We start from the raw sequence: 142,110 nt of genomic DNA, 5'->3' as shown, positions 1-142,110 counted from the left end.
GTTTCTTTTATTTGCTTTTCACCGCCTAATGTTGTTGTAACGGTAGAAGAAGAGGAGTCAGTGAACCTAGTAAACAAGTTCTGCTCCTGTTCTAGACAAAACACGTGCTTTATGCTCGACGTTTACTTGTACTTGGTACACTCACCAGTTCGTATTCTCTAGAAGGCAAACATCTTCAGCCTGGAGAGTATCGGCGATTCGACGACCCCGGTGCCTGAATCTTCAGCAATGCGATCGGGCGTGTCGTATACTACACATCCTAATTTCTGCGAGCGTTCCAGATTTTCTCTTTTCAAACCGCATAGCTTTTTTTTGTGCCCGGAATGGCTCTGTACTATCGGACCGATGGCATGCACTCGTACACTGGCTTGAAATCGCAACGCTATCATCATTTCCTCCATCACGTCGATCTACTGACTCTTTGTCCTCAACTTTCACAGCGCACAAACTAACCAACGGTGCAGTTATAAAAAGCTAGTGGAACTGAAACTTCTTTTTCTACAATCGCTTGTGGAGAAGACAAAAAAAGAAAAGGCTTGGGCACGGTCGCGGGGAGCACAAGGAGAGACACTCACGTGACTTTCGGCGAACACAATTTAGTGACGTAGGTCGATGCCTCCCTTCCGACCGCCCCGACACCTTGCGGTACGCTATTACGTCACAGGGCACTGGCAGGCACTTTGAAGTTTTTTGGTGTGTCAGAGGCCCTTTAAGTTTTCCTGTATGTTGCGACCCATGTAGTCTAAAGACCGATGTCTTAAACACGCATCGACATATCAAGGGACTTTCTCTATGTTTGCAGTACATTGTAAACAAACACTTCGTGCCACCAGCGTTCCGCTTAGTAAAATCAATGCTTTTGTAAAGCATTTAGCTTTCTTTTTTTTTTTTTTTTTTGCAATTGTCTATACGTTTAATAATGTCAGCTTTACGCTGCTTATACCGGCAACGGAATGTAGCTGTCAAATGTCAATTTTTATGTTTAGGAATTAGAGGAATGGAATGGACCGATTCCGCCATTCCAAGAGTGGGAATGGGCCCAGTGTTCCTATTCCTAGGAGTTGAAAGGAATTGAATTATCGAAAACTCTAATTCCCCGGAATGGAACTAGAATGGAATGGGGGTGCCCATTCCGCAACACTGCTCAGTACTGTACGTCACATAGGCAGCGCGGTGTAGAGCAACGCCGCTCCATCCACGGAGCCCCGATTACAATTTAGGCCTAGCGACGAGTACGGAAGACCGCACGCACGGCGACAGCCGCCGAGTATGCCACCGAACGAGTTCACTCGTTTTCCAATCGCTAGCTTTCGGGTATAGAAGCGACGAGTACGGCATAGCGCACACACAGCGGCGGCCGCTGGCGCTGAGTACGGCACCGTTTAGCTTTTGAGTATACGCAATAACTCTGCTGGATAACGATACCATGTATACAGAATTAAAACAAAATCACCTTACCTCCTATCTTTAGACGCCTAGCGCAACAGAGGTAGGTGCCGCTCGGCCTGCGTACTCGTTGAACGAGAACGATCCTGTCGTCACGTTCACATTGCGGCTGATTTCCAGTGTTGCCGGGGCCTCGAGCGGCTAGTCTCGGTTTTGTTGGCCGCGCCCCAAACAAATCTTTGAGGCGTCGATATCTCTAAAGTTACGCACAATAACGAGAAAAAAAGATTACACCTTGCGATTCAGGGACGCTGACTGCACTAAAAACCGTCATAATCCTAAAATCGAAAGTATGGACCGGAGCTGCCCCTTTAATGAAACTTTTCTTTTCTCGAATTTCGCTTTTATTTAAAAGTTATAGGCAAATTAAAATTGCAAAAGCGAGCAAGAAAGAACCCCCTTCATGACGTCCTTGGTCGCTTGAGTGGCCGTGAACTAGAGGATGGGTAGTAAGCAGTCCAGTGTAGCGGAAAGGGGCACCCCCCTTCCATTCCAATTCCATTCCGGGGAATCAGAGCTTTCGATAATTCAATTCCTTTCAACTCCTAGGAATGGGTGCACTGGGCCTATTCCCACTCCTGGAATGGCTGAATCGTTCCATTTCATTCCTCTAATTCCTAAACATAAAAAAGGCACTTGACAGCTACATTGTGTTGCAGGGTTCGGCAGAAATACTCAAAAGTGTATTTAGAAATACAAATACTGGGGCAGATGAAAATAGTCGCTAAAATACTGATGCTCAAATATATCTGTAAAAATGCATCGCGATACGTATCGGAAATACATTTTAAAAAGAGGCAAAATGTCTTGGGAAATACAAATACAGGAATACATTTTAGGGAGGGTAGAAATGCAAGTACTGATAATGCAATACATTTTTCAAATTTCTTTGAGACGCCAACTGAGATGAGGCTTTAAATATGAAGGGAAAGTTTTTTTTATCCCAAAATTACTATCCCGCAGGCTTGGCACTTCACCTTGAAGGTTGTGGTTCCGGACAGATAGGAGTCTTCAGTGGCTTCAAAAACACGTTCCATCAAGGACTGACCGCGGTCCTTTCCCTGGCATCCTGTCTGTCTGACGAGTGATGCAAAAAGACTTCGACCTCTAATACATCCCTTCATAACATCACCACTCCAGTGTCAACACTGATCACATGACGTCACGGTGGAATGAACTGTAATATATACCTGAAGGTGTTGCCTTGAACATGAAACTTTCCCCGCGCTGCTGTATGAAAGGACAATACGTACTTTCGTTGTAGGTGACATTGTTAAAGATCATGCAGGCAGTTGCATTTAGAAATTTCGAGAATAGTGGACCACCTGAAGCATCCTGGAGCATATGTTACGGTTGAAAAATCGATACGCCGTACTCTTCGTGCCCGCTGGCTTGGCGAACCCCAAGAGATGTGGAAACCACAAAATAGGTAGACGCTGAAATATGATTGCGGGGCCCCTTTAAAGGGATACTACAACGAAATTTTGGCGCTTCTCTTTTTTTTATCTATATGTGTTCAAAGGAGCAGTGTCACATCGGACACGCCAATATCTTGTTAAAAAAGACACGAAAAGAAATTTTAAAACAAATTATACGATTAGCAAGGAGCAGCTGGTGGATGTCGCTAACGCCTCGTTTGTAATGCCCGTCTAGGAACCTTGATAGGTAGTGACGGTAACTGTCTCGCCTCCGGCCACCACGAGAAAAGGGGGAAAGTAGGAACTCCCCTCTCCCCGAGAATTTCTTTTGTGTGTCCCAAAAGTCGCGATTGTCCCTCTAGAGCATTATAGAACATTAACCCGCCATTTAAAATGCATACAAAAGCAGCCGCTTCGGTGACTGGAATAACTAGGCCATCTTCTCGACGTCAGCCTCGCCGCAACTTTGCACGTCACGTGCAAAGCTGCGGCGTGCATGTCACGTGCTCTCGGCTGGCTACTCTCCGAGCGCTTGCCAGAGTGGGCCGTTTATAACGAAAAATAGAGCCACTAGGCTCAAATACAAACGTGCGATGGTCATTTAAGGATATTGTGGATCATATTCAACCTATATTTGAACACGACGGGTATATTTTATATTTCGTTGAAGTATCCCTTTAAAGAAGAGGCTCCTGACCTCCCTCCCGCGCGAACTCGACCCCATCCCGTTCGGCAGCTACTCCGGTAAGAAAATGGTCCTGCGCAGGATCAGGACCGGCAGTGCCGTGACCCGCCATCACCGACGCAAGTGGGAACTGAGTGCTGACAAGATCGGCAGAAACAGACCGCCAGTGTCGGCAGTCAGTCCGCCAGCCTTCCCGCCACAGCCGCAGCAGATGCAATGAGATCTGTCACTACACTGCAAAAAAAACCTTGAGTGCAAACCTGCAGCACCTCGTGTGGGAGTGCGGTCACTATACCGACGAAAAAAAGAGGGCGCTTAGCCTTCTGCCACCCTCATTGAGGCCATCCAGTCTGGAAGGCTGGGCCCGGCCTGAGGGAGACTCGGTCAGAATCGCCAAGATCCTGGACCATACATGGGTAAATTACTTTCAAAATGTAATTTAATTACAATTACAACTACTTAGCTCCCAAAGTAGTTTAACTACAATTACAATTACTACTACGCGAAAGTAGTTCATCGCAATTACAAATTACTTTTTAAAAGTAATGCAATTACTTTGCAATTACTTATTTCTGAGAGTTACCCACCTTGGGCCATATAACTGTAAACGAGTTATATGGCCGCTGTATAAATGTCACGCATTGTACTTTCCTTTCATGAAATTTGTTAAATGGATTATAGAACTTAATAGTTTGGAGTAATGAACTCTTGCGTTCATAGATTCTCAAAAAATAAAAAATTTCGACAAAATTCACAGGTGCGAGGTGAATCTCCTTAGAGCTTATGCAAATGGTATCCAAGTCAAACCAACGAAAAATAAACTTAAAAATAATACAAGGAAACAAATATGCGACAGTACTGGTATCATGAAACTCAGGTAAAAATGGCTAATAAGATAAACTTGTAAACGACGTCAAACATTTAAAGAATCGGACAACTTACGAAAACATTTCAGCCACGATTACTTGCTGCCTCTCCCTGTCTGTGGACTTGTAACATGCCGGATGTGGGTAACCGTAGCACGCGAACTGTGGCCGCTTCCACAAAACTAGTGTCACAATAGCAGCAACACTATTGCCAGGGATTCTGGGTTAATTCAGTGCACGTTAACACCCAAAAAGCTCCTGAGATAGATAATAAATTTAGGATCGTCATGTAGCTAATCATTAGGATAGTAATGATTGTATCGATGTTATGCGTCTCATAAAGAAGACCGATTTGAATTTAGCATGGCAAGAACAACCTCGAAAAATTCATGATACACTGCAAACGACTTTATTTTCGCGAATTTCACGAATCGCCTACAATTCGCGAAAAAAAATGTAAACACATTGGAATCTATATTGCGACCACACCGCGCCGCGAAAATAAGAATCCGCGAATTATTCCAAAACTGCGGCCTCTTGGAAGCCTCGATTTCATGATTTACTTAAGTGTGTTTCAGCTGAAAGATATAGACGAGCTATTAGTATTATGTTTTCTATATAACTGTAAGTATTATTCAAAGTGCTAAAAAAGTTGCCTACCTCCAAATGTTTCCGCAAATTGGAGGTCGCCTTCCGGTTTATTGAATTTGTTTTCAGAAACGGTGCGGAGAGTTTGCTCCTCACGATTATAGTTTTTTGCATTGCTGCTAATCTGTTTAAAGAATTTTTCGTAACAAGGCCCCGGCAGCCTTTCCTTTTCCATTGTAGATAAGACTGTTGCAGCTTCTCAATACAAAAAGCAGCACTGCGCGCTTCGGGACGGTTCCACAGGCCAGGACGAGAGGACAACGCGCGGAGGGTCACGATAGAGGTGTAAAAACACAGTGCAAGCCAAGCCCTCTATAAAAAAAAAAGAAGCCTTCAACAAACAACAAATGCAAAAACAAGCTCCTTACAGTCTAAAGCCGCGGTTTGTAAGTTTTGGAATCTCGTCCAATCAGGCTGACAAACGGTTGAAAGGGTTAGGTAGAGCAAACACTAAATAATTAAGATTTATACAAAAAGGTAGAAGAAGATTGGGAGAAGGAAGAGCAGTGTAGCAACAACAGTTGGAAGTAAGGCAGGGTGAGTCGTGTTAATGAGACCTGCTGCTTCTTTCCTTCTTCGCCTCGATGTTAGAGTAGCACGACTTACTTTTAGTGGTACCAACATACGAGATAGAGGAGAAGGACGTGAAAAACTCATAAAGAAAAGAGAATAATTTCATGAACCAAAAAGTTCCAAACTTGACTGAAATATGTAAGCAAATATGCTAGCGGCGAAGACGCGTAAGGAGAACCTCGAACCTCCCTGCCTCGACTGGATGATGTGATCGGAGCCAACCAGCTCGACTTCGACCCCCGAGGCCCCCGTGTGGGAATGAGAAATAAGAAAGACCCCTAGAAGCAGGAGCAACAGGAAGCGAACAAGGCGAAGAGTCAGATTCAACTACGACTGGAACGAAAACGGCCGCGAATGTAGACCTCATTTATCAAATTATTTCTCAAATTCTTCATTAAATCGTTTTACAGTCTACAAAATCCTTCATTCCGTTCTATCCCAGCCTCTCTTTTCCATCCCTCTTTTCCAGTTTTTTTCAGCAGGTTGGGAGACACTCTCTCCCCTGTCGCTTTGGCTGTACTGTCGTCTCCGTGGCCAGGGGGGAAAAGCGCCGCCGCCACAAAATCTTGCAAAAGTAATTGTAATTGTGCCTGAAATTTAGCAATTACTGACGCTAGAAAGTAATTAAATTACAATTACAATTCCTTTTAGCCATAAGTAATTATTACAATTACAAATTACCAGGAAAAGTAATTAAATTACAGTAATTTAATTACTGTAATTGAATTACTACACAAGTATGTCCTGGACTCGCTGCTTTTGACTCGACGTTCTGAGCCCGGCCGTTCCTGACTGCTTCAAAACCCGTTCCCTCCTCGAACCACGCCTAAGGTGACCGTTCGAATGTATCTTGCAATAAACGTTTACTCCTTACCTACCTACTGGCTTAACAGATTCGTTATCTCGGTGGGTCGGCGGCAGCCCTCTCCCTCGGCGCAGCACGAAAGCGCGACAGCGTGTGTAACTGAGCGTGATGCGCTGACGTTTTCTGGGACGCGGACTGTCTACACTGCTAGGGGAGGATTTGGTAACGGGGGCGCCCTGTCCAGAGTGGCCAAGCATTGGGAAGCATAGGAGGCAAATAAAAAGGCGCATTTGGCCGAAAGTGGGCTGGACGTGTTCCAGGGCGCCTTCACAGATTCGAATGTGGCCAACCAGAGGCCGGAGATATTACCCTGGGTGTGGTCGCGAGAAACGAAATTAATAAGTGCGTCAGAGTAACTCTCGGTGACTGAAAATATGGTGCACGTGATGTTTTAATAACGGTCATTCAAAATCATGGTAGAAGAGCGCGACTAGCGGAACGATCGTCATAATCCGTACGCCATGCACCGAGGGCCGGGAACCTGCCGTCCGAGCGGTCGCCCTCTGTCCGAGCAAAACAGAGTTCGAACGGCACATTCGTTTCTTGCATCTTTTTGCATGGTCATAATTGAAACATCACGTGCATCATATTTTCAACCATGAAGAACATTTAACGCTTACGCTCTTATTAAAACCGTTTCGCGCTACAACCGCTAGAGGTTCTTTTCGGCTTCTGGTTGGCCAAGAGAGCATGTCAAGCCCTCTTTTTGCATCTGGTGCACGCCCTGGCTCTACCCGCGCCTTCCATTGACCAAACACTTTCTATCACGGCTCTGGCGCTGCCTTATGCAAATGAATGGAGTAAAATGTACTATCATGTGCTTCGCCTCACCGTATACGATGGACTAAAGGCAAAAGCTACGGTCTGCCAAAGCCAATCACGAGCGACTTAACAATAGACCTTTTCCGAGAAGCGTTCTGCGCACGCGCGAGCGCCCGATGCCAAGCGGCGGAAGTCGGAACGAAAAATCGAGGAAACTCGGAATGAGCCTGTGGGTAAGCGAGTAGAACAGGTAATTGCAGCATATATATAATTGGGTTACACAAAAAAAGAAAGTGGACGGAAGGAAAAACACAGCGATTGGGTGGACGCCACGGATGCCGCTCTTTAAGCTCGCGTTGGGCACGCGACGCAGCTTGGAGAGCGAAGAAACTAGTAGCGTAGCTTCCGGTATCGATTGGTAGCGCAGGTAGGTCACTTCCTCGATTTTTAGTTCGTGCAGCCATCGCCTGGTGCCGTCGTTATGTGGAAAAGGTCCATTGTGTGTTATATCCCTTCGATGCACGTGTCGATGGTCGCGTCTCGGATCACTGAAGGGGGTGTGCGGACAGTGGTTCGAATCGAATAGCACTGAGTGACTCGACAATTTTACATTGCAAAAAAAGCCTCGACATACAGGCTGTTTGCAGTGTCGACACTATACACGAACTCATGTCTGTTACGTCACGCCGCGGTGGTGGCGTGTCGGACGCACTTCCGGTCCGGGGCTGTGGGCGGAAGTGCCCATGTGAGATGTGTATTCCTGCGTTGTTTTGAAAGGAACCAGACAAAAATCTGCCTTCTTGCCAAAATGCTGCGACTGGGGCTGTACCAAAAGTGCCGAGAAAGATTTGAAGGTCAGTTTTCATGCGCTCGGTTCGTCCGAGAACGTGGATATGTGCCGTGAAAAGGGAAAACCAGACCAGTCGGACCACGATTGCTTGGGCGGGAGGCATTTTGGATTAAATTCACGAATACTTCTGGACATCAAACTTATTTGTTTTGTTCCAAAAGGAACGCCAGAAAACCGTCAAGTTGCACGGACCACCTGCGGACTACGTTCAGTGCGTCTTCAAGTTCAAACGGCCGCTTGATCGTTCCAACTGTCGTCTGCTCTTTCAAACGTTTCTGCTTGTTGTCTGCTCTTTTAGAGGACATCGGCCCGTAGACCAAACGTGAGCCCGGTACTTGCTATAAGAAGTAAGTGCAGGCCTCCAAAGACTTAAGTTTGAAGGTTGGTAAGCAGGCTGGGACGTAATCAGTAGATACAAGGAGATGTTGATCATTGTTACCAGCGGTCATCACCGACTTGTTATGCCTGATTCACTTGGTTAGATTCTGCTTGCGATTTTCAGTATCGACGTCGACATCTCAGCTACGGTTCACGCTTTTGCAGTCCCAGCGACGTCGCTACTCAAAATTGCGAGCGAAATCTCATCATGTGAATCAGGCTTTAGCGTACATTCTGCGGCGTCCACGCGGAATGAATCGCCGCATGTCAGATGATTCACGCGAAGTTTTGCGGTGTAACGAGCCTCGGTAATTTCGCTGACACCGCTCAAGTAGTCAGACATCGTTAAAAGGACGTAGAATCAACAATTCCAACGCCAAAAAGAGCGCGGGGACTCACACCGACGCCGACAATATCGCATTTCAATGGTTTGTTTATGGGCGACGGCGAGCTTCTTGCCCACACCCCCATCGCGCATGCGCGGCGCCGGCGGCGTCCGCTAGGGGCGCTCCGGGCGCTCGGTTTGTTTGTAAACTTGAGTTGGTGTATAGAAATGACGCACCGCTTTTGGATTCGGAGCATGATTCGTCCACACCTAATCAATGTTTAGCATCTTCTAGTTTAGCGTGGAACGTGATTGGACCCGGCGGCCTTTGCTTTGGCCTTTTAGGTTATCGAAGGATGAGACAAAGTATATAGTATAGGGTATATGACCCCGGAGCCATCACTGCCTCGATGGGAATCATTTGTGTTTTATCTCTGCTAGTCTCCGTTCTCAGAGGCAGACTTGTTCTTCTCGAGGCGACTAATCCTCTGGGTCCGTCTTACCCGCACCTTCCCTGCTGCTCAGCGCCCCCTTTTGGGGCGGTTTGCTACGTGATGCAGCAATTCCTCCCGGCGGGTATGAGGGATTTGAAAGTCACGTGACCAAATCCGTAATATATATATATATATATATATATATATATATATATATATATATATATCGGTGGACATTTAGGCTCTTCTCATGAGTTGTGAATGCGAAAACACAAACGTCGTTCTTCCGCTCTCTTAGTTCGTCTGCGCCGCACTGGCGTGGACGGTACGTTTCGCTAATGCTGAGGTTGCGGCCGACGGCCCAGCGCGCTCTCGTGAAGTGTCTGCGCCGCGCTGAGTTCGGCCGTGCAGCCGCTCCGGAGTCTGCCCGTGCGGGCTCTGCAGCTAGCTCGGCGGTCAGCCGTTTCCTCTTACCGGCGGCCGGACCGCTGCACCGCCATGGAGAAGGCTTCTCTGGTGGCGTTCCTTGGAACTACGCCGCGCGAGAGCCAATGAGAGCCTCGTTCCTTGATGGCGCGCGCCGGCCAGTGGGAGCCTATCCATCAGATCGCTGCAATAGACGACAGGCTGCGCTCCATTGGGGCAGCGTAGTTTAGGTGCCGTTGGGCGCGACTACAAAAGTTGATAACGCCGGTTCGCCCTATGGGACAGTTAATGCTTTCGAATTAAAAAGAAACACACAAAAAAACCAGAAAGAACTTTACATGCCGCCCCTAAAGAGCACATGAGTGCGATTAATTTCGGCTACATTTAAAACCTGATCACACGATTTCTGCGCGCAAAATTTGACTCGAATAACCGATTCGAGGACGAACTTACGGCAACCATTTGCCTGAAACGCTACTCGGCATCAACTATATCGTGTTACGTTCTCAAGGTATAGTATAGCTTCCACAGCGCTCTAACACTGCCAAAGCTACTTGCGCGAGTGCGTCGCTTTGTTTGGCGTCTCTTTCGTACCACAGTGCGTGCGGATGAGATGCAAAAAAATGAAGTATCACGCTGTCGCAGCAGTGCTACCGTATCGGTGCTGAGCTGCAACACTCTGGAACCTACGCTAGTCTTGACAACTAACAAAATATTTGACAAAGATATATATATATATATAAAATGTTAAACTCGTCACTCAGGTCGATTTTTGGTCAAATTTGACAGGTCATTACTTTGTCTGAACTTAAGGTACATTTTATTTTTTGGGCTCTATAGAAAGCCCTAAGCATGCCTAGTATAGATATAGTAATATCATTCTGATCTGCTGAGTAGCCGCTCCGCTACCTTCAAGTAAACGTTGTGAAAAATAACAAATGTTCACACATTTCACGCGATTGCGGCTCAAATAGAGGACATACAACCAAAATATTACATTTACAGATTGTGTTTTCTTGTAGTCGACTAAAATGCCTAAAATAATTTAAAAAATAGAATTTACAAAAATGGGCTTTTTGAGAAAATCGATTTCAAACTTTCAACATTTGTTATTTCTTACAACGTTTACGTGAAGGTACTGTAGCGGCTAGTCGACAGATCATAATGATATTATTATATCTATTATGGGCTTGCTTAGGGCTTTCTGTAGAGCCAAAGAAAGAAAATTTATCTTAAGTACAGACAAAGTAATGACCTGTCGAATTTGACCAAAAAGCGACCGGAGTGACGAGTTCGACGTGTGTTTTAAAAAAACAATCAAATTCCTAAAAATATTTGAATACATCAAGGTATCTTTATAATACCTATTAAATGAGGGGGGAAAGTTAAAAGGGTGTAGAGAAAACAATAGCGTCAGCAGAGGGTGTCAAACACGCGACCTGCGACGGCATTCAAAAACACTAGTTTCTGCCACTGCGGCTTCTACGGCTCGTACCTCGAGAACAAAAAGTCGAAAGAACATGCGGTTTGCGCCCTCCTTCATTTGAAAAATGCCCCTAAAACATATATTCTGTTCGTGGAAATTAAAAATTAGACCCTTTTAGCCTGCTTGATTTGAGATGAAATCACTATATTGCCGCGCGCAAGGCTGAGAAAGCAACGCTCGGTCGCGGTCCTCCAGAAAGCTCCCGTTTATTCATGTACCATTTATCCTGCTTTTGTTTTCTAGAAAGTGCGTGTTCATTCTCGCCCCGATCACGCGACGCTCGAACCGTTTTCGCCGAATCTTCGAGATAGCGACGCACTCTAGATAAGAGGCCGCCCGCGACCTTGTCGAGTCAGTCTCGCCTCAGCGTTTGATCGTGCTGCTTCGCCGCCTTCGACGCCCGCGACGCTCTGTTGTTATCCTTCTTTTGTACCCTTTTATTTTTGGCACAAGTTCGCCACATTAAACGTTTATTTCTTTCTGTTTATTTCCTGTTTTTTTGTTTGGTCACCACCCGTGACAATATATATATATATATATATATATATATATATATATATATATATATATATATATATATATATATAAAACTGAGAAGAAAAAAACCCTTAGTGAAAACAGCAACAGCGGACGATTTAATCTTCGACGTGTCGGCCGGAGTCCGGCCTTCGTCAGGAAGAACTTTTACAGATGAACGCGGGTGGTATTTATACAATGCTACGGTCGAGTCCAAATTTCGGCGGGTTGACGGTTGGAGCTTTCGTGAGAGAGAAGCGTAGGCCAGTTCGTATCCGGGTGAAGAAGCTTGATGGTCGGGGCCAAGTTTCAAGGATGGCGGGATGACGGTAGTAGCTTCTTGAGTGGGGCGCAGGGTAACTTTCTGTCCGGGCGGGCAGGGGTGACCTGGGTGATAGCGTACAAATATATGTATATATTGCCGCGCGCAGGGTCACGGACTTGTAGAGGATTATTGTTTATTCTTGCTGCGGACGTACCTTCTATCGTTCATCCCCGATTTTGTTGTTCTAGAAAGTGCGTGTTCATTCTCGCCCCGAGCGCGCTACGCTCGAACCTTCTCCGCCGAATCTTCGAGATAGTGACTCACCTTAGATAAGAGGCCGCACGCGACCTTGTTGAGTCAGCTTTCGCCCCAGCGTTTGACTGTGCTGCAACGCCGACTTCGACGCCCGCGACGCTCTGTTATTATCTTTGTACTCTTTTATTTTTGGCACAAGTTCGCCACATTAAACGTTTATTTCTTTCTGTTTATTTTCTGTTTTTTGGTCACTACCCGTGACAATTTGGTGGAGGTGCTGGGTACCGCATGCCCCTGCCGCGTACCCCTCCGAGGGCGCGCAGTGCAAGTCCGACACCTAGCCCACGAATAACCGACAAAAGCACTTCCGAGATCCGGTTCAGTCATCGCACCCAAGGTCTACACCCGGAATTCGGACCTCTACCGCCCAAGACTAAGCAGCCAACGAGGCCAACGATGGACAGCCAGTCGTCCCAGAACCCGTCCACCGCCAGCGTCGTATACCTGCCCATCGCACCCAAAACTCCGACGCCTTTCCACGGAGACGCCCACGAGGACATCGAAGACTGGCTGCAACATTATGAACGTGTGGCCCGACATAACGGGTGGTCAGCTGACCACTGCTTGCAGAACCTTTACTTCTCGCTGGAAGGTACTGCAAGGTACTGGCTGGAGAAACACGAGGCTTCTTTAACTTCGTGGGAGGTGTGCAAGCAAGAGCTAGTGAAGACGTTTACCAGCCAACACAGACGCGAGAGGGCCGAAGACACCCTTCGAACAAGGACCCAAGGTCCGAATAAAGCATCACCAGTTTCGTCGAGGATGTTCTTCGCCTGAGCGCCCGCGCCGATCCTCAGGCTACAGAGGAGAAGAAGCTGCGACACCTGATGAGGGGTGTGAAAAGCGAGATATTCGGAGGTCTCATTCGCAATCCTCCGTCAACTGTCGACGGGTTCGTCACGGAGGCGACGAATATGGAGCGTGCCCTACTAGCACGCGCCAGACACTACGAGCGACACCCTGGCGTGACTACTCTGGCGACATCCGGATACGACCTTGGTACCGACCTCCCAGGCATCCGTGACATCATCCGTGAAGTCGTCCGGGAAGAAATCCGCAAGATGCTCCCCGCTACGGATCGCCCGTCCTCCCTGTCGCTCGCCGAGGTCGTCCGAGAGGAAGTCCACCGAGCCTTCCAACCTGAGGTTCCGATAAAAACGACGACGCCAGAGGAGCCAACTTTGAGCTACGCCGCCATGGCCCGACGACCGCCGCAAGCTAACCGCCAGACCACGGCGCCACCCCGACGAGACCCTCCGATGCCGCAGTATCCTCGACGCCAGGAAGGACAAGTCCAGGACGTTCGCCCGGAGCAACCCTCGTCGAGGAAGACCGACGTGTGGCGAACGGCCGACCGACGCCCGCTCTGATACCACTGCGGGGAAGCTGACCATGTGTACCGCCGATGCCCATACCGACGACTCGGGCTGCGCGGATTCCACCCAAACGACCCGCGCCCCCGGTATGGTGAACGCCCTCGGGAGATCGACGAGTACCTGCGACGACCCCAGTCCCCCGAGCCTGCGTCCCGCCGAGAGTTCCGGTCGCCATCGCCACGACGTCCAGCTTCGCCGATGCACCGACTCCGACGTGAAAGCCTATCGCCCCTCGCTCCTCGTCGGGGAAACTAGGCGCGGCAACCCCTGGAGGTGGAGTTGCCGAAGACGACCGACGTAAAGAGCCTCCAATAACGACGGAGCGCTCCCACTCTCCCGACGCCACGCATCACAACGACGCTCCTGCATCGGTGTCCAACCACCTGAACGTTATGATCGACGGCCTCGACGCATCGGCACTCGTGGACACCGGAGCAGACTACTCAGTCTTGAGTGGGAGGCTCTCCCGCCGCCTTCGAAAAGTCATGACGCCGTGGGATGGACCACAAATAAGAACCGCCGGAGGACACCTCATTACACCAGTCGGGAGATGCACTGCTCGCCTCGAGATCCATGGTGAGACGTGCCCCGTCAAGTTCGTCGTTCTTCAAGACTGTTCGAGGGACGTTATCCTCGGAATGGACTTTCTCTGCGAGTATGGCGCCGTCATCGACCTCGGGGCAAACCAGTTGACGCTGCGACAGCCTGTTCTGCCGCCGGTGGAGGCCAACACGACGTCATCCGCGATCTGAGTTATAGCCGACCATGTGAATCTGCCGCCGCGGTCGAGTGTTTTCGTCACCGTCATAACCGACGCAGCCATGCACGGTGAAGCTCTTCTGGAAGGCAGCGTCCAACTGCTCCTTGAAAAAGGAATTGGCGTCGCACGAGGCGTAACGTATCTTCAAGAAGGACGAACAACTGTTCTCGTGACAAACTTTCGAGAGGAACCGCAGCACCTAACGAAGGGTACCACCATGGGCTACGTCGAGGAGCTTCAGGCGCCAGCCGTGGTCACCGCAGTATCCGAGGAAACCTCGTCGCCACAGCAGAAGAGCAGGACGCCGCCGCCGCTCGACATCGACCCCGAGCTCCCAGCTTCGAAGCGCCGGCAACTGGTTGATCTCCTCGCTGAATACAGTGACTGTTTTTCCACGACATCGAAAGTTCGCCAAACACCAATGGCGAAACATCGCATTATTACCGACGACGACGCACTCCCTGTCCACCAGTCACCGTATCGAGTCTCCTTAAAGGAAAGGAAAGTGATTCAAGATCAAGTTCAGGAGATGCTCGACGACGACATCATTCAACCCTCAAGAAGTCCATGGGCGTCCCCAGTCGTGCTTGTAAAGAAGAAGGACGGAACCCTGCGATTCTGCGTGGACTATCGTCGACTGAACGCTGTGACGAAGAAGGACGTTTATCCGCTCCCCCGCATCGACGATACGTTAGACCGACTGCGCCACTCCCGATATTTTTCGTCGATGGACCTGAAGAGTGGTTACTGGCAGATTGAAGTTGACGAACGTGACCGGGAGAAAACTGCCTTCGTCACTCTTGACGGACTGTACGAATTCAAAGTGGCTGTTGGTGGTCCCTTCCAGTCTTCAAGAAGAAATTTTTCAAGCCTGCCACGATGACCCGACGGCGGGACACCTTGGTTACAGCAGGACTCTTGTTAGAATACGCGAAAAGTACTACTGGCCCAAGCTTGCGAAGGCAGTGCACCACTACACCCGATCTTGCCACGAGTGTCAACGACGGAAGAAGCCACCGACGAGACCGGCAGGACTTCTTCAGCCTATTGCGCCGCCATCTGCCCCATTCCAGCAAATCGGTATGGATTTACTCGGACCTTTCCCACCGTCGACGCAAGGAAACCGCTGGATCATCGTCGCAACCGATTATCTCACGCGGTACGCCGAGACAAAAGCCCTTCCATCAGGAACGGCTGTTGAAGTCGCGAAGTTTTTCATCGAGTCCATCGTCCTCCGGCACGGCGCTCCCGAAGTCCTGATCTCAGACCGTGGATCATCATTCATGGCCCAGCTGACGCAAGAAGTCCTTCGTCTCATCCACACTAACCATCGCCGCACCACGGCGTACCACCCGCAGACCAACGGGCTAACGGAGAGACTCAACAAGACCATCGCCGACATGATCTCCATGTACGTCGACGTGGAGCACAAGACATGGGACGAGGTATTGCCGTACGTGACATTTGCCTACAACATGGCCGTGCAAGAGACCACCGGAGTGACACCGTTTCAACTGGTTCATGGTCGCAAAGTAACGACGATGCTGGACGTGATGTTACCCCACGAACCGGCTGTCGACGGAAGCGACGACGCCCAGGTGGTTTCTCAACGGGCAGAAGAAGTCCGTCAGCTCGCCAGACTTCGTATTCAAGCCCAACAACGTGTCGACACTGGCCGCTACAACCTTCGCCGTCGGGACGTCCACTTCCAGCCCGGAGACAGGGTATGGGTGTGGACACCAATACGGCGCCGCGGTCTCAGCGAGAAGCTTCTCAAGCGCTACTTTGGACTCTACAAGGTTCTTCGCCGTCTCGGGGACTTAAATTACGAGGTGCTCCCCGACGGAACTCGACCATCAAGACGACGTCAACCGCGACCCGAAGTAGTCCACGTCGTGCGCCTCAAGCCATATTACGACCGATAGAACTTCGGACTCTCGTAAAACTGTGAACTGTGGCTCGCGATTCTACTGTCCTTTTGTTGTGGATTTTGTGTTTTCGGTTTGTGCTGCATCGGGACGATACTCTTTCAAAGGGGGGGATAATGCCGCGCGCAGGGTCACGGACTTGTAGAAGATTCTTGTTTATTCTTGCTGCGGACGTACCTTCTATCGTTCATCCCCGATTTTGTTGTTCTAGAAAGTGCGTGTTCATTCTCGCCCCGAGCGCGCTACGCTCGAACCTTCTCCGCCGAATCTTCGAGATAGTGACTCACCTTAGATAAGAGGCCGCCCGCGACCTTGTCGAGTCAGTTTTCGCCCCAGCGTTTGACTGTGCTGCTACGCCGACTTCGACGCCCGCGACGCTCTGTTATTATCTTTGTACTCTTTTATTTTTGGCACAAGTTCGCCACAATAAACGTTTATTTTTCTGTTTATTTCCTGTTTTTTTGGTCACTACCCGTGACAATATATATATATATATATATATATATATATATATATAGGTAAAGTAAGGTAAATATAAAAACAATGAACCGGGAAAAGTTAATAAGTTCTCCATTCTCCATTCTGATGAAGAGCGGTCCCCGCTCGAAACGTCGTAATAAACTTCGAATTAGTAACTCCGACAGTACGCATCTTTCACTTATATATATATATATATACATACATATATATATATATATATATATATATATATATATATATATATATATATATATATATATATATATATATATATATCGGTCATTTGACTAGAAAATCCTTCTCGCGGGGATTTTAACCGCCGGGAGTGTACCATCTGGTACAGTTCCTACTATTCCTGCATCTCCCCTTCCCACCTTCCTATTACGCTCTTTTATCACCGCTATCCTAGCTTCCCCAACTCGCTTCTCTTGCTCCAATATACACCAACCCACTGTTTACATTCGAGCAGGCATTTGGCCACACCGGGCACGCGGACTGCGCTTGCGCAGAAATCCGACTCCCGTGAGGTGCTAAGCTTCTGCGCATGCGCAGTGCTGACATCAGCGCCGCTGCAGTACGCGAGAGAGTTGAGCTTGCCCACCACGCTCTCCACTTTGAGCTTCCGCTCCATTGTCAATGCCCCGCAGTTTCACTCTGCCTCCCTCCTTTCTCCATTCTTCAATCTGTCATTTGACCAAACTTGTACGCAACTTAAATACTCTACTCAAGTTACTGTATCTTAAATACTTTTGTGAGTAACTTGGTATCTTGCAAATACTTTCGAACGTCAGAATTTCGCACTCTAACTTAAATACTTTTTTCAAGTAACTTGTACTCATTTTAAAGTTACTTTTAAGTTACTTTCTATTTTTTTATTTTCTTTGAGGCGGGAAGCTTGGAAAATATTGAGCTCCAGATATTTTGGCTAGGCGCCCTGCCATTGCAGATACGTTTCGTGCCAGATAATACAGCGCACTTCCGTGCGTCTGCTGAGAGAGGTGACACGGAGTGGGTCTGGACATTTCGTCGAACGCCGTTTCATCGAACGCCGTTTCATCGAAGCCGTTTCATCGAACACCGCTTCATCAAACGGCGTTTCATCGAACGTCGTTTCATCGAAGCCGTTTCATCGAACGCCTTTTCATCGAACGCTGTTACAGCCTGCAATATTTTTGCAATTTATTTTGATTTTTATACACGACGTCATCTGATTCTCCCTTTTTTAAATCACAGTATGCAGTGACGAGATAAGTTCCATTGTGAACATGTCCTGCTTCGAGAAGAAAGCCTCCATGAAACAATGACCCCTCTTCATGTCACATGAAACAATTAAAAATAAGACAAAAAAAAAAAAAAAGCACGATGTGCTTTCTGGGAAGCGGGTAGTGTTTTATTGTTTGACAGCGTGTACCTGTAACCTTGGGTTATGTGAGGATCCGAAAGGGTGACAAAGCACACCCAGGGCTTTACTATTGTCTGGTGCGGGTTGGCCTTCCCAAGAAAGCGTCCTGAAGATGATTCATAGGTAAAAGGGTCGGTAATAAAGTTGACAGTGAAGGGGAGGTGGTTCCAGTCCAGGAGTAGCCCGAAACCATGTTGGCTGACACTTTGTGCAGCTTTTGACTCTGTAAAGTTTGAAAACTAAAAAAAAAAAAAACAAAAAAAAAAAAGCAGAAACGTTTAATTTGAGCATAAAGCTGATAATCAGAGTATCATTATATTTTATTTCGTGTGCTCTCCTGGCAGAGTATCATTTTATTGGGTGTGGGAAAAAATGTCCCCGGAATAAATGTCCCCGGAAAAAATGTCCCCGGAAAAAAAGGCCCCGGAAAAAAAGGCCCCGGAAACCTCCTTGAAAAAGGAATTGGCGTCGCACGAGGCGTAACGTATCTTCAAGAAGGACGAACAACTGTTCTCGTGACAAACTTTCGAGAGGAACCGCAGCACCTAACGAAGGGTACCACCATGGGCTACGTCGAGGAGCTTCAGGCGCCAGCCGGAAGCTCCTCGAAGCTCCTTTTCCTACTTTCCGTCTGGGGCCCCAGGCCCCAGATGGAAAGTAGGAAAAAATGTCCCCAAAGGATTTTCTATCTCTGGGTTTCCCTGATCCTCATGTGCTTCGGGCGGTCCGGTCATATGTCCTGGGAAAAAAGGCACCGTGTGGCAGGTAGGGGAAAACGGCTCCGAAAGAGGATTAGTGAGAACGAAATTTTACCGTTTGCATTATATCCCCAAATAAGCACCTTCAATACCTATAATAACTTTGATGACAATTAACCTCTCGTTTCTATAAAAAAAAATGACCGCATCTCCACGTGGTGAATGATGTTGATTGGGGCAAAGATCTGGTGGTGCTGATGATACTGATTTTATTGTTCATAGGTAGTGCTGATGGTGCTAGTAATGTTTCTTTTCTATCGTGGAGTGCTGCGCTGGCTGGAGGGTGGCTTCTTTCCGGTGGCTTCAGGGATGCTCAGGACTCGGTGGTAGAGTAAATAAATATATTTACAGATTATGCACAACTTTTTACAAGACAAAACAGAAAAACGTCGCGCTGCTGATGCCGCTCGCGGCAACCCAACGCCAACAATAGCGCCTCGGCGCCAAGTCCCTTGCCGCGCACGGCAAGGTCTCTGTCTCGCGAGACAGAGTACGCGGAGCCCTCGGGACCGCGGGAGAATAACGTCTTGCTCCGCGCACGGGCTCGTTCAGACTCAACTTTTCCAAAAAGGCGCACCGACATTCCGAAGGGAGGCCGGACCTCCCTCTCTTCCCCGAAGTCGCCGACATGGCCCCGACAAGGTCGCCTCCCCAATTACCTCGGCGGCAAGGGCGACCACCCGCGAACAGAGGTTTGTTTACTTCCCACGCGGGGAAATCTGCTTCCACTTTCGGGAGCTGACCTCCGCTTGCCGCCAAAGGGAAAGACAAGACACCGGGCGCCTCCGAAGGACGCTTCGGGTGACCGCGCCGCCAATTCCCCGAGCTCTTTCGGCTAAGCCCCTTCGGCCATCCCTACACGTCCCCCCGAAAACTGCGCTAGGACTTCTGGACTAGCCAGCAGTTACAAAAACAGGATGGCCGAAAACCCAACAAGAACACAAAAACAACCCGCTTAAACTGAAGCGAAAAATAAAAACAACAAAACACATGGCTGGAAATAACGAAGCCAGGCACCTCTAGCACCAATTGCTATATAAAACTGAGAGAAAAAAAAAAGACAACACTTCTTAGTACACTCCGTTTCTCAGCAGGCCTCTCGAGGACCTGGACCGCTCGCAACAACGACACCGTTGGTGCCGCAAGAGCTTCCGCAAACAAAAGACCAAAACATCAATAAATCACGGCGAACCAACAGTCAAGGGTAAACTGAAAACGCCTGGTGAACACTGAACAACGCTGAAACGTTCGATTACACAAAATAAAACACAGCCACGCTCCTCTACTACGACCTGCTAAATGAAAATTAAAAACAGGAACAACACTTCTTTCTGCTCGTGGAGACAGAAACCTTGATCACCCACTTAACTATAGACTCTGCGGACCTGTCTTGGTCGCACCAACGACATCAAAAGCGCCGCAAGAGTTGCCGTAAACAAAAACACAACAAAACTCAAAAAGTGGGTCAAGCGCTACTCAACAAGTTAGAGTTCAATGGCACCTCACAAGTGCCGCGGCAGTGATCGCTTCCCCACATGCACGCCCGCTGACACCACGTGCATGAGTGCGACAAAGCGCTCCCTTGCCACCCTACAATCAACCCTTACTCGGGCACCCGTGTCGAGTGTCGCGAGAACAGTGTAGCTCGCCAGAGCTTCATTAGGCCCACGAAGGCGTGCTCGGCTCGGCCTCTCCACGGAAGCGCTTTCGGCAATCGCTTCGCAGACACCAGAGAAAGGATCAACTTTGCGCCCATGGCGCGCCATCGCCGTCCCCCTTCCAAGATTGTTGCCCCACGGCGATTCGTGCTCCTGCACCTGTACCTCCTCGCGCCGCCCGCTTGGTGGCACCCGCTGTGTCACACCCTCAACACAAGGCCCGTCGTGGTGACCCCGAAGTCCAATCTGAACAGCGGCAGTGGCCCCCCTCGCGACATCGGCATCCACCAGCCTCCCCAGTGCCGGGACCGACCCTTGGCTCTCCGGGAGCTCCTCCCTTCCAGCTGCCCGGACGTAGGAAGACCCTGGTTGGCAAGTGGCCCGATGGCCCTCAGACCCCCCGGCAGTCTCCAGTCCCAATACGGCACGATCGGCCTCGAACCCTACGACAGTGTCCGGTTCCTGGAGAGCGCGATCGGCGTCGGACCCCACGGCAGTCTGCGGTCCCAGTACGGCACGATCGGCCTCGAACCCTATGACCGTGTCTGGTTCCTGGAGAGCGCGATCGGCGTCGGGCCCCCCGGCAGTCTCCAGTCCTAGCACGGGACGGTCGGCCTCGGACCCCACGGCAGTCAGCGGTCCCGGTACGGCTCGATCGGCCTCAAACCCTACTTCTTGGAGATCGCGATCGGCGTTGAACCCCACCGCAGTGTCCGGTTCCTGAACGACACGATCGGCCCCGGACCCCACGACCGTCTTTGGCTCCCTGACAGCGCTACCGGCTTCGGACCCCCCTGCAGTGTCCTGTTCCTGGACAGTGCGGTCGGCCCCAGACCCCACCGCAGTCTCCGGTTCCTGGACAGCGCGATAAGCCTCGGAACCCCCGTCAGGGTTCGGTTCCTGGACAGCGCGGTCAGCCTCGGACCCTCCGGCAGTGTCCTGTTCCTCGACACCGCGGTCGGCCTCAGACCCCACCGCAGTCTCCGGTCCCTGTACGGTTCGATTGGCCTCGGAGCCTACCGCAGTCTCCGGCTCCTGGACAGCGCGATCACCCTCGGACTCCATGGCAGTCTCCGGCTTTTGTGCGGCACAATCGGCCTCGGACCCCATGGCAGCCTCCGGGTCGCCCAGTGCGTCCGGTTCCGTTTCGCTCACGCGGTGAGCCTCGGGCTCCGCGCCCGCCGCTGCATTAATCAGCGACCCTTCTCGGCGCTCCTCCAGGAGCCGAGCTCTTGCTCTCCGCTCCTCCGCCCGGAGCTCTGCGAGTTGTATCTGCAGGTCTAGCTCCTTCGTTCTTTTCCTCACGAGGGCTATCTGAACACTCAGCGGAACCGCTTCCCCATCCGACCATTCGTCGTCTCCGTCACTGAGGCTCTCCCCAATGGGCCAGTTATACCTCGCCATGCAGCTAAGTGCGCGGGTGTCAGCCGGCGACGGAAGGGAAAACGACCACTTACCTGGCGGTGCTGTGGAGCCCACGGAGGTCATTGACGCCGCCGAACTCGCGAGTCCCCGCGGCGTCGATCGCCACAAGCAGAGTCCGTTCTGTGAGACCCGGCTGTCACCGCTGCAGGCGTCGGGTGTCGCCAAACCCGCAGGTCACTGGCGTCGATTGCAGCCGGCGACGTTCGCTTGCCTGAATCTGTTGTCGCCGTCGAAGGCCCCAGGCCCACGGCAGTTGTCGATGACGCCGAACCCGCAGGTCACCGGCGCCGATCGCCCCACGCGACGTCCGCTTCTCGGCTTTCGTCGCTGTCGGCCACAGGCGTACTCGTAGCCGTGCCTCGCTGTGCCAGGCTGCTGGTCGTCTCGACTGGTCCTGGGCTCCTGCCGATGGACACCGCCACACTCCGCGCCAGCACTGGCCTCGTCGTCTTCCTGGCACACGTTGTTGTCGAAGTGGCCGACGACGTCCACGATCCTGTCAACTGCGCCAGTAATGTTTCTTTTCTATCGTGGAATGCTGCGCTGGCTGGAGGGTGGCTCGTTCCCGGTGGCTTCAGGGATGCTCAGGACTCGGTGGTAGAGTAAATAAATATATATTTACAGATTATGCACAACTTTTTACAAGACAAAACAGAAAAACGTCGCGCTGCTGATGCCGCTCGCGGCAACCCAACGCCAACAATAGCGCCTCGGCGCCAAGTCCCTTGCCGCGCACGGCAAGGTCTCTGTCTCGCGAGACAGAGTACGCGGAGCCCTCGGGACCGCGGGAGAATAACGTCTTGCTCCGCGCACGGGCTCGTTCAGACTCAACTTTTCCAAAAAGGCGCACCGACATTCCGAAGGGAGGCCGGACCTCCCTCTCTCCCCCGAAGTCGCCGACATGGCCCCGACAAGGTCGCCTCCCCAATTACCTCGGCGGCAAGGGCGACCACCCGCGAACAGAGGTTTGTTTACTTCCCACGCGGGGAAATCTGCTTCCACTTTCGGGAGCTGACCTCCGCTTGCCGCCAAAGGGAAAGACAAGACACCGGGCGCCTCCGAAGGACGCTTCGGGTGACCGCGCCGCCAATTCCCCGAGCTCTTTCGGCTAAGCCCCTTCGGCCATCCCTACAGTGCTGATTTTTTTTATTGCTCATAGGTAGTGCTGAGTTCCGGGTTGCGTTTCGACTTCATTATTACTGCTTTATGGTCGGTGAAATGCAGAGCCAGTGGTTCTTCTAGCGGATCAGCTTGGATCCGCTGGGTGCCGTGGGAACGCATCTCCACGTCCATGTCAGAAAGAGCATGTGTGGTATGGAACGTGGTTATATACGCATTTGAGCATTTGACCGCAGCGCCCTCCGCCCTCTCGTCTATAAACGTTGAGCCAATGCATACAAAGTCTAACGCGATTATATACGCATTTGATCGCAGCGCCCTCTGCTGGATAGACGTTGAGCGGCTACATGCAACGTTTCATCCATGACATCCCCAGCTCTTGAGTTACTACCACATCTCAGGGCCCCTACTCGTCCCGCAGTTAAGGCGATGGACTAGAAATCCATTGGGGTCTCTCCGCAGAGGTTTGAATCCTGTCGAGTGCGCAAATATTTTTTCTTTTTTTTAAGAAGACAGATGGGATGACAATCGATATGAGCACGGACGCCGGACGGACAAGGCTAGACCCTAAGGAGCTTCGCCCCTAAAAAAAACAAAAAAACTAGCGATCGCTTGTTCGTGTTAAGTGTCGCGCTTTTTACCTATTTGGAAATGATACACAAGTACCTCTCAAATTTCCCCAGACACAATAATTTGGTTTTAGCAAGAAGTGTTATGAATGTTTTATTCACAATGAAAAACAAACACAAACAGTTGAGATGCAATGTTGCAAAATCAGGAATGAAATGACAAACTCTTGATTCATACACAAAAGTCAAAAACGAATTGTACTTGTGTGTTCAGTCAGAATTGAGCAAAGAAGGAAATATCGCCATTTCGCCACCCTTTTGTCGGAAAAGCACACACAGGCGTGTACTTTCCTACTAGATTCGTTCTAAGCAGGAGCGAACACACCGTGCATTATACGTCCTTCCTCCAAATGCAGCCGACGTTATGACCCAACGGGAGCAGCCAAGCGGAGCCAAAAGCGCAGGTGACTGAGCATAATTGGTCAGCGATGGTAAAACACACACAGAAACATGACGAACACCAATATTGCTGTAATTAGTGCAATTAGTGCAGGCGAGCTGTGCAGAATAAGCGTTAATAATCCCATGAGAAGGGAAACAAGGGGGATTTGTGTTTGTCCTTACCAATATTTGTGGGCCTTTTACGCTGTCTGATTTGTTCCATCAGCTACCCGAGACTGCGGTGAAGACAGAAAAATGACGGGAAGAAGTATCACAAGAACCACACACGAGAGCAACGGCAGCAGTGTGGAACGAAAGGCTTAACATGCCGACCCATCTCGATCGTGTGCGCTCCCCGCGACGATGACTGTTTGTTTTTGGTTCCCTTCCCTTTTGAAATGTATCAGCGTTCCTTTTCAGAGAGTCAGAAGATCACACACAATGTAAATTTTTAGAGTAGAAAATGTCGCACCGGAGCCGGTTCATTCGAAAAGTGTGGGGAGCTGTAAGACTGCACGTAGTTCCTCGATTACGGCGATAATCATAAATATAAATTTGGTACTTTTAAACTTGGTAATCTGTTGTATATTGCGTTTATATTATATATATAATAAATGTTACAAGACTGCGCTTTTAAAACGTATATTAATGTCGGATAAATACGCACGAACACCACCGCGCCGCTAGACGAGAAACATCTTTTTCACGTCCATACCAGATATTTTCTCACGTAATTGTGCCATGGCCTTCCTTCTACGACATTGTGACGTAACCACTCGGAGCACTGCGGCCTTCTTTCCAGGAGTTGACGCCCCCCCCCCCCCCCCCCCCCATCCTCCTCTCCTGCTCCCCTCCGATTTACCGGAAAACTTAGCTGAAAATTGTCCCGCTAAATATATCGAAACAAATCCCCCGCTAAATTTAGCGGGGAAATGTTTCCACTAAATTTAGTGGGAATTTTTCCGCTAAATTTAGCGGGAAATATTTTTTGCTAAACTTAGCACGAAACTTTCCAGCTAAATTTAGCGGAACAAATTTCCCGCTAAATTTAGCGGTGAAATTTGTTTGCTAAATTTAACAGGGAAATTTTTCCGATAAATTGAGCGGGAAAAATTTTCCGCTAAACTTAGTGGGAAAATATTGCCGTTAAATTTAGCGGGGAATTTTTCCCACTAAATTTAGGAAGGAACTTTTTCCGCTAAATTTAGCAGGGCTTTTTCCGCTAAATTTAGTGGGAGATTTTCCCGCCAGGGAAATTTTTTCGCTAAATTTAGCGGGGAACTTTTTCCGCGAAACTTATCGGGAAATTTTTCAGCTAACCTTAGCGGTAGTGTGGAAAGTTTTACGCTAAACTAAGCTGAGAAAATTTTCGCTAAATTCAGCGGGAATATTTTCCCCTAAATTTACGTGGAACCTTTGCGCTAAATTTAGCAGGGAAATCTTTCTGCCAAAATTAGCGGGGAGTTTTTCCGCTAAATTTTTCGGCGAAATTTTTCTGCTAAAATTAGCGGGTAATTTTGTCTGCTAAATTTTGTGAGGAACTTTTTTTGCTAAATTTAGCGAGTAAAGCGAGCGGTAAAGTAAGTGGAAAAAATGTTCCGCTAAACTTACCGGGGAAGTGTTTTCGCTTAATTTAGCGGAGAAATGTTTCTGCTAAATCTAGCGGGGAAATTTTCCGCTAAATTAAGTAGGAGATTTTGCCGCTAAATTTAGCGGGGAAATTTTGTCTGCTACATTTAGCGGGTACTATGCCCCGCTAAATTTAGCGGGAATGTTTTTCCGTTAAATATTGAATGGGTTAATTTATTCGCTAAATTTAGCGGGTAAAGTTATCCCTGAACTTTAGCCAAGAAATTTTTCCACTAAATTTAGCGGAAAAATTTGTCCACGAGCTTTAGCCAGGAAATTTTTCCGCTAAATTTCCACTAAACAATGATCAGTTTTTAGCTAAATTTCGCGAGAAAATTTTTAGCTACATTTAGAGCGAAATTTTTCGCTAGATTTGGTGGGCAATTTTTTTACTGAATTTAGAGGGGAAATATTTCCCCTATTTAGCGGAAAATTTCTCCGTTAACTTGAGCGGGTAAATTTATCCACTAAATATAGCGGGTTAGTTTATTCGATAATATTAGCGGGGAAATTTTTCCGCGTAATTCAGGGAGAATTTTTTCGCTAAATGTAGCAGGGAAAGTTTTCTGCTAAATTTACCGAGGACTTTTCCGCTAAACTTAGTAGTGAATTTGGCGGAAAAAATTTTCCGCTAAAGTCAGCGGGGAAATTATTCCGCTAAATTTAGCGGGGAATCTTTGTGCTAAACTTAGCGGGAAAATTTTTCCGCAAAATTTAGTGAGAAGTTTGTTCCGCTATATTTAGCAGAAACCTTTTTCTGCTAAATTTAGCGGGGAACTGCTCCTTTTGCACCCCCCTGCCGACGCTGCCAACGGCGTCGTCGAACGAGTCAACAAAACGCTGAAACAGATTATGCGAATCACCACCCCATCTGGAGAAGAGTGGGCTGATGTTCAATTTTACAGCGGAGCAGTTAAAAGTAGGGGTGTCGCGAACCGGCCGCGCTTTGAGTTCGACCAGGTTCGACTTTTTCGACCTTTTAGTGGAAAGTTCGACGAACCTTGTATTGAAGTTCGACTCGTGTGCGCATGCGCGACAGGCTGGCCAGTTGGCTTCGGTTTGGATGATAATGGCTAAGAGATGAATTAAGTGCAGCGCTGATTGGCTATTTCAGTTAATACAGTACTAAAATGAAGTTATTAACTTCTTCATTGATTAGACTTAGTTTCTTTTAATTGCAGCTGTTCACAGTATAAAATAACCCTTTGCATAAAAAAAAAATGTTTTCCAAACCTAGACATACTTGTATCAAGGTCTGGCCACACTGTCCACAAAGTCGAACCGGTCGAATCTGGTGAAAAGGTCGAAGGTTCGTCGAACCGGTTCGACCCAGTCGAACCCCGAAAGTTCGACCAAAAAATCTGGTTCGACAAAAGTTCGCGACACCCCTATAAGTTATAGTTAAAAGCTATGTTCCCAAGGATCGTGTCTGGTACCAAAGAAATGTCGCTACAAGCCTACATGAACCTCTGGACAGCTACCGCCATCTAAAAGTGACGGCGGCAACCAGGCAACCAGTCTAGTTGCGCTAGTTGCCGCCGTCGCTCAGAGATGGCGACGGAGGTTAGAAGTACTCAGAGCCGTTTATACTGAGGAAGTACTAGGAGGGGGCACGTTGCAATATTGGTGAAGCCTAGTCATAAAAAGTTTAAACGATTTTGTGCCCAGCGTGACCGCAGATCTGTCTGGCGATTGGTGCGCGTGACAAGTCACGTGTGAGATGGATGGTTGATTGTAGAAGGACTCCTTTCAGGCTTGCGCGCGCTCCGTCCGGTAGGTTTTATCAGATCGAAGGCTAGACTGTGGTGTATCCTAGTACCCCATAGCAAGACGAAGGCTAGCTACGGTCACGTGATCTGTCTGTCTATGCTGGAAAAAGCGATGAAGAAACTTCATCGTGACGTCGCCGGTGGGAGGAGCCTAATCTCAATCGGCGGCGAACTCAACTGGCAGGGAACTTCATCGCGGCGCGTTGATGACGTCGACGGAGAGTGGCGATTGAGTTGAAACTTCATCGGGATTTGTCCCCAAAATATGTCCCTAGAGGGAAATGCGCAACGCCGCATCGAAGGGTCTTGTAAAGGCAACATTTTTAACTCCTGAAAATGTATAATGCGGTAAAATCTAAATATAATTACCGGTGTCAAGTCTAGGTTGCATGAATCATGTCTTTTTACGTAAGTGAAACAATTTAGATGATCGCAATGCGTGAGCTGCATCGCGATCGTGATGAATCGTCATGGCCGACGGTAGATATCGCACGTAAAGTGCTCGTGTGTCTGTACGAAGATTTGCCTCACTTTTGGAATTTTTGCTGTCAAGTCGGGCTTTTTCACGTCGCGATTACCACTCGGCAGTCTGGTGGGGGACGTGAACCAAGTGTCCTCGCTGAACTCGAGGCGTAGGACAGAATCTTGGCCCATATGAGAAAGGTTCCTCGCTAAGACACGGAAGAAGGCGCATGGTTTCGAGGGCGGACGCGCTTCGTCCGTCGCCACACGGCATCTCGGCTGCAGTGTCGGTAAGTAAGTGCATGGCATCTCAATGGGCGGTTTTAGCGTACCGTTGCCGTGCGCAGCGAAATTGCTACTGGGAGCTCGCGCTGTAACTTAGAAGCATGCTTTTCAGCGCCGTACTGTGGCCACCGCTGAACACGGTAACGGTCTCCTAAAACTTGCTACTTGTAGTAAACAGACACTGTGTTGTTTTTGGTCTTATTGATTTTGCACGAGTGTGCTGCCTCGTGATGTTTCTTTGAAAGCTCGGATCGTAGCGCTCAAGCTGACGAGTTAATTTCTCTAGAGCTGTGCATGAGGCACTCCGATACCTGAATTCTAAAGTGTAGGCAATGGGCATTACATCAACGCGGAACCAGAAAGGCTGCAAATGTATTGTGCGTTAACTTGTGTTTGATTGGATGATGCAGGACTCATCTGCTGTGGCTAAAGGTGCTAGTGAGGACCCAGCACAGATGGCAGCTCCACCACCACCAAATGGTACGTATAAAAAACAGTCTGGATTCATCTCCATAATACGTGGTTTGCGCCTGTGTCAGGACATATATTATGCATGAGTGCCGTCGGTAGCCTCATGCTGGTGGCCATTGATGTTGTGGGGTTGCAGCTTTGCTACACTGTGATCATGGTGAACTGCGCTGGCTCCAGTGGCCCAGAGTGACAGCTTTTGTACCTATCTCAGCAATTGCACAAAAATGTGAACATGACCTGCACTGTGCATAACTATGTAGAAGATGCTGTCATTAACCTATTGTGCCTGGTCGGTAGCTCCCAAGGTGACTGTAGGTCCAACCGTGTTGATGTTTCTAGCAAGGTGACACCTCAGCAAGACCATGGTGCAGAGACAATCCACACATGGTTACTTGAGTTTTGTGTCGGACAAGACACAGATCCAATTAATGAGACTGTGTCAGTAAAAAGACGGTGCCTCCGGTCCTGTTTCCCAACAGCAACCTGCTTCCACCGAACATTCCCGGCAGCACCACATCTACCCACTGCCCTGAAATTGATAAGGGAATGACACTAAGGCAAAACTGGCTCACCAATTTCAAAACCGGTGTCTGCTATTTATATAAAAGGTCCACTTTTAAAAATATTTGCTGCAAAGGGCTGTGGAAGCAGGACGCACCTGGCTGGGCATTGCCTGTCGAACTCGGCAAAATCATCGGCGTGCAGTTTTGTATACTTCTCTTCATTTTTCGCACTCAGGTATTCACATCCTCCACCTTTGGCTAGATATCACAATCTGTCGCAGTTGAGAGTAAGTAGCAGATGGTTCTCGCCACCACACAGAGCAATATTTTCTGCGTACTGAACTGGACAAACTTTGTCATCATCACTTGACGGTTTAAACTTCTGCCTAGGCTTAGCCCAAGTGCCTGCACTAGCACATATTTCCCCGCACGTCTCTGAGCAAGCGCGCCCGTGGCCGAATGGCCACGGGCGCGCTTCCTTAAGGTTTAAAATCAAGTCAAGGTCTAAAATTGGCTGGCAAGCATTGTTTGGAGAACCGTCGAAAGAAAACCTGTGTCATATGGCACTAATGAATTATTCCAGGCCAAGTTTCTTCGTCCTTGCTTTATTGAGTTACACCCAGAGCAGCTTGCGCTCACAGTCTTTGTTGTTTGCTCAATGCAATGCGGAAGAGCTGGACTTCCACAGCACCAAAAACATTGACGGGAACAACAGTTAGCTTGTCATTGGGAATCAGTTATGACAGACAGTTATAGCATAAAGGAAAGTGAATGCAGGACTCTTCTGTTTTCGCTCCTTTTCATTTTCGGACCTTGTGTTGTGTTTTGAAGTGAGTGATTTCCAACTTTTCACTTTCCATTTTTCATGTGATGGACAGAGCAGGCCTGTCTGCTGCAAAGTGATTGGATCATGCTAGGTGCACATTGCTCAAGGCTGCTTGCTTCATAGGTTGCGTGTTGTACTGGAAGACCCACAGCATGAGCTTGCTGGTCCGAGCAGTTCCTTGGTTAGGAAGGTGCCCCCATAAACAAAATGTCTTTCAGGAGTCTTGCATTCTTGATATTTCGAGCACTACATAAGAGTTCTAAAAGAAGATAAAAGCAGTGGTATGCCATACACTACTGCTCACCACACCCCTGGGATTCTCTTGTTCTATGCAATTTCTGTAACATAGTCTTTAAAAATGCTTGTTTTTATAAACATTCACCCTTTTCGTGTACTTTGTTTGCAGGCTGTGGAGGGACAAGCAGCTGCAGATAGCCAGCAGTCATCTTCACTGACCACACTCGTGCTGCCCCTCAAGGGGGTGCAGAATTTCCATGCACAATAAAACATGCTCCCTAGGCACCATTTTGCGTCTTTCATGATTTCAGTATAGCATGGAAAAAAGGTTTGCAGCACTACCTTGGTCATACCCGACAAAATTGTCATACATCGAATACAAATTCTGGGTCAGAAAATCTCGGTGCAATTGTTTATGTGCCGGGACTCGTATCTCGACTTCAGATGTCGATGTATATTTCATATACAGGGAACCAGAAATTTCACAATTAACGGTGACACGGCGGTGCAAGTTCAATCGTCCAGATACCAGCAACCACAGTTAATTCTTTACCTTTTCTTCCTCTATGCTTGGAACAATATACTGTTAGAGCCAGAATGCTTATGCAGTCAATGGGAAACAAGATGCCACCCATGAGGAGGCCCTCTTTTATTCTCTATTCTAATGTCTCGACGTTTCGCTTATGCGGTTTGCATGGTTACCCTGCCAAAAACATTGTGTTAAAAAGCTTTTTCAGAAACATCAACTTATAAACTTCCATTTTTAAAGCCATACCAAAACTCCGCTTGAACTATCTTTTAGGTAGACCACTCTGCAGCCAAAGGGACTTACCGTGTCTACTTGATTTGGCAAGTTACAAAGTATGACAAAACATTGCAAGCGGATACACACAAGTATATTTCGCAGATGTGACGAGAGACAAAGCTCGTAGTAGCCTCAACAGCTGCCGGGCTTCAAGTTTGAGCAGGGAGACCCTGGAAGGCAGCACATACTTGCAGAGGTGGTCACCTCTCAGATTTTCAGCACTGCACAACGTGTCCTCTGCTGTCAAAGCTTACACCGTCCTCGGGGTCGGACTCTTGGGGCTCAAGGGAGAGGCCCCAAAATAGAGCTACACAAGCCCGCATTGCGCAGAAAGTCAAATGATGTTGCTGTGCCTAGCACCTTTGCAACCACCGGAACCTGCTTTTCAGCATCCTATTCACTGCTCTACGACAGAATCCTAAGCATTGCTTTTTGTTAAGCTTGGCCTCAGAACAGCAGAGCATATCCATTGGGGTTGCGAGGAATTGGTGTGCAAGCATGGCTTCAAGGTTTTGTCGCTGTCACCTGCACACAACAGTGAGGCGGTATCTGACATGAATGTTTCATAACCTTTTCAGTTGTCCAAAAGCACATCAAGACTAGATAGAAATTCTATATGCTAATGCAGCCTCTACTTGGAGATAGTAGTTGCATAGCATCCCAAAAAGGCTGAAAATGTAATAACAAAAAAGTTGAAAAAAAAAGTGGAGATATTCCACTTGTCTTGCACAATACCCAAAATTATGCCTTCGAGCAAAGAGGTGTCAATTGAGTTTATAATCTCTTTATTTTCCTTTATATACAAAGGTGGGAGATGGGGCATATAATGTCAAACCTCAAGCAGCATGGCTTGCAGCTCGACGAGGCGCCCTACCCAGTGTGGCAGAAAAGCAGCAGAAACGTTTCAGACAACACAAGCAAAGGACAAGATACTGTACCAGCTTGAACCTGCAATCGTAAAATGAAAACGTACACAACGTGCTGCAGCAGAACAATTTCCAGATGTTGAGGCCCGAGACATTTGGATGATACACATGCAATCACGAGTAAGCTTGAATCCGTGCGACTATCTCACACGACACTCATCACGGTGAACGAGGCACCCGTTTTCTACCGAGAGCTCTCGTGCAAGCGCATTGAGAAAATGTGCATTGAGCACTTACCGACAACACCGCTTAATTCGCATCGCTGAATTTTTTGGTCGTCGTCTTTCCGTCTTCACTTGGCGCGCGAAGCCCACCCACCTTCAGCCCCGGGTTATCGATTATCGCCTCTGTAGCATTCAAAGAATGCGACTCGCAGCACACCGACGCACGGTGACGTCTTCGTCGCAGCAAAATGTGCCGCCAGCAACGCTCAAAGAGAGCACTTGCTGCTCGGCGGTCACCATATGGGGCCCCTCGCGACGCCGCCAAAGCTTCCACGGCAAATGTCAGCACCAGCCAGTGTCAGGCAGTATTCCCCGATAACGTCCCTGACGAACCTTGATCGGCGAACACATAAAAACGTAGCGATAGTCCGCTTAGGTCCGCCCCACCCGCGAGCTTGAACGTCGCCATCTTCATTGACTTCGGCAACTTTTGCTGCCCGACTACTACAAAGTTATCTCCATCGCCAAACTCAATCGTGACGACATTTTGACGTCACCGCGAACTTCATTATTTCACCAGCATAGCTCGAACTCCATCGGGATCCGTAGGGAAAAACTCAATCGCAACGTCACATCACGTGACCAAAAGGGCAGCCAATCAGCGACCGATTGAGTTAACTTCATCGTTGAGTTTGCGATCTAGCATAGACAGACTGGTCACGTTGGCATGGTAAGTTAGGAGAGTAAGGAGGGAAATGAGAAAGAGGGGAGGCGTCAAGGGAGCATGGCTTGTGGAGGCTACGCGGCCCACGTCATGCCCTCTCCTACCCTTCTATTCTCCATGGTTTCACTCGCGCTGGCACAGTTCGAGTTCTCTCCCAGAATGCATCGCACTCACAGAGTGTTGCATGGAAAACTGGACTCAAACGAACTCGCCAAATGCACCGAGTGCAGAAGGCAGTGGCAGAAGGCTGATGCTGCCGCCATCTATGTTGTAGAAAAGGTACCGATTTAAAACCGAAACTAGCGCCTTTCTGTTCGGAGTGATGCGTGGGAATGTGAGAATGTAGTCGCTACCAACGTTTATCTACAAACGTTGGTCGCTGAAACTTGTAGTTTATAGTTGCGATAACTTCAAGCAGCTCGGCTGCCGTACAGATAGTTACAGACGGCGTAAATTTCCGCAACCAGCTGTCTACAAAACAGCTGGTTGCTATCTTTCAATTCTTATAACCGTTTACACTGAAGAAAACTGATGATGCTGTCCGAGCTCAGGAGCTTGATCCGTTTGAGCATGGTATTATGCGTGAACCACTCAAAGGGTACGGCTTAGAACTAGCCTGTTTGAATATCCAGCACTGGGACTTTCGATTTGGATTGCCATTATAGGTGGATTAGATATCAGCCTTAGTGAGGGCGTCGAGAACGAGAGCTTTCTCAAACAAAATATGACGGGGCAAGTTGGCTGATGTAGGTAAATGTTAAACATGATGATGTTGCCCAATCCTCGGGTAAAGTCACCATCTTTAGCTTTCTCTGATGCTTATTAGGCAGTCAGAGGTTTCTGCTGGGGGAGTTCTGTCGACAAATGTTAAATTTTTCACCCGCACGCGGATGGTGATAGACATCTCGGGGGCCGCGGTTGCGTTTGTTCTGAGCATTTATTTACACAGTGGTATATTTCAGCGTTTGTACGGCAACAGAGCGATTTAAAACCTGCAAATAAATCACGGATTGTCAATTGCTTCCTTCGTGAAATAACAGAAGCTCACAATTCAAGCTCGCGTTTGATTTCGTTGCCCGCGGGACGCGATTTCTATCAGAAAATCTACTTTTTTCTTTTTCCGTTCGGTTCCGCGACACATCGTAGCAGACGAACCCTCGTCGTCTGCTCCCGCTCCTCGCCGGCCCCGCCGGAGCGAGGCATGACGGGATTGCATTTTGGCGCACTCCCGATTTTCTCGGTGCAGCGAGTGCATGCACGCGTGGGGTGTCAGCGCTGAAACGAACTCGAAGAGTGCAACCACTCGTGGAGTGCCGGCCGAAACGAACCCGATCCACGCTGCGAGTGGGCACGCGTGGGCACGAGTGCCGTGAAACGAACTCGCCAATAGAAAAATGCATTTCCACAGTCACAGGAAAGTGCAAAACCAAGGAGAAGATCTTGGACAAAAGACCACTAGTGGTCCTGCCATATATACACAATTTTTCACACCGGATAAGAAATATCGCCGCAAGGCACGAAGTCAGAGTATCTGCCCCTTTCAGGCTCAAATGACTATGCAGGAAGGTCAACAATGAAGTGGACGAGACTAACGGCAAGGCGCTGTGTCAAGTGAAACACAGGAGCAAATTTGTTGAACGTGTCGAAGGTGTGGTATACAAAATACCACTGTCGTCCTGTCGTGTGGAAGATCCTACGTCGGGCAGACTGGGAGATGCCTTAACGAGAGACTAAGGGAGCACAACCATGCATGCGGACAACTGCAAGCACCTGGCAACCTTGCAGCGCATTGTTCGAAATGCAACTGCAAAGCTCTCCTTGACACTACTTGCATCTTGGCCAGATCAAAGGACAGAACAAAGCGTGAAATAATCGAGGCTTTTCACATGGCCTCGGGTAGCCACGGAGCGTGCGTCAGTGAGCCATCACTAGCTTTGCGACAAGAAGAAATAGATCTACTCAATAAGATACCAAACATATCGGAGCAAACATTAGGCCCCAGGTAAAAGCTACGAAAACACACCATTCAGTTCGCATATCAAAGAGGCAGCTACGGCAAACACCATGAAGTTCAGAAGCCAACAAATTCAAGACATCAACCATTCGTTTTCATAGCCGCAATTTCGGAAATACGGGTCGGGGGAAGGAAAAAGAGAAAGAAATTAAACAGTTGTTAGTCTGCGCCAATTCATGCATGTTTTGTGTGTCCTTCTGCTTTAACGTCATCTTTCCAGTTTTTTCCGCGTAACTACGCAGCGCAGCATTCCATCAATTGTCACCAATGATTCGGAAGTCCCGATTCGGTTCTTATATATTTGTTAGCCATTATAATTTCAACTCAGTGTAAATAATTTACAATACCATGGCGTTTGTATGTGAATGCGGTCATATTAGCGAGTGTGAATTTTAGTTTTATGTTAATTCTTGTAAAATATTTATATATGACATTTTTATTTGCCGAGCTAACAAGTCTGTCAATCCAATTTTTTCGTTAGCCGTCTGACGTCTTCCAGCATAGGAACTAATTTATTATTATTTATTAAAATATAAGAACGTAGTACTTCATTGCCCGAAACTGTCAATTTCTATCATGAATTTAACAAAATCCATAAAAGGAAAGTACAATATATAGCATTTATGCAGCGATGCTTAAGCCTCCTCAAACATTGGGGCAAGGAATGAACACATACGTTGCATTCTATACAACTCGTTTAAAGTTATATGACCCAAGTCGGGTCGCTCTTAGAAATAAGTAATTGTAAAGTAATTTGTGATTGGAATTAATTATTTTTCACGTAGTGGTAATTGTAACTGTAGTTAAACTACTTTTGAAGCAAGAAAAATTGTACTTGTAATTAAATTATATTTTGAAAGTAATTTTCCCATGGCGGCACGTCGTGCACGTAGAAAAACTGAAACCGTATCTAGAGCCTGTTGCGGAATTTTCACTTTCGTAAAACTGTTCAATAGAAGAATGTTTTATACGTGTACAGGACTCGCAGTTATCGCGTGGGACTATCGTGTTTTGTGTGTACTTGAAGCGTCTTCATAACGCCAGTTTTTTTGCGTATTGTCTTCGTCGGGTCGACGCCTTTTCGAGGCGGCGGCATGTGCCGGAGTAAAGTAAACGCCAGTAAAGAAAAGCAAAAAAAAAAAAAAAAGGAAGATCGATAGAGAAAGGGGAAAAAGAAAGGTCACGACGCCTCAACGGAGCCGGACATTAAACGATATATTTCAACGACCAATCAAGCTTCGTCGCAAGGCAAATGTTTTTTCGGCAACAAACAATTTGAGTAATTTATATTTAAAAAAGTAAACAAGAGAATTTAAAACAAAACTGCAAAAAAAATATCCAAACTTTATTTTTTTTATTTTTTTTAGTATACAGAAGTCGGTATATTCTATACCTCTCTCGTGTGGCAAACTACGTCGGACAAACGGGCAAATGTCCACGATCATTTGCGAGAACATCAAAACAACGCAAAAAAAAAAAGATGATCTCTGGCCACTAGGGATTCACTGCAGAGGCTTTGGTTGTGATCCCCAGTTCACAAGGTGCACTGTGTTGGCGTGGTATGGCGACGCTCTATTTACAGAAATTATTGAGGCCGAGATCCGAGAAGATCGAGTGACTCAATGACAAGTGAGTCAGCGTCCCTATTCCGGTTTCGCTGTCTGCCATAGAACTATATACTAATTGGGGAAGTAGTGTAATAGTGTAATGAGCAAAGATTTTCAGTGTGTGTGCGTGCGTGCGCGTGTGCGTGCGTGCGTGCGTGCGTGCGTGCGTGCGTGTGTGCGTGTGTGTTCTTTATACCGTGGTCCTGATTCACCCAAAGAAGTAGAGGAAAAAAAGTGAGTTGTTTAGTCAGCGCTGTGTTTGTCTTTCTATGTGTCCTCTCTTTTTGTCGTTGTTTATAACGCGCTGTTGCTACTAACTGTTGCACCTGCTTCATTACAGACTCTACACACAGCTGACAATTCTCTGTCTGTGGGGTGCCCGTTCCTACTGAAAATTCAGTAGAAGCTCCGCCTTCAGCACGCTCTCGTTGCTTTTCGCCGGGTTTTTGGCGGCGCATACGGCGAAGGTCTTTCAGACAAAGCTATCTATGGAGGTGGAACTTCTACTGAATTCTTAACCTTCCATCGGCTATAGATTGCACAGAAAACAAAGATACTTCTAGAAACAATACAGAAAGAGCGCGACACGGAACGCCCTACTTTAGAATTAAAATTGAACACGAAGAAAGAAAGGACAGCTGCGTGCCCTCTCCCGTACTTTCTTTCTTCGTGTTCCTTTTTAAATCTAAAGTTTAAGTATGTATCTTCAAGTATGTATACCAACAAGCTCAACTCTTAACCGTTAACGCCCTTCGGTAGAGATTCGGCCTAAGAAGTGTACCGCGGTTCTATTTAAATCTACCGCCACTGCACCCCATATGGATGGGTAAATTTTAGTGCTAATGGGTCTACGCGGTCTACGCCGCCTATACGTTATAACGGGCGGTAGCTTGCGCCACCTAGCCTAAAAATGCATTTAAAAGAAGATTGTTTCCAGACAAGTACAAAATTATGCCCATTTTAGCAAACCACATTTCCAGCCGGGCCACACTGACACTGGTTGTGATTTTTTCTTTTTCAAAATGGCGGCCCACGCTGTCTTGCGCAGGATGAATGCCGTTTGGCCTGCAGAGTTCGTTTTTCTATGAAGTCAGTTGTAGTACGTATATGCGCACGTGCTAGTTGTCATTTAAAGCGAAGAAAAAGCGCTAGGTACGTTGTCGCTTCATACAGAACTACGAACCATAACCAAAAGACCCTAAACGTTTTATTGGGCCAGCTTTTGTTCCCGCCGCAGTTTGCCGGACCGGTCCTGTCAGATGATTATGATTTTTCCCCTCCGGGTTGTTTTGTGCATGCAAGCTCAAGATTTCCCTGTCAGAAAACGCTCGTAGTATCTCACAGATGGATTAAGCTCTTAATCTGTCGTTAACGAGAGTCTGCATGGCAGGGAATTCTTCGTGGCTGCTTTCAAATAGAGAAACAAAAAACCGAAAAATGTTTCATTGTGTAACGCACTCATATTTTTTTCTTCAAATTTTGAGGTTTAGTGCGCTGATGTATATTTTACCGCAAAGTGTTGGACGATGCAGAGCCGCGGGTAGTCGTTCGTCTTCGTTTTGTTGGACCCTGAATTCGAGCAGTCGCAGTGCGCAAACCCCACTTGTTACCAGCTTCTAAATGCTCCCATTGTTGTATAAGCTCATATTTCGCAACACTTTTTAGGCGACTGGTACAGAAAAAAAAATATAAATGTATATATATGAAAGATAACGACGGTCGTGAGCAACATACATAAAAACGTAGCGTTCACCACATCCCCGAACCCTTTAACCAGTATTTTGCGTTTCTGGCGTGACTACCGCGTGGTTGCGGAGACGATTCATTTGTGCAACGCATATGCCGAATTCACTAGAACGTAGAAAAACGCTTCTCGTCGCAGGGTGGTAATGAATGGTGCACTTTTCTTGTTGGAGTTTCGTGAAAATGTTCCCAAAGTGCGAGCTATGAAACCAAACTACATATGACATTATTCTGTGGCACTAGTATAGTACTTCCCACACATTGCTGATTTCGAAGGCTGGCTTCGAAGTTCCACTGCTATGGCGTGGACGGGTAAAACGCATGCAGCAGATAAACCTCATAAGTCGGTGGGGGCTACCATGGCACATTGATGCTGTTTTATCAATGACAGCTGGGAGATAAATTCCACCTTGCCTTTGCAAACCTACGTCGATGAGATTTCAGCGTGTGAGCACACCAGGGAAAGTTAACGTGCTTGCGGGCTGTGCCTCTATCTGTCCATCAGCTGAACCAGTAGCACTCTGCATTTGTTTGTTGTCTTCCTGTGTGGTGAGGTGCTTTTCTCCCTGGTCTTCAGGTTGAACAAAGATGCCCAAGCGGCCCCGCAAGTCCGAAACGGCCGTCCAGCGGGCCTCACCTCGAGTGGCCAAGCGCCAGACATCGGACATGAAGCCAGACGAGAACAGCAATGCGGTGCGGAAGTGCGAGAAGGCTAGCTGCGGCGAGGCACGGCCCAGCTGCTTTGCAAGGACTTCCAAAAGGTTGGTCCTAGAATCGCTAGCAAATCTGAGTGCCAGGACTGGGCAGAGACACCCCGAAAAGTATTCAGGAATACAATTAGTGAGATACATGTATTTTAAGGCCTGAATACAGATACACTGCAATCCACTTATAACGATACCACATATAAAAATGTCCTGCTTATAGCAATCAGTTTCTAGAGGTTTTAGACTAGAAACATATAAAGTCTAGTCCAGATACAACAATAATCGGTAATAACGATTGAATTTTTGGGTTTTTCTCATTATCGTTATAAGTAAATTTCACTGTATTGAGATGCAATTGCCCTTTATGTAATGGGATGCCCCAAGATACTCCTCCAGAAAAAGTATGGCAAGTGGGGAAAGCGTAATTCGTGGCGAATACAAACGGTAATTGATACTTGTGCTTCTCTTTTTGTACCATTTTATGCACCTCTCCTTTCCTCAAACTCTTTATCTGTTCAAAGTCATTGTACCTGATGCCGCTAAAAAAGCACTGTTGTCCCCGGTGAACGACATAGTTACTGGAGGCTAATGACTGCTCATCACGATTGGCAAAAGGCGTCTGCCTGAAATGAACCTTGCTGTCATCTCGTGCACTTCTGAGTCACCCAGAGTGGCGAGATTGGACAGCTGAGCCGGATCTGTTCAAAGTAAGGCACCCTAGTTCCCGTGGAACCTGTTGCAACATCAGAAGAAAAGAGGCTCCTCCCTCAAGTTCTGTACTGTCCATTATTGGTTGTTTTCTCTTCTTCGCTTGCCTCACTTTCCAGCATTTTCCCTGCTGAATAGGAAAGAGTGGAGAGCTTTTTGGCAGGAGCTTATTCTGTTATTCTTCACAGAGCATTCGCTCTGTTAATCTGGAAAGAATGAACAGCTTTGTAGGGAATTTATCATGTTATTCTTGCAAGTAACCTCCTCCAAACCACCATTGTCTTTTGTTTTTGTTTGCCTTTTAAATGTTTATGACTGTCATAAACCAGGTTATGGGGCAGGTTTATACTATAAATTCTAGAACACCCCACATTAAACAGATGGTTTTCAATTTATCGTAAAAACTACAACAAAGGTGCTGAGATACCTAAGTCTGCCAGTGTATTGCGATACAAGCGATACATTGTGTAAATGTGTTTTACCGCTGTGATACAAATACATTTTTCAAATGTATCTCGCTACAGAGATACAGATGCTCGAAAGTATCTCGATCGCGATACATTTGTATCGTGATACTGCTCAGTCCTGCAGAGTACCGGCATTCTTTTCCCCCATTGTATGGTGCCACCAAGATAGTCATTCGTCCAGTGACTCGTCGGTGCCGCAACCTTTATGCATGGAGCTGCACGGGCATCTGCGACAGTAACGGTTCTGAAGTGCGCCCTTTTGTGCTGTAGAGATGGGGTTAGGAAAGAGCGTTGGAGCGTCTAGTTGTTTTGTTGTGAACTATTTTAGCAGGCCGGAAGACAGAAAACACTTTGCATCTTACGTCAGACATGTCGGTGGTGACAGAAAAAGTCTCTAGATCGTGGGAAAGTAGCACCATTGCCTTTCCTGCCTGCTAGCCAGACACATACAGATGGCCAAACCTCGCTAATATTTTGGCTGACCAGTCTCGGTTGCCGTGGTAACCGCCACTTCAGTCCATTACAATCTTCGAAGCTTTGAAAGAATCGTTCTGGACCACTCGCGCCAAGATGGCTCTGGAGCATCATCGTACTGAAAACATTCTTCGCCAATATAAGCGTTTTTGGCACTGTGCATGCTATCGATGTATCAATCATGCTTTTCTCTACCAATCTCTTACAAAGATGTTGTTTTTCTTGCGGATTACAAGATAGGAAAATTATTTTTCGATGCCGCCAAGCATTGACGCCGGGTGTGACGGCAGTGCGAAGATGTGCCCTCTTTTCGCCGGTGCATAGATAACAAAATCTCGGTATTCAAGAAATGTCTTTATAAAGTAACCTGTCACCGGGAATTCGGATTGGCTTACCGAGAATGGAACGGTCAAGGAGAACCCGCTCGTTCCATGAACCAAAATGTCGACCCCACAGGGAGCTTGGTGCAACTTTCCCAGGGTCAGGTGACATCAGTGACAGCTGGCAGCTGGTAAAACTACAAGTAATGCTCCTGTAGAAGCCTGTAAACACCTCGGTGCGTCTTACATGTCGCAGATTTCTAACACTCCCAACAGCTCAGCATATGCTGCTGAAGTTGACAAAGCCACTGTTGAAAAGCAATGCGCCTACTACATTGTTACAAGGAGGAGTTTGTAATGTGGCAGCACTTACATTTTTAGGCCAAATGTTGATGCTATGTAAAAAGAGGAAGAAAAACAAGTCAGAAATGCTACTTGAATTGCAGTTCGCTTTGTCAGGTTCTTTTTCAGTGACAAGTAGTTTTGTTAAGATTGTGATTTTGTTGCAAACAATTCCTGCAATTTTTCATATGAAGGTGGTAGTCAGTTTTAGTGGAGTTGGAGAATATGTGCTTCTTTGTAATGTGATTTACACCCTGAAAGTAAAGAGGCATGTTTGTGGTGAAACATAGCATCAACGGACAAAGCAAACACTCTAACAAATGAATAACTTTTTGTTTGTCCTTATCCTGTTGACCACTTTGTTGACAAAACTTAAATCCAGTCAGCGTTTATACAAAATATATTGGTTCAGATGTCTCGAAATTAAGCAATTCCCTTTTTGTTCTACGGGAAGGACAAATTTTATGTAATTGAGGAAATATCGGCTTTTTCATTCCTCGTGGTTTTAGACTGCAGCGAGTATTCATGTTGTACCCGTGTTTTGAGGTTTCCCATATCGTTCATAGCGAATAAAAAGTAAGTTAAGCGGCCTCCATTGGTTGGGATTGTTTCAGATGTTGCGGTGATGGCTACACTTCAAGGTGGAACCATATTTCTTCCGAAGAGCACTTTTGCAACGAGTGCTTCGACTACTACTACCGGACGTAAGTTGTTCCTTTTGCCAGGCTTTCAAGTGTTCTTACAATCGGGGTCGCCGTAACTTGGCTTCAACATCCTTCTGTTAAGGGCCGTTCACATGTTTAATACTTTCCTGTCCTGTAGTGCGAATATGGTTGTGCTGAACAGTTCTTAGTTATGCATAGAAGCTCTGTGTAAAGTCAATTTCCCCATAATTATATTTTTACTGCATCAGTATCGTTATTATCTACATAATCTTGGATCCCTGAACCAGTGTCGCACACTTTCCGTCATTTATATTTGCTTTAGCGAAATTTTGCTATACTGTAAAAAAGGCTTCTAGAATAAAATGAGTTTTTCTTTAAAAACCTGCATTCTGCTTTATTTCACCTTATGATGTACCTCAATAGACACCACAATTCGTTAAAGCCAATTCAATGGCATGCAAGCGTCACGTGGCTTTTGGGAGGGACATAGCGACACACAGTGAGCATAATCATGTGACATATTCGCATCATTAGACTGGCCGAGGTGGCTCGTAGCATCCGCTGCAGTCCATCGTGAGAAGAAAAATGGTGCAGACGCCATACACTCATTAGAAGCTTGGGACTGCTTCGCTTTACAGTGGAGCATGGTTATTGGAAGCTTGTAACACTTACAGCGGCTACAATGTTGCCGCCTCGGTGGCTCCGAGGCGAGAGTGCCGGCCTATGGATCCCCATGTGGCGGGTTCGAATTCCGGCCGAGGTGCCCACAATCTGACGGAGGCTTATTGCAAAGAAGGCGCCGTGTAACCGAGCTTTCACTTGCATGTCAAAAGATCCCCAGGCGGTCGAAATTAATCCTCAGTTCTCCGCTGGGGCGTACCAGATGCCTGTCGTTGGTTTTGCACTTAAAACCCCCAAATTCGACTTTCTGATTTGGCTACAGTGTTGAACGGGATTGTGCAGTAAACAATACCACCGTCTCTTTATAAATTCTTGTTTTAGCGCCTCATGGTGTAGCTGTTCCGCAATGTACATTGCAGCACTAAGCCTGGCTATCAGGAGTACCTGCGGTGGCGACAACACTGGGGGCGCAATGCCCGGGTGGAGGCTTCCCTGCGCTACTTCATGGGGGACCAGATCTTGCCCTTCTGGGCGCAGTGCACGCGCTGCCACAAGTGGAGGCGCCTCCCAAAGGGCGACGACCTCACGCCGGAGGTCGTCGAGACCTTCACATGCAGCGACATACCTACCTACGACGACTCTGTGAGTTTCCTGTCCCCAGCTGGCGTTTATCTTCTTTTCAAGTGCAAGGTGCACAAAATATTGCTGAAAGGCATTCTGAATGTCAATTGATGTTTGTACAATGTGTGCATCTATGCTTTTATCAAGTTGAATAAACTTATTCCACGCGATGTGCTAAGACGTTGACCAAAGTCCTTTCTTGATCACAGATGTGGTCAACAATTTGTTCTGCCGTATGTTTCAAATCTGGTTAGGTAATAATTTCGATTAGAGATTGTAAAGTGGGGGAAGGGGAGGGGGTACATATATGTGCCAGCATTTATTTTTAACTAATTGACATCAAGAAGTCATACTTTAGGGCGGTGCATGTTATATCCCATCTTTATCAAAGCAGACACTCTACATACTGTCATCACATATCTGACTTTTTTGTTTTCTTATTTTGTCACACAGGAATCCAAAATCGAGGACTGCGACATACCTGAGGATCCCGTAAGTTGTGCCTCGATCGTTTTCAGCGCGGGGGAAATGAAGCATAAGAGCTGGTGACTGAGCTATACCTTCCTCATTCCAGCACTAGGCGAAGCCCTTGCCACAATACGTAGGATGTAACAGAGATATCTTTTCTCTCTTTTGTTATCTGAGACGCACTCTTACGCCATGCATTGTGTCCTACCCCTTTTGTCACCCTCGGTACCAAACGTCGAATTGTTCTCGTTATGCCAGGACGCCTCGGCCGCCATGCAACCGCTGTGGATCTGTACCTTGACCCAGCCGCCGTTCCTCATCTACTCGCCTGCCCAGCAGTTTCTGACGGACTATTACGCCGATGGAGTTGGGATCAGTCCGTCATTCATCAGTGCAGATGGTGCGTTTAGAACTGTGGCATCAGGACAGCAACCTTTTGATTGCCGTCTTGAAGCTGTAGTGTTTGTCCTCTGTTTCGAGTTGGTTGCATTGTAGCTTTACCCTTTGCTTGGTGTTACGGCTCGTGTGTTGTATCGCTGGAAGGTCTGTCATTACTCTTATGTGGAGCACAAGTTTGTCTGCTTTTTTGGCAGGGGTTGTGGGGACAGCAGAATTCCAAGCTCTGATTGGCACTGATTGAAGGATAGTGGATAGACCTCAAGGCAGCTTCCTTTGAGAAGCAGACGAACTTGTGCTCCGCATTTATCCGAAACATGTCTTACTGGAAGAACTTTCCTCCGTAGTAGACAGTGAGAGTACCGACATTTTGCTACATATGCACATTCATGGACAAAGGAAACTAGAATGTGCAGATGTGTTTGTTTCCCTCGTTGACATTGTGTTGATTTGGTTACCCAAGGAATTGTTTTAGCCAGTGGCGTTGCAACAGGGGGGGGCCAGGGGGCCCCAAGTACCAGGCGTCCCAGTCACGTAGGGGGGTGGCACCTCTCGCAGCACCCGGCACATCCCCTTTTCGTTTTAGTCGTTGGTTGCGTTCTTGGGAAGTGAAGGTGGAGGGGGGGGGGGGGTACAAAAGACATAAGGGCCCCGGGTGCCAGATGTTCATGCTACGCCACTGGTTTTAGCCGTTTAAGACTTCTGTGACTTTCTCTGAGGTGGAAATATAATCAATTATGAAAATATTACTTATGGTGTTGCATTGCTGAGTTGAAGCCACAATCGAGCATTTTTACTCTACACATAGCATACATGAACGAATGCTCATCTCATGCAGTAGAACATTGGAACTTGCTAGTCAAGATTGATTGATATCGCTCCTTATTGTTTATGTTTTTTTCAACAATTTATGAGATGAATCAATTGCTCCACCATTTAGCACCAGAGAAAATGGCAGCAAGACTGAGAAACGGACGCGAGACGAATGGTGATGACTGCTACATTAAACCAGGTATTTTTCATCTTCAATCTTTTCCCACTGATCTGTCTGTCTTATCACTGACATATAATGCTTACAGTATGGTAATGGATGTTCCTGTTCATAGATACATCCGGCAAAATTGAGTTGCCAGATGTATCTATGAACAGAGTTACAAAAGTCGGGAGTGATTGACCAAACTCCCGAGCTTCTGTATGGTTTTGTGGTCAGTATGGACCTAGAAGTAGCACCAAATTAAATTAGACCTTGTTCACCATCACGCAGTTCATGTCCTCCAAGGGAATGTCAGTGAAGTGAACTAGGCTTAGAGTAAAAAGTAGTGTGTGCATTTGGACGGAGATTAGAATACATTTTTTTATGCTGCAAAACACATTACTGTGTGTGACATTAACTTGAGCTTGGAGCCCGAGAAAGGAAATCTGATATGATAGAAAAAGAAAAAAGAAAGGGGAACAGACAATGCTTCTTTCTTCGGTACTTTAGATTTTCTTTTTCGTGCCCCAGTCTTGAGTTAGTGTAAATTTACATTGGCTCACCTGCGCACTAACTGTATTCACATTACAGTGCTTGTCGGTAATGTTTCTGCATAAAAACAGTTGCATCTTTTATGCCGTAATTTGCTACGCTGTTGGCGCTTCAAGTCTTGCGAGCTGCAGAATACACGCAAATTAATTGGTATGTTGTGGTATCGCTCTGATTGGCTGTCATGGATTGCTGTTCCTTGGTAGCGTGAAGTCACTCTTGTTGATGTACAGAGCAAGACACAATTAGTATAAAAAAGTGATTGCCGGTTTGCCTTAAAAAATTTTGGCTGCGACTATTTCGACGTTCACCGTCAAAATATCTAAAATATTATTTCGACATCTGTGACGTCACTTCCGTAAAACGTCAAGGTAATGGCTTTATTATATATTTACGTCCTCCGTCAATGCAATCGTCACAATGGTAGCCGTTTTGTGGTTTCATTGTTTAGTTTCTGATGGTTTTGTCGGTGTTCTGTTGACGGAGTGTTGCGTGCCTAAGAGGTTTCGGTCCTAGTTGGCAGTGCAAATAAATGTCTTACTAAGCGTGTGTGTGGCACTGGCTCAACAGCTGATTTTTCCGGCCATGACATGCCTGGCGGCAATGTTCTGAGCTTTCACACATCATTTGGCACACGTCTCGCATAAAATTTTGAATCTGTAACGAAGGCGAGCTGGATATGTCTTGCCTGCACGTAACAGATGTGAGCGCGTACGCTACGTGACACTGAGAAATTTGGCACGCTTTTTGTGCCTCCATATCGGCAAGGCCACGCTGGGTCATTATCTACTACCCTCGATATCTCGACCTAGAATGCCCGAGCGTCAAGCATTTGGGGTAAGTATAAATGCAACTCTTCTAGAAGTATAGAATAGCTTTCCGGTCATTCACGCGGCACTATATGGTGTTTGTCATTACGCCGCGCGTGTGTTAAAATTTGAAAATTCGCTGATGTCACGTACACGCCTACAGTGTCACACTGCGTGTGTCTGAAACCCTGGTGTGTGCCGTTGGGCGTCTTTCAGACCAGCTGTCTCGCCTGCTGCAGCCCTTCTACCGGCCCGGGGAACAGGGCAAGGCCCTCTGCTTCCATCCGGACATCATGGAGACCTACGAGATGGACGCTTTCCCGGAGTACGCTCGAGAGCAGGTGACGTGTTTGTGCATACGCGTGGACTAGGCACTCGCCTTTACGAGCTTGGCCACGAGATGCCAGACCAGTTGCCACCGCAAACCATGGGGACGTGCCCCAAAGCGACAGCGGGGTGCGTCGTTTTCGCACGAGTGAACCCTGAAATGTGGTAGAATGGCTCCTTTCTTATCTTCGAGATCCCTCGTCGATTCTGAGGCCCCGTATATTGTGTGTGTCCCCTCTGGGTGAAGTTTACATCATGTAGTCATGAAAAGGGTCGGTGTGAAGTTACCTGATTGTTTCCACAAAGCGTGTCCAGAAAGTATCCTGAAACACTCGAGTTAGAGAGCCTATGGTCTAAGTCAGGAGACGATGGAGGACCCCATTTGTGGTGAAGGGAGGAGAAAGGTACAGGTTAAATATAATAATGATTTAATAAATAAACATAACTAAGGGCCAGTGTGAAGTAGACTTCTTTTATTGACATACTCACGAGAAAACTCGCTCGAAAACTGAAACATTTCTTCTCAATCTGAAAAACGACAACTTTTATTGCCAGGCTTCACTGATGAGGCAGGGCTTCGCAGACCTCCTTTTGAGAACCATTGGTCTAGTGAACGTTTGTCCAGCAGGCTTGTCTGGATTTCCTCTTATCTCCTTCGATCCTTTTACAAGCCTGTGTACACTTTTTAGGTACCTCCAGATTTATTCGGGCTATCCAGGCCCCTTCAAGCTGCGTGAAGCTTTTATCTGTGTCAGGTGTTTCCTTCACGCCTGTTTGTTTGCCTTTCTGGGTCTCTTCGGCTCGGACATCTGGGAGCTTTCTGGATTCTGCCCCTCACGGTTTCCCGCCGCCGTGCAGGTGATGTATCTGGGGGTGCGTAACGTGATCCTCTCGCTCTGGGCGCTGGACCCTTCCCGCTGGCTCTCCCTGGAGACGGTGTCCCGCCACCTGATCTGCCGGGGCCTGGCACGCATCCGCTGCATCGTGGAAGCCAGGCGCATCTTGCGCTTCTTCACGGCAAGGGGTCTCATCAACCACGGCGCGCTGGTGCCCCCTGGAGGCTGTCTCTTGCCCCCAGCGTGTCTTCAGGTGAGGACACGGCCGAGTCCAGTTGATGAAGGTTCTCTAAAACAAAACTGTAACCTTAAAAAAAAAAAAAAAAAAAAAAAAAAAAAAACTATTTTTTTTTATTGAGAAGTTACAAACAACATAGCACATTGTAAGTACTGCACTTGGGAAGTGCAAATTTATGTATAACCGGTGACAGGTCAAGAACGAAGTGGAAGCTCCTCCCATCCCTTTCCACTTCAGTGGAGCGAACAGTGGAGAGGAGGTTGCCTCCTCTCCAGCGTTTTCTCTACTAAAGTGGAAAGGGGTGAGAGGAGCTTCCACTTCGTTCTTGACCTGTCACCGACTGTAGTTACATCGATTCAAAGTTTCATATCCAGGCTGTTTGCAAGCATGTTTTGCTAAGCTTTTCCTCTTTTCTGAGAATTCATTTTTTCCTCATGGCACAAAGTTTTGACCACGGTATCTTTTGATCTAAAATTTACATCTGATACCTCATAGTAAATCGGAGTGTGCGGCGAGACTAATATTTTCGCAAAATGTTAGCTGCGATATTTTAATTTGCAAAAGCTTTGAAAACTAATTTCCGGTTATCCTTAAAAAAGAAATTTCAGCTTGTAAAAACTTTTTTTTTTTTGAAGATGCTAAGATTATAAGAATGGTTTTGTTTCACTCTCTGCTGCTTGTAAGTCATGCTGACATACTTTGTGCCATGTTTTTTTACGTGGGCATCGCAACAGAGTTGGACAGAAATATTTGTGACAAAGCTGAGGCTTTCTCGAAAACTGTAATAGATAGGAAAACAATGAGCTTATGATTGTGCTTCGTATAAAACCTTAAAGTAGAGGTGAACATTTAAGCATAAAATAGATCAGAAATGACCAAAAAGTTTTCAAGACTAGGGTTCCCCCTTCAAAGTGTGGCACTTATATGGCTTTAGTTTCCGTGAATGTAGCCTCGATAGAGCATGCAGCACAGAGCATGCAACTGACGACTGCTCTCGGAGTTGGGACTTTCCTCAGTGCACGCTCGACAACAGCAAAGTGGACAACGCATATATGAAGGCTTTTACTTGCGGGCTTTGTGCACGTCCAAAATGGCGCAGTAGTGACAATGCTCAGCGCAGCAAGGTGAAAAGGGAAAAGAGATGGGCAAGGCTGCAGAACAGGAGCGCCAGGCGACAGGAAGCCAGTTGCCTTTACACAGTGGTCGACTGGCAGTTGAAGCGTCAGTTCGCAAACAATGCGTTTGTTGCACTATGTGTGTGTGGACAGATTGCAGTGATTTCGGACGGACTGTGCAGAGGCGTTCTAAATGCTTAGCATCTAGATTGCCAACTTCCCCCCCCCCCCCCCCCCCCTTCCCCCAAGGTCAACCTTTTAAAAATTCGACATACACCAGCTTTTTTGGGGCAGAGATTATTAGTTTTTGGTGATATAACAAATACGTGGTCAATGAAACAGGTCTGGGCCACGTTTTACCCATGGTGTCATCTCTGTCGCACTTCATGCAACGTCTGAGGCAGGCAATGTTTTAGTCACAACAAATCCTAAACGCCTTCCGTTCCCGCAGAAGAATGTGCTCGTGGTGGGGGCAGGCCCGGCGGGACTGGCGGCTGCGCGCCACCTGCACAACCTGGGCGTCAGGGTGACGGTGCTTGAAGCCAGCCACCAGGTCGGGGGCCGGGTGCGCGACGACACCTCCCTCGGGGTCTGCCTGGGCATGGGAGCCCACATCGTGACCGGGGTCACCAACAGGTCAGCGTTTGGTGTTCTTGCTCGAGTCCTCAAACCTTTCTATCAAGAGAAACAGCCAATATATGGAAATATGTACAGTGACTAGTTGCGGATCCTTTCAAATGAAGTGCAATACAAATAGACAATTCAGTATATGCACAAAATATACAAAATAAAACACCAAAATGTTTTAAAGGTCTATAAATTTTATATACAATCGCCGACCGATTTTACGCACTTTGATAATTCAGGCTTGTTCGATATTTCGGACCTGAAGAAGGAACCGTGACCTACCCGATAGAAATAGTGCATATTCACGACCAATGTTTCGGACAGTTAGATTTTTCGGACAATATTGCCATGAGCGATCAGCAGAAAACACTACCGCAAAGCGGCCCTTTTGAATTCTATGTTTGCTGCACATGGATTGGCTTGGTTTGGCAGGCATAATTGAGTACTGCTAGGTCGCACCGCTAAGTGACGCTGTACGTGGTTTTTTTTTTCTAGCTGCGTGTCATTATTATCATTATTGTTACCAATTTGCTTTGTTAATTCGCCATTGCATTCGTGGACTTGCACCTTATCTCGACATCGTTTTGGTGAATTGTGTTTTTGGACTATGCTTGCTTGGACATCATTGCCCATCTGTTCTTCCACCACCACGATGTGTCCCTAAGAAGCTCAGAAAGTACTCGACCTTTACGCTAGAAAAGAAGGCAGCGATTCTCAAGTTAATAGAAAGTTGCCGAACGCAAACGGGTGCATAACCTGAAACAAGGCGCGTAGGTGTAACCTGAAGCGAGGCACTGTTTATGGCCTTTTTAATGCAAAAGCAATAACTGTATCATGGAGCGAGCTGACGTAATCAGTCTGAAGCGCGAAAACGGCAGATAGTTTCCTTCAGTTCCATTGCCTGGTGCGCATCGACGGGACTCCCATTGGCCGCTGCGCTCGTCAGTTTCCACGACCGTTTACCCCATGGCGTTGCGTGTCCATCAGTGTGCCGTTGCTCCCCTGCGCATGAAGTGTCCAAGGTCACCGTGCCCAGGGGAGCACACGTGCTAACCGGCGACGAAAAGTACGCAGCAGACGAGAAAGGGAGCGGGCGAGCGACCTGCATGCTTTCGCAGTCACAACTCATAAGGAATGCTTAGGCCTACCTCAATCTTTTTAAGTCCGCTTAGACGTAATGAAGGCAGGTTTTTTACTCTGCTGATTTTTCGGACTGCTGTATTATTCCGACGTTTATTCGATCCCTGCGAAGTCCGAAAAATCTGTCAGCAACTGTACTCGATATATTGTCTGCGAACATAATCCGCACACATATTGATCTACAAACGTTAATATTATCTAATAATACAGTCTGCACACCTTCCTAAAAAATAGATATTATGCAACCCAAACACGCAAGACACCATTCTAGTTTAACAATTCTACAAGTAAATATCCACTTTCCAAAAATTCAACTACATCTAGAAAACTTTTTCCCATTTTAAGTTGGCCGATGTAAGAAAAAAAAAAAAAAAGAAACTCTTAAGGGCGGTAACTTTATCATGAAAATGAAAAATAGGGACGGGAATCTCCTTCTATATTTTCACACCTTAGGGCTTTTAAGCGCTATGGGACATAGTCATTATGAGATATTGGTTATAAAAGAGTATGAAAAAAAAGTGGACAGCCGACCTTCTGACTGTCAGCCAAACGCATGACGCATGCTCATCTTCTCCCTGATTGGACACCAGTGCTAGCCGAATCTCGTCCTCGAGTGCGTCCGTGTAATTTCAAAAAACAAAAACAAGAAGAAGAAAAAAAGTCACATGTTCAGACATACAGTGGTGCTCTTCTCCTTGGAACGAGTGCACTCCGGGCTTCCCCCAAAGGAAGAGTGCAAGAGAGCGTTTCTAAAAAGAAAGCAGACGCTCACTTCGTCCCAAGCGTTTGATTCTCTTCCGTTGCGGGCTGCCACCAGGGCTCCGCTCAGCACTGCCGCATTCCAATTGTTTCGTTTTCCGCACGCTTCGTCTACTGCATCTCACACTCCGAGAAAGTCACATTTACACTGCGACCGCAGAGGATGGCGCCCGCAAGTAACACATCTACGGAGCGCTCGTGCGCTTAGCTAGCACGACACTGGACTGCTTTATGCCATCCAGTCCCCACATGTCACCACAGTTTTCCCAAGCTAACGCATGACATTCCGTGTTGCCACTGCATTTGCCACGTTAGTACGACAAAAAGGCGACTTTTCACCTTGCGGAAACACCTTGTCCCTTAATTAAAAGTGAACTCCGGCAATTTTTTCGCCTACACCAACTAACTATATTGTAAAATCGCCGGCCTTTATCCTTTCCGGTAAGCTATTTAGTATCGCAAAATTCAGAATAGTTATTGTCAAATCGGCAAGTGAAAACAATGCCAAAACCAACATTCAAATATACCCGCGCTTTTCAGTGGCGTGATGTCAGGGAAGGCAGGCTTGCGGGTCAAGCGGGCAGTCTGAAAATGGACTATGCCAACCCTTTGTTTCGTGCTGCCGCAGGGGCGCTGGAGCTAGCTTCCAAAGCGTTAATTTGACACCATGAAACTGCTTGTAATAAGTCGGGAACAAAGTACAGTCCAAAGAGTGAACCCCTGCCTTTCCCTGCTGGCACTTTTTTTATTGTTGCTATTAGAGACTTTCACTTTAAAAAACACGGTGAGGACCAAAACTGTAAATTCAATAACTCTGTGAAAAAGAAATAATTTTAGCCCAATGTTTGGGTTACGATTTCAACAGTGTTCGTTGGTGCTTTTAGCAAATTTTCAAGCAAATCGGAGATAGTAAAAGATGCTAGGGTATTCATTTAACTGAAAAGACGAGGAAAGGAGCAATTCTTGGCGATAGTTACACTGAGTGGTTCATTTGTGACAGCCCCACGTGAAGTAAGTTACTGCTGTAACAAAGGCAACATTCCCAGGGTACACATAGCTTTGCACAAAATTGGGTTCCAACTGCAAAACAAGAAACACTGGCTGCGTCATTCGATGCAAACAATAAAGCCATGACCTCTCCGCTAGCTCTGTTCAATATTTTGCAAGTTGATGTTGTACAACTTTCCTTGGATGGTGACGTTTCTTTTTTTTCGGTGTCGATGCAGTCCGCTAACCACGCTGTGCATCCAGACCGGTCGTCCGATGCGCCTGATCCGCGACCACTGCGACCTCTACACGACCAAGGGACACATGGTGGCTTCCGACAGGGATCATCGCGTCGAATTCCACTTCAATGCCATGCTTGATGCAGTCGCACAGTGGCGGCTCGGCCAGACGAAGGACGCTTGCCTCTACGGTGCGTGTTTTTCTTTGATTTCTTCTCTTTTTAGATAAAACCCTTCTACAGTAGAGTTGCTTTACAAGGTAGAACGAGCCTGTGACCGTGATCAACATTTTCAAATGGCTCTATCATCAGTAAATGCTTTCTCTGAGTTTAGTGCAGAAATGATCTGTTCGTTAACAAGGATGCAGACAGCCAGTACACTTAAGGGGGGACATTACCCAGAAAAGAAATTTCTGCAAAAAAAGTTGATTTTGAAATAAAATCACGAGCCATTCCACTCTGAAGGTGGATGACACATGACACAGACACACCCCAAGGAGCGAAAGGAAACTAGACACGCGCGACGGGACCACCACCCCGGGAGAGCTGAAGGAAAGGAAACTAGGCATGCAAGCGCTTGGAACGACGACAGAGAGAGGGCGGTGCGAGCGCAGACATGTCCGACGTATTCGCATTGCGGCAAATCTTTGAGAAACTTTTATTATCTACCTGAGAGTCTACTGATCTTGAAAATGGTGCCTGTTGATAACTAATCTACTGAATAGATCTATTGCTCAATTACCCAAGCACCAAGGAAAATGCAGGGAATGGTGTTCCACGCGCCACTTGTGCCGGCGTCTGCAGCAGTAACTGTTCTAAAGCAAAAGCCTAAAACGAATGGCATCTTGCACGTGCGTTCTCCAACGATTTGTTTTGGTTATTTACTTCGAATCTTTTATACGGGGAAGGTGTGCACGTGTGGCACGTGCTGCTGTGCGTGCGTAGAGTTTTTAGTCACCGCGCATGAAAAATCCACTGAACCCAGCCATAAACACCTTCGCTGTTTATGGCTAGGGTTTCGTGGATTTTTCGTGTGCAGTGACTAAACGGCACTAACATCTAAAGAGTATTCTCAGAAAGTTTACTTTGTTTACACTGCATAGTTATTTTTTTTATAAATTATTGTTATTTCAGCGATGCTAAAGAAAACTTTGAATGTGTTTGTTCCGTTCCACTTTTTGACATAAATTTCACTTTAATAAAACTATGGTTTCGGTATGAAACTATAGAGGGTCCTAATATTTGCGGCTTATCGTATTTACTCGAGTAATAGCCGCACTGTTTACGAAGAAAACCTGAGGGTTCGCTTTTCCGCAAAGCACGCGGATCACCGATCACTGCGATCGACAGCATGATTGTAGCGGTTTACGGGACAGAGACAACGTCTTGCCACGAAGATACCATCTGTGAAGATTGCATTTGTATGGAGAATCGGGATCTTGATCCGGTTATTAGCTATGTTATTTATGCGCAGTGTAATGATTGGCTGTATATGTGTTCTGCGGGAAAGCAGACGCAAGGGCCTTGTTCATAAATAGTGTGGCTATTACTCGGGTAAATACGGTGTATGCCGAAATTTTATGGAGCCGGTTACTATCAACTTAGATTTTTCGTTTTCATGTTCCTTTATTACGAAAAATTTTAATTTTTTCGTAATAAAGGACTACTTGAGCGGCTTCAGCGCCCATAAACAAACCGAATGGTTTGTTTACGGGCGACGGCAGGCTTCTTGCCCACCATCCACCGCGCATGCGCGGCGCTGGTGGCGTCTGCTAGGGGCGCTCCGGTTTGTTTGTAAACATGAGTTAGTGTATAGACCTTTCTGAAAAAGGGCTCATGGCCGATTCCATTTTCAGTGTTTGTGCGTATGCGCGTGCTGGGCTGAGGAGATTGCATGCTGGGCTGAGGACATGTAAATGTTGGAATGGTGTATATAAGTGCAGAACAATCGCTTGACATACGGCGCACGCAACTTCGTTGCCGCCATCGTCGTAGTCTACTTCACACGCCGGAGAAGCGGAGAGAAAACGTGGTTGGGGGGTGTAGCCACGTGATTTCTGGCAACTCTCTCCTCTTCTACATTTCTTCCTCCTCCTCGGTACACATCGTCCTGATGTTGTGACCATGGACTTCCGTGCTTATGTTTCGGTTTAGAGCAATTGAGTTTCTTTTTTACATCATGAAAAATATGTGACTCTAGCAAAATATTGAGTGGGTAGTCTTTTGATGCCATATTAAATCGCCTAGCAAAAAAAAAAAAAAAAAAAACGACATTGGGGGCGTGTTAGTGCTCCTTTAACAATAGAGATTCTAGAAGCACATTTTCAGTGGGTCTCAATATTTTATATATTTGGGCTAGTGTCGTTCCACTGCCCGGGTTGGTGCTACGCAAATAAATGCACATTCCACCACACTAAAAGTTCCACTAGCAGCATCTGAGTTGTGATAGAAAGAAAGAGAAATCTGGGGATCAAAGATTCGTCTTATTTGTGTCACAGTCTGTACATACTCGCGTTCAAAATACTAGTGTAGCAAGAAAGATGTGACTGTATAGTAAAATTACATATAATATGCTTGTATTTATTAAGCTTGTAATGCAGGCATGGTTATTTGAAATCCTGATATATTGTAAACCAGGGTTGTAGCCACTGAACTTTGCTACAGATATAGTAGCAAATAAGTTGAATAGCCAGAGATATGATAACCATTGTCATCTCTGCTGTGTGCAGATAAGCTGACAGAGATGCACGAAAGATTCCTGGAGGAGACCCACCTGACATTCACTGAGGTGCGTATGCGTCTGGTTCTCCTCTTTTCCTGGTCATCTTCGTTGGGGGTTTGTAAGTTTCACAGGTCCAATAGACCCTTTCCGAAATTCAGTGCCATCTGGTGGCTGAAATGGCGGTTTAACTTTTGCCGTGCTAATGGCGGCAATGAACCTGTAGCCTGCAGTATTTTTTCGGGCACCGTCACTTTTGCAAGTCAGTAGATAACGAGTATGTGCTCTTCACTGTACAGTTTTTTCTCGTTGCTCTCTTTCAATGTCAATGGCCACAAAAATACAACCAGTCAGAACGAAGCGCCAACCCAGATAGACGCCTTGATGAAGTTCTATACATCAAGGGGCTTTAAAGTTGATTCTGAACTACTAACAGATTGACTGGGCCTGAGTTATAGAAATGAACGCTTACGCAGCTCTTCCATTCAATTCCTTCTTCCCAACGTGCTAACGTCTCGAATGTATAGGCATCGAATCCTCAGCTTAGAAGTATCTTCGACGTGTTCCTTCACCAGTAAACAGAAGGCCACCATTAGTACGGCACATATGCCATTTTTCAAATGATGGTGATAGTGATCGAAGTGGCCAGACTAAATTTCAGAAAGGGTCTATTGCAAACTGATCTTTGGACTACTGTGGATATTTCATTTCTATACTTTGTCCTCTGTTCTTTTTATACTTGGGACGTCCAATTGGCATAAAAATGAATTGGGCATGTCCATTAAAACTTGTCCTTTTGTTTATGATTCAATGTTAGTGTGATGTAAAATGTGTTGTTCTCAAGTACTACTGATTTCAAACTAATTATCTTTTTAGTTACCTGGACTAGATCCAGAGACATTCGTATATCATTTAAAAAATTCTTACCATTTGTTACGGGACTTCAGAGCAAAATTGCAGCGTCATAAAACCCAAGTTTCATAATGCTGCGCTCTCTACAACAGTGATGGATACAGTGAAGGATGCTTGTAGCTTCTACAGTAATGACGGATTTAAGATGCAGATCTAGTGAAGCAAACGTGAAATATGCCTGTAGAACTGACACAGGCATGCAAGTATATTAGGGAAGACACAAGTACTGCAAAGCAAAAGGAGTAGAGAGCTTTTTGTTTGTTTCGCTCGTCTTCGTGCTTTTGTGCACAGTTTTGGTACCGTTGGCTCTTCCAAGGCGGTTTAAAGGCTTTGATATGAATCTCGGTACAGTAAACTTTCGTTAGTTCGACCTCGGTTAATTCGACTTTTTGTTTAATTCGATCGTGTTCAAAAGTCCCGGCGAGCACCCATACATTTCTATGAGAGGAAAAGTTTGATAGTTCGAACTCAGGAAGACTCCGCATCAGATAATTCGTCCTGAGCGAATGCGCACGGGCTCACATTGCACGGCACCACGGCAGAAAAACCACCAACGAATTGCGAAACACGGGCCCTTTGCTGCAAAGCCGAACATGCGCAAATATGCACCTGCTGCTCTACGCCGTTGAGATGGACCGTAGCGAATTACACGAGCCAGCGCAACCAATCTGGCGTGGTGTAGCACGGAGAACACAGCACGTGGTCAGGCGTGGAGACAGCGCGCACTCTCAAAGCGCTTTTCTGTAGCATCGTGTGCGGTTCATCTTGCTCGTCAGAAAGCGCGGGTTGTCTTTTCCTCTTTTTTTTTTGTTATTTTTCTCTGTCGTAAAACTTGCTTACTTTTTGGGTTTCTTTTTTTTTTTAGTGTGCTATTTTTTTTGGGGGACGTGACGCGTAGTTACATTACTTTCCGGAGCATGCTTTTGGACATGCATTTAGAGCGCAGACGGCAGCAGACCATCCGTGAGTACTTTGGAGAATAAAATGAAGTTTCGTTTTAGCTGTTTTTCTGTCTTTTTAATTCAATCATTCGGATAATTTGACCAAATTTCAAGGTCCTGTCGAGCTCGAATTAACGAAAGTTTACTGTGTACCGACGCCCGTCTACGTTCTCCGCTTTCACGAGAAGCGACTGCGTCCGCTCGTCCGCAAGGGGAAAGTGGGGAAACCCGTTCCCGACCGCCGACGCAGGAGGAGAACAACGTGCTCCAGTTCCACCTGGGGAACCTGGAGTACGCCTGCGGGGCACACCTGCGGGAGGTGTCGGCCCTGCAGTGGGACCAGAACGAGCGGTTCCCCCAGTTCAGCGGCCAGCACGGCTTGGTGCCCGACGGCTTCCTGGCGCTGCTCCAGTCGCTCGTGCAGGGGCTCGACGTCCGCCTCGGGCAGCAGGTGCACTTTTCGGCATTTATTCCCTAGTTACTAACAAAATGTCAGGAGTTGTTACAAGTGTAACATAAAACAAGAAAAAATATAATTGCCCCAATGCTTAGAAGCAAATGTCCAGGGTGGTCAGAGAGGAATGCAGAGCGCAGGTCCGTCTGCTCCTTGGGCAGGGGTCGCGGTGACATCGGAACGACGCCGAGCTCCGATTGGCTTTGATTGAACAGATAGTGTGTAGACTTCAATGCTAGATGCCTCGAGGTCTACCCACTATTTTTTTCGATCGGCCAATGAGGTCTCTGCGTATAGACTTTGTCGCAACCCCCTACAAGAAGCAGATGAACTTGCGCCTCGCATAGTCCGTGACGACGCGTGGCTGCCGGCACGTTTGTCGTCCCGTACCCCCATACTTTGAAAGTGGTCCCGAAGTGTCAACGAGTGACTTCACCAGAGCCGAAGTGCCATGACGCCAGACGTTGCGATTTTGGCAATCGGTCATAGAACTGCTGGCAAAAAAAGATGAGCAAATTTGAGGCTAGCGGCTTGTTTCCTCACCGCTGCCAGGACCTTTCTCAAACACTGTCCGTTCTTTTTTGCATTTTCCCCGTACCCCGCATTAAAAGAAAGACCCCAAAGTCAACCAGCAAATACAAAAAGAAATGTAGAAAAAAAATACAAAAAAACAACTTTAGCTTTTTATTGTTTCCTTTGGGTGGGCATGGATGTATGTACTACGTAATGGGGAAGAGAGTGTGTGTGTGTGTGTGTGTGTGGGGGGGGGGGGGGGGGGCTGTTTTTAGATACACAGACTGTGTCTTTTCTAACCGCGGGATTAGAATCGAAGGCTCTTATCCCGCGGTTAATCTGTCCTGCTTAAGACACCTTTTCATAGTCAAGAACCTTGAATTGCGTGTCCAGTTTCAAATGTCGTTCACGCCGTCAAACGGCAGCTTTATCTCAGAATAAGCCTGATTTGAGGTCTACCCCTTCTTTGCGAATACTAACTGATTTTCCGATATCTTTTGTTGTTTTGTTTCTGTGCCAGAGTTTGTTAGCAAGTTACTAAATTATTCGGGAAAAGTAGTTAAACTACAGTAAATTGAGAAGAGTACCGTAGCATCCCGAGGGACAGCCCACCTAAAAGTGAAAGCCAGTCGGGTGACAATATGGAGTTGGCTTACTTTCTGTGTGTGATCAAAGAAACTAAAAAGATGCTAGTTTTAGATTTTGTGATCTCCGAAACTTGCAATTGCAGGGAGGGGCGATGAACCAAAGACGACTCCTTCCCCGTCAGCAATGTTCGCTTATCTCCCGTCGTGGCTAAGTAACACCATTTCTGCCAAGGTCGCTACTGGCCAGGGCCCTGCAATTGCTAGAAGTGGGCTATCTTTTGGTGTTTCTGAAAAATAGCAAATACCGCCAAAATTACGCGCGGGTTAGCTTTCGGGGTCGGGATATTACAGTTGAATTCCAAGCAAGACTGCATCAATGTTATTGGAGCTATTAACATTGGGTGTCAAGTCGCAGCCTGCACTTGAACTTGCTTACGGCTGCAGGTGACTCACGTGGAGTACAGCGAAGATGACGAGAAGGTGAAGGTGTTCACCCACGGTGAGGGGAAGTTCACGGCCGACTTTGTGCTGCTCACCCTCCCGCTGGCACTGATGCAAGCGGGGGAAGTCACCTTCACGCCCCCGCTGCCTGACCGCAAGCACAGGGCACTAGAGCAGCTTGGCGCTGGCGTCATCGAAAAGGTAAAGAGAACACAATCCGTGCTCATACGACCAAAATAGAACTTTAATGTTGTGTTAATTGAAGCTACTCGTATTTTGTTTTCCCAAAGTCCTACTCTGCTCGGTAGCGGAACTATAAAAAGGGAAAGATGATGTAATTGGCTTCGTCATTCAAAATTTGTAGTACCGGGCGTCTGTGAGAAAAGAGCTCTCTGTTTTTTCCACTGTAGAAATAAACTATGTGCCACCGAACGCTAAGGTTCCAGAACTTGCAGCTAACCAGTCTGAAACCTTTGAAGAGAAAATTGCAGTCAACGATGCCCACAAATAGGTGGAGAGTGTATGCCACCGAAAATGGGCACCAGTTGCTCCTCGAAGCTCTTCGTAAATTGCTTGTTATGTACATGTAAATAAGGTAACGTTAAGTTCCGAAACTTCGGCATCTGGTCTGGACCGCTGGCGTTGCATTCAGGGAAGGACCAAGCATTCGAGAATACACGGTTTATTTTCGCCATGAAAACAATGTGGTTCTCATTTCTCGCAAACATTTGGCATGTCAGGAATGGTATGCTAGTAGGACTTCCCCTTTCTGGGAGTGTGTGGCAGGCTTGCCACGGTTTACGCATAATAAGTGCGTTTGTTTGCAGGTGGCCCTCCAGTTTCCGAAGGCGTTTTGGGCCGACCGCGTGACCGAGGCAGACTTCTTTGGGCACGTGCCAGTGTCTGCAGAGCGGAGGGGTCTCTTCAGCGTCTTCTTTGATCTCAGTCCCAGGGTGCAGACCAAGAAGGTAAATGTGATCTCCGGCGAAGTTGTCAAGTCCTTCCTGCGTTACTCTCAGCTCTGTAATGTTCGAGGCTCGCTGGCTCACGTGTGTACTAGTTCTGCTTTCGTCACAATGTCGCTAGGACAAGATTGTTGAGGCTGGTCCGTGTTCTCTGTACAATAGGCCCTTTTAGCAATGCTGCGCCATCAAGTAGCGCCGATTCCAAACTATGCGCACTCGCCGGGAGTGGTCACCTGTGCTGCTCCGGCGGGGCCGCAGCCGCCATTATAGGGTATACGGTCGCAGAGGCCAGTACTCTGTAGTGCCCACATACTGCCTTTCCATATGCGTTTTTACTGCTGTGCGGCACCGTGCAAGCAGAAAGGCGCAAGGATAACCTCCCGAACAAGACAAGGTTTACTGTTTTGCTGCGAAAATACAGCTGTCAACAAAACAATGCATCAGTATAAACCACAATTCGTTAAATGCGTGCTCCCTACGCTCAAAATGAATTAAGTCAGGAAATGCGCGCGTGCACGAGAATTCATTGTCACAGCGTGCGCAGTAAAAAGAACTATCATAAGAGCACACGCACGTAGCTCTCTCCGAGGATACTTTATTCGGGCTTTGCGTGTGAGCTATTCTTAAATTCAAATACTGTCTTCTTCCAGGTGTCCCATTGCTTTCCTTCCCGAGCGATCAGTTTTTTGAAGCAACCGAGAAATCGTTATAAAACGTCAAGGAGCAAAACATAATAACACGAAATATACAAGGCTTTATTGGCTGAAGCAGTTTAGTCAGGCTGGCTACCTTTCGAACGTTGAGGTAGTCAGCGCTTCTTGAGGCAACAAGTTGTTACAAGTACACTGTAAACTACTCAATTTTCGCGAGGACCTTTTTTTTTTCCACCAATTTTGGGACTTAAGAAATATCGAGAAAAATAAATCACGCAAATAAATTACCATATGGTAAGGAATACTAAGCGTACCCCAAATATTCTCGAAATTCAAACTTCGTAAAGTTTGCGAAATATCGAGGCCTCGAAAATAAATTAAACAGTATTTGCTTTCAACGATGTCGAAAGGGCTAAGAGAAGAGAACGTCGTGTCGAAGACTGCCACTGCCGCCAAAGCTGAAGACGCAATAAAGGACGCGGTCGTGCAAACGTCGGCAGCAATGGCGTGACAAGCAAGCCAATTGTCGATGTAAACCGCAATGCGAACAAAGACACGCAAAGCGACTCCATCGCCAATGTGGACAGCGTCGCCAACAAAAATGCGAAAACTTATCCTTAATCGCCGATGTAAGAACAAAGCCGCAAAAAGAAAGTCGCCGTTTCGTGCGAAGGTGCCTCCATGTAACTCTCAGTCACAAACCTGAACTGCGCCTTCGGTTTTGATCTTTCTCTTGTGGGCGACGTAGTTGTCATTTACTTTATCTGTAGTGTACCGATTTGGAATGTCATCCAAGTTTCTGGTCCACGATAGCAAATCGGGACCAGCGGCGGTGGTGCTCGCGATCGCGGGTGCATATTGCATAATGGCAGCTCCTTACCCAACCACAGTGGCCAGCCGCACTTTCGAGGGCCGTTCAATTTCGGAAACGGTCTGTTCTTGGACCCTTTACATTTAAACATTTTTATATCATTGGAAAGATAAGTTGTTGACACATTCTTTATATGCTCTTTGTGTTTTCCGTAGATGTACTCGGGATCTTGTTAAAACATTACCTTGATAAGCTTGCTCTTAGACCTTTTTTTGTGTTTAATGAAGTATTGTCCTTAGACCTTGTGAAAGCGTTACAACGGTTCCAACGCTTACCTGCTTGATTTTTTATGTTCCCCTTTGATTCTCTTTCTACTTGAGATTCTCAAAATATATGGTTTTCTCAAGACCTTGTCACAATGTCACATATTGTTGTGGTTTTTTTTTGTTGTCCTTGGTTCCACTGCTTCAATCTGAGAGCAATTACCTAAAAGATTATTTTCTTCCTGTTACAGAGCCCCACATATGTACTGATGACATATGTAAGCGGAGATGCCATCGCACTGATTGCGGATAAGACAGATGACCAGGTGGTGACAATGTGCATGGAAGTGCTGAGGGGCATCTTTGCTGACCAGGTAAGTCCTTTTTACTAAGAGGTTTTATGTTGCATTATTGCACATCTGGTGTATATATCTTTAATTTTCTGATTTAGTGCCGAAAGTTATCACTTTTCTAAAAGCAAAGTCTTGTAGTCTTGAGGGAAGTGTAACATGCATTGAACAGATTTTCCTTCCATGAGAGTTTATATTATGTTGACATCACTGTTGGCATCAATTTGACAGGTTTATCCTCCATTGTTCTTGGTGTTTGTCTTAAGGTGAAAGCCTTACTTGTCCCATTGAGCGAAAAAGCGTTGAAAAAGCCAATAAAAATATGATTGAGCGGCACGGGCCGCTTAATAGGCGACCCTACTTGTCCCATTACCTTGGCGTCGTCCTTGCGGTCATCCTAGAAGTCGTCCTAGACCTCTAGGTTGACCTCACTTGACACATTACGTGTAAAACAAGCGTCGTCGTTGTGCCCGAAAGATGGGCATAAAAATGAGTAATCAAGCGTTGTGATACGTCATAACCAAGATGTCACCGCAAAAGTTGCTCTTCAGACTTCATCTTTGCTTGTGCGCTTCGTGCGATGGACTATGAGTCAACCGCTTCTATATCCACGACAGCTTCCGCAGGCAAACGTGGCCACCCACGTAAATACGGTATGACACAGCCTCCTTGAGTGTTCTCCTCTATGCGTCTTCCTTGACCTTGTCCTCGAGGCATCGTTTTCGACGTCGTCCTTAAGTTTGCCCTAGAAGTCATCCTATACGTCGTCCTTGAGGTCGTCGTCTCCGTTGCACTATACGCCGTCCCTGACATCGTCCTAGAGGTCGTCCTAGATGTCGTGCTTGGCATCGATCTTTGGGAGGTCGTCCTAAACTTTGATATGTGTAGAAATATTACTCTACAACATTTCTCCCTGGGGACTACAGTTGAAGCTCGATTTAACAAAACCTGAATTTACGAATTTCCCGAGTTAACAAACAAATTCGAACTCCCCGCGCAGCCTGTGCCCGAAAAATGTCTTTCTCAATTTTATGAAGTTCCCGATTTAACGAAACACCGTAATTAGCGGGTTTCAGTGACTTCGTTAAATTGAGGTTCAACTGTATAATGCTTTCGCCTTCCTACTTGTAAGCAAGTGTACTCCTGTAATTTTTTTATGCTGCCTTCAATAATTTACTTGTCTGCTTTATCAATGATAAACTTAGCATAAACTAGGGGAATTAAAAATCACATCTCATTTCTTCCTTCCTCAGTGTTTTGCTTATTTCCATGATGCATAATACCCCCCTTCCAGTGGGTCATGTGCTGTAGGTATCAGAGTAAAAAAAAGGAAATTTGGTAAGATAGAAGAATGTACTGTACCAGAATCTTACGGTTGACTGGTGCATTTGGAACACTCCAAAAGTGTCCAACATTTATGCTCACATTGCAGTTCACTCCTGTCACGAAGTGATCAATACTGATTGAAATCAGCCGACAAAGTTTGTGACAAGACTTGAGTTGTACTGGAAGGTCCTGCACCACCCTTAAAACGTAACCTCCCGTTCACTCTGGTGCTAACGCTAGCACTTAGCCAAATTCGAGCCCTTTCCCAGCCACGTATTATCAACAAGCCAAATAGACCCTTCCGGAAACATGTGGCTTCCCTGCCATCTGCTTGACGCGTCTTGGTATTCCGATGTACAGTATGTGAGGTTATCCAGGAGTAGAAGGCAAAGTTGATGTTTGTTTTGTTATTTCAGATTGCAGAGAAGGCAGAAGCAAAGCAAAACAGTGTTATGTTATGATCTCCTTTTGTGTTAGTCTATTTTTTGTGTGTTCTCTGGACTCCTAAAAGGAGAGAATGAGTCATGTCGCTTCCAGGATCTACGAAGCATTCAAGTCAGCTCGTGCATGCATCTGAGCAGTCCCGGAACTCCCTTTGCCTCGAGGTGTCCCGGGACCTTCCGGAAAGGTCTATGGGGGAGCTTGTTCTGCATTGTGGCCCCGCCCCCCTTCTCTCGCAGGACGTCCCAGACCCGACGGGCTTCCTGGTGACTCGCTGGAGGGAGAGTCCCCACGCCCGGATGGTCTACAGTTACGTCAAGTGCGGGGGTACCGGAGACGCTTACACGGCCCTCTCGGAACCCGTGAACGACCGCCTCTTCTTCGCGGGAGAGGTAAGCCATTTATTTATTTAATGGTATTGCGGCCACTGAAAGCCATAGCTAAAGTTGTCTACAATGTGAGAAATAGAAAAAATAAACAAAGACAGAAAATGTTTCATTAAGTGCAGCAGTCCAATTTTCAATTGAAGGAAGCGTCACTACAGTCGAGTCCACTGATAACGATATCCAAGTGCCAAGAAAATACCATCGTTATAACCGATAATTGTTATAAGCAGGTTGAGAAAAAAAAAAAAGACAAAAGAGAGATTGAAACATTTTATTTGCAAGCAAGTAAGGTAGTTAGTGCAAGTGCAACTACTTGTTTGCAGAAAAGCCATAGTCTGTCAGCTTTGATTGCTTCACACGAAGCTGGCGCACATCTTTCTCTAGAGCATCTCGGTGCTCCACATAGCTTAGCGGGAGGTCCTTCGCGAAAACAAAGTCTCGGAGGGACTGTATCATCCGCTGGGCCTCCTGCGATGACACCTGGGTAGGCTCCTCAACTGTGTCGTCGAAGTCGTTGCTCTCACCGCTGTCCGCATCACAAACACGCGCGACGATCGCCTCATCACTGAGGCACTCGGACGTTTCCACAACATCGTCTGCATGAAGGAAGTCGTCCAGACCCGATCTTGGATAGAATGCGCCGTTGGCGGATCGGGCATGACGCCCCGTCCGCAGTGAAACGTAAAACGAAGTTGGAGAAAGATAGTCAAAGCAGCGAGCACACAACAGGCGAGTGAGCGAGCGAGTGGCGCCAGTGGCGCGACCGGGCGCGCGGACAAGGCCAAAGCGGCGGCTCCGGGAGGGGAGTTTGGAAGGAAAGCTGGTCCTCCTCTCGCTTCCTTCCTAGTAAGCGGCGCAGTCGACTCGTTTTCTGAGGGGTGGAAGAGATGCGTGGTGCGGGGCGCAGCATGCCGCGTAGAGCCGGCGGCGGCTGGTATTTTCGGCGCGCGCTGTAACTGGAATCAATCGCTATATCCGATATCGCAACCCTGGAGCATCGTAATAAGCAGTTTATTTTACCATTGAAAGCATATAAAAGTGGACGGTGCCATCGTTGTTCATCGTTATAACCGATATATTGTTATAAACGGTATCGTTATAAGTGGACTCGACTGTATAGAATTTTTGAGTGAATTTCAGTCTTCCATTGCCTGAGGGAAAAAATTAATGCACATCTGAAAATGCTGCTTAAATCTGTATTGCTATATTGCTATGGTGCGATTGATCCCTTTCGTATGTCGCTGAACTGGGGTCAGGCGTGTTGTGTGTCGAGCACACGGCAATGGTATCTACAGCAAGGATTTTAAATCTGATTTCGAGGAAACCTTTGATCGATAGGCAAAAAGACCGTCCCGGTCTCGGTATTCATGAAGTGAACAATTTATAGACAAACTAATGTTTACAAACAAACCCGAGTACCCCTAGCAGACGCCACCGGCACTGCACATGCCCGATGGAGTATGGGCATAAAGCTAGCAGTCGCCCATAAAAAAACCATTGGAAGGCGATGTTGTCGGTGTCGGTGTGAGTCGCCGTGCTCTTTTTTGCAATGGAATTGTTAATTCCACGTCTTCCCATATATTAAATTGGATTCATGGCTTTTTAACTATTTGCCTACAATTCATTACTGCTAATAATATGAATTTGTGTACTGTTCCAGTCACCTCGAGTGTCCCACAGGGCTTGGTGCTTGGCCCGCTACTCTTTCTTATTTACATTAATGACTTGGTGCAGAACCTCTCTTCTTCTATTTACCTCTTTGCTGGCGATTGCCTAATATACCGGGAAATAACCGACATATCTGGCACTACTCTGCTACAATCTGACCTTAATTGTATATTACCGTGGTGTAACCAGTGGCTAATGGAACTAAACACTGACAAATGTAAATCGATGAGTGTCACATGCTCAATCAGCGTGCCGTACTTATCATCTTACCAGCAATCCTCTCACTTCAGTGTTTGTTTAAACCCTAATCCATCCAAAGTTAGAATATGCTGTTGCTGTGTGGGACCCTGCTTACTTGTCACTAATTGCTCTTTATTATTCCATTCAAAACCGCTCAGCTCGTTTCATATTGACAAACTATCATCACACTGCCAGTGTTTCTACCATGAAAAATACTTTAGGTTTGCCTTCACTAATTCACCGCCGAAAAATTTAATTTGTCTTTTTCAATAAAATATTTCATCAAAATGTTACCCCTCATGAACTAATTACTCCCCCATTCAATGTATCTGCTCGCATTGATCATAGCCATAAGGCTGGTTTTCCAAATTTTAAAACTTCATTATTTTAATATTTTTACATGTCACAAACATCTATAGACTGGAACCACCTTCCCACCCAGACTGCTAACATCACTGATATTGTTTTGTGTAACATGCTATTACTAATATGCACACTTTATAGTTTGTATTTTACAGCTCTCTCCCCTCTTCAATGTACTTACCTTGAGGGTATTTGAAACAAATAAATAAATAAATAAATGTGATTACTTTAGCAGCCTCAGTGAAATCAACGAGGCTTGTGCAGAACGTCACGTCAATAATGCGACATGCGGCGATTCATTTCGCGTCGATGCCTCAGAATGGGCGCTAAAACCTGATTCACACGATGAGATTCTGCTCGCCATTTTCAGTCGCGACGTCGCTCAGGCTGCAAAAGTGTGGACCGTAGCTGAAATGGTCAACGTCGATACTAAAAATCGCAAGCAGAATCAGACCAAGTGAATCAGAAAAAAACAAGTCGGTGATGGCCACTGGTAACAATGATCAACATCTCCTTGTGTCTACTATTTACACCGAGCCTACTTACCCCAACCCAGCCTCAAACGTAAAAGTCTTTCGAAGCCTGCTCTTACTTATCGCAATTGCCAGGTCGGTGTTTGGTCCGCGGGCCGCTGTCGTTTATATGAGCAGACGACAACAAGCAGAAACAATTGAAAGAGCAGACGACAGTTCGAATGATCAGGCTGCCATTTGAACTTGAAGACACACTGAACGTAGTCCGCAGGTGGTCCGTACAACGTTTTCCCATGTTCATATTGGAACCAAACAAATAAATCTGACGACCACAAGCATCCGTGAATTCAACCGAAAGCGATTCCTGTACAAGCAATCATGATCCGACGGTGTCTAGTTTTTATTTCTTTTGGCACCTATCAACGTTCTTGGACGAGCTGAGCAGGCAGAAAATGCATGAAAACTGACCTTCAAACCCTCCCAGACTCTTTTGGTACAGCCCCAGTTGCGGCGGTTGGATAAGGTTTCTGTCTGGTTTCTTCCAAAACAACACAGGGATACATGTCCCGCACGGTGACCAAAAGTGCTCCCGACGCGCCACCACCGTGCCGTGACGTAACAGAGCTGAGTTTGTGTATAGGGGAGAGCGTATGGTTGAAATTTGTGCTTCCGTGGGCGACTTGGGTCTGCTAAAATGGGGCTTAAACTTTTGGAACTTTACTTGGGGGCAGGGACGGTCGGAACTTGGGAGTGCGAGGTAAACAAACTTCAGTAAACATCTCTTGCACAGGGTGATCGGCAAATTACGAATCTTTGCATTATGATGAAAGGGTTCTTCCCTTTTCTCCAGGGCACCAACCGCATGTTTCCACAGACGGTCAGCGGTGCGTACATGAGTGGTCTGCGAGAGGCCTGGAACATTCTGTCGCGCATGGCCGTGGGCAAAGAGCCAGACCTACTGCTGCAGGTCTAGGCACCGAAGATTTTCCCGGTCCCTCCATCACCCATCACAGTTACTTCAATGCCTTCCAGCTACGCAAACCCTGCGAAGTGCAAGACTTTGGTGTTTTGGTGAAACGTTTCCAAGCCAGCCAATAAGTTTGTAGGCTGCATCCCTGTGCGGCCATTGTGAAAAAAACGTTTTGTTGATTGGGTACTGAAAATTTCATGCGTTAGAATGGTTTCTACGTTTGTAGGTGGTGTCAAGATGACGTAAGGAGTATATATTGTTCTGTGGTCAACCGGTGATTGCAAGCTTTTTTTTTTTCTCGTGTGCTGAAGACTATAGAAAACTGTTTAGCAACTTCATAAAATTGTGGATAGATAGTTTAAACAAACTAAGTCGTTATGTGGCAGACAGGACTTCTCTCAAACAAATTTTAATGCCAAAATAAAAAGGAGGTTGCTTCTTCGGCAGACCAAACTTGAGAACTAAAACTACTTGAGAAATCTGTATTTGTTTCATCAACACGAGTCTTGTACGCACAAGCATAAATATTATATGAGTCGGAAAACAATTATCAATCATAAATATTAGCAGTTGGAAAAAGAGAATGGCACTGTATTTTTAAGATGGCCACCAGGAGATTGCAGCTTTGAACAATGTAGATGTGCCCAAAAGACTGGTGTGGGCAGTGCCAACAAAGTGTTCTCTCCCAGCGTCCAGCTGTTCTTGTATTTTGTGATTGACACCACTGTGTCTAACCGAATTCAAGTGCTGCGAAATGTTTGGAGTCTTGCAGAGTGCATTGCTGTGGGCTGCTACTTCATATGGCAACAACTTAAGTAGCAAACATTTGTTTTTCTCGTCTTTCAAGTTGTCTTGTTCGTCTGTTTTTTGTTTTCAACCTAGGTAATACTCTGTAAATTTCGTACCCATGGTAGTTCATCTTGTACATACCTCGTAAACATGCATGCTCGTTTGTCAAATCTTTGTACTATAGTGAGTACTCTTTGGAAGTATTTGTCCACTGTAAACTTTTCCAGTGTTTATTTAATTTCTTGAGATTTTCACATATACATGCATAGCTACATTTTGCTTGTCTTAGCTTAAAAGCAACCTTAATTAGTGCATTAATTTTATGACCTTACACCAAATGCATTCCTTTGTGAAGACCACCAGTGAAGTTGCTTCGTTAGACACTTTTCAGAAGTTTCCCAAATTTTTGACTCATAGAGAATGTAACTAAAACAACAGAATTCAGTATGAACATTCCCTTCTTACTACTGATTTTAAGAAAGAAAAAAAAAAAAAAAAAAGCTTATGAGTAGAGGTACATCTTACGAGAAAACATGTCATGCTTTATGCCAAGGTACTTCATACAAATTTGTGCTGTATTGATTTGCGCATGCACATCTGCCCGATGTTTGCCTAGCATCTACCAGAGCATACCCAGGGAGTGCCCACCCACTTTCAGTGAAAACTGGGTTAATCTAGACATGTCGCTTGTCTGGTCAAATCTGGCAGCTAACATATAATTTGCAGAATTCCCAAGTTTGGGAAATGTTAATAGTAGTGGGTGCTTGAACGAAGTGGGTTACTGCTGCGATATTTTACGGTAATTTTGTTTTTATTGTATCGAATCTCTTAGTGCTGCGATGCCTTCTGTCCAAAGACTAGGCGAGGCAGAATTCCATTGCCCGAGAAGCCAAAACAGTTGCGTTGTGTATTTATACTTTGTCAGGCCATGGTATTCTCTGTGGAAACATGTTATTTGCAGGAGAGTGTCCTTTTCTTGTTCTGTTGTAAATAAAAACTGATTGTAGCTGCTCAAAAACTCTCTACTGCTCACTTGTTGGGGAAAAAGAGAAAATACTGTGAGCTGAATGCAGTCCCTTTATGGCTATTCGGCCTTTGGTTGAAGCTTCTCCTGGAGACACCTGAAATGGTCTATGACTTCCCTTTCCTTCTGCTGGAATGCCTCATCCATCCTTGCAGTCTTGTCCTTGATGTCCTGCATAAACTTCTCCCACTCACACTGCCGCTGTTTTCTCCTTTCGGACAAGTCTTCGGCCTGCAAAATTAATTTGAAGTAATTGGTGTAAGGATCCGAACAGTTACTTGGACCTAGTTTCTGGAAGCAACAGGTGCTTTTTGATAAAGGCGATGATTAGAACAATATCCGCGCGAGCACAAAGCGAGTGGGGGTGATGGAGCGATTTTTGTGGCTCTCAAAATCCGCACTTTCGAGAACTTTGCACAATACGGCAAGCAGTGGCTTACAACGTTGATTTTGTCCTCTGCTTCTAGGATCTTGTTACACATGCTGAGGGCAACTTCCAGGTTTCCCGTCAGGTTGCAGAGTTTCTGGTCGGAATTCCGGCAAATCCGATCAATTTGAGTTTCCCTGATTTCGGTGACATTCTCCAGAATCTCGAACAGTCGCTGTACCTCACGATCATTCCGTTTTTCCTGTAACAGATAGGAAACCGTAAGTCTTATGCCGATCATTTTTGAAGTCAGAAACTGTCTGTTTGTAATACCTCGAATTCTTTGATGAAATATTTTATTTCTCCTTGAAGGAATGGCTTGTGGTCGAACAGTCTGGAATGCACTTCGCCGATATCTGTACAAAACGATTTCGAAACCAACTAAGAAACGCCGTATTCTTGCCATCGTGACGACTTAGGCATAATTACTTTCGCTCACTGATATCTCAGGTCATTTATAACTACAATGATTCGATGAAACAATATATGTAAAACAGATTAAAACCGAAATATATTTCACCTTTCAAGCTGGCTGCAAGCGCCGAAGCATCCGCCATGTTTACATAGGCGGCGCTGTGAAAAATTTCCCGGCACACTTTGCGACTCCAGCATTCCCTTTCCGGTTGAATCGCCATCATGGGTAAGTCCGCTGTTGGGTCCTTGTCTCCAATCTTCGTTAATCCAACGTTTGGTTGCTTTTACTATGATTCCAAATAAGCTGTCTGGTTTTACGTTACATCCTTAATACATTGCATCCCGTTGTTTCTGGTTGTATAACTGCAAAGTAAGTTAAACTACCACTCGAAGTTGGCGGTGTTCGTTCGGCTGTCGGTATGGAGGTCCGTCTATCCGCACGTGTAAGTTATCGTGATGGCCCCTATTCTTTGTCGAAATGTGTAGCCTGAATAACTAAGGTAATGTTTAATGACGTGTGTAAGGTAGTCGCACTTTCTCGTGTCATCAGACTACTTTTGGAGTGCTCTGTGGTGTCCTACCGGCTCGCAGTATTCGGGCTGCAAACTTGTGTTCCCTAAATCTCTGACGTGATGAACTCAAATATACCATCTTTCGGCTGATGACTGTGCTGAAAGTCTTGTTCCTGACACTCACTTACCACGAAAGTTGCGTTCACGAAGAAGGTCTAGGTTCGGAACTAACGAGTCTGGGGTGTTATGACGGCCTGCAGGTATCTCCCGTGACCACTGGCACAAGCGCAGGAAGACTGGCGGCAAGCGCAAGCCCCTGCGCAAGAAGAGGAAGTTCGAGCTCGGTCGTCCAGCGGCCAACACAAAGGTGAGCGGCACATACCGCGTTTTATATCAAGTGTGGCCACCGCGCCATTTTGTTTTCAGTGTGATAGCCACAAGCTTTGTTAGGGCTGACATGCAAAATCGTGCCAACAATTCTTGGCCAGGGAACGCCAGGCAGCAGAGTATATATTACAAGCTGTCTCCCAGACTATCTTATTCGCTTCCAAACACTGACCTTTCCATTCCAGTGACTGCTTCCACTCCTATGCTGCGTGCATTAGACTGTTTCTGGTTTTGATAAGCCTGCAGGTTGGTCTTTAACAAGAACCTTCTTTCCGCAGCTTGGCCCCAAGCGTATCCACACGGTACGGACACGCGGTGGTAACAAGAAATACCGGGCGCTCCGTCTCGACTGCGGGAACTTCTCCTGGGCCTCTGAGCGTATGTTCTCGTGTTGCCTTGTAATGCACTCACACTGACCACCCCATTCTGATGTTGCATGGCATGAAAGAACACTCGACGGTTTTGAGTGTCACCTCGCTATCATGACGAGGTACTCTTTGATATGTAGTGCAGTGGTGCGATTGCTGTGCCATTTGCACAAAACCACTTTCCCTGCTACGTTTTGTGGGGAATTTGCACCAGCATTGTGCCAAAACATTTTTTTCTTTATTATATCAGAAAAATAAATCTGGTCCCACTATACTGCCAGATAGTTGCCGTAGGCTTGTGCAAATTTCCAGAAGTTCTGGTTATCGTTTCAAATATCATCCTTTTCAATTTTATGCACCAAAGCCAAGCCTGGAAATAACCTAAACAAGATAATGTGTTTGTTTTTAAAGCATATGTGTTGACTTTTTGTTATAAAGCTTATAAAATGTCATCTATGTTCATATTCAAATGGGATGCTTTTTTATCTAAATTTTATAACATTTTTCTTTTACAATGTTTGGAACTTTTTGGCTTCTCCAAAAGGTACTTCAAAATGAGTTAGACCAGTCACATCACTAAGAGTAAGCTTTTACACTTCGTGCCATTTCTTGGCCTAAGGGCTTGGTAGCAGGGACGGAGGGGGGCACACATGATGATTATCTTTGAACCTGAAAAGGGGCACTATAACTTCGTCCTGGAGTTAGTTCCCCGTCAGCATGAGGGTTCTTTCTTGTCATAGTTAATCTGACTGCCTCCCTCCTGGAAAGTTACAACATTTTGGTTCAGCTGTATCTGTCCATTTATCCATCTATCCGTTGAATTCAATGTATACACCCTAACCATCAGCGATGTATCATAGGTCATACATGCTACAATGCATGATGCAATGTAGTATTAATGATCTTGAGCGTGCCCCTTCCTCCTTGATCATTATTGTTCCTTAAATGAACTATCTGCAATTTCACATATTTCAGAGTAACGTTCTGTTCAGAACTTTCCATCACTTGTAGAACAAACCTATAGTCCGTTGCAACCTAAGAACGAAGGGCAGGGGTACGACAGGCCGGAGAGGAAGCTGACGAACACTACAGAGAGGAGGTTTCCCCTCTCCTCTCCAGCGTTTCGCCTGCTTCCTCCCCCCGCCAGTCTTACCCTCACCCTTCGTTCTTAGGTTGCAACGGACTAGTTTCCTTGAACTGTAGCTCATGGTACAACTGGCTGCGATGCTTGCTTCTTTTAAGTGATGGTACAGTTTACTCCTAAGGTGCTTCAAGAAGAAAATGTTTTTGCCTTAGTGCTAAAAATGCTGATTTTTCTGCTCCTAATTGGGTGTTCACACGAAAGAGAAATCCCCCACTTCCCTCCGGGGAACACTCATCACGTGAGACATGCGTCATCCCTTTTTGATGCCTCGCAGCGCCGTCCACGGCGAAGGCTTCATCCTCCTGTCAGCACGAAAACTCCGCAGGTAGACGGCAAAGCCGAGGATGGAGTTTTCCGGGTTGTTGACGTCACGACATCTGTCTTTGGAGTTCTCCTTGGTGTGAATACCCCTTACGAAAATGAGGTTTTCTGCAACATACATTGTTCCAAAACCAGTTTGATCTGACCCACCTCAGATTGGTGGCAACAAAGTGCATCATGCTCGACGTCAGATATTTTGTGCTGCGTTGTCAAGACTAGCATAGCTTCCACGGTGACGTGTGAGAATGTGGCCTCGCCTTGCATCTTGCAATGGTAGCTTTTCCAGTGTGGGAACACTGCGGAAGAACATAGCTATAAACAAAAAATACTAGGCATTTAGATCAATATAATGAGACCAAGTATAGGCCATTTCTTCATGGCAGCATCAGTGTTGAATTCTGAAGTAGTTTGGGCAAAATAGCAAATCTCCTCCATTGCTGTTTGGAAGGCGCTAGAATTCGAGGGCCTGTAATACTACTTTTTTTTGTCGGCCATACTTTTTTTTTGTTGTAGTTTTTTTTTTTTTTGGTTTTTTAGTAATTTTAGTTTTTGTTGCCCAACCCAACTACTTCAAATTTCAAGTGTCGAATCCCTCGTTCTCAGACTGCACACGAAAGACCCGAATCATCGACGTGGTCTACAATGCCAGCAACAACGAGCTGGTACGAACCAAGACGCTGGTGAAGAACGCCATTGTGATGATCGACGCCACCCCATTCCGGCAGTGGTACGAGTCCCACTACGCCTTGCCTCTGGGCCGCAAGAAGGGAGCCAAGCTGGTGAGTGCCCGCGAGCATGTGACCTATCCACCCGCTAGAGCCACCGTATGTTTTCAGAGTACCGTGCATAGTGGAGTCTCTGGGAAAAGCGATTGGTAGCCTCAGTGCAGGACTAATTGCATTGGGAAATAATTTTTTTGTCAATTTGTGCATTGAGATTGCTGCTGTGTTATTTATTTATGATAAAGTTCTCCACTCTCAAGATGTGAAGGGAGTGAAAAGCCAACTTCTAAATCAATCCAACAGCTGACATGCAGAAAAAAAATGAAAACACTTCTGGGGGTATGAGCAGTGGTACAAGTAGATGTTTCTCTGTTGCATAAACAGTCTTGGTCGAACGTTTGGTGTCACTGCCTGTGGTGGGAGCGGACTCCCTTCTTTATGGCGGCTTTGCTGATGTCGGCATTCACTTGATTTGAAGGTTTTGGGAATGGGGGGAACTTCATACCCAAACCGCTCGCAGCCAATGGGTGCAGGCGATAGCAGCGCCACCATATGAGAGCAAGCCAGGTCGGACCACATGTGTGGTATCCGAGCATTCGACAAAGACTGCCCTTCCATCCGTTGCTCCTTGTGAGTTTAGAAATGCCGTTGGGATCGCGACTTTCCAAGTTCGCTGCGTGTTCACACCAAATGCATTGAGGTGCTGTAAGCTTGTTCCGAGCAGTTTTCTGTGGATTCTAGGCGTTGATGTCAGTGGCTGTTGTAAAGTTTTGGCTCTGCAAGTGTCAAATGGTTTATTCCCCCTGCCACTGGACTCCCAAGTGATGATTTTACAAATTCACCATCTTTCGGCAGAGGGTCTTTGGGACCGATGCTGATCTCTTGTATGTTTCTGAGGAGTCTTTTGTGGGTGTATGTTTCCTCTGTCTCTTGTCTCGTCTTGTGTTGGCACTAAGCAGCTTGCCTCCTCTTTGCATTGCTGCTCGCAGGCGGACATTGAGGGCGGAGCCCTGGTGAAGAAGCGCAGCAAGAAGCTCGAGAAGAAGATTAAGGAGCGCCAGAAGGTGGCCAAGGTGGACCCACTCCTGGAGGAGCAGTTCATGACGGGCAGGGTCAAGGGTGCGTGCACACTGGCTTTTCTTTTTTGACATGTCTCAGTTGCTGCGTTCAACAAACATTGCGTGAACACTTCGAAGCACTGCTGTCCGATTGTCTACATCATATCTGCATTGTTTTACAGACAACAGATTTCAGATTTATTCAAAAGTGTATCAGCTGCTGACGGAGTAAGAACTGTGGGGCGTTTCTTTTGAGCGGCCAGCACATGCTCCGTACCTTCATCTCTGCTCTGGCTGCATGCATGCGCTCGAGGTACACAAGACATTGAGGCTTTGTTGAGGGTAGAAGGCTTTTGCTGTGCCCCAGCAGGACCGAGTTCATTTCGACCACCTGGAGATCTCGGTTGCACGGCGCCTTCTCCGCAATAAGCATCCGTCTGATTGCAAGCACCTTGGCCGGGATTCGAACCCACCACCTGGGTGTGCGTTGCCCGGTGACTTGATTGAAGCTTTCCTCTGCTGCTCTCAACTTGTCAGTGACTAGCTATTCGGCTCGAGATCGAACCGTGTCGCCACCGTGCGGCCGAAATCGGAAACGCGCGAAAGCGGGGATACCGCCGTGCGTCGTCTGCTACGGGCGCACGCTCAGAAGCATGGATCTCGACGACGCAAGCCCGTTTCAGGCTGAGCTTGACATTCTTATTAAACGTTTTATGTTTTTGTTGCCGTTTCTTCTTACTAAAGGTTGTGTTGTATCGTTTGCCATGCGTAGAAATTCAGCAAAGCGATTATTATTAAGTCGGAAGCTTCCATAATCTTAGTGTGTTGTTTTTTATACAATCGCTGGTCCCACGTATTTTTGCTATCTCGCACAAACCGTGGCTTTCATAAAGCATTGAATGTTGAGCGGGTTTGTGGTTTGATTAGAAATTTAACCCGACTGATCGCTATCCTTCAATAGACTAATCAATCAATTAATCCGTATGTTGATTTTTCCCCGGTCATATTGCGTGAAAGACGTTAAAACTATATATATATTTTTTACTGGTTTTACTATGTCATAAATGGCATATTGCATTCCCATTCTAAACTTTACGTTGTGAGTCCTACATAAATATGAACACAGAAGCCTTTTAAAATGAAGTATTTTTAAGTTATTATTTAAACAGTATAATCACCCTCGGCGAAATGACAAGCACGCTGAAGTGGTTTACCGTGCAAGCCTGTGTCACAAAAGAAGTAAAGACGCCAAAAATATTAAAGCAGGCATATTTTACTCCTTGATGACTTTCTCCAGCACAAGACTCCACCGGCAAAAAAAAAAAAATGCAATTAAAGCATTACTCGAATAGTCGGAAAGTTAATCGATAAACTGCCGTGTGTCGTGGTGCGCGTCGTTTGCTTGGGTTGCAAAGTCTACCGTGTTTGAATACAAGATTATTTAGCCAGAAATTTATAGTATTAGCCTCTTGACATCCGCGGCTCTCACCGAGAGAATTGAAGCGGGTGAACCCGCACTACCGAGAAAAGCATTTAATAATAGAAACATTGTTGCGTTGCTCGGTTACACTCGTTTATTACAGTCACGGCAGATATATTAGAACAGTTTGCTTCACTTGTTTCAGTTGTGCTGCCAACGTGCAGTTTGCAGATTTTAACTAGAAGAGACACTCTCTCCTCATCGCAACGCAGTAGATTTGTTCAGGCTCCAAAAACCTTACCCACACTATGGCACAGTAAAAAGGCAGAGGAGCTCAAGAGCATGGTAATTTCCAATACAGCGCTAACTTATCTTCATTCTAAATATTTATATTACTGCAAAAGCTAGACGTTAAAAAAAGAAAGCCCAGAAGCTGCGATTTCACAGCTCACAGTAGCAGTATTATGTTAGCTGGGTTGGAATTTATTATTTTTTTAATTCCCACGTTGATAAACCGATACATCCATTCTAAAAGAAACAAATATTTAACATAAATATTCCAGTTTAGCCGCAGACAGCCATCAGTCGTGGTGATCCATGCTTTCCAACGTCTGCCTAGAGCAGACGACGCACCCACAGAAGCGATTATATAAGTTTGGGCCGCACGCTGGCAACACGATTCAATCTTCACTGAAGCATCGAAAAGTACTGCATCCTTTTCCGCTAGAATTGTTTTCCCACCGATAGTATGCGACAAAATAAACGCAAGAATCTACGCCGTCTCGTGCGCGACCGTGGAGAGCCTGTGGGGCGGCCGTTTTCCTATCCCCGCTTTGATGATGATGATAGCGCAACCGCAGCGCCACCTCTAGGTCGATCTCGAGGCCAATATTCATGTTCTGCTATAGACCAACTCAGCTCTTTAAAGTCACTGCACATGCGCAGACGCCTCGCTTCTCCTGGATCTGGTTCCTCCTGCACATGCGGAGTGCCCACCCCTGTGTGGGCAAACGAGGGCTTGTTTCTAAACATTTTGTATAGATTTAACCTTTTGGAATATTTGCCAATGGCATAGAATGCAGGGGTGGAACGGCTGCGCCATTTGCGCCATTTTGCGCCAGACGGATGTGTCTGCGCCATCCTGCACCATGTTGCAGAAACTGCGCCAAAGCCAATACCTCGCGCCATTATGCGCCAAATCGCAAAACGTGCGCCAAAAAAACGTTTTATTTTGTCTTGGTTTCGGTTTTTATCGACTCGATTGTCAACAATGGGGGCGTTTAGCCTGGTCGGCCTTGCAATCCCTTGTTATGTTTATTCCCCTTGTCTATCCCGAGTCTGAAGCGCGCGAAAAAACTCGGATTCTAAGCGCTACACCACCTGCGACTGGATTGTTACTCTTCAACCATAAGCGGTAGGGCAAGTAGGCCGAGGTGAGGTCGAGTCGTTAAGCGTCAGATTGCATGAGGCTCTGCGGCCCGGGATCCGGGCGTCATTTAGTCGAAAGCAAATGAGCAAAATATTCCTTTTAGTGCTTCATCGTTAGGAGTTGGAACCGCATTCTTGCAAGATAAATTGTGATTTGATAGAACTGAAACGCGGTCCGATCCGAAACCTTGCCGGTCAGCAGCTCTACTTATCTGCTCGGCGTACTTTAAGCTTGCTCCTGCTTATCGCTTCAAATAAGATAACTTCGTTAATCGTAGTCTGCTGCTTCGATATCGAGTTGCACAATAGGATAAACTCGAAATTTGTTGCCCTGTTCCTCCGTGCAACTGCACGTCCGTTGCTTACGCACGTCACGTGGTTCGCACATATAATCACTATGTTGAGCACGTGTGGGTTGTGCGATAAGCAGAGCTGGTTTGCATCTTGAGCGTCTGAAAGCCACTCAGAAAATATCAAGGACGCTATCTTCAGAAACATAGAGTACTTGCTGTTTGATTCTCATTAAGGCTCACAAAGATTGAAGTTTTCGCACATATTACACTGTTATCCCCTCTACCTAGGTCCCTAACCGCTCATGTTCATCTCTGCTGCTTAGCACAATTGCAATTGCTTTCGTGCTTGTCTAAGACACAAGCTGAAGTGCAAGGAGAACTGATCTGAGCTGCTCCTAGCCTGCTCCAGAATGTAGTTTTAGCTGCTCCCAACCTGCTCCAAAACAGCTGTTTCAGCTGCTCCCGTGGCTGCTCCCAAGTACATTTCATGAGTTCCACCCCTGAGAATGTAATAGATGGGAAGACTTGCCTTTATGACATGGGTGTAGAGTGCACACCATGTAGCTCAATTCCAGTACTTTTTTCCTACTGTAGTTTCACGGTGCTAAGGCTTGCAAGGATGTTTGTTGTCTTTTTTTAGAGAGAGGGTATGGTTAAGGCACACAGGATGATTGCTTTGAACCTGACCAGGGTCACTTTGACTCCGTCCTGGAGTCTGGTTTCCCGTCAGCATGAGGGTTCTACCTTGTCATAGTTAATCTGAGTGCCTTGCAAACTGCTTACTGCCGTGAGATTGGGGCTGTTGTTCTCCAGTGACTGACATTTTGTTGTGGTTTCATGTGCAGCCTGCATCTCCTCACGACCTGGCCAGTGTGGTCGCTGCGACGGCTACATCCTGGAGGGCAAGGAGCTCGAATTCTACACGAAGAAGATCAAGTCTAAGAAGGGCAAATAGAGCGCAAATAAAATGGCACTTGATGGCCTTTGAAAAGACTCATTTTTTTACATCTTTGCTTCAATAGTATCATGTGGGGTCAAGTGTTCTTGAGCTGGGGAGATTATTGGGCCCACATAGTGGAAGTTTTAAGGGTGATGCCAAGAAAGGGAGAAACAAGTGTGAAATGGTATTTGGTGTTACATCGGGCTTGCGATCCGATTTGGAACAAAATAGGCCTGCCAAATGATGGGATACCAAGGAGTATGTGGTGTTTGAAGTTCGGGTCGTCTATATTCAGAAATTTCGTACTAAAGTGTACTACATCTGGTGCTGACAAAGGCACGAGCCCGTGGGTTGGGAAGTTCTCATAGAGACCGCCCTGGTAGAAACGCATTCTGCTATCGCGCATGCGTATTCGGCTTTACTCAACGTTGGCCTACTGCACTTGAGTCTTGGTGCCTAGTTCTCAAGTCATTGATGTAGAGGCTGCATAAATGAAAACAAAATAAACACAGAGGACGGACAGAACGAAAGAGGTCAAAAAGAGGTGTTCTGTCCGTCCCGATGTTTATTTTTTGTTTTTCTTGAACTTCACCAACGCGCTCACGTCGAACTAAAACTGCATAAATGTTTGTTTTAAAACTTGTCATTTGCCCCACTGATCTATTAGAGATCAGAGGGGTTACAACCTAAAACCACTTTTTCTGACGATTTTTTCTTGCATCTTTTCCAACGTTGATTCTTTCAAACTGAAATCACAAAGTCAACAAAGCCAGCGTAATCGCTAGCGTGATCTGTAATGGCCGCGCAGAGTTTGCGCGGGATCGTGTTGTGACTGTCGGCGTTTTTACCTTCGTGTATGCCTTCTCGCTTCTATTGGCAAGTCTCAATATTTTCAGTATTGTCACTTTAACCACACGCAGTCAACTGTTCACGTCCGGCGGGACTCAGCTGGTAGACAAGAGCCTGACCGACAGCGTCTGGTAACGCCGGTAAAGATGGTCCGTCGGAAAACTAAGCAAGTGAACATCGGGCCGCTGCTCGTCCGTACCGCCAACCAAAGCAAGGAGCTTCTGTCCGAGTTTCCGGAGCTGCAGTCCTTCGCTTCCGGCGACGTTCGGGTCACGGTGACGTGCGAGAGAGCCGTTGAGGCGTCAGAATCCCTGCGCCAGTGGGCCTTAGATCTAACCCGGGCCAACATGCAGAGCCTTTACGAGGCCAGTCATTGGGGCTGGAGCGAGAACGCCAAGAAAAAGGAACTCGGACATCGGGATGCCTGGTATCTCGTGGCACGGGACCAAGCAGGCAAGCCCGTCGGCTTCGTGCACTTCAGGTAGGTCAGGCAACGGGACAGATCGTGGTGGCATCTAGTAAACCTCACCCCGCGCAGCCAGTGACCGCCGTCTTTCAAGTTCTGTTGACAGTGCACTTCCGGATGTCTCCTTTTTCTACCTCATACTTGAGAAGTTGCATGCGGGAAATAAGCAAAAGAAGCAAATGAGAAAGATAACCATTCGATGGGCACAGCTTACTCGCTCGCATCCCAAAATATTCTGGCCTGGTTTGTCTTGAGAAGGAAGAGTTCTCATATAGCACAATTTTGATTACGCTGACATTGGTTGTTGTTCTAAAATTTGCATCTCCCCTACTCCTTCTCTGAAAAAATTTCCAAAATGTCGGGCATCAGATATCCAACATAGTATCACTTTCGATTAAGAACAAACAACCAGCCAGTGCAGCTATAGACTTGGCAGCCTTAGCTTAAATTGGCCAACAATATCTTTTGCCGTCTGGTCTACACGGTGCTCACCTTCAAAATCTGCCGGGTTTGTAACGTCTTTGGCCGTCTGACACAGAACGCCCACATCCGTCCCTCTGTACGTGACACGCAGGTTTGACATGGACTTTGACCTAGCCGTGCTGTACTGCTACGAACTTCAGCTAGAGCCCCAGGTGCAGCGCCGTGGCTTGGGCTCCTTCCTCATGCAAGCCCTGGACGTCCTGGCCCAGCGTTTCCGCATGTGCAAGCTGCTCCTCACCGTCTTTGTGGGAAACGAGGGAGCCCTGGCCTTCTACCAGGGGGCGCTGGGCTACCGCACGGACTGCACCAGCCCCGGCAATGGTGCCGACTATCTCATTCTCAGCAAGCCCACGAGCGTGCCTAGCAGACGGTGACTGCCCTCGTCCCAAGTATGCTATCGTCCAGTTTGCAGGCTCTTCGGTAGACCTTATTCATTTGTATTACCCTCTGGAGGAAATCCCTGGGTCAGTAGAGGTTGATCTTGCTGCAAGTAGCAGTATGTCTGTGGCATGTCATGGTTCGGTGTTGATAGTTTGAATAAGCAGGCATTCCATTGGAGCTCTTTTTATGCAACAGCCGCATTACTGATAGTGAAGCAAAGTGTTGGCTTGTGAATCAGCAACAGACCCTTTTCATAAAAAAAATCAAGCGACATTTGAGTTCACTTTTTGGGCCAGGGGGAAGAAGCGAGTGGTGATGGTTTTAGTTTTTTTTTTGCCCGATCCCCCCAAAGGTCATCCTGATGATGTTCCACACCACCTAGTAATAGTTATGAAATTGCAGAGGGTGAGCAAATTGGTGAAGGAAAGAAATCATACTTTTGGCTTTTCATTTCTAGGCTAGGTGGCGCAAGCTACCACCCGTTATAAAGGGTACAGCCATTAGCATCCATCCATCCACCCGGCACAAAGCATGTAATTGGATCTAAATCCTTGCCAGACGCTCACACAGCGCTTGCTTTCTATACGAGATGAGCAGAGTTCTTGGCAAATGGTGACACTACGCACATGTTCAATAAATGTTTAGGGTATGTGCCCAAGCAATGGCAGACTTGGATAAATTGTACTACAGCTAATAGATGGCATACACTTTTGCTATGGGTCTATTAGCAGCTTCAAAACCCCATTAATATGCCTGCGATCTGTTGATTGCTCCTTCTTACAGTGTAGGAGCCGTGTAAGTACAATTTTAACCTAATGCCCTTAATTGGCTTGGATGTTAAAGGGAAACTGAAACACTTCTTTCAAGAAATCAGATAAAAGTTGATTTCAGAGTAGTTTTATCCCGTGAATTTGAACATCTTACTTGTTTTCGCGAAGATGTAACTAAATGCGAGAAAGCATGAAAAGCCTTTGATCAGTTGTTACGTCATAAGAGGACCTTTTGGCCGCAAAGCGCGTGTCGCTCGAGGGCCGCGCATGCAATTGCAAGCTTGCCAGGTGTATATTCCCCTGCACTGGCAGCAGTCGTGATGTCTTTTTCTGCCCTTTTTAAAGATAGAAAGAGCACACTTGCGTAGCTTTGATAGGCGCTGAAAATGCACGAGAGCGGAGATTCCGAAAACTCTTTTTGTTACGTTACGCTTTAGGAAGGAGGGCCTTCAGCGATACTTTGAAATTGATTTTCTGCAGCCTCTACGCACTAAATTAAAAAACAATTTCGATATTCCAGATTGTGGAGGTCAAATGAAGACGATTTAAAGGACAGGCAACTTTGGTCAATTCCGAAAATTCTGGTATTACGGGCAACTATTATGTCAAAACTACTATTAAACAGTTCCATGTCATTCGTTTTTCGAAAAGTTAAATAGTTTTCTTGCAAACCTCGTTTAAGGGGACACACCCTCTAGGGGGGTCAACTTTTGAACCCTTGTTTTAAAATTAATGAAATTTACAGGGTAGGCTGGTGGTCATGCTAGAGGGTTTATAACAGAATTTCAGATCTTTCGGTAAAATAAGAAGGAAATTAGAGTAGCTTCTATCAGCAACACGCCTACATTGTTTAGTTAATCTATCGTCAAAAAACTATCACAATATTCCAAATTTTTATTTGCTAGATATGTAGCAGAATGCCTAGATGGTGTGGCTATGGAACGTTTTTTCTAAAAAGTAATTTATTTCTATAAAATTTCTCTTCTGCAAAATTGGTCAACTTTTTGGTCTTCTGTGTCTTCGACAAAATATCAACATTTTTTATAAAAGACATCCGTAAAGTAACAAAAAAGTTCCATAGCCGCATTCCTTATTAAATTTCAGTCAGGAAAAGGGAAGAATGAGCCTTCCCTGTTTTGCCATTATCAAACGATAGATTGACTAAAATGGAATTTATACCATATAGTGGAACGGAGAAAAATGTGTTCAAAGTACTCCAAACTCTACCTTTTCTTTAGCTTTGGTGGACAGAAAATAATTTACAAAAACTTAACTATGCAGTGAAAATTAATTAAACTTTTCGGGACTACTCTCTAGATGTTGGTGGATGTAAATATGTCATTTTTCAAAATCAACTTTTTTTGTAGAAATTTTTTTTTTCTGGGCAGTGTCTCCCCTTAAACGAAAATGACAAAGCAAAACCGAAACATTGCCCGCGGCAGGCAACATTAGTCCTGCTCGTCAACTACTGGACATCATGTGGTACGGAGACATCGGCTATGTCATCAATGAAAGTGCTGGACGGCGTCCCACACTCTTTTTTCTCTTTTGCCCTCGTGCTCCGTGCCTCGAAAAGTAAGAAACAAACAAAACAATTCTTTCAGTTGTCGACGTTTCGCGCAGTGTTGGCTGTGTCCTCACAGCGGCGTTGACTGCGCTGCTTCACGCGTCGCCCGCTAGATTGAGTGGATTTTGCTGCCCATGGCGCCGCTCCAACTTTGCTTAATAAACTTTAAGGTGGAATTGTGTCGTAATATATTAATGTGTAGGCTTTCTAGATGATACGACGTAGGACTGCGTTGTTTTCTCAACGACCAGAGTTGCCCTTTAAGTGTGTTTCCTGAAATGCAGAACCGCTTCAGCTTCCCTTTAATGGTCAGAATTCCAATTTTGTTCATGAAGCTTTAGCAATGCATGCCATAGGGGTAGTGACAAAACACACATTGCCCCCTGCTTGTTTAAGACTGTTTTAAGATTGTTGTGGACTGAAACGTTCGAGTCCTTGACAGGCCAGAAAGGTGGCACAAGTGAAAAACTGCAGTTTGGGCTTTACCAAATGGCAACATGTTTTCATTATCGCAGCCTGTGATTTGTTGTTCTCTCCACTTCCCACGGTGAACATACTGAGTACATAAGCTATGCGACCGATTTTCTTCACCCTCTCTTGACAATGAGAGCCTCTTGTGTTGTTTGCCGACACCTTCACGCACCTGTCACTTAAGAGACTAGGAAATGCTCTTGTTATGGCTAGGATTCCGTGTTTTCGGAAGCTCCGATGAACACTCGCTGGTAGAATTTATGTCAACTCAGATCTATATGAAAAATTCAATTAGAGTCACGGTAGCAAAACGAAAAGCAAAAATGACTATTTTACTAATAAAGCTCGTCAGAGCAAAAGGTTTGTAGGCCTGAGAAGTGGTCACGTCACTTTTTTTTTTTTAGTCTAGGATTATTATTAAAAGGATGTTTCCCATTTATCTCGGCAGGGTTTGTTCAGTACAGTGGGTCAATATACTTCTGGTTTCCAGTTCCATACTATTGTGTTTCTTAGATAGAGTAGGAGTTGTAATTTTTATAACAGTGAAAGAAACGAATCTGTAGGGGGGGAGAGGGCAGCCAGTGTTTATGCTTCCCGGCGACTCCGTCTAGGAGTTCGGCCATTTCAAAGCACCAACGTTTATTGAAGCAACACTTCTTTGCAAGATTTGTTGTTGTCCACTTAGTACTGCCAATCGCAAGAGCGCCTATGACAAATGCAGCTGCAGAAAGACGTTTTGATGCCAGCAAGTTTTTTGTAAATTTAGGATAAATTTTTGTCCAAACATTTGTTTGTACATTAAATTTAAAAAAAAAAAAAGAAGTACTGGAACACGGTAAAATTAAATTTAGAATTTAAGAGATTTGGGAATCTAACAAAACTAAAGTCCGATAAACGCCCTATTTTCAGCGAAAAATAGTCTAATAAACCCTGAATTTCAAGCGAAAAATAAGCTCAGAAAAACACCCTCCAAATTTCATGAAACATGAACTCCGGAAACACGGAACACTAGTTATAGCCATCTCAATGAATTTTGTCTTTTCAAATGGCAGTGCTAACATGAACTCCGGAAACACGGAACACTAGTTATAGCCATCTCAATGAATTTTGTCTTTTCAAATGGCAGTGCTACAGCTGTGTGTTGGCCTTCGGTTCATCTTTTCATTTTATTGTGCGACAAGTTTGTGCAAGAAACAAGCGGGCTTCTCCGTCATTTATAATTTATCACATTGGTTCAATGTGCAAGGTTACCTTGGTTGTACAAGCACCGTCAGAGCTCGCATGTGGCCAAGCATAGACCATGGCACTGGCCTTTGGATATCAAAGGATTCCTCGTATTGTTCTTTTCATGCTGCTGCACTTCAGTGTTAATCTTGCAGTTCACTTCTCACTGGAACTGCCAACCAGGCACTGTAAATAATATTCATCAACTAATAAAACCTGTTGGAAAACTACCCGATACTGGGTTATTTATGGGACATCACACACACAGACATTTCTTAGTAAAACCTATATTATAGTTCTTTCTTCCCAGTACCCTGCACATCTTTACGGTGTTAGGATCTAGGGGGTTATTCTATATAAATTCACTCTACATGAGCTATCTTTCAACCGTTAGAGTCATAACTTCCTCCTCCTCTCTTGTTGGCCAACCTGGCGCACACTGTTGTCCCATTACATTGTCAAACGTGAGCAACAATGCCCTGCTGTGTCACCCGCTGGGCAGGGTGTGAACTCCGTGCCAAGCATAGTGTGTGGCGCGCGAGCACCCATGTTCTGTGCGTGGCTGTCGCACAGACAGCCTGCACCCTCACAAAGGAATGAATAAAACATGCACATTCCCTTTTTAGCCTAATAAAGCCTGTTGCAAAACTACCCGATTCTGAGTTATTTATGGGACAGCACATACACAGACATTTCTTAATAAAACCATTATTATAGTTTTTTGTTCCCAGTACCCTTCTACTTCTACTTTAAAGTAACAGTGGTTAGGTTCCCACATTTTATGGAACGCTGGCTCCACTGGTCTCTTGTCATCCATTGAGTTTAACTGAATGTGATCATATAGGGCCGGTTTTGCTACTGTTGGAGAATGGACATGGGACAACAAAGAAGTGGGCAATGGGGTCGCACGCGGAAAAAGCCTGCCATGTTTTTATTCTAATAAAACTACTACCATCATGTCGATTAGGTCATACTTTCTCAATATCCTAAACGTATGGTGCTGAAACCCGGGATCAGGAGATCCTCGACAAAAGGAGTGACAGATCCCGATCTGACAGGTACGAAACCCGGGTAACCACTCGCCTTCAGAGAATCGACCGGCTGTGGAGGAAACGAGCCGTCATCCGGTCAGCAGTGACCAGAGTCGCCAACAAGTTGCAAGCTTTACGGGATTCCTTAAATGCAACCGCAGGTGAGCTCGCAAAAATTTTGAATATCCTCGAACTGAAGGAAGCAGTATTGAAGGCAGTTGGCAGTGAGATTGAAGACGGGGTTGATATTGACCACCTTGAAAAAGAGATAGAAAACATAGAGGCCCATCAAGTGTCGATCTGCCGTTTACGTACAAGAGCCACGCTCAAGCTGGATACCCTGCGCACGCCTAACATCGCATTGAATGCTGTGGAACAATTACAGGATCGGGACCAAGGCCATCTAAGGTCAAGAACGATAGCAATCAAACATCAAAGATTAAAGATCCGAAAGTTTGAAGGAGGCCTTCATAACTGGAAACTATTTTGGGATCAGTTTGGAGGGTCTATACACAACAACTGCGACCTTTCTTCAATTTGTAAATTTAGATATTTGACGAGCTACTACCTATTTGGAAAGGCGGAAGACAGCATACGGGGACTGTAGGATTTCCCCCTCCCTCTCATACAGCATTTTGTCATGGGCGGGCCCCCCCCGAAACAAAATCCTGGCCACGTGCCATCGTACAGCCCTGGCTACGTGCCTGGGCTGTATGATGATATCACGATAAATGTCCGCAGCCTGGAAGCACTTGGCATAAAGGCGGAAGAGTGCAGTGCGCTGCTACATGCTGCCGTGACAAAGCAACTTCTTGACGACCTTGTCCTCCGCTACTGCCAGCAAAGAGGCACCGACATCGTGGAAAGCACCGATAGTCTGCAAACGCTTTTGAACCTTCTGAAGTCCGAGATAGAGAGCCGAGAGTGCGTCCTGGAAATAAAGCCCAATCAAGCCAGTCTATCAAAGGCCCAAAGGGAGGACTCGTCAAACCAGGTGTGCAAAGCATACATCACTCCATCAGCAGCAGCTTTAGTTGCAAGGATGGACGCTCAAGATGCCGAATGCTTTTTTTGCGATGCACATGAGAACTTGCTTGACCAATGCAACGTGCGTTCCATCAGCGAGAAAAAAGAAATACTGAAGAGAGATGGCCAATGTTTCAGGTGCTGCAAAAGATATCACGGAGCAAGAGATCGTTGCAATGCCAGATTTCTCCGCTGCGCCAACTGCCAAAGGAGACACATGACTTGCCTCAGCAATCCTGACCTCAAACCCACAAAGGGCAGTCCTCATTCGTCGTCACAGCCAGGCACTTCAGAAGTGTCAGTAACGAGTGCGGTGTCTAACAGCGTCGAAACAGTTCTGTGAACCGCCACAATACGAGCAGAAGGAGAGACTAAACACTGCCCATTTTGGTGCTTACTGTACGGAGGGAGCTAGAGGACATTTGTGACGACCAGGCTTGTCAACGAACCGTCTTGTAGGTTCTAGGAAAAGAGGCTTTGGGCATTAGTCTTCGGCGATACTTCCCTTGGTAATGCGAGTAAACTCCGGAAGGTAGAGATATGGCTCCAAAGCCAATACGATCAGAGACGGGTACAAATTAAGGCTCTCAAAGTTCCTGCCATTTACCATTCTCCTGCGTTCCTCAAGTCTTTTCAGGACAGCTCAAATGTGCACGCTGCAACTTGCCGATCTTTCATGCTCGGTGTTTGAGAGACATATCATTCATATCCTGATCGGAGTGAATTATTACTGAAAGGCTGTCAGGGTCCATCAAGCGACTTGACAGAGATTTGACAGCGGTAGAAAAAATATTTGGTTGAACACTACAAGGTCCAGTACGACAATTACTGGAAGTAAGCTGGCACCAAGGAACTGTTGTGCGGGTAATGACACGACATCAAAGCGACCAGCTTTCCCAGCAACTACAAGAAAGGAATACCCTACTGGTACCTGAGGAGGATGTGCCAGAACCCAAGCAGTCAACCATCAAGAGTGAACCGGTGCCCAAGGATACAGCCCGGAAAGACAGTGACACCTTGCAATAGCCCCGGAAATCGCAGGGAATCTGGCTTCAAAGATGACAGGGAAGCTGCAGACACTCAGCTACTATTGGAGCCTGTCGGTTGCCAGTGCAAGCAGAGTGCCAGTGACTCTAAGGATGACGGTGGAATCCCCGACGGGAACGTCATGAGCGATGATGGGGAGGGGTATGAAGTGACTCCTACTGGTGCTGTTGAAACACGGGGGAAGATTCTGAAACCGCCAACCTTATAAGCCATTTCACAGAGATTCAGAGGAGCAAAGTTGTCAGCGTCGACTAAAAGAAATGTCGAAAACGGGACTGACCCGGACGGTCTATGAGTTCACCTTTGAAGTTTGCATCAGAGAAGGAACATTGAATGGCTCAGTGAATTGAAAGGCGGTGGAACATGTGTATGCAGTAGTTGGCAAAGTTCTTCGGGGCCTCATACAAAAGAGTGTGGAAGGGTCAGGTGGACTACTGGGTGAAAAAATCTCTGCCGAAAACCTCAGACATCTCTTTCAAACATTCTGCTAGAGCAACGGTTACCGCTACTAGGACTTTGTGAGCGTGGCTCAATTTAGGTGCCCTTTTTGAACAGCCTTTGGTGGAGATGCAAGGTATTGCAATGAAAAAGCGTCGCCATGGTAGCTTGGATCACGAATTGTCACCCGATCACAGTCCCAAGTTCCACCCAGGATAACCAATCTACTCCCGTGAAGCGAATGTTCACATGATGCCAGTGGCAAAGGATGTGCAACGTGAAATCATTCAAAATTGGCCGCTTGGAGCTGGAATCTGCACACCCCGCATCCAGGTGGGAGATGTAGCGCTTCCCAGGAACGACCATCGCTTAAGAACATTCCGAGACCTAGCCGTCGTCAACGGGACCTTCCCTGGTTGAGATGAGGAAGTGCGTGCCTGCACTATTCCACTCGGAAGTGGAGTGAAGACCCATCCAGCTTCTTTATTGTCTAGAAATTCTGACAAAAAAGTCAGTCCAACTTTGTTGGTGGGAAATGTTGGAGAATGGACACGGGACGACAACGACAGGGTCACATGCGGGATAAACCCACAATGTTTTTATTTTCATAAAACTGCTACATGTAGATCGGGTCGTGAGTCTTTCTCCAGATCCCAAACAGCAACTGTTCCCCCAATTTTATGCAAGTAATTTCTTAGCACAACGGTGGCCCTTGCTAGCACCATCTTGTCATTGTATGAGCATGTCATGCAGCAGGCTGGAATACATCTGCAATGTCACAGGACCATGCTACAATTCTGCACGGTTCAACCAGACACCAGCAACAACAGACTCCGAAGGTACCGTCTGCACAGGTTTATTCCAGGTCGTTATTCTTCGGATTCCGAGCAATGTACAAATGGAGTGTTCGGCGGGGCCGGTGCAAACAATTGGTGAGCAAGCTGTCCAGTTTACAGCTTGAGCTTGGTCCTACGCCAGTGACGCCTCTTCGCGTTGTAGCTGTGAATGAAAACAATGAGATACTTTAGCTACAGAACCCGCCCAATAAGCGAGTTGCATGCATTGCATGTTATTCACACTTGCAATACATAGCCTGCACGCGACGTCTTTCGCGGTCATGCTAGTTTTACACCGCAGAAGTCGTACTTCAAAGGAACCAGTAAGTAGAAATAACCGACAGTACCCAGCAATGGTGACACTTACAAGCTCGTTAATTATGGCAACCAAAAGGTGTGAACAGTCCCAAACTGGTGCAAGGTAAATACCACAGTGACAACCCGGATTTATAGATAACTAGCGAATGCGTACGAAACCAGCTCCTCACAAAAACGTGCTGCAAAATCGCTGTCCCAACTAAAAATAGCACTTTACCGCATTAACCTTGGAAGCACATTACCACCATTAAAATGATTAAAAACGAATGTTTGAACCATCCAACATGAAAACCGGTCCCGGTTCACGTGCATTGGTCGGAACAGTTTGATGTGCCCCGATTTTAGTGCGAAGAACTCATTTGTTCAAAGGACTTCGCGTAGAGCGATTCAGGGCATAAAATGAATTCGAGGAAGCGACGAGCAATCGTACCGAATGGTGTTTCCAGTCCTCATCCTAATCCACTGAGGGATCGGCCGGTTTTGCTTCAGCTTTTTGGCCAACTTTTGCTTTATCCTGAAGGTCTTGTGGGCAGCCTGAAAAATCGGACCGAGAGCATTGTAATCCGCGGTTTATGCTTACATAAGCTATCCAGCAATAGTTGTACTAGAGTTCTCCAATCGTATTTTCTCAAAATATAAACGTAAATGATCGATAAAACAAAGTTTTAGGGCCACTCACCATTTTGCCGGAGCTAAGATGGCTGATCCAAGAAAAAGAGATAATCTCGTTCCTGGCGGCGGCGATTTAGAGCTTGCTGAGTGGTTTGGTTCGAGGGTTTGTTCAACAAAATCGATCCTTAAAAAGTAATAGCCGAAAGACTAAAACTTCTTATGAAGAGTTTAGTTTTTGTAATAGGAAGATAATCTTAACACATCTTTAGCCGGGATATCGGTATGTTTATAACCAAAGTCGTTTTGTAACTGCTTTAACTTTCTCCAAAACGCAATCGCGAGCCAATCCAATCCACATATGTGAGGATTGGCGCGTAACGTTGGTTGGCGCGTAACCCAGCATGTTCATCATCAGCATTGGGGTTTAAATTATTTCAAACATAACCTTATCAGGACCGCTCCGGTGACACCGGTAACTTGATTCACATCCTAGCTGGACATGAAGACAGAAAGCAACGATCCATTCTTGAACTCTGCTGCAAGAACTCGACGAGATGAACGGACCGACTCAACCGACACACTGCCATCAATCGAAGATCTACTACAACAAGCGTATGAAGTTCATCAAACGATCACAAAAGGTATCCATTATTTTGAACTTTTGAGTTTTATTTTGGTTTACACGGCCACTCAGAACATTCGTCTCGTAAAAAAAGCCATGACCCCGCGACCGTGCTTCTTCTTTACACCGTACCACCTGGCATAATGCCGAAGCCGACCGCTGTAACTCGCTAGAGAGATTCAACTTATTAGAACGGGCGTTTGCCAGTCTGCGGTGCCTCGACCCTCGAGTTAATAAAAATTATATTATTATACCTAGGAATTTCAAAAAGCAAGAGTTTCCGTATGCCGGGATTCGGCAACCTTTTGCAACTGGGGGCCTAATTGCCGCGAAGCAAAGACTGGGCCGAGTGGTATATAAGGGGATGGTGGGGAGCTAATTAAATGCTTCACTCTGCATTTGGCGAGGCTTGTGAAGCTCAGTTTCTGACCTCTTGATTATTGAAGAGCGGTGCAGTTCTGGTTCAAAAGCCCAATGAATCAGACAAACTTTGAACCACTGAGGGTTGCTGTTGATTTGGTCGATGCTGTGTGGACGACAAGATTTTTCCCGAAAATTATGACCACTCACTTGAATAGATCTGCCGTTGTAAGCCTCTGTGTGTGACACACACACAGAGGCTTACTATGGAAGATATGTCCATATGTATGTGTGTGTATGAGAGACAAAACTCTTGAAATTAACAATACAAAGCATGATTGCAAACAATATCTATGAAAGCCATGACAACCTTAATTACTGATTCTCAGTGCATCATTTCGGTGAACACCAGTTGGTAATGAATAATTCAGTGAACGTGCATCGGAAACTAACCCCTAGGCTTGCCGTTTCAAAGGTCATGAGTAAATTACACAAGGTTTGCAGATCATATTTGTTGCACCCTTAGTCATGAAGATAAACAATGTGTGTGGGGGGGCATCTTTTCTGAAAGTCTTTCGGGGGCCATATAATAATGCCTCGCCGCATTTGTCATCCGTCGTATGTAAACATCTTTCAAAGTTCAGTCGCTGCAGCGTCGCAGGGAAGCTTTGATTAATCCAAGGACTGGAGATTGTCAAGACACGATTCCATGGATGGTAAACACACAGCCCATGGATTTATTTAAACAGGTGGTAACTATACTTTGTTTCAGCTTTAGTCTAGACGCAGCCGGCACTACGAGATGATGAAACCAGTCGCACATCATCACAGTGTTTGTCGTGTTTCTGTATATGTTCTATCATTTCTGAACCAATCATTAACAGAAAAGGCCTCGTGACTTGCATTTTTGATGTTGCTTAATTGGTCCCATTACCTTGTAGCATTGGCTGTGTCAGGACTTAAGCTGAAACAAAGTTTAGTCACATTTGCTGAAGTCATGCTGAACTGATTATATTCAACAAAATCACTCGCTTTGTATTTATAGTATATGTAAATTTGTTTTGGTGTGTGAACATGTTTCTTTTCCTCTGTAATGGTTTATGGGCCCTGAAGGTATTAAAATAAACAAACTGACATACTAAAGACCGAAATGGGGGCAAAAAAAGGGGGGGGGGCACAAACGCAACAGCCAGCTTGTGTACTTAATGATGATGTCTTCAAACATAAACAGACCTCTTCTTTTTCCTTCTTTTTTTCATCAATGTAGGATTGCACAAGCAAGTGACATCCTTGAGTCAGTTGCTTGCACAGAAGGAGCAGGAGTGAGTTGTTTAATTCAATTCATTTCATGTTCTTTTTTTTTTTTTTTTGCTTTCACGAATAATAGTGTGAGTCTCTTTGCAATGGCAGGGTGAAGAATACATCATGTCAGCGTTGCAGTTCTGTCAAAGACACATTTGAAAAATACAAGGCAAGCCATCAACAAATTGTTGCAAAGCAGGAAACTAAAATTGAACTTTTGGGTAAGTGTTTCGCCTGGAGCATAAGCTCAGTGCAGTTTTTATTTGGCGATGTTTTAGAATTACATATTCAACATACTACTAATCACTTAAGATTAGCAGGCTGAAAAAAGAACAGAAAATGTTGTTATCCTATACTTTACCTTAACAATGTAATTACATGCTCAACAATCAAGAAATGTTATAAACCAAGCAGTCTGTACTTATGGCCTTTAATTACTACTAGTACTTTAATGGCAAATGCAAAGTATGGCAATGACTGAAGAAAGGATGATTGAATAGATCAACAGATCAATGAATTAGGTACATTTGAAAAACTCCAAGCATGAGAAAGTAAACACAGGTCGTGCAACTAACAGAATATCCTTGTGACCTTCTCCCTTCTTTTCTTAATCTCTTGATCTCTAAGAAATTTGAATCATTCCATCTTTTAATACAAGGATCCTGTTCCTTGGTATTACAAAATCTTAGACATGCCATTCTTTTTTTCTTTTTTTTTTCAGAGCAGCGTTTGTTGGCTTTTGAGAAAGATCAACGAGAGAGGTATGTTTATACACATAAAATAGCACTCTTTCCTTGGTGACCTGAATTTATAGTTAATTCTGTGCAAATAGCGCTATTTCTGACCCCTAGGGTTTGGTACCGTAAGTTGTATAGCAAGCAACGTTATGACTTTCACAGTTGTTCTTGACTGACATTTACTAACTTTACAGTATTTACATATAACCCCTGTTGGTACCTGCATATTAATACATTTTAAGATAAAAGTTACTTTACAAAAATATATATTTTTTAAATTACCACAGGTTCACTTTTCTTTGCAAAAAAAGCATCTTACATTCTTACATGCACTTGGAGTACTCATAGCAAAAATACTGAAGGAAAGGTAATAAAATAAGGTCTTACTATAAACAAGTTGTGTAAAATAATAAAGGAGGAGTGTAGAAAGGCTCTAAGGCTGATCTAGTAAAATATTTTGTTTTGTACATTGACTTTCCTATACATGTTTGCAAGTACCTACACTTCAAAAGCTGGTCTGGCCACTGTGGATGGAAAATGCTATGTTGGGGTACCAGTGTGGTAAACGTGGGCTTGACTATCAGACAATCTACACACAGCAGCGGCAAGTTGGTCCCGTCTACAGTCACTAAATGAGCTACCGTAAAATACCGGGCAAGCGCCCACTCAAATTTTGGAGATAATCGCAAAAAAATGGGGGATGGGCGCTTGTCCGGTCATCAATTTTACATATAAATGTACTGTACGTATTTCCTCAGATCTCACAAATTTGGTAATGGGCGCTTAATGTGGAATGAGCGGATGCGCGGTATTTTACGGTATGCTTAGAGTATTGGCAGTTTGTTCCCCGATCTGCTCGTGGGTGCCGCCATTTTGGTGCTTAGAGTAGAGCAGACGCAACTGCCGATCATCACAATTAAAAAATGTGGCTTCCTCAGCTTTGAATACTGTGCTACTAGGAAGCTCAGGTGGTACTCTTTTGCTCTGTCACAAACTGTTTTAACATCTCTGGAGGACGAAAAACCATTTCCTGCGATTTCGGATAAAGCTGCAGAAAATTAGCAACCATGATTTTAAACATCAAGGTGACTTAAGTGTCGTTACTTTGAAGCCTAGCTTATTTAGTGGCTCTGGTCCCGCCCAGAGGCTGCACTTGCAACTGTGTACAGAATGATTAAACAGCAAGCGCTGCATTTTCAATGGAACCGTCAACCTGATTCTACGCAGGAGCACAGCCAGCAGGCATGGAAGCTCCACCAGTGCAGTCTACAAGAACTTCTCCTGCATGGAAGAGAGCAAACTCCACGCGATGGATGGCAGCAGCATCCTAGTCTGGGAGTCCGAAGACGAGTCACCCGTCAGTGCCAGCCGGAACTTCGTGCCCCCTTCCCCACCGTGCTTTCGGGAGCGCAGTGGACCTCTCGTGCCTCCTTCTACGCGTGCCCGTTCCTCCCCCAACCCTTCACGCGCTAAAGTCAAAGCCGAACTGCAGGAATCGCCTAGCTTGCTTGCGAAGGTGAACAGCCTTCTACCAGTGAACGCAGAAGCAGTGAAGGCCGAAGTGGGAGGTAGCACAGATACCGATGCCGTCGCTAAAACCACGAAAACCGAGCATCTTGCTAACGATGCCTCTACCCGTACAGTGAACGCCGGGGTTCGGGATCATAGTCCCGACCTTGAGCTTCCGACGGTCGACCCCGGGCGCTCTTCGTGTACGCCACCTAGAGTGCCGGAGCACTCTGTGACGAAACCGGCGGAGGAAAATTCAAGGACTGCGGCATCTCCGAGCTTGTTGCAGATCCTGCTGCAGTCTCCGGTGCGTTCGGAGCAGCCTAGTACTCCCCGCCCGCCTGGCAAAGAACGGCAGAGTGCGGCGGTCGGCGAAAGGGTAGTTGCAGCTGGAGCGGTGCCGAAACCAACCGTGGACCGGGATTATGACCCTTCCCAGAGCCTCCTAAGGCCTCTGGCATCTGTGTGCACCCCCAAAATCGAAAAAAGCCCGGTTGGAATGGGTGGCGACGAGGTTCCAACCGGTTGCGTTTCGGTCGACCTGACATTCTCGACGCAGGAGAGTGACAAGTCGTCTCCGCGGCCCGCAGCAGCATCGTCGGCGGGCGAGTCGGCCCCCGATAAACTGTCGCTCGCGGGAAAACGCCTTTTTCCGGGGGCCGAATGCCGCAGGGGTCCCGGGCAGGTCGCAGGGAGCTGCAAGCCCTCACCACCTCGAAAGAGGAAGAAGCAGACCAAGTTGTCCGACAGGTGATTGCGATACTCTCGTTTCGTTTATTTCTTTGACTCAGAAACTTAGTTTGTTTTCCGGTTAGAAACCGCTCTTTAGTTTCCTTCTCTTTGTTCCTTCTCACGTTGTAAATAGAGATAGGAAAATACCTCCTAGATAATAAGTTTGTTGTGCAAGACCAATAGTTCTCAAACGGAAGTCTGTGAAGGCATTCTAGGGGTCTGTGAAGCCCTGCCTCATCAGTCAAGCCCGGCAATAAACATTGTCTTTTTTCAAATTGAAAAGAAACGCTCCAATAGAAACGCTCCAATTTTCGAGTGAGTTTTCTCGTCTGTATGTCGATGAGAGAAGTCTACTTCACACAGCTTTTAGTTGTATCCATTTTTAAAATCATTATTATAATTATTCCTCTCCCTTCCCCTCACCACGAACAAAGTCCTCCATCATCTCTGCCGAACCGATTCACAAGGGGTCCACGGAACATGAGTGGTTGAGAACCACTGTGTTAAACTCTCTACGTCACCTCTGGGAGGTCGGCGCAGGGGACAAACTGGACACGAGTGCTGTGTCAGCATTGAGCTGCGACTCGTTGTCTCGCCGACGAAACATAGCCTCAGCCGAATGCTGACGTGGCGCTTCGGTTCACTCTGTTCCCTGCAACGTTTCCCTGTATGTCACTTGGAGAATGCAACACTATTGTCTTATTTATCTAGAACGTGCTGGATTCAGGGCCTCCATCCATTCAATACCTTAGAGAGGTACTGATTTGTCTGGCGTCACACTCCGCTCAAGGAGGAGGAGGAAAGAAGGAGGGAGAGGAGGTTTGGAGAGGTAGAAAGAAGAAAGGGGAGGAGGAATAGAGAGAGAGAAGAGGAGGGGGTGAGGAGAAAACTGGGAAGGGGCCCCCGGAAAATTTGTTGGGAAAAAAAAAGAAGGGGAGTTGCGGTCGGGGAGGTCCCCCGGCGATTTTTTTTTTTTGTGGGTAGTTTGTTGTGGGGAAGCAGACGACGACTTCCAGAAGCAATGAGCGTGCGCTCTTCACATTGCGGCTATTTCTCAGGTTTTCAAGAACGTACTAGAATTAATGGTTTTGATTTCGTAATCGTGAATTATAGTTTTTTTGCGAAACTGGGTCAATCCTGGGTAAAATTGGTTTCCCAAACTTATCTTAAAGGGATTGTTCGTATTCTGCTGACAGCTCGCCACGTTGCACTGTTAGCATTTGGAATCTGGGTTGTATTTCACAACGTGAATTATAGTTTTTTTTTCGGGACTGGGTCAATCCTGGGTAAAAATTTGTTTCCCAAACTTATGTGAAAGGGACTGTCCTTATTTTGCTCACAAATAGCCACGGTGCGCTGAGCCGAGGGTATTAAATATATTAACCCAATTAATTATCTGTAAAAGCGACCAGTGTTTAGTCAAACATCCAGAAACAGAGTTTCTAAACCTGCTAGAACGCCCTAAGCACGTGAAAAGAAGATATCGCATTCCAAATCGTCTGCTTCCCCACAACGAAGTACCCACAAAAAATCACCGGGGGACGTCTCCAACCCCAAGTTCCTTCTTTTTTTTTTTCCACAACAAACTTTCAGGGGGCTTTTTCACAGTTGTTCCTCCTCACCCCCTCCTCCTCTCTCTCTCTATTCCTCCTCTACTTCCTTCTTTCCTCCTCTCCGATCCTTCTCTCCCTCCTTCTTTCCTCCTCCTCCTCGAGCGGAGTGCGACGCCAGACGAATCCGTACCCTTAGAGATTGCACCCTCCCTGCTTCCATGCCATCAAAAGCCACATCCGACCTGCTATCCCCAAATTTCGATGGATGTTTCCCGCATCTTCCAGTTTCGTTGGGAATGCGCGCAGTAGGCCTCCAAGCACACAGGGCTCTACCTTCAAGAGCTCGATAAAGAAATTTCTGGAAGTTTTCGAGGGCGACATTTCGCCAATGGGCGAAAGTATCGTAGTAAAGTGCTGGCTGCCTTTTTCAGTCTTATTTTCAAGTTACAATGTATGTATAGAAAAGAGCGAACGGGCTGAAAAAATTTTTTGGAGCCGTTTGATTTCCGAATTTGCTTATCCTTGCGCTCAACAGAGGAAAAAGGACTGTGAGAGGACTTGGGAATTTGGAAATGTGGCCACTTGGCAGGTGTGTTGCATGGTGCATCAGAGGTAGTTTCTCGAATCTTGACCGCAGTATACTTGTTGCAGGTACTTCCTTGCAGTGAACCGACACAGTCCATTCACTCGTAACCTGGCGAGGCGAAAAGAGCTTTCGCAGACAAAGCTCGGCCAGCGTTCGGAGGCTGAAGTGTGCCGAGAGTCGAAGGAGGACTTGGATGAGACGTACCTGCCTGTGGGGACCCTAGAAATTTCCGATACGCCGGTTCCTGATGCTCTACCTGCTACCGATGCTTTGCCGGTTCTGGATATTGTCTCAAAGGGAGAGGAAGGTGAGCGATAGAAAGAGGGGAAAAGGCTTTGTCCACAAAAGCGAAATTCGCCTACGTTGCGTCAGGGTCTTCCCCAGAAATGTTTGAGATCTTTACATCTGACAATTTCCGGGGTGTTGTAGGGGGAGAAGGAGGGGTGGTTGTTGGGGTTTTTGGTGTACTTGGTGCCTTTTCTGTCTTATGGCAGAGATTTGGTATCGTGGGGATTGTATGCAGTTCTGTTTTGTAGTGCCACGCAGGTCACCCAAACAGAACAATCCGGGACACTGTGCATTTTCGAAGTCAACGTCAGTTTGTCCAGTGTAGGCAAAATGCTTCTCTAGAGCCAGCCCATCATACTTGCGTCGCTTACGCCTCCTGGAAGGATTTGAAGTAACAAGTGTTAATGTCCTGTGATATTTTAAGGAGAAGGTAGCTTGTACGTAACAAGCATTCTGGGAGGGGGATAAGAAAAGCAGTATTACATGGAGAATTGATGAATTGTGGTTCATATTCAGTGCCTCACAAGTGTGTGACTGACTGCAGTTGCGTGTTATTTTTGGACAAAGCCAGTAAAACAAAATCACTGGGACAGTATATGTACAAAGTGAGCAAAAACACTCCATCTGCCCTTTTGCTATGTCTGCAGTCTCCACAATTATGATTATATCTTGATTAGTTAAGTTTGAGTTCGAGCCCTGGTTTGGACCAGTACGTCCCTGGAAACTGGCAGGTGCTCCAAATAAGCATAGTCAGACTGTTCCCTTTTGTTTATATTATGACTGTAGATGTGGCTCCATTTCAGATTTCTTCTTAGCTGTTTCTCAGAGTTGTGCTTTTCATGAAATTTGAACTGTTTAACTACAGTGCAACCCACTTATAACAATGATGAAAAAACCCGAAATTTCAATTGTTATAACCGATTATCGTTGTACCTAGACTAGAAGCTGATCATTGTCTAGAAACTCTGGAGACTGATCGTTATAAGCGGTACATTGTTATATGTGGTATCATTATAAGTGGGTTGCATTGTAGTAACTCATCAGTAGCAGTATAGCAGGTTGCATTCCTGTCTGGCTACAGAAGGTGCAGGCCCCCTTGATATGCTCTAAATTTAGTAAAATTTATGTGACACATTTTATTAAAGAGATAATAAGGAACTAGCAAAAACAGAATGTTGTCTACTGTCTGTTTTCTTTTTGCCCGTCTTATATCGTACCACTCAATCTCTTTTTGTTTTATTATTTCACTAGTAGTATATTGAGACCTGTCTGTTTTTTCTGTTACTTCTGCTCTTCAAAAAAAAACCCAGTCTCAGGGTAAACGACGAAATAGTATATTCATGTCAGTTACGCCTGTTTCTCGTTTTCTTTTATAATAACGCTCGAGAAAATTAGTTTGATTGTTTTTTTCTCTGCATTGCCGTCGCTTTTCCAGCGGGGTTATCATTACAAATAACTCGTTAAAAAGCAAAGTTCCCATGTTAGGAGTAAGTTTGTTTCTTTAAAATAACACTGACAGGTCAAAATCTTTTTTTTTTTCTTTTTTATTATCTGAAACAATTGTGAAAGATGCCTGGACATTACCCTCAAAATTCGAAACTTGAGAACTCGGTATTTGTGAAGTAAAAAAAACAATTTCCGAAAGCCGAATTTGAAATTCTCGTGCTATCCACGCCAGTACAGTGACGTCAAAGATTGAGTCGTCTTGCAACTCGACTTTCTCTCGTACCTCCGTGTCGTGTTCACCCGCGTCCCGCAATCAACCGCTCCGTGTGTGCCACCTATCGCTGTGAGCAGACAACGCTTCACTTTCGAGTTTGAAGTTCTTTTAGGGCTCTTTCAGCGATCTCAAATTTTTTGAAGCAGTATGAGGTCCAAGAGAACGCACAGTGGACTTTTGCGAGCGATGTGAAGGGCCATGTCACGCCGGTTCTGCGTGAAAGGCTGCCACGGCGGAGTCACAATCAGAACTACAGTATACAGACACCAAACCCAGTTGTACCGTTTGGCTATTTCCTTTTTGAAGTCTGAGAGGTCGTCAGGCACCTAAAAAAGAGAACTTTGTCCGAATCCCCAACTCACCGATCATCCTCAGTGCTACATGCATCAAGCGCCGCCATGTTTTCAGAGGGAGGATAAAAAGCCAGGAGCCAACGTCTCTCCAGACTGCAATTTTCGGTATTTCAAAAAGAAGTAGTGCATTAGTGCATTCGCAATTGCATTCAAAAACATGTTTTACAAATGCCGTTATTAAATATTATAGAAATGTCGCTTACAACGCTTCTAAATTTTATAATCGATTATCACAAATAAAAAGAAGTGGGGAGGTGAGGATCAGGAGAGAAAAACGCCAAAAATAAAAAGGCGCGCGCGCACGTGAGAAAGTTTTTTTTTTTTTCGTTCTGGTATTTTTTGCATGTCTTTGACCACAACTTGCATCGTTTTCGACAACAATTACGATTTTTGTAGTGTTAGTGCCCCTTTCAACCTGATTTCTTTTTTTATTTCAGCAGCACTAGACAAAGACAAAGAAAAAGTGGCTCAAACCAGTGGCAATGTTGATGATCCTTCAGAGTAAGTTGATTTGCACAGGGTATCGAAGAAACACTGACATCCCCCAAATTTTTTTTTTTTATTATTATTTTTTACCAGGCGATTTAATATGGCGTCGGGAGACTTTACAATCAATGTCTTGTTACAGAGTCGCATGTATTTTTAATAAATGTGAAAACTCAACTGCTCGAAACCGCAACACGAGCACGGAAGCTCATGGCCGAAAATCACATGGCTGCACCCAATCGCATTTCTTGTCTCCGCATCTCCTGCATGTGAAGCTGACGACGAAGTTGTGTGCACCATTTGCCAATGTGGATGCTTGGGCTAGTTGGTGATTCATGCTTGGATGGAACAGCACGGATATACAGCCACACTGAGTGTGACTGTATATCCATGCTGTTCCATCCAAGCACCATTTGTCGTGCAATTGTTTCGCACTTGTATCTTTTCCGCTCAATGTTCTGCGCTTAAAAAAAAAATGCATTTTACGCAAAAAAAGAATTTTTTTTAGAGCAAGAGTAACAGCGCGAGACGCGGTTTAGTTGGTAGTCACCTTCTTTCCACTTGTTTTTTCTCAGCATTTCGGGTGGGTGGAGGAGAGGTGGATCGACTCGGCCGTCTTGTTGAGGTGGAGTGTATGACCATTCCGTGACATCACGGACTTTGTGCGCAGAATTTAAAATAAATCTTGCGCCGTCAATATTGCTTTAAAAAAAAAAAAAAATTTGCTTAAAATTTATTTCTTAACACGCGTGTCCCAACCAGACTGTCTAAAAAAAAACTTTTTTTCTTTTCAGTGTCCCTTTAAGCTCATTAAAGTGTTTTTTTCTTCCAAACGTTTCATTTGCGATAAAATAGACACGAGGCATGCTGATATGTTTCTCAAACTGTGCATTAGTGGTCCATTTTGTCTAATAAACTTTTGAAAGTGCAACTCTGGCTCTCTAAAAGAAGAGTTAGAATGATTCTCGACAAACAGATTGTAACCTAAAAAGTCTAAAGGATTGTTCAAGAGAGGTTGTGTTAGACTTCGAAATTCTATGACCTGAATGTGGTTGTTTAAGTACACCCTCGAGAAACCTTTCACATCACATGGCCACGATGTTGACTTTTAGGGTATATTTAATGGCGTAGGGATAAGAAGTGACTACTGAGACCTTGCAGTGTGACACCGATGAAAAGTGACCTCCTGATCCAAGTGACTATTTTATGTTGCCAGAGAACATACATCGCATGCCTGTGTCTTTTTGATGTTGAATGTAGCGAGGAAAAGGTAGCTTTCAGTATTCACCCAACAGAGTAAATAGATCAGGAGCAATGCAGAGAGCAAGTTCATCTGCTTCTTTGCAGGGGTTGTAGAGACAGAATGCCAAGCTTTGATTGGCCCTAATTGAAGACAGCTTGCTTTGAGGTCTACCCGCTATCCTTCAATCAGAGAGAATCAGAACTCGGCATTCTGGCGTCACCACAACCCCTGCAAAAGAAGCAGACAAACTTACGAGCCACAGACTGGACAGTCTTCGTTTCAATCAAAGAGTAACAGGCTACAATCATTACAATCCTTCTTTCCGTCTGTTCACGCAGGGTGGCTCACAAGTTCCACGGAACCCCGGTGCGTGGACGAGAGGCGCGCCAGCGTCTGCCGGCACACGAGTGCAAAGACTGCCAGGATGTGAGCCCACTCTCTTCATGGCTCTGTGCCTTTTGAGGTCAATGAAAGACCCCCTCTCACGGCGTGCCTTTCTCTTCCATTTCTTTATGTCCTCTCCCAGCTCCTTCTCTTTCTTCGTCACCAGCAGCGTAAACTGCTCACAGTGTTGCCAGAGATAACCGGTGATAGTAAAAGTACGCAGATTGCAAGTCTTTCTGCTTCTCTTGCAGGGGTTGTGGTGACGTCAAAACGCCGAGTTCTCAAAGCAAGCTGCCTTAAGGTCTACCCACTATCCTTCAATCAGAGCTCGGTGTTTTGACATAATCACAATCCCTGCAAAAGAAGCAGATGAACTTGCGCTCCGCATTGATTTTGGCCAGCCAAAGTATGCTTGTGGTTCTGGTATATTAGCATTTGAGGTACCGGGACATAGCAAAGATGCTGATCTAGTAAAGATGGTATGCCTGGAAAAATATAATTGTGCTGTCGCGAGGTGTTATTTCACCTCCTGGGGCCCCATGCTGCATGGTGGGACAAAGCAAGACGTTGAGACAAACTATGTTGTCTGCTGCAATTGGTCATCGCAGCAGACGGTATTGTCCCGGTTTCGCCATGTATCATAGGGCCCCTGCAATCAACTGGACTGGCGGTGAGATTGACACATGCTTCATAAGAGCAATTTTAGAGATCAGTCTACTTTCACGCAAACTTTTATGAAAATTTCTTTCAAACCTATCTTAAGCTTTGCCTGTGCGCATTCTTGCACATTCTATAGAATTGCATACTTTAAGAAAAAATAGAAATTTAAATTCCAATCTGGTACATCATTTTTTTTATTTTAAAGACTGTGCTACTCTTGTCCACAGCCTCGTGATGATCAGAAACAAGGGGATATTGCTTCACGCGCTGCCGGTTTTCGTGAATTACCGGTTCAATGTTCAAACGTTGCAACTGACCACAAGAATCATTTAAAGAATTTGCTATAATTCTTGCCCTTTGGATGCAAAGACTTCAGTTGTTTGTTATCGGTCATCTACCATGTATGTACTTAGAGGTGTTCAAATTGAATTCCCTGCATCCAAACACTAAAGGCTGGTTCGCCCACTTGCGACCGATTATGACCATGTTCCTTTAAAGCACCTAAAATATTGTCTAGTCTTTCTTAAAATATCTTTTGACAAGAGAGAACACAAATTGCCATCTACCGGGTGGCCATGGAACTCTTGGCATTTCCGTGAATTTTTCATTTTTTTCCGCGCATTATTTTTTCCTGGGTCGAAAAGCTTTAGACAATGTCAAAAACAATTATTTCTTGTAGCTAGTATGTACATTTGATATCGCAAATAACGGAAAGGCTTTGCTCTAGCGAAATGCAGTTCCAGCGTCACCTCATAGATGATGCTGGCATGACAGCGTGCTCTCTCCTCGTAAGAGATCACAAGAACTCGGTCGTAGGCAAACGCAAGTGTGCAAACAGGCCTTTAGGTGCACCCGCATCATATGTCCAGCGTGCTGGTCGCACTTTAAATGTGCTTATTGGCAGTCAGTGATGTGAAGGAGTGCGCACTGTTGTGTCTAGTTCTACGAGCGGGCGGGACATGGCCGGCGTCAGGAGCTGTTGAAGAAGTGCTCTCGACACAGAGCTCTGCACGCACCGCCGCCAACGCCGGACAACTTCTGGGAGCTGGACTTTCCAGACACGCAGGAGTGCAGAGCCAGAGGTAATGTCCTGATTTCTCGACGTGGAAGTTCCTGTAGGCTGGTTCAGACGTTTCCGTCTGGTCGACTGCGTTACGACTTCCGGTGGCTGCCAGTAGTAGAACATCATATGAATGCGCGAAGAGCCGCCCTTTATTTTCAAAGTTTGGGACTAACTTTTCAGGTGCGGCCCATACACAAATAAAAACAAAATAGTTTTGGATGTGCGTAAAAAAATTGATGTACTGACGATCACACGCGGCGGTCTCGAGCGCCTTTATTTCGGTCTCAATCATTGCAGCCCGCAGTATCCTCGGCGCTCGAGTCTGATCGGCATTGACAGTGGCCAGATTTGCACTTTAGAGTTGTTCAGTGAGTGCCTTCTTGGGGTTTGCATTAGCCATTCATTCTGTAGAAGTTTGCTGCTCGACATTGGCTTCCGTTTCGCCGCCGATGTCAAGCGGCTGCAGTGTACCAGTGAGCCCGCCTGAGACCGCACCCTTTATCCAGCACCGTATGCAAATCTTGTCGACGCCGTATTTGCAACTTGTTGCATGTCTACCGCAGAGTCGTATATAGAAAGAGTTTGATCAGTAGGAGGAAGAGGCAGAGCCAGGGCACGCACGAGACACATATAGAAGGTTCGAAGTCACGTTCGGCCAACTAGAAGCCGAAAATGATCCCCTAGCGGTGGTAGCGAGAAACACTTTAAGAAGTGTGTAAAGGTTCAATGGAGTAACTTTTCATGGTTGAAAATATAGCGCACGTGATGCTTGAAATATGATTGTGCAAAAAGATAAGAATCGAATGTTCCGCTCGAACTCTGTTTCGCTCAATCGGAGTGTGACCGCTTGGACAGAATTTTACCGGCCCTCAGCACCTGGCGTACGGATCACGTCGCTCATTCTCCAAGATTTTGATTTTGCATGACCGCGATCGAAAAATTTTAAGTGCATCACATTTTCCGCCACCAAGTGTTACTCCGACACATTAATAATTTTGTTCCTCGCAACCACCACCAGGCTATTGTTCGCGGCTTCTGGCTGGCTATATTCGAATCTGTGAAGACGCCCTGGAAGACGCTCGGTCTGCTCTCTGCCCATGGCGCTTCCTCATTTGCCTCCTATACTTCCCAATGAATAGGCTAACTCCTTCTATGTACGGCTTCAGTGTACCGCACTCTAGGGCATTAGTGACTGCTCGAAAGTATACTTTGCCACTGCTCTCGGGTTACGGGGTCTGCATAATCCAATTTTGCAGAACAAAATATTCACGAAACCCGACGGCAACATTTTGAAACACAAACATACCGCCATGTGGGCCGAAGGCAACCGTGGATGATATGAAAGTGATTAGAGGGGCTGCTTTTCGAAGCTTTACTCCCGTTATCTTTTTTTATCTGCACTTCCAAACACAGCAGATGAAAAGCACGAGCTGAGGTGCATACTTGACGAGGTAAAGGTGGCAGAGTGGAGACGCGGAGCGTGCGCCACACTGTATATTGTGCTTCCTGTTGTGATGAACGCAACACTTCCAGCTGTGGGCCATAACAAACGGGATCAACCCCCTGGCTTATTCCGGCAATCCAATGCAGATGTCTTGATCTCAGGTCACTTGACAATAGATGAGCACTTTACACTTTCGTCAAGTCACATCGAAGTATGATAGCATGGCGTGACAACAGATAGCTACGTGTGTATCATGCTCTACACAAAAGACCAATAATACTACATCTCCCTTTCTCGAGTCAGCCACAACAGTCGCAAAGAAAAAATCATAAACAATTGAATCGAAAAGTTCATTACGGGACATTCACACGAATTAAGAAATGACTTTCTTAAATCAGTCACGCAGCATTCACAACAAACAAAACCAAACATGCTGTATTAAGACAAACATCAAACACACTTTGCATTGAAAACATACTTGAATCAACTATGCTGATTTCAGAAAAAACATGATTCAAATACGATGTCACTCAGGCTGGCGTACTGCCCGGCCAGATCGCGTCACGTAATCCAGAGGGACCGCAGGCGACGAAACACTAGACTCTTGTCCTTGAGTCTGACTGTTTGGGCCAATCGAAAAACCGGGAGGACTCGGACAATTTGCAATTGGGCAGCTGTCAGTTTCCCCCTCTGGAAACTCATAGCTACAGTCACTAGTTTCCACGCTTTCTCTGTCCTTTTCTAATGAGATTAGGGCTCTTCGGTTCCGTTTGTTTCGGACCGCATTGTCCATCTCCACTGCATATGAGCGCAGCCGACTGGTCAGCTGAAGGTCCACGCCCTTCCGTCTGCACTCTTTCACCTACTAGACTTCGTCACGAGACTCCAACTAAGGCAGATGATGCACCGCATGGCGGCCATTGTAGGAGCAGCGTTGCATGTCCCTAAGGAGCGCGTATTTCCGACGGACCTCCTTTGGACGTGGGGTTCTCGGCGCTAGTTTTTTTGGGTAGAGTTGAAGCGTGGTACGGAGCCGCCGACCCTTGAGCAGCTCCGCAGGTGTGCTGCCTAGTTGTCCCGGGGTGTCCCTGTAGACTAACAAAGCCATATAGGGATCGTTAGACTTTAACTACCGTCTTTTAACAGTTTTCAGCATTTTTTTAACTTCGCCGTTTGCCTGTGAAAACCTCGGGCTCCACATAACACCTCTAAGCTGCTGGAATTCTTGGCTGACGAATGGTTTGCCATTATCCCTTACAGGAACCTCTGGTATGCCATGTCTCGAAAATATGCTTTTAAGCTGTTCTACAACATGGGAACTAGTGAGGGATTGCAGGCGGCACAGTCCTGGAAAGCAGGAAAAGTAATTTACCACCAAGTACATAGTCATTTTTTTTTTTCATGTGGAAGACGTCTGCTGCGATCCTTTCCGATGGCCTAGACGGAGTCTTAGTTGGCATCATTGGCTCTGCCGGCTGGTCATGATACTCTCCACAGACACGGCAGTTTGTGACAACTGAGGCAAGCTGAGAGCTTAGGCCGGGCCACTACACGGACTCTAGTGCTCTCGCCCTGCACCGGACAATACCTTGATGCCCTTCGTAAGGCTGTTTTAACCCCTTGCTTCTTTCCCTCATGCTTCGTGCTGAATCGGCACTTATCCTTGTTTAAGGTTACACCAGCTTTGGAAAGGTGCTCGAGAAAGCGATGCAGACACTCATTAGGTTTCGCACCCCCGGGATTCAATCAAGGATTTCGCTCATTCGCTTCTGGAAATACTCGGGAGCTGAGGTTATACCAAACGGCAACCGTTCAAAACAGTAACGCCCGTACAGCGTGATGAATGTAGTTGTCGTCTCGCATTCTTTTGCCAACCTCACTTGACGGAAACCTGAGCTTGCATCTAGTTTGGAAAACACAGCTGCTCCACTGCGCAACGCTATCGTATCATCAATAGACCTTATGCGAAATTGCTTTGTGGTCTGACAACACTGAGAGTGTCGCCGTTTTAATGTTGGCAAGCTCTGTCGGTACCGAAGCATGGCGGAGGCATCGGAGACAGTCGCACAAGCAATGTGCGATTGCGCAGCAACTGTTTTCCGCCTTCTGACCATGTTATGTGGAGGAGCAATTTAAACAACCTACTGCAACTGTCTGAAAAAACTCTCAGAGGCCTCTGCACGCTGGCGACAACCGTCGAAGGAGCGGACCAAGCCCTACGCCTTCGCTGTGGAAGCTTGTTGTCGCCAGCGTGTGCACAGGCCTCCGAACGTCATGCGTTTCATCTTTGAGAACGCTTTTAATTCTTTTTTCGATGTGAATACGCTTGAAATTGTACTGTTTAGCGGTATACTCTCCACGCAAATACATAACTCAAAATAAGTTTTTTTTTAGTTCTTACTGGGCGGAGGTTTTTTTTGATGGACTCTGTGTTCTTCTAAAAGAAACTGTGCCCAGGACAATATTTTGCAAGCTTTGCAAAGGGCTAAAACTGGTTTTAGATAGCATTGAACTCAAGCACAGATAACGGATGTTGCGCTATTAATGAAGATTTGTTCAATTCTGGCAGAATAACTGCAGTGACTTTCTCAAAACTACCCCCGAGCTTCTTTGCACAAAACAAAAATTCTACCTCGGCTGCGACAAAAAGAAAGAAAAAGAAAAGGAGGTTGTAAAATGGAGTTAGCACTACCCGTGTTGCTTCATTCGGTGTCCGCAAAGTAAATTTTCGACGACGCCGACATCGAAGTTTTAGCCACTGCGATGAACCTAACCTACACCGTGATCTAACCATACCACTGTTAACCATACGCATCTTTAATTATGGTTGGTGGCGTAGATTATAAAAACTGCCAACTTTTTGCCTCGCTTAACAGCCTTGGTCTCGTCCGCATGCACTGAGCTGCTTGCGCATCAAGAAAAAGGCCCAGGCCGACACTACAACGCACATAAATTATAAAAAAAAATAAGGTCGTAAACAAATTTGGTACAACTTATAAAAAAAGATTAGGGCTCAGTTCAATAGTTGTAAATGGCTTCACGCCGCGCGATAACGTCCGCATGTTTCTTCGCGTTGTCATTGATTGTTTTTGTCAAAAGCTGCGTCTCAAGTGACATAAAAATAAGCATAAAAGGTGAACCCTGTATACGTTTGCGTTCACGTCATGCATGAATCGAAGGTTTATCGCTGCATCCGCGGCGGAACGCAGCAATCATTGGCATCGCATCTCTCGCACGAAGCGCGGTCACTTGCTTACATGGGGTTTTTGCCGGTCGGGTCTCTAATTTCGTTTTCCCGCCACTAACAAGATGGCGGACGTAGTTCTCGGCGCGCTACTAGATGGCGCTCTAAATTTCACATATGGCCTATTGTGGGAAGAATGTAACGCTTTCATCTTGAAGTGGCCAAATTGGCCCCTTCATTTATTTACACGCCTGGAAGGAGTAGTAGCTGGACCGGGAGCTCTGCCGTTGATAAGAGGAGCCAGATGGTATCGATGTTCCCTCTCGAGCTAGCCGGCCTTGAGTCGTGAGTGCCCACGCGGCGCAAGGTGCTAACGTGGCTCGTTTCACGAGCCACATTGTTATTGTCGTCGCCGCTTAGCCGCTATAAGTCTTCCCCCCCTAGTGAAGCAGATGTTTGTTTGCTCCACGTAGGAGGGGTTTTTGTTCAGTTGAGTCAGGTCCACAAAAATTCGTATATCTCCCAATGGTTTTAAAACCAGTACTATGGCAGCACACCAGTCAGTTGGGCCGTCAACTTTTCTGATGACCCTGTTCGACACCATTTTGTTGTGTTTTTTTGTTACCTCTTCTCGTAATAGGATGGGAATATGACGGGCGGTGTGAATGGCGTAAGGCACACTGTCTGGTTTAAGATGCAGTATTCGCCTTTCATGGTCCCAAGACCGTTGAACAACGAAGAAAGCCCGTTTCCACCAAGACTTGGTCGACAAACATGACTATTCCTAGTGCTTCGATGGCTGACTAGCCTATGATGACAGACTTAAGGGATTAAACTACAAAAACTGTTTGTTAAGTGGAATTACGCTTCCACCAAATGTTGGCAGCAAACTGTCCTTTCTCCTTCAACTCCTCACTGCCTGGCCCTACTCAAGCAACACTAGAACTTTCTAGCTTCTCAGGTCTCCCCTCTTTCTCGAACCCTCGTTCGTGCAACCGGACACAGCCATTCTCCCCCTAGAAGATTAGCCCGTCGCTGAAAACTCGAACAAAATTTCAAAAGTTGCTTTTCCCACCCTGTTCAGCCCTAAGCTGACAGTGTTGTGGAAGCTACGTGCTCCTTGGGCCAGCCACACGCTCGTCACCCCACGGGTACTTCGGACGGCTCGGTTGTAACGCGCTGACGCTGCGTTATGTGTGTGACCTCACGACAAAGATTAGACGCTGCAACCAACATGTTTGATGGTCTTTAAAAAGCACGGCGGAGGCTTGGGTAATTGCAACGCTGACCACACCACCAAGGGCAAACCTCATAATCACGCCTGCCTTCCTACTCCACGAATGCAAGAAATCTTTTCTTTCTGTTTTTTGTTTGCGCCGGATATCCCATGACGCATCGCGCTCTCCGTTCGCTTCTCTTCGAGCGCTTGCTCGAGTGCACCGTTTGGAAGGAAAAATATAGCCAGTCGTTCAAAATACAAATGTGCGATCATCATTTACGGTTATTATTCGTCATGCTTGACTCATTTCTGAACGAAATCTGAATATTTAAATTTTTGTTTCCGTACCCTTCAACATCAGGTCTGATACGGGAGAAGAATGTCTTTATATCATATAACGTTTCACTCGTTTTTAGCTGTACTCCTGAGGCGGAAGGAGTAGGGTAAGAGGGTTAGAGAGGTCTGTGATGATGAATGAAAGCTAGATCAGGTTATTAATTTCTGTCTCCCTGATGTAGTGCATCAGGGAGTCGAATATGGCCTTTCTGCGCTGTGGGGTACCCCTTGGACGGGCCCACTCCTTCAGCGTCATGAGTTTTTCTTGTCCTTGGATGCCATCTAGGGCTTCTTGTTTGCGCCACTCCAGACCTTTGCGGCCCCAGAGCAAGTGCTGAAGTGTTGAGGAAGCACCCTCGGTGCAAGTCTTGCACGTTGGGTCCCCTTCTTTTATCGATCCAAACAATGTAAATTTTGCGGGTGTCAGGGCAGTTCCAGTCCTGATCCTACTGATGCTTACGAGATGACACACTGGCACAATTTATTGGGTGGACCTTGCCCACTTCCTGTCGACGTTTATTTTCTAACTTTTTATGCAATACTGTTGAGGCCGGTTATAACGAAGTCAATCTGAATCAGAAATCACTTCACTATATTTGCTATGTCGTTATAACCGGCTTCGTTACAATCGGTCTTGACAGTATTTCTTCACTGTGGGTTTGAAATAATTCTGGCAATCTTATAAGCGACCATTTTTTTAAAATTTTATCTCACAAATATTTCAAAACTTTGTCTATTTTAGGAGATGTACGCAGTCCGGTATTGGGCTAGGGCTACCCTGTAAGTGGCACCACTGTATTATCCCGCTGTAAGCAGTCGGAAGTGGTTGTAATGCAGTCTGTCACGCTCGGACAAAAATGCCTGAACCAGCCTTGTGGCTTCTAGTTGTATGTGTATAGTTTAATGCATTAATCATAGTATGCAGATTTCATAATTGTAGACCGTATATCATACATCCTATCATTCCTCGAGTATAAAGTAGCCAGTCCCAGAATATGGGAACAGATTTTTCCCGTCATCAGATAAACATTAAATTGAGCTGATGTACCGACCAGCCTTGTTGGCAAACCTGCAGACCATCTTGCAAGAGCTGTCTTTTTTTTCTTTTCTTTTTCAGGGTACCTGAATGAGACCTTAAACGACACCCCGAGGAATGGCCCCCGATGACAGCCATGTAATGTACATATGCAACCCTATTGACCTGTATAGAGAAATTAAAAATTTTAGTAAGAGTAAAGGTAATGTTTAATCCTATTATGGGACCAGCTGTCTTCTAATGGACATCATGACGACGCCTCGCTGATTGTCAAGAAATCTGGCTGCTGGCAAACACGAACATTGCTGCGTTGAGGGGATCCCACGGAAGTAGCCACTTGCAAGGAGTCTTGTGAACATAGTTGGCCTATGCGTGCTAGTGTGCAAGGGGGAATCGCCTTTGAATTTATGCAATACTGGGTCGCTGAACTCGTGGTACATATAGGTTCTTTGTGCTATGACGTAGTGGGGAGAGTGACCGAAAGAACACCACAAAGTTTTCTTTTCTCACAAACTTGCAGATCCGTTTATCTTCGTGACGTTCTTCATTGAAGGAGCAAAAAATCCCTACCACTCCCTAGGCGCCGAACAAGAGCAGCACGAGAAAACACGTTGAGACGACCCTGGTTCATGTGTGTGACCTCACGACAAAGATTAGATGCTGCAACCAACATGTTTGATGGTCTTTAAAAAGCACGGCGGAGGCTTGGGTAATTGCATTTTAAAATCAACACCGTCGAAGTTGACAGTCTAATACCATTTTTATTTACGCCGATAAAGTAGAATGAACTGGAAAACGTCCATCGTTCATTTAATTGTTATTGGCCTTTTGGGTATGACCAAGGTGTAGCCGTGTAGCCCAACGTGACTAAGTCAGAACCAGCCGAGCAGCTTTCGCCTTCGGGCAGATTTCGCCTCTGGGCAGTTGTCTTCCCCATCAGCGGGTTAAAATCATTTTGCTACTTTTTTTCTAAGTAGTGACTATTGGCCACGTAGGCTACCAAGAGCGTCAGTGTGGTCGGCTTTCCCAAATTTAAAAAACTAGGGTTGATTCTGCTTTCGTCTATGGAAATAGGAGTAATGTTAGTCTGTCAATATTGATGGGGATGTTTTAAGCATGCAACGACTCAAAGCTTTTATCGTGCAGAATGTTATTTCTGTGTCTTCTTCCACTTTTTCTTTCAAGTTTCCTTCCCAGTCTTAGGATTTTAACATCATGATCAACATTCTCCAGCTCGCCTGCACCTTGACAATTTTTTCATTAAGCTTATCACCTATGATTCAAACACTCATCATTGAATTTGTCGTTCGCAACTAATAATCCTGAACCTGACGTCAAAGGTAGGAACTATAAAAGGATGTAGCTGAGTGTGCCTTGACACATTATGAGCTTTAGCAACAGCCTCTCGCTTGAAAGTCTGTCATGCCCACTGGTGAGTTCTTGGAATGCAAACCGTTTTAATTTCAGAACCCCTAGAACCATTATGTTGTTAATCGCACGCTGTGCTGTTCCTTGTCGTCAGTTGGAATTCCTCTAAGCAGGGGTGTCGAAACGAGTATGAAGAGGGGGTGATTTTGAAGAGGGAGCAAGAGGTATAAAGCGGTTATGGGGAGAGGCAATCATGCCAGCCCCAGAGCATAGCCTCCTTTATAGTAGTGATCAGACATTTCAGAAAGGTGTAATAAAAAAATTCAGGGGAACGGATATCCCCATTTGCTTCCATCACCCCCCTTTCCCTCTCTCGCAAACATTTTCTACAACACTTCCTGACACCAAATTGTTTTTATTTTTGTTGTACCTTTTTTTATTTTGTTTTCGTTTTTTTTTTCTCGCTATCACTCGTCGCCCCCCTCCTGTCACAAACACTGCCGACGTCACTACCCACACCGCCTCTCGGTAACCCCGGTAGCATTGTTGACAGTGGCGAAAGATATGCTCTAAAGCCGCGTGCGCCGCGCACGGCTCCACAATATCACGAAGTTCAATCTTCACCTCGGTTCCGAAGTGAAGATTTTGGCCTCAGATAACTCCTCCCCAAAATTGTGAGACATCACTTTGTCGTCACCGATACTTCCACAAACGACGATCTTGCAACAAGAAAGTTAGTATTCACAGCCCGCCTAGGGACAATCTATAGTCGGTGATAGGTCAAGAACGAAGTGGAAGCTCCCCCCACCTCTTTCCACTTTAGCGGAGCAAATGCTGGAGAGAAGCGCGACCTCCTCTCCACCGTTCGTTCGGCTGAAGTGGAAAGGGGTGGGAGGAGCTTACACTTCGTTCTTGGCCTGTCACCGGCTATAGACAACATTGAGTCTAAAGGCACGTTCATACTGGAGATGTGGAGCGCTCGCTCGATGCGACTAGGTCGCATCGCAAAAACATGATGGTCACACTGGCGTGCACAATCTCGTCCCGCGTGACACCATTGTCGCAAGAGTCTACTCAGTACGCTCCGCGAACTTCGGCCCCAACTTCGTTTGACGAGTTTAGCGACCCTGCAGGGTCTCCATTTTTTTTTTGCAAGAGCACGAAAATGGTAAAGAGAATTAGCGTAAAGTGCTTCTAAGTTTCATAATTTTGTTTTTCTGAAATTTAAAAGCATATAAGTAAGTCTGCTATGTAGTTCATTAATCCGAAAAATGCAGACTTGCATCAGTCTATCTGTACGTAACTGATAATTTGCAAACGATTCGGCAAGACTATCCAAGATCTAGGTTTTCAGTCCAGTGTGCCAAGATCAGTTCACCAGACGGAAGTTCTTCCCTTGAGAGTAATCAAATTGCACACGAAAGGCACAAACACAGATGGCATCGACCAAGGCATGGTTTCTACACTTTTGTATCCCTAGAAATGTCCATCTCTCATGAATGGCAGCCAACAAACTTCCGGTCTTAAAATTGATGCTATAAAAGCTTCACAGAAGCCTATAGAGGCTTTGTAAAGAATAGCACACATACAAGTGAACTTTTTGCACATCGTTATGCATTGGTGGATGGCTGAATTGGGAGAACAGTTCGTTTTGGAGCCAAGAAAATTTCAAAGCTCGAGGGAATGCCCCGCGGTTCCCGGGAACCCAGTTTGGGTTCCCGGGAACCCCGGGAACCCAAACTCAAACATTCAGTGCTACTTCTTTTTCGTCGCAACTTTTTTTTATTGCTCAAATCTCCACCAGCTTTCATCAAAAGTAGTAGCAGTAGCAGCAGCAACCTGTTTTCCTTCGCTAGGCCCCAAAAAGCGTAAAAGTGTCTTTTCACAGCTAAGCTGACTAGAAGGGGGGAGGACAAAATTTGTTTGCAGCTATCGACTAGGAGTGTCTTCAATAAGAGCCATTCCCACCAGATTGCACCAAGGAGAATTTTTTCTTTCTTTTTTTGGTTTTGTTTGAGCGAAAGAACAAAAGCGACGTGTAGGGGTTGCGCGCAGACAAGTGGGGGTCTGGTGGGGGGCTGGAAAAGGTGGTCCTCTGAGTCTGTGTGGGCTGGATGAGGTTTTTGGGGGGGCCCGTGCACTTAAGCCGCTTTCTCGAGGCGGATGAGCTCCAGAATGCCGTCCTGCATCTCCTTGACCGCCTGGTACTCCGTAAGGCCCATGCGCCTTTTGTTGGAGATGTCGTAGACGCCGCCCTCACTCTCCGTGTGCTCCCCGCGGGTGCCTGCAAAGGACGGCGGGGCATCGTTTTGTCTGTGGGCAGAAGCACATGTTTCATAACACGCCTGCTATAATCTAATTGGCAAAGGAGTGTTTAGTCAGAGCCCCTATTGTTTTGTTGAAACATGTTTCGTGGAAATTAACTGGGGTCGCCTGCACCCTTACGATTTTTTCTATTTTTCGTGGACATACATTTTATAAACGAACGTTTCGTCGACAACATTTTTTTTTTATAAGTGCGTAATAAAATTTGAAAGCCGCTAAAAGCTAGCGCATGATTTACTGATGCGCGTTCATTCGAGCCTTACCCCCCTAAACCAGGCAAAACGCAACATGTTTGTTCTGAAAACAGCAGGGTTCTGTTCGAGGAAACGCCGCAAGGTGTGCCGATGAAACGAACGCTGGAAGCCTTTCGATGAAACAAACTTAATGATATGTCGCATGTCTACAAAACAATCAGTAAATAAAACATTGTTCGACAAACTGATTACCGCCAGTTTTATCCGCACACATTGTCCTGTACCAAAACCAGTAAATACCGAACATTCTCGTACCATCCTTGCAAGCAGACCCTTTCTGAAACTCTGACAATCTCTCAGTTAAATCATCTCCATCCGAGTTTTGGCATGGGAGCTGTGCTGATGGCGGCCTTCTAGGTAAATGCACTCAGACTAATGATAAAAAGAATGTGCATTCGGGACTTTGGCACAATACGACGCTCAAATATGATCCTAGCACTGCATCGGCATTATTTTCAGAACCAGCTTGGTCTAATCAATCTTTCGGCACACACTTTGCAAGCAGGAGAAATCTGCAAAGGGATGTTCGTGATGTCAGGAGCAACTCCTGCCTCAGCTTGGTCAAAAAGCCGGTGGAAGGGCTGTTAGTGGTTGAATTTAGGGTTTTCCACTTTTGACACCACAGCAGACGAATTTTGCAGTGTCTACTCTTGACACCAATGCTTTTGACGACGAAATATCGTTAAGAGCAAGGTTATCCACCTCCGTGCCAAAATTGTTTGTACCACCCGACATCCCCCTCCACTGGGAAGCTGTTGTCACTGCATCCCGAAAGCGTGCCGTTATGTGCTACGTTCCAATGTGATGCATGCCACCTGATGCGTACTACTCTGTGGAGAAATCTCTCGGGTAAATACTGCACTGACACCCTCCAGTTTTTTTTTTTTGCCAGGCAATTTATTATGGTGTCAGAAGAGTACCCAATCAATGTTTTGCTACAGCGTCGCATATATTTTTAATAAAGTCAAGAAACGCAACTGCTTGAAACCGAAACTGAACTGGGGAGAAAGAAGAAATCTAGTAGAGGAGAGAGAGTTGGCGGAAGTCACGTGGCTGTGCAACACTGTCTTTTTTTACCCAACGTACTTGCAGCTTTTTAGAAGCCACAAATATTGAGTATCATATTTCTTTTCTATTTTTAATATTATGTATGTGCCTTCGATGGCCCACGACTTTGGTGGCTGTGTCTAAACCATAGAAAACGGCGCATCACAACGGAGAAGGGTGAGCGCGACTCAAACCGGCAAGTTCTCGATCGGCGGTTTTCGGGCAGAAAGGAAACGAATTTCGAGCTGTGAATTGTTTTCTGGGTAGTTGGGCTCTCATATGTGATGTACAAATGAAAACCTTGGCGAGCATAAATACCCTGTCAGTGTCCGTTTAAAGCTCCCTTGCGTGAAGAATTTGATCTAGGGGCCTTCTCGGTTAGCTCACTTCTCTATTGTAAAGATTTGTGGGTTAGCCACTCGTGCTGACCGGTTCCTTTTTTTATTTTTATTTTATCACCATTTAAACCGAAACGGATCAAGAAAGAGCTGTGCTACAATGAACGGGTTGCTGCTAGGAATTGCCTAACGTTACTAAAACCGTTCAGTTGGGAAACCGCCATAGAGCCTGCTCTGAAAAAGTGGCACCGATCCGCACTCGAGAAGCGAAATAATGGCGATCGCAAGGCTGCCATTTCTCCCGCAGCAGTCACCCGGGGAACTGCAAGAGTACCGCATTCAATAGCGTGCACTGTGACTTCTATTTTGACTTATCGGCAATTTCGGCGCCAAACATATATGTGGAAAGGGTTTGAGGATGCTAACCCCCTCCCAAGCGGACGCGCCGCTGAATACTACTAAAGTTAGGACGCGCCCAGGTCGGAACGCGCTACCTGAAACCACCGGTGAGACATGGTTGTATAAAAACAATATTTATTGTGCCGCAAAACCTTGTAAATTAAAGATTTTAGAACTTCACAGACCTGCCATTTTGCCCTAATCTCCAATAAAAGTTCCTACAAAGAGAGCTTTTTTTCCGTTCGTTCCCACGCAAAACATGCTTTTTAAGACTCATGGTGACCACAATAAAGACAAAAGATTGAGCCGCCATCTTGGCACCTCGAGCCTGGGAGTTTCGGTACTCTGTGAACATTCAGTGACCCTAGCAGTAGCCATATAAGGCAAATCTCATGTTTCAACTTGTCACTAAAGGGTGGCGCTGTTACCGAATTTAGCTCGGTCTCGGTGGACGCCAGCGGTCCGGGTTTCAAGGGTGAGTTTCCCAACTGAGTGTTTTAGTAACGTTGCCATTGGCGTACCAAAGGGACAGTGCCTGACGAACCAAAAAAATTGTGTTGCTTGTACACCTCCATGGGTGACCGGTTTCTTAGCTGTAGATGAGAAATTTAGCCAGCGCAGTACTGTACAACCGCTAACCTGGGGTCTTCAACGTGCGCCACGCGATTACACGACCGCTTACCGGTACGAAACTCGTCCAGATCGAAACGGGCGCCTGACGAACCATTGCGTTTTCAATGCACAACTGCCATTAGTGTGGCAAAAGTCCGGACGCAGCGGACGCTACGAGTTATCCTAGTCTTTAGGGAGGTTTCGTAGACCGCATTTTTTCCTCCGCTAAGCCCTCCGCAACGAAGCAGCCGCTACAGCGCCGGCGCGCCAATGGCCTTGACTAGAATTCCGTCTAGCGCAACTGGTTTCGGAAAGCGTTGCGGAACAGCGGAAACGATCAACGAAAACTCCCTATTAGGGAGTTGGATCTGATTGCTCGTAGCATCCGCTGCGCCCTGACGTAAGGTGTTCAAATTTCAGAAAGAGTCGATTGGGAGCGCGCATCGTTTTGTGGGGAGAACGGCAAGGCCCGGTTCGGCGGCTCTCACCTCGAACCTGGAGGTTGTACTTTGCGGCGATACTCTCAAGCTTGGCCTTGTCGGCGGCCAGCTTGGGCACCTTGATGTGCACGCTGGCCCGGATGGTCGTGCCCAGGTTGGTCGGGCAGAAGGTCAGGAATCCCAGGCGGCTGTCCCGCGAGAAGGGCAGCTTCGCCTCGATGCTGTTCACGGCCTTCACCAGGCGGCCAAACACCTGCACACCACCGACGCGTCAGCCAAACGTTCCGCTTAGCTCTACAAGTCCAAGTTTTGCGGGCTTTGCCCCCATTACCTGAAAGCACCCAGTGCGACGCCGACGCGGTTCTACTTTGTTCACCGCTGAGCTCACAATGCGGTGGAACCTACGTCGCCTACGTGCTCTCAGCACGTGAGGTCGGGGTCAGGTGATAAAAGAAAGAAGGTTGATTGGTCCGGCGAGCATGTAGCTCCCACAGCACTGTCAGCTTAACCGCATGTTTTTTTTTTTTTTTTTTTTTTTTTGTTTTTTTGCTAAAGATTTAGCTTTCTTTAGTAATCTTCTAAACGTCCTTGTAAACTAGAGAGTTTTAGAAGATCGTTCCGATACCCTCCGATAACGATACTACGTATGCGCAAAGGCGGGAGCGGGGTATCGGGTATCGTTATCAGCATCATCGGAACGATCTACCAACACACTCTTGTGTGAAACTAGGGTGCTTTCGTAGATCGTTTCTTCCGTCCCGCAACCCGCTACGAGATCCAGAACTCTGCAGTCAAGGCCAGCAGCGGGCACGCGCACTAGCGGCGTCTTCGTTGCGGAGAGCGGAGCGGAGCGGGGAAAGCGGTCCACGAAAACTCCCTCCTAAGATGATGAAGTTGAGCGTTGAGTAGGGCTCTATCCCTGTCGTTTAGTGTGCATTCAGCGGGAAAGTAATGAAATCGTTTTGATGCATCTATTCCAGGGGTGGCCAGGTTGGCCCGGCCTATGAGCCGCAAACCAAACCAAGAAACGTGTAAAAGCCGCGGGGGGGGGGGGGGGGGCGGGGCGGGGGGCGGGGGCTATGAATGATGTCAACCCGGGCTTCCGCGACCTTCAACAAGGAACGATAGGGAACATCCTTCATCTAAAGGGGAGAAGTATCACCGGGGAATGACGAAGGCCGCGAGACTGATCATTTCCTCGACCCCAAGCCAAAGTGCATGCATGGTTTGACGGTCCCTGTCCTTGATGCCTTTCCACCTGGGGTATGGCGAACTCCCTCGAACAATGAAAGGAACACGATCTGTGGAAGCATACGAGTGAAAAGCGGTTCGACTGTACGCAGGGGGGCACAAGGCTGCCAAACCGCAAGCTGGTCTTTATTCTGAAATCCTTGGGAAACGCGGAAAGGGCGAAAGGGGAGAAGGGGGGGGGGGGGGGGGGGGTTCCCTTACGAGGGACCCGCGAGCCGCACTTTGACCAGTGAAGGGCCGCATGCGGCTCGCGAGCCGCGGTTTGGCCACCCCTGATCTATTCCAATGATGAAGGGAAACCAATAGCACCCACAATCTTTGCTTGTTTTTTTCCACGCACTTTTTTTTTCTTTGCCAGGTTTGCTGATTTAAAATACTTCCGATATAGTTAGGACCACCATGTTTGTAAAGTACCCTCGGCTAGGGAAACGTTGCTATTTGAAAATTCATATCTGTCCCTCCCGTTTTACGTTCCTCAGTTCGTAAGGGTTTTACCAGACTTGTTTATTTCTAGTTTCCACGGGCCTGTTTGTTAATCAAAGTGTATTTCCACAGATCTCTACACTTCTTGGTGGTTCCCGAGGAATCCACCACACTTTGCAAAGGCTAACTGCATGGCTACACTTGTTATTCAATAGACTATGCTTACCTGTGCACTTTTAACTGTAACCTGTGTCTATAGTGTAAGAATCATATTAAATGCGCTACCATTTCTTTAGGTAGCCTCCTGTGGACAATCCTCGTCTGCAACACGAAACAATTTAGCCTCCTCCTCTCGTTATCGCTCGTACGCTGCGCTCAGTGGAAGTGCTGCCATCTTCACAATGCATCTTGTCTCTTGCGAGGCATTGTGAAGTTTCAGGGACGGACTGTAAAAGAGATAACTGGGTCAAGCACTTCTTTTTTTCCCTTTTCTTTTTGTGTAGGAGCGTGCGTTTTCTGCACGGTCACGCTCGCGGCATCACTCTCACTGAAGAGAAGCTGGCTGAACGGAAGCAGCGACGTGCCGAGTATCGCAATGCTCGTCTTGCCAAAGAGATGCCAAAGGAGAAAGAGCGACGGGGGGGGGGGGGGGGGGGGGGGGGGGGGTTACCGGAATATTGCGTTCATGGTAGACAACCAATGCCATTGCATTTCGATGTAGTTTACGGCGATGCATCGCAAAGCACATTCCCGTTAATTGTTGTTGTTTATATGTTATGAAACAGAGTTTTTTTTTTCTATGGATATCACTTGGATATCACTTTTTTGGTATGGATATGGATATCACTTTTTTCTATGGATATCACTCTATGGATATCACTTAGTTTGCTGCCTAATGTACAAGCCCCATATATACATTTTTTTTTAAAGCGCGATTACACACGGTGGCACGTGACCCTCGAACCGGTATGATTCCTATCGGAGCAAGTGAAAATCAGTTCATGTGGAGTTTAATTATGGACCTGGTCCGAACTGTAACCTTTGGGACTAGTTCCAGCCGGACTGATTTTCACCTGGGCTACCGTTGCCGCGTACGGGCCAGCAGCGTGCCATCGGCCCCGTGGGCCTCACCTCCTTGAGGTCGCCTCCCTTCTGCATGGAGATGATGCGGAGGTGGTCCTCCTCGTTGCACCAGACCAGGAAGGTCTTGGCGTCGTTGTGGTAGATGCCCCTGCCCGTGGGCCAGTAGCGGCACGCGTTGGCCGCCTGCAGGAAGCGGTCGCCCTCCTTGAAGAGGAAGTGGTCGTCGATGAGCTGCTGCTGCGTCTTCTTGTCCATGCCGGTCAGCGGGTAGTAGGTGCCCTTCAGCTCGCCCTCCAGCGTGCGCAGCGTCGAGCTCACTTTCTCCTCCATCTCGCGGTACTGGGCCTCCGTCAGGCACGGGTTGAACGGGTAGCCCTGCGTCCGCATGCGCGGTTCGATGGCGCACCGAAAAACAGTTTCCGGTCAAGCCAAGACATCGGAGGACCTGCCAGCCTGTAATACTGTCATCACGCTTCGTTGTACTTAAAAAAAGAATGATTTGGGATATGGGAACTGTAAACACTTGGGTCCTAAACTCGTCAAACACAAAGTTGGAACAGAAGTTCACGGAGCGCACCGATTTGACTATTACGACGATGACTTCGCACTTTTGTCGCAGGCGTCCAGTCGGCGCGCTCCGCGAACTTTTGGCTCCAACTTTGTGTTTGACGAGTTTAGAGCCCCAGGCCCTCTAAACTCGTCAAACACAAAGTTGGGGCCGAAGTTTACAGAGCGCACCGGTTGGACTCTCGCGACGACGACTCCACCGCTTTCGCCGCCGGAACCCAATCGGCGCGCTCGGGTAACGTTTTGGCTCCACTTTAGCGTTCGTCAAGTCTTCGTTTCACGCCAAGTCCGAGCGCGACCGATATGCCACTCAAGCAGCGCCGAAAGTGCATCGTCACGGCGCTCGTCGTGTTTGTACGTCTGCTATCCCCGGCTAAACCAATCGCGCACAGTACATGGGACATAATCCTGCAACATAATCAACGTGGGCTTGTCGCTAAACCTAGCGGGCGTTGAACATAAAAATTCCTAGATAAACGGCGCTCCCTGCGCCTACACGTGCCGGCTACGTGACGGTGCAGGTTTTAGGAAGTGAATGACGGCGCACGGCAACAAAATGAGTCGCCGTGCAGCAAAGTGAGGGCGTCTCCTATTCTCTCCCTCGTGTTTCTCGGCACATGACGAGATGCTTCACGCGACGCGTTCGATGCGAACTGGACTCGCCTGCAACGAGCGTCCACAGCGCACGCGGGTGGAGATGACGAACTGGTCGTCGGGATCCACGTTGACCAGGGTGTTGAGGTCTCCGAAGTCCGTGGGCGGGTGCTTGTCGGTCGCCTTGAAGCCGCCGTGGTAGTCCTCGATCACCGGGTTGAACAGGTCGGCGAACAGCGTGTACGCTTCGGCATCGGGGGCGTACAGGCCGACGCCGCTGTCGAGGTTCTCCACGCCTGGGACGCAGGTAAGGCGCGCATCAGCATGACGTTACCTCGACATCCCCTTGACTGAAATTAACGCTCCACTGGGGAGAGAACGAAACGCCTCCAGCCAATCGCATAATTGACTGGTGCTTTTTTTTTTTTTTTTTTTTTTTTTTTGCAGTGGAGCTGTTAAGGGCTAGTCAGGCTAGTTTCTCTCAGGATCGTGTCCTCCAGCGAATAAATGTCGACAGAACACTCCGGACAGCTACCGCCATCTATGAGCGACGGCGGTAACCAGACAACTGACTTGCCGGTTGTCTGGTTGCCGCCGTCGCTCATAGATGGCGGCAACCTTTCCAGCCTTTCCACTCTGGCTCGCCGACTTGCGGCCGTCCATTACTTCATTCCCAAAATAGTACAGCTTCGCTGGTCTTCCTTCTTCACTAGAGTGGAAAGGCTGAAAGTTTTTTTATTGTTTTTTTACTCACTTTTTCGCATTTTGTTAAGACATAATATTGAGGAACACCATGCTTCACACAGTGTTGGGAAGCACTTTAAGTACATTGTACTTAAAGTACTAATTTAAGTAGGTTTAGAACACTTGCGCTTTACTTGAAGTACATTTTCTGATTATCTACTGGTACTTCACTGAAATATTTTTTCTGGTACTTTTTAAAGAAATTGCAAATCCCGACTTCAAAGTAAATTCCCCAAATTCGGTCTTATTAAATTTGTATCACAAAACGGTGCTTTGTCAAGCGTGAAGATATATTGGGAGGAATATATCTACTCCCGTCCGAGACGCGAGCAGACGACGCATCTCCGTTTGTACTGGGGGCGGCTCTCCCGTGGCATTTTTAACCCCCTCTACTTCTTGCTCGATCAGTGCGAGCGAGGAGACTTGAAAATATTAATAGAGGGCAATCCTTCATGAGAGGATTCCTTGCGGAATCTATAGGGCTGGCGTCATGCTCACTCCGTCACGAAAGATTGTGATAAAAAGTACTACTCTACTTTGAAAGTACATTGTATTTATAGCACTTAACTTGAAGTACATTGCATCTGGTGTACTTACTACTTTACTTGGAGTACATAACCTCTAATTTACTTTGTACTTCAAGTACTCTTTTAGATGTACTTTACTCAAGACTGACTTCACCGCGTTTGATCGCCAAGCGAGCACTTTGCACCACTTGTTCTCGTTCACTCCAAAGCTGACGATGTGATGGAAGGTGATACGTGCTCGTTGGCCCAGTCATTTGTCCATCTTTAGCCACGTGGTCACGCTCCCGCCTATATCCGCGCGTAAAGAGCCTGGTCGGGTGAGGAAAGGGAGGCATAAGTTAAGCTTTACTTGGTTTACGAGGCCAAGCCACAAGTGTTCCCGCCGCTCTTTCAAATCAAGAAAGCAAAAGTGGTTGTAATAAATCGGACATACAAGACGGTTGCTAGTCGAGAAAAGAAACCTAAGGATATGCATCGACAGCCGCGATGAAGGTCGCTGTTCTTAGCCGCGCTCTCCCGTGACCTGTTTTTCTTCCGCAAGCAATTCAGGTACGCTTTCTTCGGTGTATTGGCTTTCGAGTGCCGGATTGTCCCTCGAGGACCGTTAGCGGTCTCCCGTCGCCCTCTCACCGGCGAGCCTGGAGATCGAATTGTGGTCTTTGTCGCGTGGCGCTGACGACTTTCGCGAATCGTATATACAGCTGTGGTCCTCGTCCGGCGCCACGGGAACAGGGCAGCGAGTGGCCGCGTTCTCGTCAATCGACGAAGGCCGGGTGGGTTAACGAGCGAAGCGCACGACACCGCTACACATCATCGTCGATCCTCCGTGCGCGGACTCATTTCGCCAGCAGGGGCATTGTGGCGGTCCACGTGGTACGAAAGCCGCGAAGGAACAACCCGCAATGGACAGGGCGGATTGGGGGTCCCGCGGTTTCTCGATGGCCGTTTCGAGAAGGTGGCTTGGTGATGTTCCCTTTTGTGCATGAGCATGTCACCCGGGTGAAAAATGCTGAGTCACTGAGCTGTGGACGCATGTGCAGCGTCTGATATGCCGCACACCAGAGCAACAGCGCATGCTCAGAAGGCGTTCCACTGCCCTGTTGACGAAGATGGCAGCGAGCATAAGATGTAACCAATAGAATAACAGAGGTTATTTGTCTTGGGGCTTCAGCTGAATAGAGAAGCGGGTGTAGTTAACTTAGTCATAGTCGAGTATAAGGCAACGGGGGATGGGGAGGCAGCGCGAATTATGACAACGATGACAGCAGAAGTTGGCGAACATAGCTGTGTGTTCCATTTGTCACTATAGTCTTTGCGCCCGTCTTTCTTGATCTTCGACTGTATATATTTGAAAACAGCACAGTTTAGAAACTATACCGCGTCTTACGAGTGCTGTTTTTCTAGTGTACAAGATCTTATTTAAGCTTGAGTCTTTTTTAAGGCGTCGTGTATCCCCTGTCCTTTTGACTTTTGTTATGTCCGAAAACGACAGTTTTGAACATTATGGAATATTCTATTTGTTGTTCCGTCCCGCGTTTAGATCAACATGCTCTGGAGAAGAGCCTGTAAGGTATTGTGAATAATGAATAAATAAATTTGTCTCCTGGCTTTCATGTTAGTTTCTTTATTTATTCAGTACCAATCGGACTCATTGTGAAGTATCACTCGGACTTCTGTTACGTTTTCTGCGAATACTTTCAAAAACTCCTAAAACTAAAATGGTTAACAAAAAAAAAAAAAAAAAAAGCTTTTTTAGGGGGCAAATCGACAGCCACGGCGGGCGTCAAGGATTTCAATGAAAGAAAAACAGCATATTAGCAAACTAAGTACCTAAAATAAACTTAATGATTGGAGAGAAACGTAGGGTTCCAATTGGGAACTTGCCGGGTGTTATATCCCCGAAGTTAATACATCTTAGGACGACTTGAAGCACTGATTTAGTTCCTAACTGATACCATATGTCTGTTTTCACTAATTAAAAAATAATTACTTTGCAATTTTCTTCTTTTCTGATAAGGTTTTTTCTTTCGTTCTCGAACACTTTATTTGCTTTCTTTACTGTTCCGTGCCGCATTTAGATCTAACTTTGTCTTTCGCTCTTGACGTTTGGCTTTCTTTATTCAGTACCCACCGCACTCATTGTGCAGTTTGCAGTAGCCAATGCTCAGGGTCTCGGTAGACAAGCCTCCAGGCGGGGCAGCGGTATAGCTTTTAAGTGCCACGTGTTCGTATACGTATTTCGGCGGTGCTCAAATAAGCAGGAGGAGCGGGCCCGAGACTGCAGCCGGGCGCCGAAAACGAGCGGCGAGCTATTCCCAGTGTCGAGACAACAATCGACGAAAAACAGGCAGCCGGCTGCTCGGAAAAGGCCTTCCGGCCTTGCGCGTCCTGGCTAGCGTCCAAACTCCGGGCCCGAAACATCGGGCTTCGAAAGCCCCGTCCGCGGACTCGGGGCTCCTTCGTTCTGCACCGCCGCCGTCGTGCCTTGAGGTGGAAAGCTTCCGGCACGCGTGCACGGTGTACAAATGCCTTTTATATAATTATTGTTATAATTATTAGTGTTTGCTGGCGTTAGGCATTGTGTAGCGTACAACATAATTTTCCGATAACGAAAAAAAAAAAAAAGCCGTTTTCACACAGTTAATTATTTTTATTGATATGTTCCTGAATCTCGGTTCGCCAGGGGTCGGTCCTGCAGCAAAAAAGTATATAATAATAAAAAAAGAAAATTCAGATTTTTTCCTTCTTTTCTTAGGAAGCATCGAAAAATAAGAGTTCAGTGCACTTTAGCGAGGAAAAAAGAAAATGAAAGACAAAAGATATACAGTATAAGCTCTTGCGACAGTGATCGAGTTCGTGTCTTTTTTTGCCCTTTGTCTTCGCTTCAGGGCGCCGCTTTCAACTTCAGTTTGCAACTTTATAAGTTGTGCCGCGTTGGAGAGTTCCGATGTGGTTTGCGAACGTTTATTCTTCTACCCATCGCATTATTTTATTTACAACACAATCGGATTCTTCTTTTTTTCTTCTCTTTATCAGCGCCTTGACTACATCTGCGTTTACTTCACTCCAACTTGTAAAGTCAGATCGACGATCTATATTAATATAATAGTCCAAAAACAACAGATGTCCCGCTTAATTTTGGATCTTTCTTTCGCCGCGCACAGTTATTGAAGCAACGTGTGTACGCCTGACGATCATTCTTGCTGGCGCCGCTATCCGCAACTCAAATCGCACTATGATAATACGTTCAGCCGAAACGAGAACCGAATTATGTCACGCGTTACGCCGTAATAGATTTCTCGTGACTCTAAAATAATAAAAAAAAAAAGAAATGTAAAATAATTTTTAAGGGTTTTTCGGCATGTTCATAATTTGTCCCGAAAATGTTATTTTAAGCGCCCCCTAAAAGTGTTCTTCGTGACAAATCTGTAAGGGGATTTTTAAAATCCTTTTTCGATGTAAAAGAGTTCTTCAGCGCCCAGTTGCCTTTCTAGTGCGCCAGGGGGCAACAGTGCTTGAGGCAAAGCCGTTCTTCACGAGATGAAAGTGTTCTTGGGGCGTCAAAAAAAACCTTTCCAGAACGGATTATTTGTGTGTGTGTGTGTGTTTTTGGGTAGGGAGCACTCTTCGCTTTTAGTTTTCAAGTACGAGTATTTTTGTTTATTTATTTATTTATTGATATATTTATTATATTGCCCTCGGGGCCAAAGGCACGTCAAGAGCTGTTCACATTGCGCCGTTTTCTTGCGTTGCGTTAAGGCCCGTTCACACACTTGTCGCAGGCCAAGACCGTGAACGCACTGGCGCCACCTATTGGGTAGCCGTGAAACTTCTTGGCGGTTCCGTATATTTCCTACTTTTTCAGGCATCATTCTTTATTTTTGGCTTGATAGACTTTTATCATTGCTATAAACGACCCTTCCTCAAAGGTAGTGCGCAGTGCGCACATTTAACCTTGCGCTAAACCTGCTCTCTAGCGGAATGCAGCTCCAGGGTCACCGCATAGATGGCGCCAGCGTACTGGTATATTTCTGTCGTGGTAGGGAGATTGTAAGATGTTTTACGGCACTCTTGTCCTAGGGATCTGCAAGTATGTGAACGGGCCTTTATGTTGCGGGAGCTTAGGTCTGACTTCCGTGGAGGGTCGCCGGGACATGCGTGCTTCGTATGAAGCGTGGCAGCCGGTTCAAAGCGATACCCTAGCACGCAACATTCGAAGCACGGATGTTCGGGTGACTCATAAGTCGTAACGCAACGTAGCACCCTTGTCAGACGGGAAAGTAGATGTCATTTTGATCGAATGTCATTCACCGCTCGCCGAATCAGCTCGTGATCCTGGTTCTGCACGTGGCGCGTGCACGCGCGGCGTGGCGTTTGAAGCACGCAGATTGGCCGAGCTGTAATGTAATTTTGCTTAAATGTCATTTAACGTGCCCGTCTGACAGGGGTATAAGAAAACTTGAGCAAATGCCCCTGTGTGTCTGGGTCTTTTTCAGATGGGAGCTGTGAGAGACTGTGGAGCCTTTCATTTTCGATTATTTCGGAAATCACCGAATTCTTTTTTGGTGAACAGGTGAAAAAAAAAAAAAAAAAAAAAAACAAACAAACAAACACCGAATTGTGGATTGAAGATTCGGCGTTTCGCTTGTTTTAATAGGCATTGTGACACGTTTGACGGGGAGGGGTGTGAGTGTCTGTCATCATTTTGATAACGCTTCCTTTTCGTAAACATTCAATCAGGAAAAGAAAAAACTAAAGAAACATTTATATTCACTGTTGTTGCCTCACTTCCACTTGCTTTCGCGCTCCGTCGCCTTACTTATTAACGCCAGTCTTTATTTTCCTGAATTTTACGTCTCATGAAGTCAAGCTCACGCTGAAATAAACACCGAATAGCGCCGATTAAATTACACCGGGCCCTGAGACTGCCTCCGCGGTGCACACGGCGAAGGCGTTAGGCCCGGGCATTCTTTTCGGGAGGAACCAAAATGTACCCGGAAGCCGCGGTGCTCGCTGCTCGGCAGCTTCCGCTCCGAACCACAAATAGCGCGTCTCCTCGCAGAAACCCAATGCCACATTTTCTTTTTCCTCTTTCTCTTTTCTTTTTCCCATCTTTGTTTTACGGAGCGGGCGGTGGTTGCCTTTTGTGAAGGCTGGAATGTTCTCTAGTCGACGAGCAAGTGAGAAAAGTATTTTTGATCACCGCTCGTTGTCTTTGATGGCTACTGAAACGGATTGGTTACATGGGGTCCTCTGCGCGTACGTAACGTCGTTGCGCCTTTTTTTTTTTTTTGATTGTTTAAGTAAATTGTTAATTACGTAGGGTTTGAAATGGATCCGATTGTAGCGCTGGCGGTTGGAGAAGAGATGCCGAAGTTTCGGAACCGCTCATGATTGGAAGGCTATACGGAGAGCAAGTCGGTCTGCTTTTTGCGCAGGGGTTGCGGTGACGTCAGGACGACGCCGGGTTCTGATTGGCTATTGATTGAAAATATAATGAGTAGGCCTCGATGCTAGATGCCTCGAGGTCTACCCACTATCTCTTTTTCTCAATCGGCCAACAAGGGTTTGGCATTCTGACATCATCGCATATCCCTGGGCAAGAAGCAGACGAACTTGCGCGCCGCATGGATTATGATCATGTCGCGACCTAAAGACCGTTACAACTGTCGAATTCTGTGCTCTGCCTTGTTTACTGGGCGATATGGAATGTGTTCTGTGCATGCGAAAATCGTTTCTCTTCTCCGAAACATCAAAAGCAGCGTATGCGTCCGCAGACGACTGAGGTCATTTCCGCGCTGAGAAGTTCTTTTCAACTTCTGATAAGTTATTTTCAACTTCTTAGATCAAGTCCCGAAACGTTGCCCTCTCGTGCCAACCCCTAGGACTAAGTATGGGTAGAGCTTGGGTTTTCCACTTTGTGTAGTTTAGTAATATGTAGTACGAAAGCACGGTTCTTTTTCCTCGGAAACGCCGAAAAGCTCTGACAACCACGTTTAATTCCCAAACGGAACCAAGACAACAAACGCAATTACGCAGCTCCGGCAAGCACGGGGACTGTAGCACCCCATAGATGTATTGGAAAGCAACAAGTTTGTACGCAGTCTTCACTTCACGACTGTTTTATGGTAGCCCCCCGAACTAGTTCGAAACAACCTAACCATATTTTAAGTTTTCTGATGTAATGTTTGTTGAACCTAATACTTTTGCGTGAAAGAATTATTACGCTCTAATAAGCGCGAACTTTATCTGCGGAGAGTGCGGAAGAGTGATCCTGAAATTTAAATCTTTTAATGCTATCGGCCTATTGGTAACTTGCGAGTACGACAAATCCTCTAAGTTTGCGCGAATATTCGAACGGTCAAATTCGCATTCGATTAACGCGCTGTTTAAAGGGATATCGCAGTCAAATTTTCTCTCCGGGTCCAGATAATTACGAATCCGAGATGGCACCACGACTCTGGCTTGGCCACAGACGCTTTGTACAAGCGCGCGTTGGTCGAGGGCGACACATTCGAGCCTGGTTCTGACATTTCCGCTGGTTTTACGTCCGCAGCAATCAAAACGACGGCAACAACCGGCACGCGTGTTGGGAAAAGCTTGAGAAGTAAGTCAACGGGCCCATTCCGGCACTCTCATTGGTCGCGTTCTCATGGACTTCACATCGCCTGATCTTCAGAGGAAAGAAAGAAAGGGGGGGGGGGGGGCGGCTTAGGTAAACACGATTAGGCTAGCGCATGGCCCACTGAAGCGTGTTTACCTAGCCGCCCCCCCCCCCCCCCCCCCCCTTCCACCTCCCCCTTCACTCTCGCCTCGTAAACTAGGTGTCGAATACCCACCCAGGGCACAGCTTTGCCGAAGACGCAACCACGGTACCATAAGGTACCTCTGGACACCATGAACAACTTGCGGAAGCTACGTCTTGCATCGCTTGTCCCGTAGTGTACGACCAACACTTGTTCCAGTGAATTTGTCGTTCCGGTTGCTCCGAACACAATCAGCGCAACTGCCCGGCTTAAACGTAAAAGGTGTAAAAAAAAAAAAAAAACTTTTTGTTTTCGTTTGTATGAGCAATGAAACGAGCATACTTTGTTTCGAGGTGTAGAAATAACAGCCCCTTCTATTTCCTTTTTTTTTTTTTTTTTTAGCAAATATTGATGAAGTTACGGGGTTCAAATCAGTCGATCGAAGGTTGTATTTTGTAAACATACGAGGATCATTAGCGTGGCCCACAAGAGATAGAAACCCAATCAATAATGTTTGCTTTCCGCATATACAGTAATCGATTTTTTCACACACAGTGCCGTAGGCCTAGTTTTCATGAGATGAGCCTCATATTACGAAAGAGCGTTACGAAAAATTGTGACGCGACCGTTAAACGTAGCTATAGATATATTAGGTCCGGCTAATTATTTACCATTCGTTAATATTGATAACTAATTAATTACGAGGAAATGAATATACACGTCGTTTAATGCACGTTGCTTGTCTCCCGACTTTATTGAACGTTAGTTTGCTTAAAGAATGTCAAGCCGCGCATATTCAGGATCGTGTTCTATTAACGCACCATCACTTTTCCGTAAATAAAAAAACGAAAAAGAAAAGCGTTTGTGTGTGTGTGTGTTTCTTACACAAAAATGGCGTATCTTGGCTATAGCACGAAACGGTTAATTTCTACAGGCCCTGGGGCCATCGTGATGGTTAAACGAAACGCAATTGAATGGACTGAGTAAGGGGTCGTTTTGTTGCCGTCTGTCGAACAGCCCTGATGTTCAAACACGCACGGAAAAAAGTAAGATCGTCATTTCCTAATTCAGCTGCTTATAAACGGGTAAAAAAAAAAAAAAAAAAAAGAACTTAAGTTTGTCCGCACATTTTGTAAACTAGTTTTACTCAAGGATACGAGATTTCGTTAATGAGTATCGGTGAAGTGTACTTACAGCCTTTTCGTAGAACGCACAGAAAAAGCAGTAACATATGCTAACGTGCTGGTAGTCTCTCTGGGCGTTCGTGCGGGACTATATTTGTATTCCTTCAGGTTATATTTCTTTGTTACGTTGGATGATTAATTGTTCACTCCGAGTTCGCTTCAAGCATTAAAAAAAAATAAGAGAGAGAAAAAAAAACGAAAGCGTCTATTTCTTTTTTTTTATATACCGTGGCTTCACTATGTTTCTGCGCCGGCGATTCGCTTTAAAACAAGTCACAATCTGCTCTCAGACACCAGAAGACTGTCGTTTTTACCAGAACACACACACACACACACAAAAAGAAACATAATATATATATTTTTTTTAATCATTTAGTGCGCGGAAGGCCTTTTTTTCTGATCGATACATTTACATTTTACAAACCATTTCGTACCCAATTTTTTGCTGGCTCTTTTTTTTTACGGAGAAAATACGAGGTGAGCAGCACCGAGAAAAACCAATAAAAAAATAGACTCAAAAAGATCGGCAGTAATTGAGCCGCCTACAGTTGCGCGTTTGGTAAGAAGAAAATTCGGAACTCGGGTACTTTAGTATATTTTTTTTTCTCCTTTTCTTCGTGTTATGATTGGCCGGTTTCGATCATTTATCAAAGTGTTGTCTCTGTGTCTCGACGAGCAAAGTGATTGCTTTCCGCGTAGTTTCGCGCAGCGGTAAGGTCTTGGTGCATAAAATGCGCTTTCTGGCGTTTGTTTCAGCTGTGGTACCGTGTGAAGCCTCGAACGTCGCTGAGGGGACGTTTTCAGACGTACATTCCTGGACAAAATAATCGAACCTTTCACGCATTCAACTCCATTGTTTTTGATAATGGGAGCAACTTTTGTCTGTCCAGCGGCCTATCATTACTAGACAAACGCTCAGCAAACACTTTCTGCGGAGAGGGAAGAATCGCTCCATTTGCAACCCGTGTTATGCTTGGGCTGTACCAAGTGGCCAGATAAAAACGTGTTCAATGAAGCAGTACTTCCTAGGATTGCCTGGCTCGCTGAAGATCGGTTTTAGTTTTGTCAGAGGGCCGCGTTGTTTGCCTGGTGCGAACGAAGAACAAACGCGTGTTAATTCCTTGCGCACATTTGTTTTAGATACCTCCGTCTCTTTCCGCTGACATGAGCATAAAATGACGTTTGTGAGCTCCAATTTTTTCTTATATTATTGCCTACGAAGGCTCTATGTTCGTTTCACTTTGGGTTCGATAGCTCGTGTTACTCCTAGCCTCTCTACTGCACAACTAGCCGGTGTATTGTGTTTGTGTGTGGGGGTCTTTGGTTTCTTTGTCTTGAAATATGAATGGCGAGAATGGTTGTAACGTTTTTCGATCCGAACACTGTTCGCGCACCCCGTCCCCTAATATAAACAGCACTATAAAATTTTTAATTGGCGAACGTCATTTAATTTATTCCGACTGATTGCAGGGAGCTTGCTTGTCTGTTGGTTTCAAGCATTGTGCCAGCAAGTGTCAGTTTATAATTTTCTTCCATTTACTTCCTAGGGGTCATAGCAAGGTCACACACAGTGTAACGCGCTACAAATGTTTGTTTTAGCTACGTCACGGGTTGCGATGGTACGCGACGAATGGTTGCTCGACCTCGAGTCGGACGCCCACAGGAGGAGGGTTTCCCCGCACTTCTATACATCGTGCGGAGCAGATAGCTTTACAGGGGCTCGCGCCCCGGCGCCAATTACGCAGATAGTTAACTCCTGGCGTCCTCCTTCAGAGATGACTTCCTCGTGCTATTCCTAGCGCAAATTGCTCTTCTTTCTTTGACGCGGTAAGTTGATGTTAAAATTTATTTTAGTGGTATTCGTTTTGCGAAAAAACTTTTGGGAAAGTGTCGCAAGTTCAACAAAATACTCCAGCATACGGGCTTATTCTCGTCGGTGCTTTTTACATCATGTATCACGTGAAATTTCATAGATGTTGTTGGCTTCTTATTGTGCACATCAATTGTAATGTTTACGTTTATGCTTACCGCAGCTATTATAGCCGTCGAAATTTTAAGAAGTACAGGGCACTTCATGTGAGTATTCTTACACCTTTGAGTCCTTTAATCACACTTTGAAACAAAGCGCCAACGATTTTATTCTTGCTAGATATCGCTTATGAAGACGCGACAGGGTTTGTTTTTCGAATTACGAGCTTTAAGAAAAATAAATCTCCCTCTCGTTCGCGGTGTCTCTAACGGTTCTGGCGATCATAGCTGTCAGCGTGAAGGCAGCGACTACGAGGATTATCTTAATCCAGCCCTAATCCGGGCTTCTATCGAGCGGCAACGCGACTCCGCGAACAAACAAGAAAAAAACGTACCGGACTGTATGACGTCGAGCAAGGTGGCTCCCATGGCCGTCTTGCGAGTCTTGAGCTTTTCGAAGACATCTTTGGTTAGGTACTTCTTGAGCAGCGACTTGCAGTCCTTAGCATCCTGGAGCTTTTTGAAGCCCGCATCCAGCTTGTCTAGCGTTGCCTGGTCGACCATGTTGCTGCCTGATTTTTGATGACCACCGGAGTTTGACGAAATCCTGCAAGCACAGGACGGGATCAGCCTTCTTTGCAACTGTCTTCTGTTAAGAACATTGTTTCGCCAGGTCGCCAAGTAAGACTTATTCGCATTTGCTAAACCTAAACTCCTCTTTGTTTATTCCTGGACGTAACTTCCTTTCGTAATCCAGACCGTAATTCGATTCGTAATACAGTTTACGATTATCGTTGCTGGTTAGTTTGTTTATTCCGGAAGGTAACATCCTCTCTTAGTATACCCAGTAATTCAGTCCCTAATAGAGTTTATGATCATCAGTGATGGTGGCACTTTTCGATGCGAATTTTTAAAGCAATTCTTATTTGGTAAATTGAATTTATAGGCCACGATCTTATGTTAATTTCCGATTATTTACATTAAAAATTAACTTCTGCCATTTCCGCTTTTTCGTTACCTACCCAATGACACCAATTCAGCTCGTAATCCAGCGAATGAGCGAACATTTCTCTATCGTTTATTCGTTAACTGAGCCTGTGCCTAAAGCCTTTGATCCACGGTTATTAAATTCACTTTATCCAGTTGCGATCAAACACTATCACTGGATTTCTTTCACAGATGGGGTCGAACCCTTCCTTCTTCACAAAGAAAGAAAAAAAAAAGCGTCCGCCTAACGATCGAGCTTAGGTCCCCCGAACAGCATCCGTATCTTCAAGGGCGATCAAACGGAAGCCATTGGAACCGCGTTCACGCAGCATCAACTTCAGCAGCCCGCCTCTTGCCTTCGCTGGGAACGCAGCGACGAGGAAATCCTCCGAGTTATTAGTCCAATCAGGAAGGAGCAGGCCAGGTTACGTTCCGAAGGAGGAACAAGAAAAAAAAGGATGGAGTTGAAGAAAACTCAAGAAGCAACGGCTGACCTTCCGAGCGACCGAAGACTCCGAGCGTAGGAGCGAGGTGCGTGCGACTGTCTGCTCGACTGCGAGCACTGCTAGCGCTCAATCGCGTCCAAGGGGGAGGAGGTGGGAGAGGGCAAAATGGGGGAGAGGGGGATGCTGCGCCGGGGCTCACGGGGCGCCCCGGGCCTGAGCCCTGGGCCGCTGCGCATGCGCGTGGATGGGCCGTGTTATATATTTAGTTTTTTTTGTGGCAGCATGGCGGCTCCAGACGGATTTCACGCCTTGGGGATCTTCTTGCCGGTGGTAATACGCGCGCGCTTTTCGATTTCCTGGATTCTCGTTTCCGTCACTCTCGCGTATGGGTTCGGCGTGCGCATGGAGAAGGAATCCGATCGACTTGGGAGACGAAGGGGGGGACTTCCTGGTTTCATATTTTTATTTGTTTCTCTACTTCTCCGGGCCCCCTCCCCCTCGGAGAGTGTCCGCGGCGACCGCCAAGATGGCGGCCGGTCGATGCTGGCTGTTTCGCCGGCGTCAAAGCACAGCAGCGCGCGCGCGCAGTATTGGCGACGGATTTGGCGGCGCCGCGTGTAAGCTTACCAGGCGCCGTACACGAGCGGCACGACCGCGCGCTTGAGAAGCATCCTGCCTCCGAACATCGTCTCTCAGCGTTTTTTCTGCGTGAAAGGAGCGGGGAGGGCGGTCAGGGGAGCTCGCCTCCTCCCACCACCTCCGCCCGCGCTAGGTCCAAACCTTCTGAACTACGACGAGTCGCCGAGCCTACCTTTTCTCGACTCTGATGTAGCGCCGAGTCGTGTCGGGTGGGCTGTGGCTGCGAATACACACGATGCATTTGAGAAACACCGCGCTGCTTCGTTTAACCCAACTCATCCTATAGCGTCTGAACGGCAGGGACAAGTTTGAATTGTTCCGCCGCCAGCGCGAACCTCCCTATACCTTCTATAACGCGCTACAGCGTCTCTCGAGCCTCGAGCGTGCACGCGCAACCAAAGCACGGCGGAAGGCAACGGGCGCGTTCTGAAGGCCGGGCGTTCGAAAGAGACAACCTGCCGTTCTCGCTTTGTCAGTAGTGACCGTAGCCACTTGCAGAATGTGAACGTCAGGTCCTGTCTATCGAACGCCCAGCCTCCAGCATGTGCTCCCTGCCTTTCGTGCACGATACGCTGTAACGTTGTCGAAGGTACGCGGAGAGCGAGTCGTCTGCTTCTTGAGCAGGAGCAGCAGTGACGTCAGAACGACAGCGAGCTCTGATTGGTTCTGATCGAAAGGATAGTGGGTAGACCTCAATGCTAGATACCTCGAGGTCTACCCAGTATTTTGTTTTTCAGTCAACCAATAAGAGCTCGGCGTTCTGACATCATAGCAACCCCTGTGCAAGAAGCAGACGAACTTGCGCTCCGTATAGTAAGCTCGCGCTGGAGGCGGGACAACTGCCCTCCCTGACGTTTTTACCTCGTCAATGACCGTATACAGCGCAGCGAGAAACACACCTTCGACCTTCGCGGTTGTAATGACTCTGGCCGGGTTCGTGATCGTCCGACTCGCGACGTTCGGCGCTACGGTGTCGTCTTTCGGCCCGACGTTCCTCTTCGGCAGATCGGGCGGCGTGACTGAAATTGCGCGACCGGGCGTGAGCCGTTGAACGTCTTACCGCTGCCACCGTCTCGAAAGCCGCGATCACGCTGCATACACGTCGTACTGCAGACGGTCAGACCGTACGACGCTAACATTGGTCATACTAGAACCGTCCGCAGACGTGTTCGAAAAACACGTACGTGTGAAGCAGACGTGCTTTGAACATGCTTTGATGCAACGCACTCAAACGCAGATGTGTGAATGGGCCTCGAGGCGACAAGCTGCTCCCTCTCTCTCTCTCGCGTTAATCCCCTCTTAATTACGGAATAGGCATGCCTGCCTTTGCCCGTTAACCTAGTGTTTTGTTGTGTTTTTAACTCAGTTTTATCGTATGTTGAACGGAACCAGAAGCCAAAAGCCGACTTGTCCATGGAACTTGCCTTTGTGGAACATAAACGTACGTTTATGTTCCAGACGGAAGAGCGAAGTGTTCCGCTGGGAGAAGCGGAGGTGTCGTATCTCCGTCGGTCGGTGTGCATATGGTTCGCACTGTTGGCTCGCACGACGCGTAGTAGCAATTCCCGTATCTATAAGGCTTCGGTCCCACTAAGGTGAAACTGGGAACCGTCATACCGTTGTTTTTAAACGCGATAATCGCTTCGTTGCCAAGAGCGAGGTATTATTATTATTATTTGTTTTTAATAGCCAGTTTCTACGACAACTTGACTAGACCAAGGCCGGCTTGCTAGAACCAAAATAGTTTTACACCATGCGAACTAACGCTTTTAAGGCACTCCAAACAACCGCAAAGATCGGTTTTTCTACGTATTGCGTTGCGATTTACTACAGAGGTGCAAGCAAGTAATAGAAGTTTACAATAAAACAAAATTTGAATTAAAAAAAAATTGTTTTGGGCCGTCTACGCCGCCATTTCACAGGCGATGCACGCGTAGAGAAATGCTGCCTACAGGTGGCGTACGCCGCGTCGAGGGAGCGCCGTTTGTATCGGGCTGATAGCAGACGATCTCACAAAAGAAACCAAATCGGCCGGCGACATGGAGGTAGGAAGCTTGTGGAGGCGACGTGACGCCACCAGAGGCGAAGCCGGGGAGACTTCCTGTTTAGACGGACATGCTCCGCAACCATGACCAGAAACGTTCCTACCGACCGAAACCTCTACTTCCGGCTTCACTTCGGATTTTCTTGTTTGGCCGTCTTGAGCCAGTGTGTCGCCTCCTCTTCTTCGTACCTACATGGCCGGCGCTTCCTCGACGCGGCGTACGCCATCTGTCGGCCGCACTTCTCTCTACGCGTTCGTCGTCTGAAAAGTGGCGGCGTAGTTTGCCCGAAACAGGATTCTTTTTTTTTTTCTCTCTTTTTTTTTTTTTTTTTGAACGAAATAAATTTATTTCTTAACTTTTTTTTTTTTTTTTTTTTTTGCTCTAAACTTTCACTACATGCTTGCACTTCTGGACTAAATTGCAGCGCGATGGGCTGAGAAACCGATTTTCGCGGGCAGTCTTAAGTGCCTTTTAAAAGCGTTAGTTTACATGCTGTAGGATAGCGGCTTCCAACGCTTCGAGTTCCCCGAACAGCCTAATGTACCCAAAACGTTGGCGCCACCCATAGACCCTTTTGAACAGTCCATCAGGCAGCACTGGTGGCCGCCATATTTTGTTCATCGCTTCCTTTCGCGAAGCGCGTGGTTGGATCCGAATCCGAGCCCAGCGCTGACGTACAGCTCGCGTCGAATGCATTCGGACCCGAGTACGCACCCAACTCTCAAGCATTAGTCGCGTTCGATGCACGCTCAGATTGGAGGCCCAAGATATGGCGGCCTCGGATAATCGACACGCCAGCCACTAGGGGGTGCGTACTTTTGAAGGGGTCTATTATATAACTCTATGGAGTCTGAGCTAAGGCCGCGTGAAAGAAAAGACTGTCAAAGCTATACTCCGTTCCCCCTTAAGCTGAGACTAGAAGCTCCGCATTCAACTCTAGTTAACCGCGCTTGCTAACGCAAGTGTGAACACGCAGGCATGCGCAACCAAAGCACTGCGGAAGCCAGCGAACTCGCGTTGAAGGAGGGGCTTCCATGCTCCGTTTCACCTCGTGTCCGACCGCAGCGGAAGCTACGAGCCGTTTCAGCCAACCCAGCTCTGGGAACTAAGATACGCACTCCGCCCTTCACTGAGATCCCTCTCCAAAGTCACGTGCCACTCACATGGCCTTGGATACGCTCCGAACGTTAGTAGCACCCTCTGTGGTCGATCATAAAAAGAAAGAAAAATGTTTTAATTAGTTTGGTTGGGACACACGTGTCCACAAATGAATTTTACGCGAAATTCATTTGTGAATTTCGCGTAATATTTCGCTCTCTCTCTCTCTCTATATATATATATATATATATATATATATATATATAGAGAGAGAGAGAGAGAGAGCAATATTGACGGCGTGAGGCGCGATTTAGTCGGTAGTCACCTCTTTTCCACTTGTTTTCTCTCTCGGCAATTCGGGCGCGTGGAGGAGAGGTGGATCGGCTTGGCTTGGCCATCACGTTGAGGTAAAAAGACTGTATGACCATCTCGTTGAGGTGGAAAGAGTGTATGACCACTTTGTGACGTCATGGACTTTACGCGCAGAATTCAAAATAAATCTCGCGCCGTCAGTATTGCTCTAAACAGTTTTCTTTTCGCTGAAAATTCATTTCTCGACGCGCGTGTACCAACCAAAGTGTTTAAAAAAAAAAAAAAAAAAAAGCTTTTTTTTTTTTTTTAGTGGCCTTTTAAAATTTTTGCTTCCGCATTTCAAGTCTTTGTCATGTGCGTAAACATTCTCCGCTGTTTCCTGCCGCAATTCTGACGCGAAATATAGTTCAAAAATTTGAAAACCTTTTTTTTTTTTTTTTTATGTAAAGCACAATGTGGAAATTTATTCAAGCATCTTCTGAAAAGATGTGAATGCGCAGTGAAGTATAACGGTGCGCTACGAACCGTTGGTTTCGAATATCGTTTCTGAACGATATTCGAAACGAGCTTAATTGGTCCTTACTATGCACTATTGATCTATTTGGTCTAGTTGTTTCTTTTTATAGCGCATGGCGTCTTCTATGTTCTCAGATCGATCTAAAAAAAAAATATTTTTAGTAAAGAAAACAAGAAAAGCTACCCCTTAAACACGTTGGCTAATCGAAACATCGTTTCGCAAACAACCCCCCCCCCCCCCCCAATCCGCCCCCCCCCCCCCCCCCCTCCTCGAGCAGAGTTGGTCTCAGAACCGCCAAAATTCCTCATCCGCAGTCTGCTCACTCGTTCCCGAGACGATATCCCCAAGAGTCCCGGATAGTATAATAGGGAATTTTGGCAGATCGTTCCGATAATCCACCGACGGATTTGCGCATGCGTCGTTCCGTGATCGGGTATTAGGGAGTTTAAAGGAAACCTTGCTTGTATATCCGATACGGTACGATGAGCCTTCCGGTACAAACTGTGTGTGTGCAACCGCAGAAGGCTCTCACATGGCCAGTTCGTACCGGAGGACCTAACGTACCATGTGGGATGAGCAAAAACTGTTCCCTAAAACTCTCTATTGTTATCGAAATGATCGGAACGATCTACTGAAACCCTCTAGTATAAGAGAGTTTTCGGGAACCGTGTTTGCACATCCGATACGGTACAGTGTGCCGTCCGGTACGCACTGCGCATATGTAAGTCTTCTGCGGCAGCGCATGCGCAGTTCGTACCGGAGGACCCATCGTACCGTATCGATTGTGCTAAAACGGTTCCCTTAAGCTCCCTTATATGCACGGAATGAATACGGTACGGTACGTATGCGTTAGGCACGGTAGATGTACGGTGAGGCACTCACGTTGGGCACGGTGTGTATACGGTAAGGTACGCACATTAGGCACGGGAGGTATACGGTACGGTACGCACTTCAGGCACGCTATGTATACGGTACAGTAAAGTAGCTTGTCACAGTACAGAGTTTTAGGGAATCGTTTTTGAACATCCGATGATGCTCAGTTCGTACCGAAGGGCCCACTGTACCGTAACGGACGTACAAAAACGGTTCCCTAAAACTCTCTACTATGTATACGGTACGTTATGCACGGTATGGATACGGCAGGCACTTTATGCACTGTATGTATACGGTACGGTACGCACGTTATGCACGGCAAGTATGTGGTACGGTAAGCAACGTTACGAACGATATGTATACGCTACGGCAGGCACGTTGGGCACGGTATGTGTGCGACACGGTACGGACCTTCGCTCGGACGTTCGGGGTCGTGGCGGGATGAGCGGAGCACCGTACGATGGGGGTGGAACTCCGTACGGTATCTGCGGGTGACCGAACGGGACCGGAGGCGGGCCGTACGGTCCAAAGGGCCTTTGGAAGGGCGGGAACTGGAGAGCTTGGGGCGGCGCGACGGCTGGCGGCAAGGACGGTGGAAGCCGACTCTGGCTTTCGGCGCCTCGAGCTTCGACTGAAAAGTGCTGACTCTCGACGCCTCCGCTGAAAATGGAGGTTGTCTGCAGCGCGGATCGCTACGCAAAGGTTGGCGGAGCTAACAAGCCCTGCACGCAATATACAAGGTGTTCCAAAAAAGGAAAACGAATACATGTATTTTTTTTTTTATTGCAAAAAGAAACTACTATATGCATCTCCGAATTGTCATTCTCAGCACAAAGGTAGCGCTAGCGATCTTGAACCAGATGCCAAAGTTTTAGAACTAACCGTAATCTTATTAAAGAGTTACAAGTTATTATTATTTTTTTTTTTTTATGGGAAGATGGCGAATGACGGAAGCTCTCGCAATACACGGAGTTGAGTTAGCGAAAACGGTCAAAAACGGGCCTAATTTTTCTAGTGAAAATTTTCGGATAATCACTCGTAACTTTTCAATGAGATATCGGTTAGCTCTAAAACTTTGGCATCAGGTTTTGTAGATTGTTTTCTCGTGACAGTGGCATTCTTGAATTCTCACATAGCCGGTTTGGAAGAAGAAAAAAGAAGTATAGCATTATTTTATTTGCTCGTTGGAAGACGCTAGATGTCCCCGACAGCTCAAGAAACGCGGAGCGTGGTTTTTTTTTATATTTACGCTTCCTGGTTCCTGATTGGTCCTTTGCAGCTCTTATCAGATAACGCCGCAATCTGATTGGCTGAGTATCGATAATGAGATGCTCAAGATTCGGCACGCCCCGCTTTTCTTAGTTATTAGTTTTTATAACCTTATCATTTTTTTCTTACCCCGGGTTATTAGTTTATCGTCGTTCTATCGAAATGCTCTACTTTGTTTTTCGTTGCTGAACCCTATTATTTAGTGTGTTGCAACAACAGATCTATATCAAACCAATTCTCCCCCCCCCCCCCCCCCCCCACACACACAC

The 142,110-nt window shown here is 46.4% G+C and overlaps 6 protein-coding genes and 1 long non-coding RNA gene across 8 annotated transcripts; 4 read left to right on the top strand and 3 right to left on the bottom strand.

The window, feature by feature from the left end:
- Positions 1-37,598: 37,598 nt before the first annotated feature.
- On the top strand, positions 37,599-70,009 carry LOC8043606 (lysine-specific histone demethylase 1B). The gene is made up of 18 exons (XM_029990121.3): positions 37,599-37,748; positions 38,917-39,100; positions 41,972-42,061; positions 43,063-43,285; positions 43,718-43,756; positions 43,991-44,132; positions 45,069-45,140; positions 46,676-46,800; positions 47,645-47,875; positions 49,427-49,611; positions 52,728-52,918; positions 55,456-55,514; positions 57,549-57,749; positions 59,297-59,494; positions 60,121-60,261; positions 62,237-62,359; positions 64,342-64,494; positions 68,083-70,009. The coding sequence occupies exons 2-18, from the start codon at positions 38,928-38,930 to the stop codon at positions 68,203-68,205; spliced, it is 2,469 nt and encodes an 822-aa protein (XP_029845981.2). The 5' UTR covers positions 37,599-37,748; positions 38,917-38,927; the 3' UTR covers positions 68,206-70,009.
- LOC8043605 (biogenesis of lysosome-related organelles complex 1 subunit 5) lies at positions 69,474-71,016 on the bottom strand. The gene is made up of 4 exons (XM_002400216.5): positions 70,963-71,016; positions 70,716-70,798; positions 70,456-70,644; positions 69,474-70,246 (listed from the first exon to the last, which is right to left on the bottom strand). The coding sequence occupies exons 1-4, from the start codon at positions 70,997-70,999 to the stop codon at positions 70,076-70,078; spliced, it is 480 nt and encodes a 159-aa protein (XP_002400260.3). The 5' UTR covers positions 71,000-71,016; the 3' UTR covers positions 69,474-70,075.
- LOC8043604 (40S ribosomal protein S8) lies at positions 70,992-79,502 on the top strand. The gene is made up of 6 exons (XM_002400215.4): positions 70,992-71,082; positions 71,629-71,735; positions 72,034-72,133; positions 74,192-74,367; positions 75,300-75,429; positions 79,355-79,502. Exons 1-6 carry the CDS (start codon positions 71,079-71,081, stop codon positions 79,462-79,464), a joined length of 627 nt encoding a protein of 208 aa, XP_002400259.1. The 5' UTR covers positions 70,992-71,078; the 3' UTR covers positions 79,465-79,502.
- A 718-nt stretch (positions 79,503-80,220) lies between these two features.
- Positions 80,221-83,292, top strand: LOC8043603 (N-alpha-acetyltransferase 40). Its single transcript, XM_002400214.4, has 2 exons — positions 80,221-80,779; positions 81,339-83,292. The coding sequence occupies exons 1-2, from the start codon at positions 80,445-80,447 to the stop codon at positions 81,619-81,621; spliced, it is 618 nt and encodes a 205-aa protein (XP_002400258.3). The 5' UTR covers positions 80,221-80,444; the 3' UTR covers positions 81,622-83,292.
- Positions 83,293-90,042: 6,750 nt separating this feature from the next.
- Positions 90,043-91,268, bottom strand: LOC8043602. Its single transcript, XR_003919988.2, has 3 exons — positions 91,036-91,268; positions 90,787-90,890; positions 90,043-90,201 (listed from the first exon to the last, which is right to left on the bottom strand). It is a non-coding gene; the product is annotated as an uncharacterized LOC8043602 (long non-coding RNA).
- Positions 91,269-91,317: 49 nt separating this feature from the next.
- On the top strand, positions 91,318-112,008 carry LOC8043601. Of its 2 annotated transcripts, none has more exons than XM_029990122.4 (10): positions 91,318-91,609; positions 93,218-93,272; positions 93,361-93,473; positions 93,974-94,013; positions 95,217-96,248; positions 98,435-98,676; positions 101,168-101,231; positions 102,798-102,885; positions 104,444-104,585; positions 111,867-112,008. In XM_029990122.4, exons 1-10 carry the CDS (start codon positions 91,468-91,470, stop codon positions 111,914-111,916), a joined length of 1,968 nt encoding a protein of 655 aa, XP_029845982.2. In that variant the 5' UTR covers positions 91,318-91,467; the 3' UTR covers positions 111,917-112,008. The 2 variants fall into 2 exon arrangements, with proteins under 2 accessions (XP_029845982.2, XP_040062486.1); XM_040206552.3 differs by having other exon boundaries at positions 91,323-91,609; positions 101,171-101,231.
- A 2,907-nt stretch (positions 112,009-114,915) lies between these two features.
- Positions 114,916-135,224, bottom strand: LOC8043600 (arginine kinase). Its single transcript, XM_029990124.4, has 6 exons — positions 135,137-135,224; positions 134,051-134,262; positions 122,556-122,782; positions 121,374-121,700; positions 118,617-118,821; positions 114,916-115,437 (listed from the first exon to the last, which is right to left on the bottom strand). The coding sequence occupies exons 2-6, from the start codon at positions 134,217-134,219 to the stop codon at positions 115,295-115,297; spliced, it is 1,071 nt and encodes a 356-aa protein (XP_029845984.1). The 5' UTR covers positions 134,220-134,262; positions 135,137-135,224; the 3' UTR covers positions 114,916-115,294.
- Positions 135,225-142,110: the final 6,886 nt, after the last annotated feature.

Source organism: Ixodes scapularis, unplaced genomic scaffold (assembly GCF_016920785.2).
Source record: "Ixodes scapularis isolate PalLabHiFi unplaced genomic scaffold, ASM1692078v2 PGA_scaffold7__128_contigs__length_106722199, whole genome shotgun sequence".
Lineage (NCBI taxonomy): Eukaryota > Metazoa > Arthropoda > Arachnida > Ixodida > Ixodidae > Ixodes > Ixodes scapularis.
This window is presented reverse-complemented; position numbering and strand designations above follow the sequence as displayed.

Bases quoted from the DNA above. Each gene is read 5' to 3' on its own strand.
- LOC8043603 (XM_002400214.4), top strand. From the start codon at position 80,445: ATGGTCCGTCGGAAAACTAAGCAAGTGAACATCGGGCCGCTGCTCGTC. The intron at 80,780-81,338 runs GTAGGTCAGGCA...CGTGACACGCAG, and splicing joins GTCGGCTTCGTGCACTTCAG to GTTTGACATGGACTTTGACC.
- LOC8043600 (XM_029990124.4), bottom strand. From the start codon at position 134,219: ATGGTCGACCAGGCAACGCTAGACAAGCTGGATGCGGGCTTCAAAAAG. The intron at 118,822-121,373 runs GTGAGGCCCACG...GGTGGTGTGCAG, and splicing joins AGGGAGGCGACCTCAAGGAG to GTGTTTGGCCGCCTGGTGAA. The intron at 115,438-118,616 runs GTGAGAGCCGCC...CGTCCTTTGCAG, and splicing joins GTACAACCTCCAGGTTCGAG to GCACCCGCGGGGAGCACACG.
- LOC8043604 (XM_002400215.4), top strand. The intron at 71,736-72,033 runs GTGAGCGGCACA...TTCTTTCCGCAG, and splicing joins GTCCAGCGGCCAACACAAAG to CTTGGCCCCAAGCGTATCCA. The intron at 72,134-74,191 runs GTATGTTCTCGT...CCTCGTTCTCAG, and splicing joins CTTCTCCTGGGCCTCTGAGC to ACTGCACACGAAAGACCCGA.
- LOC8043601 (XM_029990122.4), top strand. From the start codon at position 91,468: ATGAAGACAGAAAGCAACGATCCATTCTTGAACTCTGCTGCAAGAACT. The intron at 94,014-95,216 runs GTATGTTTATAC...GATTCTACGCAG, and splicing joins GAGAAAGATCAACGAGAGAG to GAGCACAGCCAGCAGGCATG. The intron at 102,886-104,443 runs GTGAGCCCACTC...TGTTGTGTCTAG, and splicing joins AGTGCAAAGACTGCCAGGAT to TTCTACGAGCGGGCGGGACA.
- LOC8043606 (XM_029990121.3), top strand. From the start codon at position 38,928: ATGCCCAAGCGGCCCCGCAAGTCCGAAACGGCCGTCCAGCGGGCCTCA. The intron at 43,286-43,717 runs GTGAGTTTCCTG...TTTGTCACACAG, and splicing joins TACCTACCTACGACGACTCT to GAATCCAAAATCGAGGACTG. The intron at 45,141-46,675 runs GTATTTTTCATC...GGCGTCTTTCAG, and splicing joins TGACTGCTACATTAAACCAG to ACCAGCTGTCTCGCCTGCTG.
- LOC8043605 (XM_002400216.5), bottom strand. From the start codon at position 70,999: ATGGCGGATGCTTCGGCGCTTGCAGCCAGCTTGAAAG. The intron at 70,799-70,962 runs GTGAAATATATT...CGTTTTGTACAG, and splicing joins GCTTGCAGCCAGCTTGAAAG to ATATCGGCGAAGTGCATTCC. The intron at 70,645-70,715 runs GTATTACAAACA...TATCTGTTACAG, and splicing joins ATTTCATCAAAGAATTCGAG to GAAAAACGGAATGATCGTGA.